The 143,496-nt window shown below is 48.8% G+C and overlaps 2 protein-coding genes across 2 annotated transcripts in view; one reads left to right on the top strand and one right to left on the bottom strand.

Annotated features, from left to right (window-relative positions):
• Positions 1 to 54,040: 54,040 nt before the first annotated feature.
• Blk (BLK proto-oncogene, Src family tyrosine kinase) lies at positions 54,041 to 103,270 on the bottom strand. The gene is made up of 13 exons (XM_057786193.1): positions 103,239 to 103,270; positions 71,014 to 71,122; positions 69,737 to 69,788; positions 68,035 to 68,128; positions 67,140 to 67,238; positions 65,925 to 66,028; positions 62,988 to 63,134; positions 62,494 to 62,646; positions 61,407 to 61,586; positions 60,278 to 60,354; positions 57,101 to 57,251; positions 55,039 to 55,170; positions 54,041 to 54,246 (listed from the first exon to the last, which is right to left on the bottom strand). Exons 2-13 carry the CDS (start codon positions 71,119 to 71,121, stop codon positions 54,041 to 54,043), a joined length of 1,503 nt encoding a protein of 500 aa, XP_057642176.1. The 5' UTR covers position 71,122; positions 103,239 to 103,270.
• A 36,631-nt stretch (positions 103,271 to 139,901) lies between these two features.
• Positions 139,902 to 143,496, top strand: part of Fam167a (family with sequence similarity 167 member A) — a 15,272-nt gene continuing 11,677 nt past the window's right edge. Inside the window, exon 1 of the mRNA XM_057786515.1 lies at positions 139,902 to 140,285. Within this exon, the coding sequence (XP_057642498.1) occupies positions 139,902 to 140,285 (384 nt within the window). The remainder of the gene's footprint in view (positions 140,286 to 143,496) is intronic.

Here is a 143,496-nt window from a genome sequence, read left to right as displayed (position 1 = left end):
TTAGGGTTGGATATCATAGCTTCTCTTACTGTGTTATTATTGTTTGACCTAAGGTCTCACCATATAATCTTAGACTCACCATCTTTCTACCTCATCCTCCTAAGTGCAAGGATTATAAGCATGCACCACTACACTTAGAAAACCACATGTGGTGGTGCAAACCTTTAGTCCCAGCACTTGGGAGGCAGAGGTTGGTGGATCTCTAAGTTCGAGGCCAGCCTGGTCTACAGAGGGAGTTCCAAGAGTCAGGGCTACACAGAGAAGCCCTGTCTCAAAACAAGCAAACAAACAAAAAACCTACGCAACCTGAGCCTAGTCCCAAGGACACATTTACAAAACAACTCCCACACCTAAGATTCGGAGAACACTGCACAAAAGGGGGTGGAACGTTTGTAAGAGCCAGGAGATGATCAGGGAGTTTGCTGACATTGGATTTACTAGTAACGTCAGAAGCTCTACCCACGTGACTACCTAAACAGTAACTGAACAAAGACAGCAACAATGGATAGCGTCAAGGTGGGTTGAGAAATGCCTGTGCCTGCAAGGCCTTAACCCTACACAAAGAAGTAGGGACAGCTAAGGAATGCTGAGAATGGGAGGCGCAGTCCTCCCCAGGGAAGAGCACATCCATTGGTTATCCAGTACCTGACGGTCAGCCCTGCAAACATACAGACATACAGTCATAGTACACAGATGTATGGCACAATTCATGAACAAGAGCCCGTGAATTTGAACACAAGCAAGGAGGAGTACGCGGGAGGGTCTGGAGGAAGGAAAGGAAAAAGGGAAGTAAAGTAATTATAATTTAAAGACAAAACAAAGAAAGCAAAGTCCTACCCACCTACATTGCCCACCCCAGATTCTGGCTAGGGTGGAGTCCCAATAGAGGAACGTTTTCAAGTGAGATAGACATCTTTGGGCTGATTCCTACCTTCACCCTTGGATAGGGCTCCCTGATGTACCCGCTCTGCTCCACTCCTCTGTTCCAAGCACCAATTTTTTCTTAAATTTTATTTGTATTCATGTGTGTGTGTGTGTATGTGCGGGTGTCCAATGGAAGCGAGAGGAGAGTGTTGGCTCCCCTGGAGTTGGAGTTGCAGGGTCTTGTGAGGCACCTGATGTGGGAGCTTGATCCTCTGGAAGAGTCAGAAGTAGTCCTGACCAGCTAGCTGCAGAGGCAGCACTTCAGATGCCTCAGACAGCCAGGGCTGCAGAGTGCGAGCAGGTGAGACGCAGCAAGTTTTGACCCTGTTGCAAGCCACGTGAGAGCTTGTCTCACTCGAGCTCTGCGAGGCAGGCGCGGTTAACAGCGCACATGGCCTTCGGGAGACAAAACTCTCTGCCGAGGGGCTGAGGCCATAGACCAGGCATAGGGAAGTGCAGAGACTACAAAAGACATTTTGTGTATATAACCTCAAGTCACCTTCACTGTCCTGACTTCCGGTTTCCAAATGCCCGTGTGAGGTGGCTGAGCATGGGGGAATTCAGTAACAAGTCATGGACCCCAACAGGACTGGATTGGCCAGGATGTGGTTGATCCAAGGATGCTGTGGCCTCTACTGCTGCCCGCCTGCGCCCTCGCCTGCTTCCTTGTCTCCTAGAGATCATCCCTTAGAGTAATCGCAGCCACATGCCTACGCTACCTGTTTTGTTTTTTTGGAGACAGGGTTTTGTTTTGTAGCCCAGGCTGACTCTGAACTCTGTAGGTAGCCAAGGCTACTGGCTCCTCCTGCCTCAGACTCCTGAATACTGGGAGTATAGATGTATACCACTATACCAGGCTTTTAAAATTGTAACTCAATTTAACAGATTCAGAGTCTCTTGTATCCAAGGCTGGCCTTGAGCTTGTTAGGTAGCTGAGGACGACCTTGACTGTCTGATCCTCCTTTGTCCTCCTCCTAAGATCTGGAAATACAAGCATAGGTCACCATTTTCAACTTTGTCTCACAAAGTGGACAACTCCCTACATCCTTCCCAATTCATGGACACAGACACACACATACACAGACTGACCCATTAGCACACAGACATACATGTGTATATAGGACACATGCATACACACACTGACACACATTCACAGACACACTGATGCACGCATATGCAACGACACACACAGGCATGGCATGTGCACACATTGACCACTTAGACACTACCATACATGCATTGACATATATGTGAACACGCTCAGAGGTAACAGTCACAGTGGTGGCTATAGAAGTACCTCCAAGTACCTTTTTATTTTCTTGTCCTTGCTTGGAGTCTACAGTACTTGGAAAATGTCAGGCGTAGGAGGCCTTTCAGTTCTGGCTTAGGCTAAAACTCCCTGCACATATTTGGAGGATGTCCAGACCCTGTGAGTGTGCTCACGGAGGAGCAGATAACAGTGACCTTGCTGTCAGGGAGGATGGTCCACTGGGGCCAAGGAGCTATGCTGGCTGCTGAGGTCACTTCTCCTCCCTGCTGCACCTGGGCTGTCTCTGATGCCAGGACCCCATTCCAGCGCCCTACTCTCAGCCTCCTGGGTCTATGTCCTGCGGTGGGAAGCAGGATCAGCTCTCTAGGAGGAGGCTGGGAGCTGAGTTCTGTCCTTGCAGAGTCACGGTAGAGAAGAATCAGGCTCTCCCCAAGGGCCTGCTGGCTGCTGCTCAAATGCCCCCATATTGCCTTTCAGAAGACGCAAAGCAGGTCTTTATAAAGTAGCAACTGGCTTTTCAGGGCCTCAGCTCCTTAACGAGAGGTGCAAGCTGGTGGCTCTGACTGAAACACGCTTGCTGTGTTTGTGTGTGTGAACTAATGTGCAAAGTCTGGAGTGTGTATGTATGTGTGGTGAGTGTTAGCATCTTAGGTGCCTACTCCTTTAGGGCAGGGACTTTCTTTGAACCCAGGGCTCCCATTTTCTTGCTTAGGCTGGAAGCCTGTAAGCCTCCAGAGACCCTCCTGTCTCCACTCCCATCAGAAATGGGGTTACAGGCATTTGTGGGGACACTTAGCTCTCTACCTAGTTTCTGGGCGATCTAAACTCTGATTCTCAAGATGGTGGAGTAGGCACCCTTAACTGATGAGCCATTGATCCAACTCTCGCATATCACTGAAAGCTGGCACCCTACATTTAGCAAATCCTTGTGGATAGCCCTGCTGGGAGCTAAGGTCACATGCGTGGCATTGATGGTGTAGGGAAGGAGGCTGGTGGGAAGATAACAGCGGGCCACAGGTAGGGTGCTGGCCTGAGGAAGAGACAAGTCTTATGGAGAAAGTTACTCTGATCCTTGAAGCCCTTTCAACTGAGAGGGCAGGGTGGACAAAGGCTGGGTAGTAGTGGGACCCCTTGATCTACAGCTAATTCCAACCTGTCTGTATAGGGCCCAGACAGCTGAGGGCAGCCAGAATCTGGGCAAGTGACATACAGAACCCCAGGTGAGTTTTCAAACGTCCACCTGTCCTCTAGGTGGAGAGAGGGCCATCCAATGTCTGGGCCAGAGTTCAGAAGGACTTGCTGTGGTGACTTGTGCAGGAGGGGACAGGGGCAGGAGATGAGGCTGAGGCCATTAGGCAGAAGGCAAGGGGTAGAGTGGGGACATGGCCAGGCTCTCCTCTGCACACAACTCCAGGATCCGCTCTGACTGATCACCAACACCCGGAAGTCCCTCCCAGTCAGTCGGCACCTCTGCTGATACCAGGCTTCCCTTTGCATAAAAGGTTTGAGTGTTGTATACAGGGTGGAACGCGGTGGTTTCAGAAAAGGAAGATTTAGCATTTACTCTTCTTTCTGGGTACTCGCCTTCTGCCACCAGTTGACATAAGCCCTGTGGTAGCCATAGTCACAGCCAGCTCACACCACAACCAGAACCCTCTCCACCTAGAATCTCAAGACTGTGTTCTTGGATAGGAACATGGAGGTTAGTGTCACATACTAACAGGAAGGGAGACTTGCTGTTACTTACATCCATCCCCTCAGAGTTCTGGTGTATCGCATCTACCCTCCTCTGTAAAGCTGAGAAGCCTGGAACTTTGGCTCTGGGTTGATGGTGACTATCCATCCACCAATTCCACCAGAAGTAGAGAAAAACAAATACTGCCTTTCCATCCCATGGAGCTGCAAAGAAACTTATATATATATGCATTTTATTGGCATATATTATTAATTATATCTAACAGGTCCATTATATTATGGCGCTTTTATACATGTATATGATGTATTTCAATTATGTTCATCCTCAGTTACCTTCTCTCTTTTCAAATTAAGAACTCTATTTTATGTGTATGGGTGTTTTGCCTGCACACATCTGTGCACTGCATGGGTACAGTGTCTACAGAGGCTGGGAGAGGGCGTCAGGTTGTCTGCAGCTGGAGTAACAAATGGTTGTGAACGACCATGCGGGTGCTACGACTCAAGCCTGGGTCCCCTGGAAGAGCAGCCAATGTATTTGAACACTGAGCCCTCTTTCCAGCCCGTCATTACCTTCTCTTGTCTCTCCCCCACTCCCATTGATCTTCGTCTTTTCAGTTCATCTCCATATCCTTTTGTGTGTGTGACCCAATGGGTTTCTGCCAGGAGGCTTACAGGAGCATGACCTTACGAGTGGCCACACCACTGGAGAAAGTCTCCTTTCCACCCCTAACAACCGTCGGCCAATAGCATGACAGGGAAAGGCAGGGCCTCACGGATTCCTAGCTGAAGAAACAATTTTTTTTTTAAAGCTGTCTCTAGAAGTTACTGTGGAGACCACTTTTTTATTTTCATTTTGAGGAAACAGCGTGCTTCTAGGGATAGAGCAGGTTAAGGGAACCAGTTGGCTCTGCTCACCTTCCAGGAGCCCCAGCTGGTCTTCAGGCTGGCTTGTGGCCCACCAGATAAACTCTGGAAGGACTTAGCTTTCAAAGTGGACTGTTCTGTGATCACTCTGCTGGGCCTGGAGAGAGGCTGCTGGTGGGGCATGCTTCTCTTTTCTGGGACCTCTGAAAGAAAGAAAGGGGGTTGGAGTATGTGTGTGTGTGTGTGTGTGTGTGTGTGTATGTGTGTGTGTGAAATGGGGGTCAGGTTATTAGGGGTAGAGGGAAGGGAACTGTTTGATTAATGGGTGTCCTGTGAACCTGCACATTTGCCCAAGGCTGCATTCCTGGGCTTTCAAACTCTGGGCAGTTTGATAAGCTGAGACCAAAGTCCCCTTTACTCCCAACAAGAAGAGCAAACAGGGCTACTCGGCTAATCCCAGCCCTGGCCTCCATGGCCGTTTCTCGGCAACCAGTCTGCCAAGTGGTCTTTCACAGGCCAATCAATGAAGCAGCCCCGGTCTTCTGGGAAGCTGTGGCCAGTTCGTAGTATAGCCTCTTGCCTGAAAGGAGGGGTCTGAGGAAGGAGGCCAGAGCATTGCTCTGAAGGCCCTTCACTGTGAGTGTGAGGCATCTGTCGCGCACCCAGCTCTCCTCGCTGGGACCCTTCTGTGGGACGCTCCTTCCACTCCTCTTCCGGCCGTGGTTCCACCCGAGCAGAGGTTTATCAACAGACCTCTCTCCATCTCTCCGGGGGCTTCTCTGAATGTTCTTTCCAACCGATGACATTAGCATGATCTGATCCTCTGGCCCCATATGCATTGTGTGTGCACTGTACGCAGTGAGACTCACGTGTTCCATCAAGGGGACCACATCTTGGCTTCTCCTCACACAGGTGCCGTGCCATGTTGGGTAAGGGAAGTCATCTGTGCATAACAGAGGAGAATGTGGCTCACCCACGGCCTCACTAGGCCTGGGTGTAACACTGTGGAGACACTGTCACAAGGGTCCCAGGCTGCCGACCAATATCCCAGGTGGGGTTGTGTGTCACCCCTTTCTCCATTTTTCCTGACGTTAGTCCCCAGGCCTATTGTTATCCAGCAAATTTTCACTCTCTGGCCTCACTCAAGGCCTTCAGCAAAATTTCTTACCACCCTGCCTCTCCAGCTAGCCCCTATCTCCCAGACTGTTTTCTCCCCCTTTCCTCAAAAGTGTGTGAAGGGAAGAAGAATTCCTTTCCCCACATCCTCAGGCCTCCAAAAGGACAGGCTGTGGCCGCAAAGTGTGAACAGAAAGCGCTTGCCAAGCGCGCCCAAGTGGTTATTTTAATCGTGTGGAACAGCCCTCTCTTCATGGAAAATTTTCTACTCCAACACCTGCAGCATTAAAGGCGTCCTGGCTCCTTCTCGCCTGGGCTACCGGGAGTCACTCTTTCACCAGGGCAGGCTGCCAGCTCAGGTAATTATTCTTGCCCTTCCTTGCCCCGGGCCCCCTTCCTTCCCAATCTACCTTGCCCTCCTGTGGGAGCAATACTGCTTGACTTCTTGCTTTCATGGTTTCTAGAAGCAACTAGCAGGCAACCATGGTGCCTACCTCCTCACCAAAACCTTCTCTGGGCTTCCTGGGTTCGGCTTGCCCCTGACCTCTTGTGTTCCTCTGCTTCCTTCCTATTTTATTTGGACGACATAAAGAACAGTGCAGCTTATTTGTGCAGGGCTGAAGCCGCACCTCTGTGGAATAAAGCTGTGGGCGTCTTGTTCTTCAACACAAACCCTATCCACCTCATGCTCCCAAAAGCACTGCAGAGAACCAGTCAAGCGGTGCTGCTCACAGGAAACCCCTGCGTCATTTCAGGTGTTTCCTCTGTCTCGTCCTCTGCCACGTGCAACCCATTACCTGTCCACGCCCTGAGTGCGAGCTAGCATCCTCTCCACCATAGTCAGGAGTGATCCACCCACACACCAACGTTAGCACAAGAGAAGGAGGGCCGTTAAAGCAGAGGTGGGGACAGGGGACAGGTGGAGACTGGCTGCTGACACTGATTCTCTAGCCTATAGATCAGAATTGGGACTATCACCCTGGACAGTGTTCTATGGAACTGCACTGTTTTAGGAACACTTGGTAGCAACTGCGTAACAGTTTTGGCTAGCCACCTGTGTTGCTTTGTACAGAAGGTAGCTGTTCATGTGCATGCACATGCGCGTGCGCGCGCACACACACACACGTGTACGCCCTTGGGTGTATGTGGAGACTAAAAGTAGAGTGTTTTCTCCAATCACCCTTCACCTCATGTTTGAGGCAGGGTCTCTCACTGAACCTTGAGCTCACAGATTCTGGCGGGCTGACTGGTCAGCAAGCCCAGGATGCTCCTGTCTTTGCCTCCGCAGCACTAGGATTCTAGGTACATGGCTTATAGGTCACATGGCTTTTATGTGGGTACTGGGGATAGAACTCAGGCCCTCATTTTTGCGCGGTAAGCACTTTATTGACTGAGTCATCTCCATAGCCCCAAGTAGCTTATCTTTTGTAGGCAAGGCTCTGCCCTTCTGTAAGTCCATTCGGAGGGCCATTCTTGTCCATGTCCGAGGACTAGTTTATTGTCCAGGAGTCATAAGGGAGGCCCTGGAAACAAAAGTCTGGACTAAATCTGACTTTAAGAACTGTTACTACCCAGGAGCTCAAGAATCAGTAATAGAACAGTAGGCTGATGAGATGGAGCAAGGTATGGCTGTGGTCCAAGCCTGGCTACCTGGGTTTGATCCCTGAAACCCACAATGGAAGGAGATAACAGAGTCCTGAAAGTTGTCCCCTGACTTCCATACGTATGCTGTGACACACACACACATCCTCCCTCATACAGGCACACACCACACACACACATACATACACCCTCACACAGCAACACATCACACACACATACATACACCCTCACACAGGCTCAACCTGCATAGGGATGGTTCTGCCCTCACGGGCTGGGTTCTTCTGCATCAACCAGAAATCAAGAAAATGCCCCCACAGACATGCCCACAGAGCAATGTGATGGAGGCCGTTCTTATTGAGGCTCCCTCTTCCCAAGTATGTTAAGATGACAGCCAAGATAAGTCATTACACTGGGACTGAACTCAAGTTCTTGGAGGAACCAGAAAAGAAACGAATACAATAACCAAGTCACTTACTGACTGAGCCCTGTTGACCGGGACAAGCTGGACTCATCTTTGTTTACCCACAGCCACACTTTATTCATGATGTGTCTGTCACATGGATGACTTTAGGACCCACAAGCTTCCATTGTGGGGTACACATAGTGACTTTGTGCTGCGCTGATAGGTCACACAATCAGACCTCAGGGACAGTTTATAATCTAGGTAGCCTTTAATTGTTCATCTCTTCCCCCCAGCCTCACACTGATTGACTGAGATGTAGGCATGTATCCTGAGCAGAGCCAGTTAGAATCCTTCTACAGGATGATGTGTAGACTCGGAATAGTCCTCCTCCTTTTTGGATCATGACATATGGCTGCTGGAGCCCTACAGTCTCTATTCACCGTGCTTGAGAGTCTTTGGCGACAATGATGACAACACAGAAGGTAAGCCATCCATGGAGACAGACACTAAAATGTCTGATGCTGCCGTGTGCATCGTGAGACTCCACACCACGCAATCACAGAGCCTGTGACTTCTGCCTTTGCTCACTAAGGTTCATCTGAGCCGAACTTTTGTTCCTCAAGCCCGAGTCTTGACTGATACAGTGGCTATCACTAGTAGGAATTGCGACTCTGAGCAGTATAAGGAATTGCAGGCAGACCTTAGGGAAATGGGAATTTGGGGAGAGGTCATCCTTCTGGACTGCTGTAATTTGGGGGCTAATTCAGAACTATGAGCTTAGAGGAAGACAAGGGGCTTGGAGCCATTGCAACTCAAGCTAGAAGAGAACGGTAAATAAGAGTCAGACTCTGGAAGTGAAATTGAGGCTTAGAGGGGAAGGGTGTGAGTATTGAAGGGCAGGGAGACACAGCCCCAATACATTTGCTAAGAATGGCCACCAGGAGGGCAGAATCCCGTGAAACATGGCTGAAATGCATAGATTTCTAAGGTTGAAGAGGAGACCCAATACCAGGGGTTGCCTCTGTCTCGCCCACCCTCTGCCCACTCATTTTGATAGGCAGGTACTGTGTCCATCTCTTGCTGCATCTGGCCAGCTTCCACTCAAATCTGTTGCCTTGTGAAAACAACCACTGTGTCTCGCAGGGCTACAGATCCTCCAGTCCCCATCCTTATCTCTCCAGTTCGCTCTTCCCACTCAGAGATGTTTCTAGACTGCCACTCTGTCCTGCCAAGGTTTATTGGTGGGACAATGGCATTGCCTGAGCCCTCAGGGACTATGGTAGAAAAAGAGAGGGATTAGAGAAGCAGAGAGAAGAAAGTTATAGTGGTCCAGATCGGGCATCGGAGGCATTCCACCATTCGCGGTAGAGGGATGCACATTGAAAAAGTGATGCTTAGATTCATGTAGACAGAAAATGCCTGGATGGATGATCCGTATTTTAACCTTTACTGTTATTGGTCTTTTAGACATGTCTCATTACATAGCCCAGGCTAACCTTAGACTCACAGTTAGACTCACAGTCCTCTTGCCTCAGCTTCTCCAAATGCTGAATGGCAGATATGTGCCACCATGCCCAATGTAATCTATTTCTTGTGAGGAAGAAATGAGGAGTAGCTGTAGCCACACTGTGTGTTCATTATCCAATATCAGGCCTGGCATGCAAAAGTCTTTAGAAACTGTATCTGTGGCCATTCCCCTTTCTGGGAAAAGAGGAGAAGGTAGACTTAATTTCTACTCAGTCTGATGGCCATGACTTCATTTTCTGCTCTGATTGAGAAGGACTGAGGTGTCTGGAATGCGGATATGAACATGGTGAAAAAGGGGTGACCTTCATTGTTTGGGTGATCCTCTCAGTTCCACAGATGTCTGGTGAGCATGCAGTGAGTGAGCGGCCACCCAGCGTTCCTGCTGATTGATTATTTTAAAAGCCAACTCTTTGTCTTAGTATTTGAAAACATATCTTTGATTTTATGTAAACAGTTGTCTGGCCACTTTTTTGATAGTAAACCATATGTGGTCAGGGGCTACATATTTGAAGTCTAGTTAAACAAATCCCATAGTATTTATTAAGTGCCAACTATGTACCAAGGCAGGGCCGTGCTGTGATGCCTGGCAGTCTGGACTTTGACAGCCAAGAGCCCCCGGTGGGTTTACGTCAGAATTTGGTGGGAGCAGCGTAGCGTTTCACAGTCAAATACTAGGGGCATCTCCTCCACCGAATTTTCTTCTCAAGAGCCTCAATTAGGGAAAGACAGAAAGAAGAATGGGGCTGCACACAAGAAGAGGAAAGTACTATCAAGTAGCAGGAATGTGGGTGGTAAAAACAGGCTAGAGAAGCCCCATTCTTTAGATGGCCTAGAATTCTTTGTTTTGTTTTTGAGACAGGGTCTTACATATCCCAGGCTGGCCTCGAGTTCTTATATAGCCAAGAATGACCCTGAACTTCTGACTTTGAACCGCTGAGCTTGCCACCTCTACTCCCGAGTCCTGGGGTTACAGGCCTGCTCCTTCACACCCTCTTTTATACAGCGCTGGGAGTGAACTCAGGACTCCGTACATGCCACACAAGCAATCTACCAGCCGAGCTGCAGGCCCAGCCCTGAGAACTCTGCTCTTTGAAGGAATCAAAGGGCCCAGGAGCAGAAAGAGTGGAAGGACACTGTCATGTAAGCCTTGGGAGAGGAGGAACTTTTCACACTAGCGACTGGGCTCAGCTGCTGGCATAGACAATGCTTTGGCTACCGTGGTAGTCTCTGGGAGACTGATAGCTGGACTGATAACGCGGTAGTTACTGGAGAGACCAGGAAAGTCACTTTTCCCCCTAAGTCACTGAAGTGGAAAAAAGGGGGGGGCAGGACTCCAAACTACAGACAATTTCAAATATATAAAAGCAGGCAACTGATCGTTACTGCAGAGTGAACTCCTGAAGAGCTAAGAGATACAGTGAGCTCTCCAATTACAATCTGCTTTCAAGCATAACGCTTTAGTTTCCAAATGCTGTGCTTGCTCCAGAATGACTGAGCTTCACCGCTGAGCATGACCAGTCAAATAACTCAACATGCTTCACCCAGTGCCAAACATGGGCCGCTCTTGCGGCTTCTTGTCTCCACTGGCTTGAGTTTCTAGTCCTTCCAGCCTCGGGAGCGCCAGCACTTCCCTTTTGTTTTCTGTGTAGCTGGATAACCTAATGAAGCAGGAAGTGCTAATTTAATACAAATAACCCATCAACAAGTTCTGATAAGTAGGCATAGATGGCTATTTGCAGCCACAAAGTTACAGCTCAGTTGGCTGGGTGTTTGCCTAGCGTGCAGGAAGCCTTGGGTTCAATCCCCATCACCCAATAAAACCTAGTGCATGACTTAATTCCAGCATTAGGAAGGGAGAGGCAGGAGGACCACCAGTTCAAGGCTATCTTTAGCTATTTTGTGAGTTCGAGACCAGCCTGGGCTACATGAGAGACTTTCTTTTCATAACATCCCCTTTCCAAAGGGGGGAAAAAGCCATACTATGGTTCAAACAAGAGAGCTCCTACATGTTCTATGTATGAAAGTGTGTAGCACGAGACAATGAAATAAAAGTGAGGACCATGTGGCTTCTATTTACATTTATTTAGGTAGACACTCTCTTCTAATTGACTTTTAAAAATGGAAGCATGATATACAAGGCTCCCGTTTGTGCCATGGATACAGTTTATGATACATTTCTTTACTCCTCATGGTCCTTCGGTGGAAGGGAGGAAAATAGAATGGCTGGAGCATGTTTCCAGTTTGAAAAACAACAAAACACATGGATATTTAATTTCTAGGGAGTGGTAAAGGAAGAGTTAATAGGATTCAAGCACAATGTACATGTCTGAAAAGATTATTATGCTAACAACAATTTTATCAAAAACAAAAACCCTGTAAAAAGTGGTGTATAAAAGAATGAGAAGTGTGGGAGCCCAGGTAGTTTGGATGCTCACCTTAATAGACCTGGATGGAGGTGGGTGGTCCTTGGACCTCCCACAGGGCAGAGAAACCTGCTTGCTCTTTGGGCTGAGGAGGAAGGAAGACTTGATTGGGGGAGGGGGAGGGAATGGGAGGTGGTGGCGGGGAAGAGGCAGAAATCTTTAATAATTAAATTAATTAATTAATAAAAAAACAGCAAGAAAAAAAAAGAATGAGAAGTAACAAATATTGTGAGGAACAAAAAAAGGCATAAAAGTCTATAACTAATCAGTTTGTTTAAGTGAGATATTGTCTTGATTAACAGGTCTGGGGAGTATAATAATGCACCACTCAGAAAAAGGAAGAACCATTAAAATCAGGATTCAATTGAGGGGAAAAAAAATTGTAGTTCAGTGTAAAGCTGAAGCTGGAGAAACTCCCAGAAAAATGGATCAAAAAAGATGAAAAGTTTCAAGTACCAAGCCAGGTTTCTAATAGTCTGGCTAATAGAACATCTAAACAGGGAGCAGGGAAGCCATGGGCAGAGGCAGAAATGAGCTAAGAAATAACAAACGTTTCTCACGGTTGAAGGGCATGTGTTTCTGTCTAGGGTGATGAAGGAGAAAGACATGCTTTTCATGATATCAACATGGATGCTCCCAACAAGAAGGATGGGAAATGGAAACGTTCCAAGCTGCGCTTGGAGACCCAGGCCAGGGAGCGACAACGGATTCAGCCCTGTGAACACACAAAGCAAAGATGATTTCCACCTAGGACCTAGTACTTCAGCAGATAAAAAATACACTTCCCTAGAGAGACACCGTTCAAGAGCAGAGAGTAGATCCAAACGAGGACAGAGATGCAAGAAGCAGGCTCACAGAAATATTTTTATTCTCGGAATAATCAGGGAGGATTATTTAGTTCAAACATTGCAGGGCACTGAGTGGATGTGAGGAGGAGGCACAGGGGTTGAGTGGGGTTGCTGGAGCAGCAGCTAGGCGCTAACAGTGGTTTCCAGGGAGAGAGTCTGAGAGGGAGCGGACTGGTAATAACAGGTAGCCCAGTATTTTTCTTCTGTTGTTAAATATTCTTTTATTATTGGTGTAAGACCCAGCAGCCATGTTTGTGACTTACTTTGATCAAAAATGCAAAATTCTGTAAAAAAAAACTGTTCTTGGAGATATAGTTCAGTTGGTCGAGGGCTTGCCTAGCACACATGAGACGTTGGGTTTGATCTTCAGCTTTGCAAAACAAACAAACAAACAATCAACCACGTAGCAGGAAAACCAAGTACATCCATTAGGTTTGTTAGAGCTGGCACGTGTCTTGAGAAGAGCGTGAGGAGAAGCGGAGGGTCCAATTTAATTTCTGCCTGAGCCTAAATCTGTCCCGCTACAGAGACAGGATGAAAGCTTGAGGGCACACCAGGAGGCTTCCGGGAAGGGATATACCAGGCAGCTCCCGTCTCCCACAGTTTGCCAGACTTGGTTCTGTGGCACTTGTGGCCTCTCTGCTCTCCTGTTGCCCTCCGCCCTCCTCCTGTCCCCTCCCCCCTCCCATGCCTCTCAAAGTCTCCCTGGCTCTGGAATCCCTGTCGCCCAGGGACTCAGCTGACACCCGACAGACAATGGTATTTCCCATCAGCCCGAGTATCAGGAGCCGGGCCTTATCCAGCACTGTTTTTCTATTAGTCTAACACCCCATTGTCCACCCCTTATCACTGAAATGTTGATGTCATGCCTGGCTTGGAAGTGGTTTCTGCACCGGGGCTGCAACAGCTTCGCTTTAATTGAGGAGGGGGAGGGGTGGAGGAGCCCATCTATCAGAATTCTCATGAGAAGTCACCCTGTTCCCTCTAACAGCTTGGACAATATGGGAGCCAGAATAGGGTGGGAGCCAGAATGGGGTGGGGGTGGGGTGGGGCGTGGGTACCCCCACTCCCCACTCGGTCCCCGCCCCTCCCCCACTACATTTCCAGGCCTTCTCTGTGTCCTGGGTAGGCCTTCTGGACCTCCATAGACTGGTATCCCTCAGAGCTGAGATGCTGAGGCGTGCAGAGAGGTCTTTTGAGCCTTTTCTGTAGGCTTTGAGACTTAGCACACTTACATTGTTTTGGTAGAAGGTGAGCACCGGACCACCCTTGACTTCCCTTGTTTTTCATGTTCCGAAGCAGCGTATGAAGGTTTCACCAGGGCCAGGCTTGGCAGGATCCAGAGAAACACATTGGGGCAAACCTTCTGGCCCAGTCTGAGCACCCACACCCTATTCCTAGTGTGGTCAACTTACAAGGAAGGCTTTGTGTGCTCCATGCTCTTGGCCCTCCTGGGATTGAATTTATAGCCTGTATGTGCACGTGTGTATGTGCGTGTACACAATGCACACACACACGTGCATTGGAGGTGCACCCATTATAAAGCATCCTGGGTAGAATATCTAGCTGATGGAGAAAGAAGCCCACTAGGAGCTGAGTGGACCCTGGGCAATTTACTCCTATGCCTTTCCTAGATGCCTTTTCCATGATTACTGTGGTGTAATGGTTAATTCTCTGGTTCGAGTCTCGGTGGAACCTGTTCCTTGGAGAAGAGACCTGGTCAGTTCTCTTTATCAACTCAGACCATGCAACCCAATATAAATGGGCTGTCCATGCATGCTGCAGCATTGCTGGGGGCATGTTTCACTTCACTGTGAGACATCTTGGCCCGTCAGCAGCTGCTGAGGGCACTCAAGCTGCGGAGATGCCCGGGAGGGACAGTTAAGGACTGAACTGGGTGTCTGGTCTTTAGGGTGTGCTGTAAGTGGAAGCTGTGACTAGTTGAGCTCTTGGGGATTTTTCCAAAGCCGGATCTGGGGAACTAGCGAACAAGACAGAATGGAAGGAAGGCTGAGGCCACTGTCCTGGCATCCCTTTTTAGACAGCTGAGGCAGAGAGGAACCCCATGGACTGGGCGGGCCTACATCTGGAAAATGAGTCACTGGACTTCAAGTTCTTCCATTATCTTTCAAAAGAAAAACAGGCATGTTGCCAGGCAGATCCAACCTGCAGACCACGGGCCAAAGGCAAGCGGAGGACAACTGTGATTGTGGCCCATCACAAATGGTAAAGTGACTTAAAATGCCATTAGGTTTGTTTTGGTTGACTTGGTTGTGATGCTCTCAAGCCTGGGCTTCGTAGATTCGAGACTGTGTCGTGGAGTTGAAAGTGACTTAAAATGCCATTAGGTTTGTTTTGGTGACTTGGTTGTGATGCTCTCGAACCTGGGCTTTGTAGATTAGAGACTGTGCCGTGAAGCCAAAAGGTTGGACTTGTGTGCAAGCATTTAGAGGTGACCACTGCCTATAGAGTCAACATTTGTGTATAACAAGTACATTCAAACACTCCCAAGTGTCGCTAGCAAGCTCCAATATTTGGTTTTACTTGTTATTTGTTTATTTTATAGCACAGGCTGCTCTCAAATGCACAGTCTTCCTGCCTCTGCTTCCCAAGCGCTGGAATTGCAGGTGTGTGCCACCACGACCCACTCTGAAATTTTCATGTTAAGGAGGGTTTTACCTGTGCAGCGTGGCCCAGTAGGTGAGCCCCGTTGCACACACACATGCCAGCATGCTACCCCAAGAGCCTGAGAGCTTTGGGGAGAGTTCTGAACACGCAGGATTCAGGGAATTTCTTGGGTCGCCAGGTGTTCAGCTCTTCTCGCCGTGGCACAGCAGAGTTGAAGCTGAGCTCCCGGAAAGTTCCAAGGACCAGGTGTACAAAAGGGAATCCTATCTTACTAGCTTCTTGCCAGGCCCTAGAAGGTCTTCCGGGAAGGCCTTTTGCCAACCTGGTAGCCAAAGCCACTACCTATTGTTGGAATTAAAATCTAGGTCTTTTGAGACCAGATTCAGGCTTTTTTCCATGACATCAAGAGGTAGAAGATAAGTCTCTTGACTTTGTCTCTTAAACACACATTCCTGGGATGAAAGGAGGCTTAGAGCAAGGGCGGGCTGCATGCTCCACCGTAGAGACTGCTTTTACTTCTCAGGGTCTTCCAGGTGCTCAGTTAGCACCCACTGTCCTTGGGGTCTTAGCTTAGAGACAGGCCAAGTCCATGACAGGAAAACCACCATCCCAGAGCCAGACACCACGGACTCACCTCTCTTCCTGATAACACTACTCTCCTGTAAGCACAAGAGGCTCAGAATGGTTGCAGAAGCTGGTGGCAAACACACCAGTGCCATGTGATGAGAGATGTCCCTTCTGTCTCCTGACCCCACCCTCCCATAGTTGAAACTGAACCCAGGGCACTCTACCACTAAGGCTATTTAATTTGTTCATTTGCTTGTTAATCTTGTTTGAATGGGATCTCATGTAGATCAGGCTGACTTCATATCTACTATGTAACTGGGGATGATGTTTAACTTCTGATCTTCCTATATCTACTTCCCAAGAACTTGGATTACTGGCATGCGCCACTTCTCCCCAGTTTCTATGGTGCTGGGGATTGAACTCAGAGCTTTGTGCAAGCACTCTGCCAACCTAACTACATCTCCAGTCTTGATTAGCCCTGGACTTTTCCTCTTTTCCTTCCTCCCTCCATGCCTTCTTTCTGTCCTGTGTGTGTGTGTATCTCTTCGTGTGTGCACATATGTGTGCATGTCTGTCTGTCTGTCTGTCTGTGTATGTATACGTGTGTACATGTGTATGTGTGTGTGAGAGAGGACTGTGTGTCTCTGTGTGTGTGTGTTTGTGAGAGTGTGGTCAGAGTAAAACTGCACCTCTAGTGTATGTGCGGATAAGCCCCCACACAAAGTCCTGAGCACTTTAACTCATTCGGTGTCTTCCGAGAGTGCCAGGTGCCCAGGGAGAAAGGGCCTGTGACAAGTGAAGGGGTAGAGAAGCAGGAGAGACATGGCTTCCGGATTGGGAATTTCCTGTGCTTTTGTTTTCGTTTTAGGAAGGGGTGTGTGGAGCCCTGTGTTTGGGATGAACTCTATTGGTTGGTTCTTTGGATTCAGGTGACATTTCCAAGGTGTTCCCCTGCTCAATCACATTTCTGAAGTCTCCTTCACCCCAGCGACTCATTTCTGCAAAGGGAGAGGGTTTAGCTGTATTTCTGGGAAAATTCTTACAAACACTGAGGTGCTTTCTCCTCTTCCGGAACAAACAGCCTTGTTTAGAGAGTTATCAGAGCTCCACTTGGCCTTTGAAATCCTGCTTCAGCATACAATGTCAGGAGACGATCCCTTTCTCCTCTCCCCTCCATACAATGCTAGAGACTATCGCCTTTCTCCTCTCTCCTCGGTCTCTGGCCTTGTCTTTTTACCTTGCTTCTCCTTAGGATTTGCAATTCTGTACAGGTATAATGATTCACTTTGGAAGTCAGTGACCTTCCTGGAGAAAAGTACATTCATCCTTGACCACACCGGAGCTAGCACCCTCTCCTCACCCCGCACACCCCCCATCTCTTGATAACAAATCTCTTTCCAGGGTTTGTGATTATTATTTGCTAATTTCCCATCCCCCTTCATCAGATTTCAAGTTCTGCGGGCAAGGATCGTCATTCTTGTTTTTTTCCACATTGTTGCCACATCTCATGAGGAAACAAGCATACAGATGTGTGGTTGGCATGTGTGAAGTTGCGGAAGGTGAAAGCAGAGGTGTGTCACGCAGAGGCCTGGGTTTCAGAGGAGTGTGGACAGCTCCATGGGAAGCAACAGGGTTTAGACCCCAACAGGGAGGCTCCAGGACTGAGAAAGCCGCACACACGTTACAGCCTCCACAGCCAGCAGAGCACACTGAGAAGGGAGCAGAACACTAAAGGCTCCTGAAGGGGATCAGTCTGCCAGGTTCACATGTGGAGAGAGGGCCCATAATCATGGGCATTCTTCTGAAGGGGCTCAGGCTGCCTCATTCTCAGGCCTCACTCAGCGCCCAGCCCAGCCTGGCTCTTCAGGAAGCAGTATGGCTGAGGGAAATCAGTCTTCTCTACATGGTGGGCAGAATCCAAGCACAGGGTGGTTCGTTAGGCCCTGCATAGAGGGGCAGCCTGGCGCTGTCTGTCAGGAGCTTCACCTGTGTGGAGGCAGAGCCGTCTTAGCCAGAAGCCCACTGCCTGGGACCAGAGCTGCTGAGGTTAGTGTCTCAGCAGGTGATGCCCAAACCTGAAGTGGCCAAAATCCCCACACGGGAGGAAGTGGCTTCCAGAGAAGGAGGGGATGAAGATCCAGTGGTGAAGTCATGTTTCTAACAACGCAAACTCCACAGCAGTTTCCTCAGGGGATGAAAGATGGGTTAATCTTTTGATGGAGGAAAGGAGGGACTCCTGGGCCAGAGCAAGCTGCTGTCCATGGGCCTCTTGTGCCATCTGGCAGCCAAACAGACCAAAGTCAGCGTCACGGTGAGACCGTTTCGAGACCTTTCCCTTCCTTCTCGCCTTCCTCAACCCTTGGCTGCTCCTCCCTGGCTCCGGGGTCTGTCTTTATCTTGTCCCCTGTTTCCACTGCTATCAGCCATTATCTAGGTGATGCCGCCAGACTGGCAGAGCAGGAAGCCAGCCCGAGCGTCCTCTCTCCATTCCCCACCCTCTTCCTCCTGGAGAGACAAAAGCCAAAGCGTCCCCGTTAACAGCTGCGTGTTTCCCTTGACTCTTTGACTCTCATTTCCCACTCTCATTTTTCCGCAGGCTCCAGCTTTCCCCAGCCAAGCTGTCCTTAGGAGCCACCACGTCCCCGGAGGCACGGAGGCCCACAACTGTCACTTCCTCCCAGCGCCGGTCTGCTGAGAGCTGAGTATAGCCCTCCACAGCCAAAGCCGCCTGGTCCCTCTTATCCACAGTGGAATCAGCTGGACCCAGAAAACAGCCCTGCACATCCGGTTGCTGGAGCCTGTCTGGGCTGGACACAGCTCTGGCCTTCCTCACGAACAGGTCTCCCTGTAGTTCTTCCTCTCTGTGGCCTGGCTGGGGCTCCAGTGACAGCTGCAGGAGGGGTGTTTTGGTCAAAGGGCACCAAGCATCATTTATTATTCCAGCCTTTCTCTGGACACATACTGTACCTGTCTTCCCCTGCTACCAGAGACTCAGAGATGAGGGAAGTAGATTCAAATAGCACATGGTCTGGGGAGAGCAGTGAGGACAGCTGCAAGAATCCCAGAGCCCTAAAGCCTGGTTGAAGAGACCCCAGTGTGATGAGAGGGTGAAGACCAAGGGCCTTGAGCAGGCACGGAGTGAGATGGGTGCTCCCAAGGAGAGCTCTCGTGGCTCCTATCACTTTCTCTGTGCCAGGTATAATGCTAAGAGCTGGGCATGCTTGTCTCCTTTAGCCCTTAAGCAAAGCTACAGGGCAGGTGTGATTGCCATCCCCGGATTGCTCACAGAGTCTGAGGTCTAGAGGAGTTAAGCCGTGATAGTAAGACTCTGGGACTAAGGGGCAGAGGCTGAGGAGTTCTAGGCTGTGAGCAGCTGAGATGCTGTCCCACATATTCCCCATCCTATAGCTTCAGGCCCTGGTCTCTTGTGCCTGCTGAGTGACAGCAAGCTCCAATACATCTCTGGCTCAAGACACTTAGTCATACAGAGTCTCAGTTTCCCTTTTCTATAGAAGGGGCCGAGAGACTCTTCCTTAGGTTTATGGGGAGCTTTCTAGGATCAGGCAAATTAGTTGCTCAGCGGTGTCTGATCTGGACCGTGCTCTCCAACCAGGTTATCCATGATAGTGTTTTTTAGTGACTGTCACCAGGGGCTCTGGAGGATAGTGTTGAGGAGGCCACCATCTGAACGCATATTTTGCATCTCTCGCTCTCCCTAGGTTTATCTCTTCCTTCTCCTTTGCGGCAGAGCCCAGTCTCCGCAAGGCTCCAACCGTCCTCTCTTGTCTGGAGCCCGAGTCCCTCCCCAGGAGATCACCCACCTTGCAGCTTCTCATTTTACTAAAACCATAAGGATATTCAAGTCATGAGCAACTTAGTGATCATTGTAACTACTTTAATAAAGGGTACAGCTCAGGGGCACTGAGTGCAGTCATAGCAGCCGTAATAGTCTCCAGACTTCCTTGTCTTCCCTGACTCCAATTTTGTCCCGTCTAAGCACTGTCTCTCCGGCCATCTCTACTCCACTGTCTGTCTCTACCTGACCAACCATTCTTGACACCTCATGTCAGTGGATAAGACATTTGTTGACCTTTTGTGACTGATTTGATTTCCAGAACATGCATGCTCAAGGGTCACTGATGTGGCACACACCAGCACGTCGTTCCTTTTTGAGACTATTTAATATCCCTTTTGTGGAATTCACCATTCCTAGAGCAACACGAGTCTTTCCCACCCTTTTGATAAGTAATAGTGCTATGTGAACAGGAGCATACATGCATTATTTTCTACTGGATTTGTTTTTAATTCTTTCATGTACGTATAACTAACATGCACTAAAATGCCCACAATCTGTGATTGATGGATAAAATGGCAATTCTCTTTAATGTGTGTGTGTGTGTGTACATGTATGTACATGCAGGTTGATATTGGGTGTTTTCTTCCACCTTATTTATTTAGAGATAAGGTCTCATTGTATCTCTACCTGACCTGGAACTCACTCTGTATACCAAGCTAGCTTCCAATCCACAGAGTTCTTTGGCTTCTGCCTCCTAATGGTTGGGATTAAAGGTGTGTGCTGTGGGAGAGATGGTCCCACTCCTCATCATAGGCTTGGGAGAGCTGGCCCTGATGGCATGGTTCTAGGAGAGCTGGCTCTGCCCCTCACCTGAGGGGGTGGTGGCCCAAACCAACCAGCTCATCTACCACCCAGACCCACATCCTGGGCCTTGGTTGGGTCCACCCTAACATCTGCCCCATCTGTGACCTGCTGGAGCCACAAAGGGACTGGTCCTGTGGAACGGTAACCTCGGGATCCCCATGACTCAGGGCAACAGGAGGATGCATCTGAGAGGAGTTACAGTGAGGGTCCAGTGACGATTCTGTGCCAGAGGTCTTGAACCAGACCTATACCTCATTGCAATGAACAGTGTTTGGTGGGGCTGGTTGGACAGAAGGGTGTATATGACACACTGCAGCACCCAGTGCCACTAGAATGGATGAAGAGGTGCTGGAAAGACAGAGGAGCGAGGTGGCTTTCTGTTTGTTTGTTTTGTTTAGTTTTTAATTAATTTTGGTGGGGTCCTTTTGGGAGGTATGCTGCAGGGGTAAAAGGTGGATATGGAGGGACTGGGAAGTGAGCGGGATTGGGGTACACAATGTGAAATTCCTAAAGAATCAATAAAGAATTATGTTTAAAAGGGGGGGCACTATGGCTGGCTCCATCTTTTTTCTTGTTATTTTGTATATATCAGTATGTCTGAGTGAGTGTCTGTGTAAGTATAGATGCCTTCAGAGGCCAGGTGAGAACCTTTGGTACCCTGGAGCTGGAGTCACAGGCAGTTTTAGGCAGTGAGTATTGGGAACCGAACTCAGGTCCTCTGGAAGAGAAGCGAGTGCTCTCAATTGCTGAGTCATCTTTTCAGCCTCTCTGCCTTATGTTTTTTGAGACAGTCACTTACTGAAACTGGTGCTCCCTGACTGGCTAGACTGGCTGCCAACTGGCCCTAGGGATCATCCTCTCTCCAACCCGTGGCCCCCACACTGGCATTAGAGGAATGCACTGTGCCTGGATTTTTTATGTGGGTGCTGGGGATCCAAACTTGGTCCCATATGCTTGTACATCAAGCCCTACACCTACCGGGACATCTCCCCAGACCATGCTAATTTCTCAGAAATTCTATCCAGACCATTTTTATTTCATCGCTGCTGTAACAGTCTGTGACCATAGCAGTCGCGCCTAGGGGCTCCGACTTTAACATAAGCTCATCTGCACTTGCTATTTTCTGTTTCTCTTGACAACAACCATCTCAATGACTGTGCATGGGATCAGTTTCTGTCGAACTTTTCCATAAATGAGGGACTCTGTGCCTCAGGAGACAATTTGCTCTTCGTGGAGGAATGTGTTCAAGTACTGGGAACTTCTTTCCATCCCGACTCAAAGCCACACTGGGCCCTTCACTGACTGGCCTGGCTTTGTCCTGGGAATCACCCCAAGACTATCACCTTGTCCTTGGCCCCCAGGGGCCCATGGACACAGTATACTGGTCTCTCTTTGTGCCTGTTGCCTCCTGACCTGTCTTGAACAGGGGGACTGATAGATTCATGCCATATCCCCTGGGCACAGGCAACCAACACGGCTGGAGATGCACCATCCCTGTCCCAGGGAGGGTAAGTTATGGGCAGCAGACTCAGGCTCCTTGAGGAGTTACATCATCCCTGGACTCAGACAGAGCCCTTTGACCCATGGGAGAGCATTACTCATCCCGGCACCCCCGGGACCAGGCTCTGTGTCACGGAGAGAGCAGCTCCCATTCTCTTCCCTCAGAAACTCGTAAATCATGCTTATTAACACTTCAGATCGTCACACAGACATGAGTAGCTGCCAGCACTGGGTCTCCTAAGTGTTTCTGGGGGCAGGGGGAGTGATGCCTTTGGGGGCCCAAGGGACCTGTCCTTCATCCCAGATGCAGTCACTCTATTTGCGTTCTCTTGGGTGCCAGCCAAGACTCCAATCACTGGTTCATGTGAGACAGAGAATGGCATGTCTGGTGTGCCCAAAACAGGTATGGCTAAAGAAGGGGGATCAGGCCACCCAAATTAGGGTTGTCTCACCAATTCTATTTATGGTGACCACCTCCTTTGGTGCTTCTGTGACAAGTGTTATAAACTTATGCCCTAAGGTCATGAGGTTCTGCCTGTTTCTTATTTTCTTCATCTGTGAAATGAAGGAATGCTCTGTGGGTCATCAGGGCGCCAACCAGTTCCATTCAACCTTGGCTCAGCAGCCAAGTACTCTGAGTAAATGGTCCACAATTACAATTCCAGCTAGCACCTGGACTTGCATAGTCATTTTAACCGGAGCAGTGGGACCAACCTGAGCCATGATAGAATATCTGAAAACAGGAAGAGAGCTGGAAAGGGAGGAGCAGCCAGTCCAAAAAACGAACCTGAAGTACTTAATCACAGAGGCTCGGCCCACACGGGGACAGATAAGAACCTGTGTGGTCCAGGTACCACAGCGTCCAGGGAAGACGCTCCTTGGTTCTTGATGGGAGATAGCGCGTGGCATTGTACAGCCATCCCTGCAGGGAGGCTGCCCTAGCATCCCTCACACACATGGGGCAGCACTGATGTGGCAGTTATGGATGTGTGTTTATAGTGCTTATATCCCAACCAAGGCTGAAGATTAGCTTCTCCACAGTTTGCAGTTGACTGGTTCTTGAATGGCAGTAGTGAGCCCTCTAATTCAGTAAGGAACTGCATAGCACAAATCCATCCCAACCACTTGATCAATAAGGTTTATCAGTAGGCCTGGGAATGGGAGCTGATTGGGGAGAAAGTTCTGGATTAGGAAGCAGAGTACCTGAGTGCTCCCTCCTCTCTCCAACTGTGCCTCTGGCTAGCTGAGTTACCAAGCAGATTGTGACAGGTAGACTGTCCATCTCTGTTCTGCCACTCCACTTGGAAGTCATGTGTCACTGCACTGTATCACATGTCTGACCAGTCACCAAACTCAGCCTTAAGAGATAACGATGGGTCCATGAGGCCAACGGGAGAATAGTGCCCTTCGTGGCTTATGAACAGACTATTCACACGGAATGAGAAGTTCTTACTGAGATTGCTAAGTGGCCAAAGTCTATCGTTGTCACAAATTCCTCCTCTGTAGGAAATTGCCAGGGCCAGAGTACAGGGGACCAACACTCAAAGGGCAAAAGAACCAAGGGATGGCTTCAGGAGAAAGCCATGGGAGTTTGCTTTGCATCTTAGGATCTGGCATTGCCTGAGGTCCCAAACATTCATGCTCACTTGTTCTGGTTGCTTTGGGTTGTGACCACTAAGGGAGCTGTGACCCAGAAGACCACTTTGCTGAGCGGGTCCCATGAAAATGAAGATAACAATGTAAGTGAGAGCTCCTTTTACCAATGAGGATGGAGAAATTGTGGTCCGGATGGCTTCAAATGCTTCCCAGGAAGCCCAGAAGCCAGGCTTTCTTTCTTTTGAAATGTTGATGCTCTCTGACAGGAACAAGGGTAGGAGTTAGTAATCTCTAAATGTTTGCTCTTTGCCACAACCTGTAGGCAAGCTTTCTGGTTTACCATATGATTTCTTGAAAGAGGTGTTGCCTTCTTCAGGCAAGGAAATTGAGGCATACGCAGGTTCCCCTAACTGGCTCAAGGTCACAGAGTGAAGTGAGTGACAGAGATGAGGTTAGAATCTAGAGCTCATGATGGCACCCTGGAAGAGGGCTTTAGGCACAGATAGGCTCAACAGTATCTTCTCTCTGTTGTGTGTGGGTGTAAGAGTGCTGGTATGTGTGCACACCCGTGTGTGTGTGTGTGTGTGTGTGTGTGTATGCGTGCATGTGTGCATGTGAAGTCAAGAGGTCAATGCCAGGTATCTTTCCCGGTTGGTCTCCACTTCATTTTAGTTATTTTGTTTGTATGAATCTTTTGCCTGCTTGTGTGTATGTGCGCCCTGTGCATGTCTGGTGCCCAAGGAGGTCAGAAGAGGGCATAGGATTTCCTGGAATGGGAGTCACAGATGGTTATGAGTTGCCACATGGGTGCTGGGAACTAAACCTGTGTCCTCTGTAAGAGCAACAAGTGCTCTTAACCATTGAATCTGTTCAGCTTCCCCTCCTTGTTCATTTTTGAGATTTTACTAGAACGCCTTGCCAATGGTCTCTGGGGGTCACCCTCTCTGACCCCCTTTAGCACCCAGCACTAGGATTTCAGGCACATGCTGTCACACCTGGCTATTATATATACGGGTGCTGGAAATCTGAGCCGTGGTCCTCGTGCCCCTGAGGTACTTTACTGATGGGGTCATCTCAACATGATCTTCATGCCACCAAGGAGTGGGCTCGCCAGAGGTGTGCCTTTTGATGTGTTGAAAGCTAGAGAACCCAAGTAGGTTGTGTCATCACCAAGATCCTCTGGGACAGGGTGGCCTCTGCTCTCTCTAAATGCTGTTCCTTTTTGTTCCATGAAGCATTTTTCAGCAGCCAAGCTTTTTCTCCCTTGACGTTTAAAAACTCAGCTCTAGCATTCATGTCTGTCCAGTCCCTGACTGTGATGCCATGGGACCAGTTCTTTCACAATTCTGCTGCCGTGGCTGCCCCACCGTGATGGACTGTGTGTGCCAACTGTGAGTCAGTGCAAGCCCTTCTACCCTTCGTTTGCCGTTTTCATGTACTCCATCATAGCAATGAAGAAAGCAACGAACCTACCTTCTCCAGCCCACATCCCCACCTCCACCCCGGCCTTGGCCTCAAGTCCTTCTTTGCTCTGATTCACAGCATCCTTGACTCTGAACAAGAAAGAGGACTCTTGTCTGTGCTCTGGAGAACTGGGCTAGTGTTCCTGCTGTGTGTTGACTGGTGGACCTCTAGGAGATTGGCTTATGTGGGAAGTCCGAGTCTTCAGAAGGGATCACCTTGGATTTCCCACATGGAAATTATGTCTGGTCACAGGGGTCCTCATAGTGGGATGGGAGAAGAGCAGACACAGACATACCATGCTAAGTCAAGAGAAGCTGGAGGCAGACATAAGACAAGAACCACCTGGAAGCTGGAAGAAGGCAGGCAGCATCTCTCGTAGTCTTTGGAGGGGACATTTCCCTGCTGACACCGAGTTTTCAGGCCTCTGCCTCCAGGACTTGCTCAAGAACAAATGCTTGCTGCTTGAGGCAGCAGATTTGTGACAGTCACAGAGAACAACACCCCTGTACTCACTATGGTCACTGTTAAGATGAACACTGAAAATTGAACAAAGAGTTAGGACTAGGAGAATCTTCAATGTCACCAGCCTCTCGCTGGACCTGTCAGCAGGACTTACAGAAGTTAGACAACATAGGAAGGACAAGAGGACACAGAGTGTCCCTGGTTGCTCTGCGTAACCCCATGAAGGCAAGACTGTGACATCCCTTTGGTGTTCCTGAGATGAAGAGAAGTCACCTGGTCCAGTGGGGACACCAACACCCACCCATCCACATTGACTGCAAAATAAGAGCAAAATGATGAACTTCAAGATGACCTGTCGTTTTCAATATGGGGAAGAAGCTGCTGTGGTTTGATGTCTCTGTCCCTCTGAATCTCTTGTTGACATTTAACCCTACAGTGATGCATCAAGATGGTGGGCACTTAGCCTGATGTAACCAGAGAGTCTTTGGTAGCTTTATGATTAGATGAGCTCTCCAGAGTGGAGAAGAGCCTTACAGTTGAGTCTTAGCAGTTCTATATGAAGGACAGAGACCCAAAGCAAAACACACTGTCCCATCTCTTGTCTCTTATTGGGTATAATTTACTAAGCCTCTATAGACCCTGTAAGCAAGAAGGCTGTTACCAAACTTCATTTCTTGACCTTGGATATCTAGAATTAGGAGCTAAAATACACACTTCCCCATTTTTAATAAAGTGGCTCAGTTTACAGTGTTATTTTATTAACAACAGAAAATGGACTGATATAAAACCCCCATTTCTGATTTTTTTATTTTTATTTTTTGGTTTTTCGAGACAGGATTTCTCTGTGTAACAGCCCTAGCTGTCCTGGAACTAGCTCTTGTGGACCAGATCTCACAGAGATCTGCTTGCCTTTGCCTCCTAAGTGCTGGGATTAAAGGTGTGTGCCACCACCACCTGGCCCATACACACAGTGATGCGAGAAAATTGGTCTTTTATAACCACCTTTGCAGGCACCTGTGGTGCTGATTCCTTCTTACCCCATTCGCCCTCACCCTTCAGACCACCCAGCTAGCTTCAGGGGCAGAAGTTCGGGGGGTGGACACTGAGGCCAGGGTGGAAGTATCAGGAGTTTGGGGATGGACACCGAGGCTATGGAGCATATACAGCCCTGTTCCATTCCCTACTCTGGGGCCTGAGAAAAGGAGGGAGATTCATCTCTCCAAGGACAGAAGCCCACATGGATGCCTGAGTATAGAGAAGACCACAGTAAGGGCTCAAGATTGTCACGTGGGGCATACCCTGAAGAAACACATTCTCCCATACTTCTCTGATCCTGACTTGACCATGAACCACTTGATGGACTCATCTTTGATTTCCTCTCTCTCCGTTCATTGGTCAAACAGCTGCTGAGTGACTGTGTCTCCTGATTGAACCAAAGGTCCTATGGAGGCTCATGTCCGTCTTGTCTCCTCCCCACTCTCTTTCTTTTTTCTTTGATTTTGTTTTGAGACAGTGAGACAGTGTTGAGTATGTAGCCCAGTCTGGCTTTAAATTAATGACTGTCTAGTCTTAGCTCTCAGGTGTTGGGACTATAAGCCTGAGACACTAAGCCTGGCATTTGTGCAAACTTTCCTTCCTTCCTGAAAACAAGGGCCTGACCACTCTTAGGTAGGGTTGAGGAGAAGGTTTTATTGCAGGTATGAGGGAAAGAACAGCCAGAGGCATCTGGAACAGTCCAGACGAACCAGATTATGAGAGGAGAGAGAAGGGGAGACTGAGAGAGGACAGATGGAAGTCAAGAGGACCGAGAGAGTACAGCCAAAATGGCTGAGATCTATAGGGATCAGAGGGAAGGGAATTGAAACCCAGCCCCTGGAATGGGGAGGTTAAGGGTGGGAGGCAGGGTGAGATATTCTGTGAGGAGCCACAGGTACTAAGGGAGACTTGTCCTGGATTTCTTTGGGACTATTTTTTTTTTATTTATTTACTTACTTATTTTGGCTTTTTAAAAAAAATTTTTGAGACAGGGTTTCTCTGTGTAACAATCCCGGCTGTCTTGGAAGTTGTTTTGTAGACCAGACTGGCCTCGAACAGAGATTCTCTTGCCTTTACCTCTCAAGTGCTGAGATTAACAGTGTGCACCACCACTGCCCAGTTCTTTGGGTTCCTTCCTTCCTTCCTTCCTTCCTTCCTTCCTTCCTTCCTTCCTTCCTTCCTTCCTTCCTTCCTTCCTTCCTTCCTTCCTTTCTCCCTCCCTCCCTCCCTCCCTCCCTCCCTCCCTCCCTCCCTCCCTCCCTTCCTTTCTTCCTTCTCTATAGTTCAGGCTAGGCTGGGACTCATAACCCCCTGCCTCAACCATCTTGATGCCCAGTATGTCTCCGTACCCAGTCCGTAGGCGGATTTTCTGTTGCCGCCACAGCACAGACTCACAGCCCTGGCGACTCAAACAATAGATGTTTATTCTCTCACAGTTTTGCAGACTGGATGCTTGTGATCAAGGCTATGGCTCGCTCCTCCAAGACCTTGCTGTTTGGTGTGCAGGCGCCATCCTCCCCCATATCCTCACACTGCGTCCCTCTGTGTGTGCTTGTGTGCTCTGATCTCTTTGTATAAGGACACCAGTCACAATGGATGAGAGCCCAGCCTAATGGTTCTAGTTTACCTTAGCACCCCTTTGAGGATTCCCTGTCCAAGTCCTGTGCTATTTGGGACTCTGACCTGAATTGGGAGAGCCCAGCCCAGCCCCTACAAAGCCCATGAATGTCAGTCATACGGATTGTGAGGCTCGGGGAAGGCTAGGGCTAGAGGATAGCGAATAGTCTTGAGGGTCCTCTGTAGCTACACGTGCGTATGGAATGTGGTAAAGGCCCAGGCATGTCTAGGCTGGAGTCACAGGGCACTGTTAGGATGCTAGGATGCACAGGACAGAGGATGTGAGAGGGACTTGTGCTCAGCGAGGGCTTGGAGATCCAGACCTGAGGGAACTACTATAGAAACGTGTTTATTTATTACCATGAAGCTGCTGAAACCTGCCCCTGCCTGACACCTCTGCTTTCTGGCCTTGACCCTCACCACCGCTGATCTCATGGTCTCTGCCTCCTGCTCCTATTTCTTGCCCGCTGTCACTATGTCCTGGTCCAGCCCACACAGCGTGCTACATCTTCAAGGTTGTAGGCTGTAAGGCAAGGGGAAGCCGGGGATGAAATCAGGCTGAATTCATGCCCTTGAGCTGCCTTCTCAAGGGCACTGTTCTGTCTCAGGCAGCAGCTGCGGTTGCCCTGGGAGAGCCAGAAAGTTCTAGTTTGTGTATGTGCAAGGGGTTGGCGATGAGAAACAGCTCCTTCTGGGAAAGGGCCTGGGAGCCCTGTTCTCCCGGTGCTCAGCCGGTCTGTGACCCTGGGAAGGCACAAGGACACTTGCAGGGCTAAGGCAGCTGGCAACATCCTGCAGATGCTTGCTCTGGGACTCTGACATTGCTGTTTTAGAAGTCCTCTGCAGGTGGTGGTTATTTTCTCAACATGCAGGGCACCCTCTCCTTCTGCACAGCAAGGATGAGAAGTAGGTGACTGCCATGACTTCGTGATGTAGGAAAAACACCTGAGGCTTAGTACGAACAGCTGGGTCCAGGTAGCTAAGGTGGGTGCAGTGATCTCCAGCCTGCAAGTCAGTGCTTTGTGCTTGCCGTATAACAGCTCCTTCCAGTGCCTGGAAATGGGAGCTGAGGCCTAGGGGGAGAGGCAGGCCAAGGCCACAATGCAGCGAAACTTGCTCTAGTTGCTTTTCCTGACCTTGGACCTAGTTACACGACTTTCCTCTGTACCCCTGTGATTAGTGGGCCGAGTGACGGGTAAGGCCACTGCCTCCCCTCGTTTTGCAAATGGTCCACTGCCTCCAGGGTGGTGCCCAGGGCTGGTGAGCACTTGGCTTGGGAATGGCATCCCCCAGTCTCTGGTCTGAACTAGGCAGCAGCTGTGGTGACAGCAGCGTTGTGACTCACACCCACAGCCTTTGACCTCAGGGGACATGTATGGAGGACAGGAGCACAGAGGCAAGGTCATCAGCCTGAGCCACCGGCACCAGCTCTCAGCGACAGAGACATGCAGCTCCTGCCTTGGCCAGGCCTTGAATCACCTTGCCTTCACAACGGTATGAGCTGTTGCTGTCTAATGATACAAGCTAAGCAGCTACTGTGTCCCAGGTCCAGTGTGGGAATAGCCGGCCTCTCATACCGTTCACTGGGGGTCCAATCAGGGAAGAAGGCTGATGTGGACAAGGAACAGACCATAGGATTTCGGTAGGTCCAAGTCAGTGGACTAGGCTGATGCCAAGTAGACAAGCTATGACTAACTGCAGTGTAATTCCCCTGCACCTCCATCTCTCTGCCTGGGAGGTGAAAGGGATGTGCCTGCTTGGTGACTGTCAGAGGATGAAAATGGCCGAAGTGTGTCAATCATCCAGCCCTGGACCTGGGACACAGTAGATGCTTAGCTTGTATCGTTAGACAGCAACAGCTCATACCGTTGTGAAGGCAAGGCCGATGGATCTCTGAACTCCTTTCAGACCCACCGTTACTGGAGCTGTGACTGGGCCTGCAATGAGCTGGGCATCACTCGCAGGAAGGACGAGGGCTCCTGCCTGGCCCCCTGGGCTCAGGCTGCCGGTGGAGGGAGCTGCTTTAGTGGTTGGTCAGTAGGAAACTGTGACAGTGACTTAGACCCAAGGAGCTGGGGAACTGTGAGCCCTGAGCCAACTCAAAGGGAGAGGCATTTAGCATGAAGTTGGGTGTTGGGGAGAATTGTTAATGCCTGCCCAGCTCACTTGGAGACCACGTACAAAGATCAGCATGGGAAATCAAAGGAAGTGTGTTGTGTGTGTGTGTGTGTGTGGTGTGTGGTGTGTGGTGTGTGTGTGTGTGTGTGATAGAGTCTAACAGTATCTGTTATTGTTGAGACACAGTTTCAAGTAGCCCAGGCTTACCTTGAACTCAATATGTAGCCAAGGATGGCCCCGAACTCTGCTGATTTACGGGTGTACAGCCCATGCTTGGCTGCGATCTTGTTCAGGACTCACATGGCTTAGTTTTAAGGATTTTTTTTTTTTAACATTTGTTTCCTTCAACTTAAGCCCATGCCCAGAAAAGGGCACGGTCTCCTTCCCTCTCTTTACTGTCATCCCTGGGTCAGCAGGGCCTGGCACGCAGCAGACATGAAGCATTCATGAACTCAGTGGAACAAGTGGGGCCTCACAGAAAAGGAGGGCAGGACACGCAGAAGGGGGAAAATTGGCCTGGGTTTTTAAGGGTAAGCAGGAGTTCATCAGGGGTTTGACAGGAGCAAAGGGATGTTTTAAGACTCCCATTCAGATCTCAAATAACCTTCTGTTGATGATATTTTGAGATCTTTAAATCAGCTAAACTTAGAGGCGGAAGTGCGAGCTGTAGGGAAATTAGAATAAATGTCTTGAGGTGGACACACCAGCAAAGGCATTGACGAGCACAGGCAACATCCCGTCCATGTCTCCCGTCTACCTGCTAGCCTCCCATCTAGACAGCCCTCCTCAGACACGGGCCTCTTTCTGCAGAAAGGCCTTCCTGGTGGACAGGATTCCCATGAGTCAGGACTTTCTTGGAGAGGGGCCTCCCTGGAGTTGGCCTACCCGACAGATGGACATGCGCGTGACTGTCTCCCAAGCCCTCTGCTTCCAAAGAGCCTGCTCTTTTCTAGGCAGGATGGCCCTCTTTCCTGAAAGGCAAAGGCAGGGGGTGGTCATTGTTACCGTAATTATACAGCTTTTTGCTAGAACTCCAAAGCCCAAGGTCAGAGCTTAAAATAAGCTCCAAGGATTTCTTTATTAAAAAATTCAAACAGTCTTTTGGGGGCAGGGAGATGGCTTAGGCTGTAATGTGCAGAGTTTGAACCCCACAACCTGAACCCATGGTTTAAAAAGTCAGGTGCAATGGTGTGTGACTATAGTCCTCATGCTGGTGAGGCCGAGACAGGGGTATCCCTGGGCCATGCTACTGGATCAGTGAGCTGGGAGACTCAGCATAGAAAGTGACTTGGGAGGACACCTGCCACCTCCTCTGGTCTCTACTTGTGTGTCCGTGGTCTACGTTCTCCCTATCTTCTCTGCCTCCTCCTTGTCCTCCTGGCAGAGCAAGGGTGTCCTAGAACACTAGCGGAACGGTGCGGAGGTAAAGGGACAGCCGTGCCATCGTCACCAACTTTGAAAGGTTCTCAGGCCTGGAGGAGCGAAGGTGTTCCCCGTCTATTTCCCTGCAAGGGAAGGTCCAAATGCAGAGTGGCGGGGGAGAGGGCAGAAGAGACAAGATAAGCTTCAGCCATTTGTCATTTTAATTGGCTCAAATGCTCTGTGGAGAGCCGGGCCCTATCCTGACTCCGTCCTGGATGGTGTCCAGGCTCAGATTGTGGGCTGTGTAGTGTGGGCTGCAGGGAGTCCAGGGCTGTGGTGCCCAGGAGGGGCACCGAGGAGGACAGGGTCAGGGCCGGAATGAGAGGCACATGAGTGGTCAGAGGCAGGCTGGCTGCCCCGGCATCTCAGAAATTTAAGACAGCAATGCAGCAACCGAAGCAGACATGTTGTAAAGAATTCATGGCATCTGAAGGGCCTTCCTAGTTCTCCTAACTCATTCCGCTGCTGAGAAGGACCCTGGCAACCAGCCAGGCTGAGCGAGTTCTGGGTACAGCAGAGACAGGGTGTACCCAGAGAGAGGATGTTGCTGAAACTTAGATCTCTCTTCCAGGCAGTGATGAGGCACAGAAAGGGACTCCAGACAGGGACGGTCCTCACACCCTGTTGTGTGTATGTGTCCTTGTGTCCCTGGTGACAGGACAGGCTTCCCTAAACTACAGGAAAGAACAGCACAGCTCTTTAAGGATGCTTGGTGCAGACAAGAACTGTGACCTGGCAGCTGACCCATGCCAGTCTTGTGGTCTATGACAGTACCTGGCCCTGCAGAGCTGGGCACTCCACCATAGAACACCCAGGTTATCTAGGAATGGTGATTCCCACCACTGGCTCTGCACACGGCTTCAAGGGACAATTAGATTCATGCAAGTCTCCACTCAGAACCATCCTGGCCAGACTGGAATGAGAGGAAGGATGCCATAAGTGTAAGGGCACAGGCTGGCTTTCCTTAGCAGGTTTGGTCCAGAAAGTGAGTCATGAGGGCAGAGGAGGGAATGAGGGGTAACCCCAGTGAGTGTTGAAGTTTCCAGACAGTAAGAAAGTAGGACAACTGGGCTTCAGTAGGTACTTGTGACAAGGGTCCTTCAATAGGCCTCTGACACTCAAAGCAGAGTAAGACATGGGCACTGGGATTCACAGGAGCATTATAGCATACGTCCACCAGGTGGCAGTCGTTTGGCTTGGCAAAGGCATCTTTCTGATCCATAGAAAGGCTCTCTAAGATTTGTGACGGCCTGGGTAGAGTGAATAATTGACAATACCTAAAGTCATCCCACCATTCGATAGGTACAGAAGAAGACCTGTCATGGACTAGCGACTACTCCACACAAGAGCTTTGGAAACGGCTGTGCTTGTTTGACTTAGTCAGGGGCCAGCAGGAAAGCCCAGTACTCAAAGGCACAGGTATTAGCCCAACACAGAAAGAACTCAGAGCTGCCCAGGTGTCAAAGACATGAGGATGTGAGAAGTCCATCAGCAGAGACATCCAGGAGGGGGCAGCTGAGGATTTCCCAGTGGCCCCTAAAGTGCAGAAATGCAAGATGGGGGCAAGCTAGCCAGCTTCATGGATCACTTCCGACCCTGTAGGAAGTCATTGTGGGGAGAAGAAATGTTGCTTGAGCTCATGGAGGAAGAAAGGATTCTGTCGGGATGTGTCAAGTCGTCACCACACACCTGTCTCGGTGACACACAGTGACAGCCTGTCCGCCGATGGAGAGAACTGAACAGACAGGTTAGTGCTGAGGGATCAGAATGGCTGCTTGCTCTCCTGACCAACTCATGGGACCTTTGTCTACCTCATTGATGGGAGCTCAGTCTCAGCTGCCATTTGATAATTTGGATTTCCACTCAATGGATCCCCATCCCCAAAGGCTGGCTCCCACCAGTTCCATACAGCCTTCAGCAAGGCTAACAGTCTTGTTTCCCTTTCTTGGTCCTTCAAAAGAAAGAGCAAGATGGGAGAAGATGTATAGGTTTGCAACCATATGGAGAACTCTCCTAAGTCAGCTACGACTCCACAGGCCCTAACCACCCCCAACTCCAGAAACCACTGACAGTAACCATACGTGACCCCCACCTTGGCCAGCGTCAGCCACTGTTGACCGTAATCTTTGAGGAGGGAAGGTGGTGCCAGAGGGACGAGCCTCTTCATCCACATCCCGCAGATATAAACACTAACAAGGAGTAATGACAGGGAGACCCCTCAAAGCCAGTCTCCGGACTCGCTTCTCCATGTCGAGTCCCCTGCAGCTCCGGCCCTAATGGCCAGGGATGGCAGCTCATTACTCTTATCTTCTGCAGGCGAAAGCACCTCTGCAAAGACATTCCTAGGGCCTCGTTCTTGGTGTCTCAGTAGTCCTCTCATTTGTGTGTGTAGACAAGGAGATCAAAGGCCCCGGGGATGCATGAAGGATGTCAGGGCTGGGGGCTCTCCATCCATTAGAGTTGACAAATGCCTTGTTCAGCTGATGGGGCACAGATAGCCACCCTGCCAGAGGAGAGAACTGTGGGGAGGGAGGTAAAGGTGGTAGCCACAAGGCCACAGGGACAGGAGAGGAACTGGAGTGGCAAAGGAGGGCCAGAGTTAGGGCTCCCCAACCTGCACTATCACCCTCATTCCTTCCTGCGTGTGCATGTGTGTGTGTGTGCATGTACGGGTGCATGTAGGTGCTCATGTGGGGGGGTTGGAGGACAGCCTTGCTGTTATTTCTCAGGAGTCATCTACTTTTAAAATTTAATTATCCAATTAATTGATTGATTAATAGATAAATTAATTTGTGAATTTTGTTGTTGTTGTTTTGAGATAGGGTTTCTCTGTGTATTAGCCTTGCCAAGGCTATTCTGTCTGCATGTATGTCTGTGTACCACTTGTGAGCCTGGTGCCCAAGGAGACCAGAAGAGGGTATCAGATCACTTGAGACTAGAGTTATAGACAATTCATGTCTTCTTATTTTCATGGAAAGCAGTGTGTATAAAAACTGCAGTGTCCAGCCGGGTGGAGGTGGCACACACCTTTAATCCCAGCACTCGGGAGGCAGAGGCAGGTGGATCTCTGTGAGTTCGAGACCAGTCTGGTCTACAAGAGCTAGTTCCAGGACAGGCTCCAAAGCTACAGAGAAACCCTGTCTCGAAAAACCAAAAACCAAAAAAAAAAAAAAAAAAAAAACACTGCAATGTCCTGGGATCAGGTGACAGTGGTGCACACCTTTAATCCCAGCACTAGGAATGCAGAGGCAGGCAGATCTCTGTGAGTTCGAGGCCAGCCTGGTCTACAGAGTGAGTTCCAGAACAGCCAAGGCTATTACACAGAGAAATCCTGTCTTGAAAAACAGAAAACAAACCAAAACCAAAACCAAAAAATTCCTACAATGTTCCTAGAAGGCTTCCTACCAAGAGGCTCCACCACGTAGGTGTTTTGGGAACCCCCCACTCCCCCCCACACACACTGAGGAGAGGAGGGCAGGCATAGAGGAAAATGTCATCCCAAAGGGGCAGAGGGAGAGAGAGAGAGAAGGCATGAGAAAAGAAGCTTGGTATCTGTGACCTCTTGAAAACTGTCTGACTGTAGAGTACACCCCAATTCCCATGTGCTCCAGTTTTTGCTCACAGGTGAAGGTGCACCCTGAAGCCTGCTGAGGTGATATTGGTGAGCTAAGAGGGAGTATTCCAGGTCCAAGAGGAAGAGGTCATGGCTGTGTCCAAGAAAGGGGACATGAGCAAGAATGCTCCCCTATGACCTTCTCATAGGACCTGACACAAAATTGCTCCTGCAGGGGCTCCAGTCTCTGTACCTGAGCTCCCAAGCTCCTTTGGGACTTCAGACTGACCCACAATAATGCTTCTAGGACCGGATGCTCACCCTGTGAGCCTTATGCCTTCATCACAGGAAGTTGCTGTGTACCATAGGATCTGGTTCATCTTCACACCTCCATCCATCCCAGCTCACTTCTCCACCCACAGCTTAGACTCCACCCACAGCTTAGACTCCACCCACAGCTTAGACTCCACCCACAGTCTTAGGAGCAGCACTGTCAGGAACAACAGCATTCTTCCCTGTGAACAGTGTGATACTTCCAGTTCCCCAGACCCCTGGTCTCAAGGGTCATGTGTTTACAATGAATGCTATATGTTATTACAAACTCATGAATGAAACAAAACACAATATTTAATAAAAAGAAAATCTTCCTTCCCCAGTTGCTGCTTCTTGAGGAGGAATAGCTTTAATGAAGAAAAGGTGAAAAGAATCAGGAAGACCTGCATTTATGTTAAATGGCCTCCGACACCCACAAAGACTAGCCATTGACTTTTAAAGGTATACAAGGCTGGACACTAGTCACAATAGCCATGCTGTGGTGAGGCTCCCTGCCAGGTGAACGGATAATATACACTCGAGACTCAACACTCACACACTGAAAGGCTATGCAGTTGTAGTAAGCACAGAACCCCAATCTTAGCAGCAACATGGCTGGAAATAGAGGGCTTTATGTTGAGTGCAGTTAGCCAGGCACAGAGAAACAGATACCACAGCCACTTACTGTCTCTTCTGTGGAATCTAAAAAGGTCAATCTCACAGTCCTCAGAGTAGAGCCGAGATCGTAGAAGGCTATGCCCAGCTCGGGTTCTAGACTCACCCAGGCTAGGCAAACCTCTGTCCCTGAGCTATATCCCCAGCCCTCTTGTGTTGGGAGCAGTGAGACCCCAGATCCTGAATTTCTTGTAATCCCCTGATCTGAGTGCCCACAGACTGCTCTGAGCACGAGACCTTCAGGAGTTCCTGATGGCAGGAGAGTGGTTTCTGGTGGGTTTGGCTGGGGGGTGGCTATCTCTATATAATCTGCCCCTGAACACAATAAAGGGGGCATTCTTAGGGAATTCAAGGATGACCTGTGTCGCTGTCTCTCTGTCTGTGTGTGCCTGTGTATTTTAACCTCCAGTCCCTTGCCAGAAGCTCGCGAACTGAGGTCTAGCGCACCGAATGCAGACACGGGGGCGCGGTGCGCGGCACTCTTGTTACTTTTTGGTTTATTTACCAAGTTGCCCAGTAGACTTTGAACAATCGCTGTAATCCTTTCAATAATTTTTACCTCAGCTCTCTGAGCAGCTGGGACCGTAGATTAGTACAAAGCCCTGCTTGCTTGTCTCTGGAAGACAAGAGGTTCTCTCAACTTCTCCGGAGCTCCTGCCTGGCCCACTTGCTGCCTTCCTTTGCCTTGTCACAGCCAATGCAAGCCCCCAACCCCCATTCTTTTACCCAACGTTTCTGACTCCAAACATGGGCCTCCCCCCCCCCCCCCCCCCCGGGGACATTCTTCTCTGGCATTGGCTGCTTAGCTTGTCTGTCTAGTGAGGAGTTCAGCCCTGGCGTAAGGAGTCCCCAGTCACGGGCCCACTCTCACAACCCCAGCCCCCTCCCCCCCCACCCCCCCCACCCCATTACCAGCTCTCACCGTATTCATTTTTTTTTTTTTTGGTTTTTTTTTTTTTGAGACAGGGTTTCTCTGTGGCTTTGGAGCCTGTCCTGGAACTAGCTCTGTAGACCAGGCTGGTCTCGAACTCACAGAGATCCGCCTGCCTCTGCCTCCCGAGTGCTGGGATTAAAGGCGTGCACCACCATCGCCCGGCCCGTATTCATTTTTGATGACCATGGACCGAGCTTACCTCCCCTAGAAGACATACTCAGTCCTAAGAATGGATAGCAACCATCAGTTTCCCCTTGGGTTCCCCAAGGGGTCTGGAGGATAGAAATAAGCAGTTTCTTAAATATAGCCCAGGAACCTCCATCCCATATGATGACAGATCCTGGATAAAGATTTTTATGGAAAAAAATTGAGGGAATTTGGGTAAGAATAATTTTTTTTAGTTATGATTTTTTTTTAACTTTACTTAACTTTATTTCATGTGCATTGGTATAACGATGTCAGATTCTCTTGAACCGGAGTTACAGACAGCTGCGAGCTGCCATGTGGGTGCTGGGTATTGAACCCAGGTCCTCCGGAGGAGCAGTCAGTGCTCTTAACCACTAGCCATCTCACCAGCCCCGGTAAGAAGAATTTTTTTTTTTTTTTTTTTTTTTTGTTTTTCGAGACAGGGTTTCTCTGTGAAGAAGAATTTTTGCATCTAATAATATGCTAACCTGTAGCCCTATCTGAGAGGCAAATATAATCTGAGGCGTTTCCCAGACTTGCCTGGTCATTGCTTCCTTTTCTCAATGAGGTGATCACCCAAGGCGTTCTAGGCCACACAGTTTGGGAACTGGTGATTCAACACCCCTGTTAGCCTCCATTCAAGACACCGTTGCTGGGAGACACAGAGAATGTACTTGGGATGATGTCATCAAGACTTTAGTATTCTAGCTTTTATCATTTGCTTAATAACCATGAATTACTACATTTATACCCCTCCCCCCCTTGAGAAAAGGTTTCCCTACATATCAAACCCTATCCTCCTGCTTCTGTCTTCCCAGAACTGAGTTTCCAGGTGTGCACACTCTGCCTAGCTTGATATTGCCATCATGTCCTTGGGGAAGCCGTTATCCATCACCTTGGAGCTAAGGGAAAACTCACTGTCTGTTCAGTGAGACCGCAGAATGCTGGGCAATGAGGCCCTCTGCCAAGCCTTCACTCTTAGTGAGGCCGTCCTCTTAATCAGGGGCCTCCTCCCTTCTTGGTTGTGAGCATAACTTGAGAGTTTTGCCACCGTTTATCAGTATTTTCCCTCAGTCTTTTTGCGGCCAAACTCCCTGGATGTCAGTGAGATTCAGCCATCTGGAAACTGCTTTATACTTAAAACCACAGCCGTAGAGAGTGGTTCCAATATGGTGGCTCACACGCATGCCCAGTGGCCATGATCACACCCACAGGGCCTCATAGAGACCATAGATTCTAAGACATAGTTGGAGAAACCTGTAAGGTGACAAAATTACCTCTGGCCTTCAGAAGAGGACACACGAATTCTCAACGCATTCTGTGTAGTTCATTTCTTTCTTTTTTTTTCTTTTTAACTCTTTACTTTTTTGGCCCTTTATTCTTTTCTTTTTGGGGGGACCACCACCCAACTCCCAAATAAATAAACATGGAGTCTTATTCTTTCTTATGAATGCCCGGCCTAGCTTGGCTTATTTCTAGCCACTTTTCCTTAACTTAAATTGTCCCACCTACCTTTTTCCTCTGGGATTTTACCTTTCTCTATTTCTGCATATTTTTTCTTTCCTTCTTATTCCATGTCTGGCTGTGTGACTGACTGGCTGACCCCTTCTTTTCTCTCTCCTTGATCTCTCTTCCTATTTATTCTCTCTGCCTGCCAGCCCCATCTATTCTTTCTCCTGCCTAGCTATTGACTGCTCAGCTCTTTATGATACCAATCAGTTATTTCAGACAGGCAAAGTAACACTGATTCACAGAGCTAAACAAATGCAACATAAAAGAATGCAACACATCTTTGCATTATTAAAACAAATATTCCACAGCATAAACAAATGTAACACTTTTTAAAACTAATATTCCACAACAATTTTGTCTGGACCGATATTAGCTCTGAGGTGACTGAGCCCAGTTTCAGCCCTGACTCTCTTCTGGTACCTCTATCCTGGCCCCCATCCACAGCCCTCGGTGTCACCAACTGTCTCCTTCACACACTGCTTAGGGAAGAAAAAAAATTCTTCCTTGGACTTTAAGAATGTAGACATGGAGGGCCTCCTGAATTTGTTCCTTGAGGAAGGAAGTTGCACAAATCCTTTTTGAGGGGTTCACTTTCCAGGTTAGGCACTTACCTTAATTTTGTTTACATTTTATTTTATGGTGACAAAATAACCCGGTATTAAAGTTACCATCTTAATGGTTTTAAAGCGGGCAGCCCAGGGCTGGAGAGATGGCTCAGCGGTTAAGAGCATTGCTTGTTATTCCAAAGGTCCTGAGTTCAATTCCCAGCAACCACATGGTGGCTCACAACCATCTGTAATGAGATCTGGTGCCTTTTCTGGCCTGCAGGCATATATTGTATACATAATAAATAAATAAATATTAAAAAAAAATAAAATAAAATAAAGCGGGCAGCCCAGCGCCAAGAGCACATCACTGAGTCCAAGCATCCCTATCATCTACTCCTAGAACTCTTGCACCTTCCAGACTGAAGCGTGGTACCCCATAGACACCTGCATCTCCCTCTCCTCCAGCCCCAGCCCCACCATTCTACTTTCTGTCTCTATGTGTGTCACTGCCTTTGGAACGGTGGGCCTTAGTACCCTGGGAAGAGGGTAGGGTGGCATTCAGGCAGAGACAGGGAAGGTCTGAAAGGTTCTACACACACACACACACACACACACACACACACACACACACACACGGTGCAGAGGAGGACAACGACAAGGTGGAAGAATGGGACTCTGTTTGCCCAGCTCTGAAAAGGCTTTTCAATGTCCATGTTCTCTTCCCCAGCAGATGCCCTATAGGCTGCCTCTCTAGTCCATCCCTTACCACCTTGGAAAAGGGCATCTAGAGAGGCAGAATTACAGTGTTCTCCATGCCACACCCCTACGATGGGCACTGTACTACCCAATGCCCACAACTACTCAAAGCTAGGCAGGAAAGAGGTATGATTCTCTACTGGCAGAATAAGAAAGTAAGGCTCACAGTGGTCCCGCGGAATCCACGGGGAATATGGGAAATGCTGTGATTCAGTAGCAAAGCCTATAGGGTCAGGATTTGGGGGAGGGCACGTTGGACGATGTCTCTTATGCACCACACACAGGTCCCTGGGGGCATGCTCATTCGTTTGTTCATAGGTGAGCCGGTTCCTGGGGGCAGCGCCTCCACACTGGGATGCTGCAAACAGGCCTGAGGCTTCTAGCTGAGTGCTTCTGGGTCCATGCAAAGAGCTGGGGATGCTTTGTGTTTACACAGCCTCCTGTGAGATGAGAGACCTGAGCCTATAAGCACCACCCCGCCCAGACGCAGGGAGAGTGGATTGCTGCCAGCCCCAGTTGACCTAGGTGACCTAGAGCTATCACAGGGAGACAGTCCTGCAGTGGCCTAGGACCACCCATGGTGCAGCCAGCACAGGGTGGCCAGAGAGCAAAGAAGGAAAAGGCAAGAATATTCCTCAAGCCCTGGGCCAGTGCTGGCCCCCCAGTAGGTGCAAAACACCTGACGCTCTAATGGACAGGGATTGAAACCCTTCCACACACCATTCCAGAAATTCTCCTGGAAGAAGCACTATTAGGATCCATATTGGACAGCTAAGGAAACTGAGGCACAACACAGTCAGGGTGAGTAACCTGCCTGAAGTCACTAACCCCCAGGAAGTGGAAGAAGCAGGATTTCCAGGCAAATGTGTCTACCTCTGGAGCCCACACCTCCCTCCAATGGCCCCTGACAAAGCCCATAGGAATTTCTGTTAAGACTTTTTACTGAGGCTTTTGGCCAAGAACCCTTGGCTAACACAGGAACTTTCAGAGAGAAGTGGAGGGGACTGAGCATCCTTGGGGTTGGTGGACAGAGTGTCATTCTTCAGAGACCCATTCTCTAGACAAGGGAACACAGCTGCCATTGATCACTCATCCAACATCCAGTGGGTGATAGCAGCTATAGATAGTTATTATTTCAGGAAGATTGGTCTCAGCTGCAATGAAACTCCAGAAAGAAAGTCACAGCATTGTTCAGGTGACCAAGGTCATCTCCTGCAGCCCCTGCCAACGTACATATGTCTGGTCTTTGTGTTGACAGTGTTTCAGACTGTAGACAAGAGTCTATCACAGGCTCCTGTGCTGTGGGACAATGGTCTTTTACCCTGTCGTTTGTATTATCATTTTTTTTTTTAAATAAAATGCTGATTGGTTACTAGCCAGGCTGGAAGTATAGGTGGGGCAACCAGGCAAGAAGTAGAGGCAGAGCAATGAGAATTCTGGGAAGAGGGAAGATTCATTCTGCAGTCATGATTCAGATGCAGAGGAAGCAAGATCCGCCTGCCTCTGCCTCCCAAGTATTGTGATTAAAGGTGTGTGCCATCACACCTTGAACTCACAGAGGTCTGCCTGCCTCCCTGTCTCAAAAAGCCAAAAGTTAAAAATAAAAATAAAAGAAATAGAGGTTAAAATATAGCCATGTACAGATAAAAAATTTACAGATTCTGGATTATGTATACTATTGTGTTATCTTTGATTTTTTTGACTACAGAGAGTCATTTGATTCTGGGGATGCTAAGCTAAACCAATATATGTTTTAAAGGTTTCTTGTATTCAAAATATGGGTCTAAGGATACGTTATTTTAGAAAAGAGATTCTTCTTTTGTTTCCACAGAGGATGAGAACCTATGGATTGCTTCCAGACTAATATGGTTTGATGGATAAAGACCCTCTGAAAGGTTGCCATGAACACTCCCCCAAAAATTACTTTGCCCAATAAACAGCAGGAAGCAATATGGAGAAAACTATGTCCATATTCTCAAATATTGTTTATAAACATTTATTTACATTTAAAGGGGGCTATGCTCTAGAGATATGTCTTGGTGTGGATCTTGGTTTGATGGTGTATAATTAAGAAATATAGGTTAATAGATAATCATCTATAACAGTCAAGCTTGTAGTCATGTTAGGTTTTCTAGATGTGCAGAGATATATTTCAGATAGATATGTATTCTTCAAACCTTTCAAAGACTACAGAATATGATATTTAAAATGTTTTAAGAAGTTAAGACTTTTCATGACAGAGACACATTTTCTCCTGGCAGCACCAATTACTTCAAGAGGAAGATGAGCATTGAAGAAGCTCCTTATGGAGTTGGTTAGCCATTTGGGCAAGAAATTGCTCTTGCCTGGTCTGCTTGATCAACTGGAACATGCAGGACCAACAAAGAAATGACTGCTGAACTTGCATAAAGGTGAGAAAAGGCCTTTGGGGTTCCTGATTTATGAAAGAGTCTGCCAGACACATTCAGGACACAGAAGAAAATGACAGACAAACTGCCAATATAGGCAGAACTGTCTTTGAAATTTCCTGCTTTGTGGAAAAGTCTTCTGGATATTATGGGCCTGTAGGCTGAAGATGGTTGCTCCAATGGTATGGAAGAACTTTGGGTGACTGTCCAGGTAGCGAGATGTCTCTTTCAATTCTGGAGTTTTGGAAGCTGCTTACAATGCACTTCCTGTTTACTTAGGTAATATTATATCTTCTGCAGTCTTTGATGGAATTGAAGAATTGATAGTTATAAAATAGATATAAATATTATAACTGTAATTCTTGCTTGATACCTTATTTGTTATATATATTATATATAATTTTACTATATTAAAGATAAAACCTTCCTTTTTATTTAAACAGAAAAGGGGAGGTGATGTGGAATTTCCCTTTGTGTGCTGTGATTACCATTAATGAATAAAGAAACTGCTTTGGGTCTATAGCAGAGCTATAGGGGAACAGAGCTAGGTAGGGAAAACTAAACAGAAAGCTGGGAGAATGAAGGGTAGAGTCAGAGACATGTAGCCCCACCAGAGACAGATGCCCGAACTTTAGCTTTTAAGCAACAGCCATGTGGAGATACACAGATTAACAGAAATGTGTTAAATTAATATGTAAAAGTTAGCCAATAAGAAGCTAGAGCTAATAGGTCAAGCAGTGTTTTAATTAATACAGTTTCTGTGTGATTATTTCTGGGCTGAGCAGCCAGGAACCAACAAACAGCCACCTCCTCCTTCTACCAATTGGTGCCCAATATGGGGCTTGAATCCACAACCCTGCTTAAACCACATGATGCTGGTATATTCAGTTATTAGCACTACCAAAGATGGGCATCAAGCTCAGATCACATGCAAGATTGATGCTCTACCACTGAGCTGCACCACCAAATCTTTCAGTTCTTTTTACCAATACGCATGACAGTTTCATGCCGTCTAGCCCAATATTTAAGAGCATCATATGAACCTAAGAGAATCTGATGGAAAATCCCAATGGAACCCTCATATCACACTGACTTCAGTTCTTCCCCACCCACTTGATTCAACTCTTGGCAGAATGATCTCCCTAGTAGCGGTATTGGGGGATCAAGGCTCCCAGTCTGTCAGCCCACCTTACCAACTAAAAGGAAAAGATTCAAAACCAGAAATTACTCTGGCTGCTAATACACCCACTCCCTGCCTCAGTTTCCTCTTCTGTACCCTCTCAAGGGTGTGTAGGTCAGAATGACATGTGTAAGGTCTCCAGCCAATGGCTGTCAGGTAGGTCTGGGCTGAGGTAGAAAAGAACTATGTCCAGCCTAGACTGAGCTTCTGGGAAGATTCATGGCTGGATCCACGGTTCATTCTAGGCTTTCTCCCCAATCCTAGTGCCAGAGGAGACCCAGTAGGTACCCGCAGCCACCAATAACCACAGCTGTGTGGACTGTGGCCTCTCTTCATTTTCTTGGTCTGTTCTATCATTTCTACCAGCCTGTCTAGAGTTTATGACTATGGGCTTCATAAACGTGGTCACATTTGTTGATGGAGGGTCATGGGTTAAGGATATGGTTGCCCTTTGCTCCAGTCCCATCCCTCTAAGATAGATCACCCACACATCCCTCCTTTAGAGCTGTTCCTCATGCCATACACATCCTAACCACTCCATGACATACGTTCCTCTGCCATGATATGTCCACCCTTCTACATTCATGGTCTCCGAATAAATCCTTCCCTTCATGGCACCTCATTCGCTATAACCCACCCATGTTTATGTCGCCTCCTTGGTAGTATGCCCACCTTATCTTCTGACTCTTCTTGGTCACTGGATGGGGTCCATGCATGGTCAGCTGCTCTGGGAACTGATCCAGGCAAGATATAGCCATCATCACTGGCATCTGGAAGAAAGAAGATGGTAGTGGGATTTCCCCAAATCAACCTTTACAGGCCTCCATCATTGTCCCTCACAGCTGGGGAATTGAGAGTAAGACTCTCTCTCTCAGACAGGGTTTCTCTGGCTGTGCTGGAGCTTACTTTGTAGACCAGGTTGGCCTCGAACTCACAGAGACCCACCTGCCTCTGCCTCCAAAGTACTGGGATTAAAGGCGTGCACCACCACTGCCTGACTGAAGAAGGGGTTTCTAAGAGGCAGTCCCTGCCTCAGGAGGTAGAAGGAGTATATAGTCTAAACTAAAAACCAGAGTGCAAAGGTATTTTGATGTCAACTAGAAAGCTCAGAGTTTGAATGTTTACAGAAGTGACCTGGGGACCTTGTAGTCCTCCAGTACTGAGGGCCTAAGGGTCTATGCTGAGGTCTGGGACACCATCTTCCACTCAGAGATGACAGCAGAACTCAGAGGAAGCTGTGGTTTTGAAACTAAATCTCTGAGACTCAGGTGATGTCCACAGACCTCTAGAGAATCATGTTGTTTGGACTCTTCAGGATTTTTTCCAAATCCTAGACCACTGCACGCGTCTCCCAGAGGCCGCTCCACAGGGTCCTCCTCCTGGAAGCCACACTCGCCCTTGGGGCTAGGGGGTGGGTAGAACCTGAACTCACACTCTAGCCTCTGTGCGGTCAAACTGAAGATCTTTAAAGCAGGGCTGTGGTCTTGCTTTCCAGGAGATAAGATGCCTGGAGAGGGGCTAGCAGCATCTCTAGGGGTTGGCTTCTGAACACCTTTGGTAGGTCTCTGGAAGCTTCTTAACCTTTCAACCCAGAGTGAAAACCTGACTCTTTCACACAGCTTGGCAAATCCTATTTCACCAAGAATAGTAAGCATCTAAGATACTCCACCTTGGGCGGTCAGAATTAGAGAACTGCAAGAGACAAGAGAGATTATGCAGTCCTTTTCATTTTGAAATGAGGAAGCAGAAGTGCAGAGATTAGCTGATAAGATGATGATGATGCTGATGCTGATGATGAAGGTGATGGTGGTGATAATAGTGGTGATGGCGATGAAGATGATAAGGACAGCCATAGTGGAGTCGATAATTTTGACGACAGTGATGGTGGTGGTGGTGAAGGTTGTGCTGGCGATGGTGAAGGGATAAAGATGTTGAATTCTTGACACTACGAACACAGTTGTAGGCATAAAGATTCCTAGGTCCCTATGAGCTAGCTCAAACACACCTGACACTTTCCTTATTCTCTCAGAGACTTTTACATCGCTTATCTTGTGGTTGGGACAATGAGACCAGTAAGTAACCTGGCTTAGTTCAGAGAAACCTGGGTACCAAGAGGCCCTGCTGGCACATTGCTCCTCTCACTGCCTCAGAACCGAGGAGTCTCCCATTTGCAGCTGATTGGCTTGTTAATGACCTTTGTGTGAGTTCCACTTCTCCTTGAGACCAATTTCACTTCACTGGTGGAGTAAAAGTACACAGGGCTGGGGCATTGCTGGGGGCCACTGGGACCTTCCGCTTCCTGAGCAGATGTCCTGCCCTGCCCATGTGTGCACAGCCACAGTACTCTGGATTCCAACTCTGTGACATGCTTTCTGGTCCATCCGTCCCTTGCTATCTCTGAGCATTTCTGCATCTGTGGAAGGGGCACTATGGGGTGTACCTGATAGGACAATATTGAAGTGTTCCTGCCTCACTCAATGGTCAGTGCACCGTAGGGGGCACATTTAATGGCTGGTGCATAGGAAAGGAAGGGACAGAAAGACAACTCTTTGTCTTTGAAACACGCTAGGTCTGGTGGGTGCCTTCAAACAGGCCTCTGCGCACACAAGGACAGACACCTCAGCCACCACACCCCTTTGCCTGCGGCTGATGGCGGAGCTTCCTGGGCCTCCGGTCCAATTTCCCCCTTACTAGAATGAAAGAGCAGGCTGCTGATAACACTGAAGGGTGAATGCAGCGGAAATGGGCTGGTGTAGGGTGGAGCTGGGCTGGTACACAAGGCGTGGTATTGAGCTCCAGGGTGGGACCCAACCCCTGTGGGGGTCATGTCATCCATTCTCTGCCACCAGGCTAGATTGCACAGATCCATCCATCACTGCCCTCGGACCTGGCCTTTCCCTTCTCCAAACCCATTAGTGCATCCACACAGTAAAAGACTGTGGGAGGCAGGAGGGAGAGCTGACAGTACCCCCTCTCCGAGGGTAGCCCACCCACCCCACTCACTCCCTTCCCAGAGGTCAGGAGAGTCTCTTGGGTGGGGATCCTGTGGTCTTCCACTGCCCGAGGCTAACAAAGATATGATTGGTGCGTTTAATTGGAGCAGGAAGGATTTCTGCTTCCCATCCTGGGGCTCACGTCTTCCCATCTCCACATGTTGAAGAGCCCATTCATGAGAAAGCAGTTTAACATCCCTGTTGCATTTTTCCATCGTAGGCAAGTCCTACTATTCCTCTTTGGAGAAATGTTTTGCTGAAGGTAGCCTTCCAGATGTGCAACAAACCCACAAGTGTGTGTGTCTGTGTGTATGTGTGTGCGCGGGCTCGCGCGTGTGCATGCATGCACACACACAAGCTGCTGAGCCTGATCACAGAGCACTCCCATCAACCTTAGGACAAGGACGACTTCCTGCTTCCTCTGCCATGTGTAATGGTGGCACAAACGCCACCCTGCTGTCTCTCTGCAGAACGTGATGCACCTGTGTTGTTTGCTGTATCCCTTTCGTGGGCACACCAAGCACCTTTTCCGTTTCCAGGCTCTGCGAGGCTCTCCCAGGCACTGCCCCTGTCTTATCGCTTCTTGTCTCCAGGGTGTTTAGGAACAGGAAGCCCCCCTCCGCTCCCCCACCTTGGGTTTTCTTTGCAGTAATCCTTTGTTATACAGGCACTGCAAATATTTTCTTCCCCAGTGACACACACTTTAACTTTGATCAGAGGTCACTCAGAGAGTCTCCAGCAGGGCATCGGCTTCAGGCTGTTTAATTCATAGTTTCCCCCAGGAAAACTCAACCTGGAAAATCCTAACAGCCCCCTTCCAGGGCTGCCTGCTGTGGTCCCAAGGACCCAGCCCCTGCCTAGCCTTGTAGGCCACATGGCAAACAAGCAGGCTGGAGCCTGGACTTCTCTGGCCCAGACTTGTAAGCCGTGAGAGTCTCTGTTTCAGCTCTTCCTGAACTCTGGCCCCGGGCTGAGCCCTGCTCGGCTGGGTTCTTCAGATTCAACATGTCACTATCTATGGGCTGTGGGAAAAGAGTAACACATTGGCTCCCCCACCATTCGCACATAAAGCTCAAACACAATGGAGCCCTTCCAGTGCTGTGGGCTGGAGTATAAAGAGGGGAAACAGGCACTGCCTAGCACTCCAGAGGGCAGAGCCTGGGCAGGGATGCCTTCTGCTGCTCTAGGCTTATTTATTCATACACAACCAAGCACTGCACGGTATGTGGGAGTGGGGGTGGGGTGGGGTTATGGTGATGACGACACGCTGAGGAAAATCAGCAGCTGTCACTTGGAAACCTGGGAGGTGAGTGAGAAACAGCATAGTGAGGGAGCGATGCCAAGAAGCTGAGAGGATTTCACAGTCGCTCCCTGCCTGGGGTCTCTGGGAAGGCTGGACAGCTTTGTGTGTAGCACGCAGCCTGTGCGTATACCTGCACATGCCTGTGCCTTGCCGTCACCACCTCTGGAATGGTCTTATATGTAGTCTCCTGCTTTCTGAGGAGCAGAGGGCACAGAGCCCAGCTCGATCTCTGAGAGGCCAGGCCCAAGAGGTTCATGGGAAAAGGCCATTCACAGTCCAGGGCAGTGACCAGGAGGCTAATTTTAACCAAGAGAGCAGGCTGACCTTGGTACTGGCAAGGGCTTCGACAGAGATGGCCCTAGATGGTACCCTGGCCCTTCAAGAAGGCAGCCATCTGAGATAGCGTACTCCCCCCTCTCTCCTACCTCCTCCATCCCTGTCAGCTGCTGGGCAGCATTCCCTCCACCTCATCAGTCCTCAGGAATCTTCCTCCATCCCCGAGACTGGCTCCTGTCAGCCTCCGTCAGACTCTACTATCAGCCCGTGCTGCCCACACAGGCCTGGTGGTCCAGGGGCTAAGGTGCAAGGTGGACACGAAGGAGAACAGGTTGAGGGGTTGGGGGGGGGTCTAGTTTGGCAGACTGGGCCCCAAGGTGACCCCTCTATAGCCAGACTTTCTACTTTGAAGTGTAGCTAAGGGAAGGGTATGTGTGTGTATTGTTGATTTCCAGCTGCATGCAGAACCCCGGTCCTGAAGCTTTCCAAACATCACACAGATTCCCCACAAGATGGAGAAGGAACTGACCAGGGTCCCCGAGTCCAGTCGAGGCAGAGCCAAGGGGTGACTCCTTCATAGCTGGTTCTTCCGTGGCTTGCCCACTCACAACAAGCGAGGAAGCCACAGTCAGATGAGGTCTGAGTTCAGGCCCTGGGAATTCTGAGGCCGTCACCTGCCTCGGCTCCTGCTTTCTGCATTGTCTAGTTCCATTTCTCCCAGGACGCTAGCTGAAGGAGGCTCTGCAGAGTCAGGGACACCTGTCAGGGCCCAAGCAAGGAAAACTGTCAGGAACCACACCTTCTCAGTTTGTTCATGACAAACCAAGACACACACAGAGTCTTGGTTTGCTCATGATGAAGTGAGAGGGGACCGTGGCCTGAGAGGTGGTCTGGGAAGAACATGCGACACACCGGCAGCAATACTGGCCTGGGGAATGTCTTAACATCCTTGTTTGGGAGCACAATATCCTTGCTTCGTGGAGGAGTGAAGAGAGAAGCTACCCTTGGGAGGGACCTTGTCCTGTTCCTGGGTGTTCCTCTTCAGGGTTAAGCATGACACCTAGATAGATGCCTTCTGCACCCACAAGTTTAACTCAACAGTGTCCTGGACACTCTCCAGTGATGCCAGGCAGAGTTGTAATTCTATGAATCATGGGATGGTGACCTAATGAAGAGGGACTCTCAGGACAGGGGGTAGCTGGGACACCATTCAGCAGTTGAGTCGGCCAGGCTAGAGGCCTCAGCAGCACCCGCCTCTCTCTTCCCTGCTTTCTGTCGTTTTCCATGACCCCTCAGTTCCCTTGCTGACCCGAAGTTTGCTTAACCTGCATAAAAATGTTTCCTGGAGCCTCATTAGTACTGGGGCATATTCCCCAACTCCTTATTTGTCACGCGAATGTCATCCTCAGCGTCCGTGACTGAATCCTGCAGTGCTAGGCATTCAGGGGGTGCTGGGAGTCAAGGTCCTGATCCCTCTTCCTAGGGGTACAGTGGTGACCCACAGTCTGGTGTCTCTTTCTGTATGTTGTCTAGATAAGGGAAGACGTTGGAGGCCAGACAGCACGGGAGGGCTCTACAGACTGTGCAGAGCTGTGCTGGCCCAAATGCAGCTCGTTTGTAGGAGTGATGGCTCTAGAGACACGATCCTGTGCTCCAAAAGAAGCGCCCAGAAAGCCGGACGGTGGTGGCGCACGCCTTTAATCCCAGCACTCGGGAGGCAGAGGCAGGCGGATCTCTGTGAGTTCAAGGCCAGCCTGGTCTACAAGAAGTGCCCAGTGTCTGGCTAGAGAACAGAACATCTTAGTGAGCAGCCAGCCTGGTTTGGAGCGCTCCTAAGTGTATATTTCACCACCTACTTCTGCTTTCTGAAGAACCTAGGGCAAGCCACTAACTGTCGCCAAGAAGTTGAGGTAACCGGCCACGCAGATCTCACCATGCCACCCCAGGTCCTCAGGAAAACACCTCGTTTGACCCCAGTTTTTCACTTGTAAGAGGTTCAAGCTCATTCCGGAGCAGACGTAAAGTTTCCAGAAAGCATTTTTGACTGTGTTCAGTTACCTCTTACAAGGCAACCACGGAAGCCAGACCAGCCACCAAGGGCTGTATAAAATCAGAGGAACTCACTTCTCCCTTTCTGGATCCAGTTCACCGTGAGCTTCCTAACCCTGACTTCATCACGCTCCCTCTCCAAAGATGGCTGCCTCTTACCAGCTGCGAGGTGAGTAAACTTAGCCTCTCTGTGCCTCAGTTTCCTCATTTATAGCATGAGGACCTCCCGGGGTTGCCAAAACTGACACTTCGTACTCCATGCTGGCTGCTTATAAAGGTCCCATTTGCATGGTATGAAGATTCTAAACTGTGTGGGGTGTTAACCTTTCTTGAGAGGTGCTCCAGACTTGGCTGGGTTGTGGGCTATGCTTATGAGCCTGGGGGAGGTCTGGGTGTCCCTCCGGTTCCCTGCTCTGCCTTCTGCACTGTGTTCTCCGTCTCTCTATCACTCCAAGACAAAGGCTCAGAATGAGACACACGTCCTGACTGGTAGCGACACTTCTGAGTGGAGATGTGAGCATGTGTGCGGCGGGTCTACCTGGGGACACCCGGTGAGGATCCCTGGAGGTTCATCAATGGACCCCAGACAGTGGGGGCCCAGCCCTGCGCAGTTGGGCCTCCCAGCCAGTTCCACAGCACTGCCATGCCCGGTGTCAGTGGGATGGCAACGTGCAGAGACCGCAGGCACCGGGAGACTACCAGGACCATGTGACACATCTCACCCATGAAAATACCTCTGGACTGAGGGCTTTTGGGGACCAAAAGCAAGACGCTTTGGGTTAGTACAAGGGATGTGGGACGGCCCCCTCAGCCCATTAGGACAAGTCCTATGAAAACAGAACAAAGCAAAAGGTCAGAAGCCACAAGGGCCATGAAGATGTGGAGGAACTGGAAGCTGGGACACAGCGGATGACAAAAGCTGTAACAGTATATTGGCTCCTCGGAATCAAGCCTCAGATGGCCATGGACTCCCGTGGTGGGCCCAGAAGACACACAGGCTCATAGCTGAGTTATCACAAAATGTCTCCCCACAGACAAGGGGACGAAGATAAGTGTAATGTCTACTAGGTGGAACAGTACTCAGCCCTGTAAAGGAGGGGGACTCCGCTACATTCTGACCTTAGATCTGCAGGTGACTGTACGGTGAGAAATGAATGCTTGAGTGCAGCCGCTGGGCTACAGGAGCCCCAAAGAGCCCCACTGTATCTCCAGAGTGTTCTCGAGTACTTCAAAGAGCCCTTTAACAGAGGTATGTCCCCACCATCCACACGGAAGGAACTGCAGGCTTGGAGGAAGAAGGAATGGGGTCACTTCCTCAAGTTGTACCCCTGGAAAGTGCCATCCATGTCCCCAGGCCCTGGAGAGATGCAAAAGAAAGCCAGTGAAGTGCAGGGGCAGAGAGTGAGACCCAGAAGGGGATACCAGGAAGTGATAGCGTGCAGTCACCAGGGCCTGCAGGCAGAGCCCCGTGCCTGCTCTGTGACTATAATGCTGATAGAGCGGGCGATCCTGCAGCTCCCTCTAACACAGGCTCTGAAATTAGTGCTGCCCACAGCTGAACTATCACCTTGTACGTGCCCATCTCACAGATGGGAAAATTGAGGCTCAGAGGTGCACCACACTGTACCACATATCCTGGGAGAGGAAGTGCTTGGACTTGAACTCAGGGTTCACCTTATCCCAGAGAACTCATTGTCTCTCATCTTGTAGGTGGGTGTGCCCTGTTTCTGGGGAAACAGATGCCTATCTCAGGTAATAATGGTCCCAGGGTTCCCACACACGGTCTGTATCCTTCACCAGAGCTCTGGGCAAAGGGGTTACCTTCATATGACCAGATGTCACAGGTACAGGCCCCTTGCCAGTGTTTTACTTGGCCACCACCACGGTGGGAGAACACAGCACTCTATAGCCACCTCCCCTGCCAGTAACAAGATGAGCTCTCCCCCCAGTGATGTTTTTTCCCTATTCTTATTTTCTCTGCTCCCCCCCCTCCCCTCTGTCACCTTCAGGGATGTGGAAGGCTCTTTGTCGTGTGTAAATTTGTGAAGAACACACAAGGGAACCTTCTTTCAATTTGCTTGGAAAGTGCGCCCCCTTGTGGAGAGAACTCTTCCCGGGCTATAAAGGGCTCCAGTCTCACCTGACCCAGGGAAGGAAGGATGAAGACTTCTGCTTTGCCCATGTGAGCCAGCCTTTGAGTGACCTCTGCACCAGAGCCAAGGGGCGTTCACACGGAGCCAGAACTCGGCTTAGCGGCCCACATCTGGATCCTGGGTGGTCATTAGTGTCAGCTGGAGATATTTATAACTATGAAGCCACTGGCCATGGAGCAGGCTTAATGTGAACGCTTGCTCTGCACACGTAAGGACTTGAGTTTGAATCCCCAGTGACCATGTAAAATGCCAAACATCATTGTGTGTGCCTGTAACCTCCCATGCGTGGAGGCTTAAGGCAGAGGAGATACTGGGAGACGCCTAGGTCAGGAAGATTTCTCTTTTTAATTTGGGCTTGGTGGATTCGTGTCCTTGTGCTTCTGTGGAACACAGAGTGTAGCGTGTGAACCCCGAAGTAAAGTGTGTCAGTATCAGCCCTTCAGGAGGAGTAAGTGTGCTCACTATTGCGAGATGTTAATAACTTAAAGGGCTGAGGGTTTATGGTTATGGTTTATGGAGAATGGACTCTTTCTACAGATTTAAATTGCTGCCCTCCCCCGCCCTGCAAAAAAACCCTATATAAACAAAACAGAACACATGGGAGACAAAAAAACAGTGAGAGAGTCACCACACTTAGGGGGATTCCCCACCCTGTCTCGTGGTTTTCTGTCCCTGTTTTGGGGGAACTCAGAACACAAGGTACTTGGCTTCTATGGAGCCCAGGAATTCCAAACCCAGGGTTTGTGGGGTGAGAGCGCCACCTGATGGCCAGAATAGACATTGTTGGTTGTGCCCAGTGGGATTTTTTTTTTTTTGCCGGAAATTGGACGGAAGATGGCGCTCAGGGGGCTCCCCAACTCCTACACACACTTTGTGTGTCATATCTGATTGTGTCACCAGTAAAGACCTGGAAAGATGTAAAACTCTCATGAGTTTATTATAGACAAGTCCCAAAGTGCGGGACACAGCCAGGCCAGGGCTACCTGGAGGACTGGCCCGTGGTTCCGGAGCAGCAGACAGGGAGGCACTTGCTATTGAGGCTTTGAAGCCCAGAGAAGTAGGAACCCTGGTGTCTGCCATCAGCCACCCTCTGGGTTACGATAGCGTTACACATTGTCCATCACTTACTGCTCAGACTGAGCTCTCAGCCCCCTCCTGGGACTGACCACAATTGTAGGGAAGTTCTAATACAATCTTGTCTTGTTTTACATGCAAGGAATAGGAAACACAGAGTGGCCAGCTAACACGATCAAAGGTACACGGCCAGTGAAGGGATCTGCCGTCAGAGTCCACGCCCGACCATGAAGCCTCCTGGTTTTCTCACTTGAGAAGTAGGTATGCCATTCCATCCTGACTTTACAGCCTGTCTGGTCTAGCAGAGGAGCCAGGTGTGAACAATTAACCCGAAGTAAGCGGCTAGCAGGAGGCTCAGGCAGGGAGCCCTGCAGAGCCTGTGGGTGGCTAGGGCTGCAGCTCATACTGGCCCTCCGTGGCTGTGTAGAAGTCCTCCAGCACCGACTGCAGAAACTCAAAGGTGGGTCGCTCCTCAGGCCGGCTTCGCCAGCACTCGGTGATGATGTCACGGTACAACTCTGGTGGACACGTCTCGGGGCACGGCATGCGATAGCCTTGCTCCAAGCTGCGGATGACCTCGGGGTTACTCATCCCTGCAGGAGGGCAGACAGGGTGATTCAGAGCAGATACCCCAGGGGTGCAGTCGCTGGCTCTGAGGGCAGTAGACCAGGACTAGATGGGAGAGAGCAGGCTCTGACATGCTATGGCCAGTCTAACCCTGGAAGGTCACATAGGTGTGGGGGTTGCACCACTTTGTTTTGTTTTAGTTTTTGTTTTTAAAGACAGGGTGTCTCTGTCTCCCAAGTGCTAGTATCACAAGCTTGAGCCATTACATCTGGCTCTGGGGTCATCCAATTTTTTTCTCCCAATCTCTCTCTCTCTCTCTCTCTCTCTCTCTCTCTCTCTGTGTGTGTGTGTGTGTGTGTGTGTGTGTGTGACACCCTTGAGCTATCTCCTCAGCCCTGGTGACATATTTAAGGATGTCTTTTGCTTTCCACTGTTTGGAGAAGAACTGTAGGGTTTCCGGTGATCATAGGCAGCTTCTCCTGGATGTGACCTACGTAAGTATTCACCGTAGGTGGACACTGTGGAAAACACCCACTGCAGCTGCTGCCTGGACCCTCTTAGGCAGAAGCCCAGTTCCTTATGTCAGGATATGACTTTGGAGATCCCACCCTCAGGGACAAGGTGAAGCTGGCAATCTTGTCCTCCACCTACAAGCTGTCCCCTAACACTCACTATGCTTGCTCCTGGAGATCCATGTGACCTCTGTGGCAGGAAAGGATGAAGCCCTGTGGCCCTGACCAGTGTGTGGTACCTATTGGCACTGAGCCTGGGGAGTCACCACCAGGATGCTCCAGGAGACATCTAGGGACAGAACCTACCTGGGTAGGGAACACGCCCATACGTGATGATCTCCATCAGTAGGACTCCGAAGGACCATACATCAGCCTTGATGGTGAACACCCCGAAGTGGATGGCCTCTGGGGCAGTCCACTTAATGGGGAACTTGGCCCCTGCCAGGAAAGTGCATTAGCTTCAGAGACTGCCAGCTCTCCACTCTCATCCGACGGCAACCCACCGTTGTGGGATATTTGTACCCAGTGTGAAAATGTATTGTTTGGCGTAACAAAGAACTGAACAACCAACGGTTAGGCAGCAGATGTAGGTGGGACTTCCAGGCAGAAAGAGGACGTAGGAGGAGATAATTGAGGTCCAGAGGAGATACTAATGAGACATGGAGGAAGTTGAACATACAGAGTGAAAGAAAGGTAGGAAGCCACATGGTAAAGTGTATGTTAATAAAAGCAGGTTAATTTAAGTTATAAGAGCTAACGGGACAAGACGAAGCTAAGGCCAAGCTTTCATAAGTTCATAAGCCTCCTTGTCATTGTTTGTGGGCTGGCGACCCAAAGAAACATCAACACACCCAGCCCCTTCCTATCTGTCCCCGCTGGGGGCCTTTCAGGATGTGGACATTGGATACACAAGGGTATGGGAAGATACAGTTGCTTGCCACTACCTTAGGTGATGGGGAAGCTCAACCAATCACGTCTGGTTAGGGTGTGGCCGTGTAGAGTCCGAGACAGAAAAAACGGGGTAGGTAGGTGCCAGCGCCCGCCTTCTACGCTGTGCTCTGTGCTCGTGGGACCATTTTGGATTTCGGACCTCCTACTCTGGTAGCGTGAGTTCCCCCCCTTTTCAATTATTAAAAATATAACTGTAGTTCTTCAGCTGGTCTGGTTATTTATCATACCGACTGAATATGTCAACACTTAGGTGTTTTTAAAACATGTCAACCCTCGGGGTCACTAACACATGCTTCTATATGGTGTCCTGATTGGTTTCGTTTTGGGTTTTGGAGATAGGGTCTTGTGTACCCCAGACTGGCCTCAATCTTGATGTAGCCAAGGATCCTCCTGCCACCGCCTTCTGAGAGCTGGGATTACAGCTATGCCCCACCATGCCCTGTTTGTGGTGGATATGGACCCGAGGGCTTTGTGCATGCCGGGGAAAGCTCTCTGCTAACCAAACTATGCCTCCAGCCCTGTGCATTTCCATCTGGGATGGAAGGACCCTTTCCTATCTCATATGGCCTAGTTTAGTGGCAGGGACCATGACAAGGGGGAGCCATTTTAACCACTCTATGCCTCAGCTGGTCTTTTCCTGCAAAAGGAAACCCTGGCACACAGACACACCTCTGAGGGCCACTGTGTGGGAGGATGGCAAAGTCCACAGCCGGTACTTCAGGCTTAGCACTGTTTTCTCAGTCCCAGGGGCCAGCCTGAAGTTCCCTGAGGAGAGGAACGTATCCCCAAGCCTTGGCTATCCTCCTGAATCCACTGCTTAGCACACATTCAGCTGATCTGCTTGCTTGCTCAGAGCACCAGAGTCTCCCGGCAAAGTCAGTTTTCCTCATTCATATTGACAGGGCAGAGCGCTCCGTAGAGCCCCTTACTCGGGTGCCAGAGTCGGATGCTTAGGTTTTGTTTGAGCCCTGTTTTCCAAGTTGTGCTCCATGACATCCTCCTTCCCCAGGAGGTTGATAGGAACTGGGTGGGAAAAAATATTCTCTCAACCCAGACAGGGGATCAGCAGGTGAAACACACGGGGATTAAGCGCCATTGCAGGATTCCTCAGACCCTTTGCTAGATCCAAGTGCGCTGCAGTCTCCAGGAGATATTCAGCATTCTAAGGCCAGTCTGAATGAAGAGTCCCAAGGTGCTCCTATACCTGAGGTGCTTCTCTGCCCCACCCCCTCTTCTATCCAGGGAAAGGAAGTGCTGAATGAGCTGGGAAAAGGCCAACGTCATGGCAAACACAAGACCCATGGGTCTCCCGACTCATCTCCAAGACCAAGGAGGCATTCGAGGGGGGCCCAGGGAATTGAGAAGTTCAAAGGCCTTTCTGTGGGTTGTGTGTGTGTGGGGGGGAGAGTCTGCTCACCCTCTTGGGCAGTGTATTCACTGTCGATGATCCTGGCCAAGCCGAAGTCAGCGATTTTGCAACACAAAGTCTCAGATACCAGGATGTTGGCTGCCCGCAGGTCACGGTGGATGGAGTTCATGCGCTCTATGTAAGCCATCCCTTCTGCGATCTGAGGGAACAGGTCACATGGTGAAGGGCAGTAAGAACAGAGCCCTCCAGCCTGTATGTGGGGCCAGCCTCACATTCCCTGCCCCATAATGAGGGGAAGCACCCACCCCTCCCCATGAGACCAGCCCAGAGCCCAGGGCAGCAGAGAAGCTCTTGTCAAACAGCTGGACTGCCATCCCCACCCCTGTCCTCCTGTCCCAGGCAACTGTCTCTAAGTTCTACAGGCCAGGAATAGCAAAGGAAGTCTGTGGTTATGGGAGACGGAGAAGAAGGAATGAACAGGGTGTACAGGGTTAGCAGGGAAGGACAGGATTGCTCCCTCAGAGGACTTTTCTCTCAGAGGAACCAACCATGCCTTGGGATCACTAATGTCCGACAGGCTGTGTCACTTCCTTGGTGTGTGTGTGGGTCACAGTCTTGATGTGGGAGTCCCCTCTGTGTGTTGTGATCACCCTTAATGAATAAAGAAACTGTTTTGGACCTATAGCAAGGCAGAACTTAGGTAGGCAGGGAAAGCGAGGTTGAATGCTGGGAAAAAGAAGGGCGGAGTCAGGGAGCTGCCATGGAGCCGCCACCAGAGTCAGACATGCCGAAACTTTGCCAGTATGCCACTGCCACGTGGAGATACACATATTAATAGAAGTGGGTTAAATTAATGTAAGATTTAGCCAATAAGAAGCTAGAGCTAATGGACCAAGCAGTGATTTAATTAACACAGTTTCTGTGTGATTATTTTGGTTCTAAGATAGCCGGGCAGCCGGGAAGAACAAGGGGCTTCCTCCAACACAGTCTGACCTGCAACAGCAGACATCACCTCAGGACACAGAGTTAGGGTCAGTGTCCAGTGAGCTGACTGCAGCTGAGGCCCTGGACCTGTCCCTGCCCTGAGTGGACCCTTGTGTGGGAAGGGTGGAATCCAGGGGAACAGAGGTTCTCATGGAAGAGGAGCCGTGTCTGTCCCAATCACCTGCACCAAGTCATTCAGGCTTTAGCCACTCACTGATGGATGGATGATGAAGCGACCTCAGCTCTCATCTGTCCCTGCCGGCTGTCAGCCTCTGATGAGAACCTACTTGCCCAGGAACTCAGGTACATACACTCGCAGCTTCTCTCCTACCGAGCCACACCCCAGCCCCTGGTTCCACAGCTCCTGTTTCCATGTGCCCAGCTTCTTGCGTGAGTCCCCTCCTTTACTCCTTCACTCCCTTGGGAAACCACTCATTCAGTATGTGTTTGCTAGGGCGAGGCGGTGAGGGGCGGAGAGCCTGAGCCTACGCAATTTCTACCGGGGCAGCTCCGGTGGTGCTCACATTCTTACGTAACACATATTGGTCAGCGTTAGAAAAAAGAAACTACATGAACATAGAAGACAGTGGGCCAGAAAACAGCTCTGTGGAAAAGATGCTACAGAGGCGAGAGCCTGGCCTCTCTAGCAGCTCTCTTCACCGCTGTTTTGTAACCGAGGACACAAAAAGACTTGTTCATCCATTGATGAGCAATGAACGGTCCAAGAGCAGAGCCCATAACATCCCTGGTTCAGGAAAGCCTTGGTGGACATGACCTCTGACAAGGAGGGCGGGTCCTGGGCACTGGCTGGGAATCTGTGGACAGGAAGAGTCCAAGACAATCCGCACAGAATAGACAGGTATGATAGGGCACTGGGCAGGCACTGTCTTTGTGACTGCAGAGGCCACTGGGAGAGGATCCAGTTTTCCTTGGGGGGAGGGTCTTTGTGCGGTGGAGTGAAAAGAGAATGGGCAAGGGAAGATAAGGAAATGGGATGATGGGATCCTGAGCATCAAGTGCCTTCCTCAAAGCCAGCGGCCGGGGTGAACTTTCTGCACCCACCCTACCAGCTGCCTCGGCAGGTCTCTGCTGCCCCAGTGGAAAAAAGACAGTGTGACCTCAGTTCCTGAGTTTGATACCAGCTGCAGATAATATGGGACAGCGGAGGAAGTTAAAGTGGGCAAGCGGGCAAGTGGGTTAAAGTGTGGGCAGGAAGGTTCCCCTTCTCAGCTCTGTAGGTGTCGGCAGTGCGTCTCACAGACTGACCACAGACCACAGCTTTCTTGCTGAGAGTTCCAGTTTTGACAGCTGCGCTCAGAGCCACCAGATGTATCTTCCTGCCAGTTAGAACCCCCTCAGCTAGAATCCATCCCCAGGAGAGAAAGATACCAATACCGCCCCACCTTGATTCTGCTCTTGCCTCACCAAAGTTGGAGACATCTATACATGGACCCAGAGAGAACCGAAGGCCAGTCCAGGACAGCTGAGGTCTGGAATTCTCTGATGATGATCGAGTGTGTGTATGTGTGTGGTGTGTGTGCATGTGCATGTGTGTGTGTGTGAGTGTGTGTGCGTGTGTGTGTGTATGTGCGCGTCTAGAAAATTATATCCCTTGTACTCTGAGTGGCTCATGCCTGCCCATCAGGCTAGGCCAGTTCCAGGGCTGCGCCAAGACTTACCGGTCCTGGAACAAGACAGGTATGTTGAAGAACAAAGTCAGAGCAAAGCATACCTGCCTACTACTACCAGAATTCTTGCCTCTTCCTTCACTTTCCAACACCCGTTGCCCTCTCTACCTTCCTAAGAGAACTATCTCATCCCATCAATGTAGCCCAGAATTGGAACTACATTTCCCAGACTCCTTTGCAGCCAAGTGGGTTATGGAGGCAAGTGGAGAGCGGAGGACATGCAAAAACAAATGTAATGGGAATGTCCCTAGAGCGAAGAAGATGGGATTTTATCCCCATCCCCTTCTTGCTGGCTAAGAGGCAGGTAGTAAAGCTACAACCACTGGGCATAGTAAGATGCCATTCCATGTTAAGGTTCTGTGCCCAGAGGAAGACACCAGGGGGCAGAGCCTCTCACCTGTCCACCTCTAGGTACTTATACAATTAGTACTTCAGGTTTCTGTCCTTCACAGCCCAGCCCTCATCTGACCAACACAGCCTCTCACCAGGGGATTCAAAGCCCGGGGGAGGAGGGTCATCCCTCCAGGCTTCTTCGGCTTCATAGCACACCAACCTGGGCTGACATGTCAATCAGCCTGGGAAGAGACAATCTGCTGCCTTCATCCGTCTTCAGAAAATCCAGCAAGCATCCTAGGAAAAGAGAGACAGTAACTGCACAGTGGTGACCCTGGCTCTGCTCTCCTGGTCCATGGAGGGTCTGGCTATGGCTGAGGAGCCTCATACTTCACAGAAACACTCACCCCCTAGACTTCCAAAAGTAAGTTCTCAGTCAAGTCTAGGGACAGGCCTGGGGTCTCTTGGGACAGCAGCTCTGGGCCTAAGGTTAGTGTTCTTTCCCAGCATGATGTTCCCAGGTGTCTTTCTTGGTCCACTTCCCTCCTTGAGGGAGGTGGCCCTGAGGGAAGTGTTAACAAAAAGACACCAGAAGGGAGAGCTGGAACAGGTTAAAAAAAATTGTGACTCCTCCACCAACCCAGGTAGGTGCTCTTGAAAATTCAGCCAGGAGGCAAGCACCCAGCCCAGCCTGTGATGTCGACTCCCTTGGAGGCAATGATTATAGTTAGCATGGTCACATTAAGGACCTGGAGGAAGTAAGGTGATATCAGGGCCACAGGAGCGGTGAGATCCCTTAGGTGGAAGGTAGACTCAGGTCTCATTCCTGGCCAGCTGTCCCCCAGGGAGACACTGCAGAAGCTGCCAGGCCCCATACAGAGGCTGCCAAGTACCATTTCCCTTGTCACCCATGCTGTGAAATGTTCATAGTTTGCCAGAGTTCCCATAACCGGGAAGTGGAACTGGGTTATTCGATTCACCTTTGGATGCCCAGCCTATGGCTCTTCCTACTTTGCAAGGCTCTGTACATCATAGCAGGGATCAAAGCATGATGTGTGTGCCTCAGAAACAAACAAACAAGCCAGCCGAGGTCTGGAAACATGGGGACGCTCTGGAAGTGGAAAACCCATTCCAGAAACAAAACCCGTGCTCTGGAAGGCTGAGCTTCCCCTGAGCTGAGAACATGGCTCTGGGGAAATAATTCTACCTTGTTTCTCAGCCTCCCTCCTCATAAGATCAAGCTTACAGATCCCCATAGGAACCTGCAGGCCAGACAAACCTGCCTCCACGCTCTACTCTTGTTTTTTGCCTTCTAAGACCTGTCCCGTAGAGAGGGGGAGGGATCCCACCTCTGGCCATGTACTCAGTGACGATGTAGATGGGCTCTCTGGTGACCACGGCGTAGAGACGGACCAGCCTCTCGTGCTGCAGGCTTTTCATCACGTTGGCCTCGCCCAGGAACGCTTCTGGAGACATGGTCCCCTCCTTCAGAGTCTTGACGGCCACCTTCACATTGTTTTTGTAATAACCTGATGGGGTAGGAGAATGAAGGAGCCACTCAGACGTTGAAGAAAACCCTTCACCACAGATTCAAGCCCTACTCTTGGTGAGCCCAAGGTCCAAACGGGAACACGCAGTCCCTGAGGGAGATGATGAGAGTGTATGTTTTGTGTAAGATGCCAGCTTGTTGCTGCAAGCCCCATGATGGAACCTCAGGCTGTGGTGGGATTCACACAGTCTGAGGGAAAGAGATGACACCCACTAAAGGGTGTAAGTTAATAGCCGGGACTTGCACTTTCCAGGGTCGTGAGCCCTGTGAGGACCAGGTCTGCAGCTCCAACCACAGGTGTCTCAGTTCGGGGTGTGATATTCTGGGAGGCATCAGAATGGGGCCTTGAACTTGTGCCCCAGAGACATGGACCAGAGCAGAATAAGACAAAGGGTCCTATGTTCTGTTTAGATAGCGCTGTAAGTTAGCAGCCGGCAGCAGCTCTGATGGAATGGAGTGAGCGCTGGGGCAAGCATGGCTTCTGTTTGTACAGAGCCCCGAGCTCCTGCCTCCTGGCTCTTGGCTCCCAGTGACTGATGAACGGCTTCTGCCTGGACATTTGGAGGTAAGAGGACCTGACAAAATGGTCGAATACACGTAAGCCAGCCACAAAGCTAGCAGCCAATTGGGAATGAAAGAGGAACTGGCTTGAATTCAGGGAGACCTGGATTTGATTCTCTTCTGTTGCAAAGAAGATAGAGCAATGATGTGAATCCCCTGGCATCGGGTCTTATTAGTTCATCTGTAAAGGCACATAGCTATGTGTCTGCCCCTCACAGGCACCTCAGGGAAGGGGTGCACTGCTCATATGGAGCCATCTGCCCCCATGGCCACTTCAGGCTCAGAACACAGAGTAGAGAGAGGGAACTTGGGATGCCACCACTCACCCATCCACACTTCTCCAAACTGCCCAGACCCAAGTTTCCGGACCAGCTTGAGAGACTGCCTGGGGATTTCCCATTCATCCTGTGCCCAGGGGTTCTTCGGGGCTGGGCTCACACAGGGCAGAGTCAACTTCTGGCACAAACCGTCCCCTTTCTCTGTATCAGGGAAGAAAAGACAAGCTAGAGACCACCAGAGAAGACTTCCCTTAGGAACCACACAGTCCCCAGCTCTGTCCCTTGTCTCTTTCCTCCCACTGTGACAGGCAGGACATGGTGTCTGGAACCTGCCCTCTCTGAGACTGCAGGTTCTTGTTACTTTCCAAGTAGCCCCATGCTGAGCATTAGGCCGCTGACTTTCAATCATTAAGCTGAAACTTGGCAGTTCCTGAAATCTGGCTCGGCGAACACCCTGCCCCCAGTTGACTCACACAGTGTGGGATCATACAATCGAGAACCCGAGAGTTCCTCTGGGACCCTCCTGCCCCGACACCTCTTACTGGAATAGTGCTGAACCAGGGCCTGGAGGGTGGGGAAGGTGACCCGAGGAGAGATGTAACAGCCGCCGTCGTCCAGGGAGCGGATCTTATAGTGCTTGACCACCTCTCCCTGGGTGGTGACATCCTTCACAGACAGGGAAAAGGCACCTAGAGGGTTAATAGACACATGAGAAGTGAGGCAGGAATGTAAAACCCAGGACTAGAAGTGGGGCTCCTGTGAGCTGAAAAAGGTACCCCCAATTCTGTTCTCAGCCATTTCAGGGCAATCCCCCCTTCCCTTTGTTCTAACTTCCACAACACTTCCTATTTGGGTGTCTGACCCAGACTTTCCCTCGAGTCCGCAAACTGCCGGGAATCAGGAACTCTGGGGCAGACAGGACCGTTTCTCAGCTATACATGGGTCCTCTATTGCAGTGACTGAGATACGGAGGGTTGCCAAGAGACTCGGAGCTTTAGTATCTTTGACTTGTGGCCTGATGTCTTCTCAAGAGAAATGGCCAGTCAGGCTCTTCAGGTCCATGCTCTTCCCAGAAACATGATGAGCTATTTCCCAGAGGTTATGGCCACAGATTCTCCCATTTTCAAACACTTTATTTGTGAGATTGGAGACACTGAAAGGAGGTTACTCTGAAAGTTAACGGCCGGCTTGGGGTTTGGGGTGCCCCCACTTTCCCTGTAGGTGCACCTTTGAGACGCAGTCCCACCCTTCGCCACAAGGGGTCAGGCCAGAACACTTCTCTGTATGAGGCCCTTGATCCCGGTCCAGGCTGATAGCTTTGGGTGCTTTCCTGTCTCAAGCCTCTTCCCTGCTTGTGTCTTTTCTTGGCCTATGTGTTCCTCACAACCTACTTGCAAAAAAATGCCAAGAGGCCGCACTCCCGTCCAACACACCTTAAGGCTGCTGCAGCCCTTGCCCCGGACCTTAGCCCTAGATCGGATACTGCAGACTTCCCCACTCCAACCTGCGCTCAAAACCATGCCTCTGCCTCTAAGGGCCCAGAGCGGGCACTATTGAGTTCAGTGATCTCACACCAGCGCAGTGAGGTCAAGAGCTTTTCCCGCCGGGATGCTGCACCTGTATAAATGCCAAAGCATTCCTTTCTTTCTCTCCTTCACTAGATGTAGCTCCTGAAACTTGAAGCCATCCAAGATCCTGCCTACTTATAGAAACTGGGAAATCTTAAAAGGCACCCCAATACTGCCAGCTCCATGTCGATGGGACCTCCTGTCTTTGGGGAGTGACTGGGCTGCCTGAGGCATATGGAGAAGTACGAATTTGCTTTTTGTTTTTTTTTTTTTCCTAAGCAGGGTTTCTCTGTGTTGCCCTGGCTGTCCTGAAATTCACTCTATAGACCAGGCTGGCCTCGAATTCACAAAGACCCATCTGCCTTTGCTTCCCAAGTGCTGAGTTACAGTCATCCTCATTCTCCATCACCCTCTCTCTTCTCCTACCCTCCCCACTGAAACCTTTCCTCTCAAATTCCTTACCACTGAAGAGTCTGTCTACCTCTCAGCCAGGACGTCAGTAGCTCCTCACACAGAAACCAATAACCAGCTGCTTGAGAAGCTGAGGGGCATCCCAAGGGTTGCACGGGGCTTCTGAGGCAGCTTTTTGCTTAGCTTGAAATAAAGGCCTTGGCTTTGCCATGCATTGTAGGATTCTGCTTTGGAATTATGGGGAACATGGGTGTGCTAATGGAGAGTCCCACAGCGTTAAGGAAAAAACAACTGTAACGGAACAGCCCTGTGGAAAGCTACCGGGGACCTAAAGCTAACCAAAGAGTTAACCAGAAGAAGAAAGGACTCTAGATAAGCCAATCACCTCTCAGGGAAGAGGCCAGTGGAGGGGCGAGGGGCTCTTCTACATCTAGAATGTTCTGCCTTCTGGCTGTCATTACATACGGGTTTATTTATTGCTCTGTATAATTTATAATTGCTCACAGTTTTGCATACATTGCACATGCTTCCTATTTTATAATAAGAAGGACATTAAGGATCTGGGGCGCAGTTCAGTTGGTAGAGGAATTGACTAGTGTTTGAGTCCCAGAAGCACAAAAACAAGTGAGGCCTTGTCTCCAAAACAAAACAAAACAAAAGACATTAGGAGGAATGTCAATTGGATGGGCACATGCCTGTAATCCCAGCTCCCAGCAGAAGCAAGAGGAGCAATACAAGGTTAAGGTCAGCCTGTTCTACATAGCAAAACTCTCTAAAAAAATAATAAATAAACGAGGAGAAGAAAGTAGGAGAATATTATTTAGAAAATGGCAGACGAGAGGGAGGGAAGCAGAAGCAGTGGCCTGAGGCTGGTGGCAGCATCTGACTCAGCCACACACAGATCTGAATCTCTGAGTCTTGGTATTGGCTCCATTTTTTTTTTTTTTTTAGACCGGGTTTCTCTATGTAGCAGCTCTGGCTGTCCTGGAACTCATTTTGTAGACTGGCTTCACATTCACAAAGATCTACCAGCCTCTGCTTCCCAAGCGCTGGAATTAAAGGCCTGTACCACCATACCTGTCAGCTTCTAATTCACCAGTCACTGCCCTATCCACACCGAGACACAGGCCACCTCCCAACCTCCTAAGACCTGCCAGCCTCTGCCTGAGATGTTTTTTAAAGGTTCTCTGAGCTTCTTGAGTCTTTGATTTCAAAGTGTGTCGGGGACTGGGAGCTACGTGGTACTTCCCCAGCCCCCATCTGCCTCCCTTCGCTATGACTACTGCAGCACAGGGCTTTCCACTGCCCCGCCATCCAGATCCCAGGGGTGTCAGTCTCGGGGCCAGGAAAACAGCAGGTGTGGACAGCCTCAAAGCCAGCCCCCAGGCAGGGACACGGGACAGAAGGCCCTGGGAATCCCTCCCACTCCAGACGGAGGCCTCAGTGGGGGCTTTCCAGAATCACACACAGAAAGAGGGACGGTGATACCCCCACACTCGCCTTTATTGCTCTCACTCTCTCTGATGAGGAAGGCACCAGCCTTGTTCATTGGAGCCAGCAGCTGCCTCTCAGCATCCTTCCGGCTGATGGTCCTGAAGAACCATCTGGAAAACAGCAAGAGTGGGTGTGCCTCAGAGTTGGGGATATCCCCAAAGTCTATCCTGAGATGTTACTCACATCTTGTTAAGTTAGATGCCCCAAAGTCCCTGCAACCCTGTTCCATCCCATCTCCCAACAACTTCTAAGCTTATGCTTTCCCTGATGAAATGAGAACATGGGTTACGTGACCTCTATTGGTCCAGAAAGCCCCTGACAAAATCACACCCGATCCACTACCCTCCCCCTGGCACCAGATGTTGTCATGAGGTTGCCATTGTCTTGCCATCCGAGTGAATAATGGTACTGCCAGGGGCTTTCTGGGCCTGGATTCTTCCCAAGTCCCCTCTCTTCAGCACGGGGACGCTGGAACTTGAGGTCAGATGTAGAATGTGTCTTACAAGCTCGTATGTGGTCCACAGTGAGTGGTTCCATCTGGAAGGTTGTGGAACCTTTCAGATACTAGGTCTGACTGGAGGTCATGGGGATGTCACTTGAGGTGACAAGCTAGCTCAGCTTTCCTGCCAGAGCTCTGGCTACTTCCTGGCCCACTGAGATAAGAGAGGTCCCCAGTTGTACATTCCTGCCACCATGAATTCTACTTTGTCTTTTCCATGAACTAAAACAAATCCTCCCATAAATTGTATTTTTTTAAAAACAGGGACAAAAGACATAACTAACATAGTTCTGGAGAAAGACTCAGGGCTCACAGTGTGTGGGAAGGGAAGGAGGCAGTGTTGCCACCGTGAGGTGGTGTGTGCCCATGTCTCTGTGCCATGTGAGGGAGTAGGTCATTGGCTGAGGGGGACCTTCCGTGTACGGAAGCTGGTGAGGAGAAGGCTGAAGAAGTCCTCTGGAGAGTGGTCGCATAGAGCCTTGCTGTGGATTCTGGAGGGGACCAGGCACTGGTCTCACCCAGAGAAGCCAGGAAGGGAGTGTCCCTTCTTTCAGATGGGAAGACAGACTCCCTCAGTATCCCTCAGAGTGTTAGACGAGATCCAGAACCTCCGATTCCCAAACCCTCATCCACAGCCACTATCAGCTCTCCCTGGCCCTACCACACTCAGAACGGCTAGAGCAGCTCTGATACCTCTGACTCCAGGCAATTTATCCACCTACTTTTCTACCTCCAGGGTCTCCACCGGGGCTACAAAGTTGCTGGGCACATAGCCTTCTCTTCCCGTGATGAGCGATCTGGCCAGCCACCAGTCTCCAGTGCTAGCGGGAAGAGGGGAGACAGAAATATGGCAGAGGCTCACCATAGATGTTTTGGGCAGCTCCCAGCACCCCACAACAGGTCCTGTTCTGGTAGAAGACAGGATAGCAGAGATGGATAAACAGTATGGTGATCAAGAGGTGCTGTGTGAGTGGCCCATCCACTGTGCAGAGCATGTGATGGACAGAAGGGGTCACGGTGCAGAGGAAGAAGGGAAAATTTGTCTGGACAGCCTCACTGGCCCGAGGACCCTGTCCTTTTCTAAGCGGCCCATCTTAACGGATGGGACGTGTCCAAAACTTACGGGATGAGTTGGGACTGGTTAAAAAAACAAACCCAGGAGGGAGGGCTGCTGGCAAGGGAGGAACCGAAAACCTATGCAGGGTCAAAGGTCAGGGAACTCATGGGTTCAGCTCAAACCCATTGTAGAACTTCAGGAACAAATCAGACCTTGGGGCTCCATGGTTTAGGCTTAAAGGGTTGAGGAAGGGAGAGGGGAAGGGGGAAAACAAGCAGACACCGGAGGGTGTCCTGAGAAAGGGCACAGGAAGTAAGAAGACATGGAGTTACTATGTGGGGTCCAGAAAGGTTTCTTGCTAGAGTTTAACAGCAGAACAGAAGACTGGAAATAGAATTGACCCGGTCAGAAGGACGTGGCGGCAGGACAATGGCTCGAACTTAAGAAAATGCCAGGAGACAGGAGAGGGGCGTAGCAATAGTGAAGATCCTCAGGGATGCCCCAGGGATGTGGACAGTGGGGGATCTTGTGCTGACAGGGGCAGCACTCTAGAAGTTTACCTCCTCAAGACCTGGAGTTTCTCTCCCTTCAGCACCTGCAGGTCCCTGTCATTCACGGCCGCATAGTCAAACAAGGCCACCACAAAATGCTCCTCTGAAAACGACAAGGAAAAGATGGCTACCACTGGGGTCTACAAGAGAGGTGGAGGTCTGGGGACTGTGTGCTGCAAGCCATCTTCCAACTCCGAAGATGATTAGTGACAGAGAAGCCACACAAGGCTACTCTTTGGTCAATACAGGGGGAATTCTCAGGAACTGACACCCAGATCCGTGTCCACTCTAGCAGTAGGCTAGCCCTCATTGCCTGGCTCATTTTCCTTTCAGACCTAAGGCCTGGACAAAGATTTGAGGGGTGTCTACATGGAAGCAGCTGTTGCCAGCTCTCAAAGGGCCGTAGGACCAAGTCTGGAGCCGGTAACTAGCAGACCCTGCATCCACCTAGCCTGTGAAGCATCCTTTCCCAACCTCTATCCTAGAAGTCATGTGACCGCTCTAGCCCTGTCCTCCCCCTGGTGTTTGTGCCCAGAGCTTCCCAGTGGCTCTCGGCACCTGTCCTTCCTGGCTCTGCACCTCTCTTGGAGGGCTGTTGACATGCTGGAGGTCCTGAAGCAGCAGAGGCTTGGGAGCACAGTGGACCACCTTTCAAATGATCACTATTTGGCACCAGGGCTCCCTGAATACCTGGCAGAATCTCTTAGATAACCTAACATTGTCCTGGATGAGGGGCAGGGCCTGAGGTTGGGACTGTACTTGGTGGGAGCAGGTTCGGCATGAACGACAGGGGTTGTTAAGTTATGGGATGAGTTAGGACTGGTCAAAAAAAAAAAAAAAGTAGGAGAGAGGACTGCTGACAAGGGAGGAACCGAAAACCTATGCAGGGTCAAAGGTCAGGACACTCTTAGGTTCAGTTCAAACCCACTGCAGAACTTTCAAACTTGCGATGTTAAGACTCAAACTTGTACCAAAGGCTGTTATTTCCTTCCCCTGAGTCTCTATTCTAAAGATGGGATACCTCCTGATAGAAAGTGGAGGATCACTTATCCGTTGAGAAAGATGGCGTCCTTAGCCAGGTAAGGGACACCAGACGACAACACTGATTAGTTCTAGCCCTTTGCTCATAAAGATAATAATTCGATCTCTCCCAGGACTGGAAACATGTGTTACCACTGTGACATCTTCCCCTGTCAAGGAATACAGTGGTCTGTGTGCTGTATGCTCCATGTTCTCCGTGGGTGAGTGAAGAGATGGCTGGTGTGGGTGGCTGATGGGAATGCTACGGAGGTTAGTTCTGAACGGGGCCTGATGAGACCCAGCCCAAGAGGAGGCTCATTCATTATGTGACCACCATAGTCCAGTCAGAGCAGAGTGGAGTCTGGGATGAAGGAGGAAGTACAAGTGGCTAGAAGGTTTCCAGGGGAGACGGGACACAGACGGAAAGAGGGAGGCAAGGAGTTGTCCTCCATGTGGACCGGACCTCATGCCGAGAGCGAAGGAGTCTGTGAGGTTGCGTCTGTGAACCAGGCCTTGACAGTCCCAGATCCACTCCCGTAACTCTTTCCTTTGGGATCTTTTATAGCTTGCAGAGTGGTTTTTACGCTCCCAGCTTCCCCTTCCCCTTTCCAGTCCTATGGGGCCCACCCCAACTCCTCTGGTTCTAATACGTGGTGTGTCCTGGAGAGATGCTCTTGTGCCCCATTCTTACCTTGATCTGGGTGCTGGTTAGGAGATGGAGGGGCAAGGTGGTTGAAGACAACCTTGGGCAGAAGTACACTGAGTTAGCGGGCAGTCTGCAGCAAAAGTAGACTAAATGACCAGTTGGCTAGATTACCTGTGGGGACCCGCTCTGAGGAAGGAGGGGTGCCACCATACGGGGATACTTAGATAAATTCTGTATACGCTCCTTGGAGCGCCCCTGTCCTCCCAGGCCATCTGCCATCCTTGCCTTGACCATATATGGAGAGGCCACAGCTTCAAAGGGGGAAAAATCCCTGTCTCCTCCATTAAAATTCTGGCTCCACCATTGAAGAAGTTGCAGACAGGTATTTACTGGCTAAGAAAAATATCTTAAAATTGTGTTTCCCTAAAACTCAATCAATGTTCTCTGGTGTCTAACCCAAGGGAAGACTTCCACACATCTGTGCCAGAACACAGCACAAGGGTATGCCTAGTGTAATATTAGTCTCGTATAAAGCATTTTTCATCATGGGAATAGCCCTTACAATCCATGGCAGAACAATGAAATAAAGAGCTATATCTACCATGCCCCAGTGTGGTCAAATCTCACAAACACCATGCTGGACCCAGGGACTTTTATCCCCTTGGAACCAAAGCCCAAATAAGCTCTTCTTTGAGTTACCCCAGTCACCGCGGTTTATTACAGTAACAGAAATGTAGCTAAAGCAGCAACAATGAGACCGGCCTCAGCCTCCTGCTCCTATGACTTGGCCCGGATGGACTGTATCCTAGAACATGAACTCGGGGCAGGAGCTCAGGAGAGCTGATTCTAAGTATCTCTGGCAAGTGCAATAGTAAGGAATCGCCATCTTTCTCAAATTAGTATGCATTATGCAGATTTAAAAAGTTAGGTTCTAGGCATCTACTGATTAGTACGTCACTTCAGGGAAATAACTTGACCTAAATTTGAATTTACCCATATTCTCATTTATCCATCCATCCATCCATCCATCCATCCATCCTTCATCATTCAATCATTCATTCACACACTCACTCAATAAACGTCTCCCTGTGTGCAGAGTCTTGGGTGACACTTGGACACAGCTAGAAGAGAGTCCAGGGCTCATCTATGAAAGGGAACCAGCAGTCTCTGCTCAGGTCTCTGCTAGAATTTTGTTACTGCCCACATGGGTCCAGGCATAATCCCAATTGCCCCCAAACTAATAGGTTTGTGACCAAGCAGAAACTGAAATCAGTCATCTAGACGCCAGAGGGGCTCTCTCCTGGAAGGGGCTGATCACTTACCAGAGGTGGCAGGGGTGGAGGAGCCTTGCTCTGGGCGTGGACCTTCACGGGGCTCCAGCCCTTGCCCTTCTCACCGCCGACCTGCCTCTTGCTGCTCAGCAGCCCCATCCTGTAGGAGAACATGGCAATGAACGAGAACCCAAGCCCCTGGCTCCCTGAATCCAACCTTTCAACCCCTTCTGGTTAGAAATATGTGACTGCGCAGCTCTCCACAGCAGAGCACAGGAGAAGAGGCTGAGAGGGCTAATCTGGTACCCATCTTTTTCTCAGTGACCCAGAGAGGGAAAATATTCATGTTTAGGACATAGACATCATCTGGCATAGGTGCCAGTTTCTCAGGGACAGTAACCTGGGCAGGGGAGTGATCTTGATTTGGCAGGAGCCTGACCATGTCTGGTGGCCTGGTTTTAGTCTTATTTTGCCAGAGGGCCTCTATGTCACTGGGGAATCTCCCCTTCCCTCCCTGGGTGTTTGGGTCTTTACACATTCACTAAGATTCTTTGCCAAAGAATAAACTTGACCATGATCTCTCCTCCACACAAAATTTCCACTGTTACCAGGCACCTATGGCCGGCCTTCAGTGCCTGCTGTGCTAGCTGCCAGTTTATCCACTGCGCAGGGCAACTCACCCTAAAACTCCAACTGCAGAGCACCCTATTCGACATGCTAAAAATAAAACCTCACCATTGAAAGAGGAGCCCGTGTTCACATACCCAGCAAAATTGAATATTTAAAGACTCTGACAGGAAGTCCAGTACATGACCCACTACTTACACTCCATGAACAATTGACTTTCCAGGGCTTTAGGGAATGCACAGGTTCTCAGGGAAGACCAACTACAGACTAGTCACTCAGGAGGCTGTGTGACAACTTTCTTTGTGACTGGGCTTGGGCTAACTCTGCAATTTCAGGGTGGTTAGAGACAGGAAGTACAGAAGTCCACCAGGACAGGGGGAGCACATGTAACTCTGGTGTTTCAGGAGGCTTGGAGCTTCATCCAGTAGACAATGGCCTCCTGTCCCAGAAAAGATGGGAGGAGGATGTGGGTCTGTCTGTCTGTCTGTCTCTGTCTGTCTGTCTGTTTGTGTGTGTGTGTGTACTTTGTGGGTTACCAAAAAGAGAGCAGGAGACTTTCGTTGCTTAGAAACACACTTGACCCCCGTGCAGACTCTCACAAGGCTGGGAGGTTCCTGTTTACCCTAGGGAGGTGCTCAAAGTCCGAAACCCAGCCTCAACCAAACGGGATATGATGAAGGTAACAGTTAAAGCCAGAGAGCAGAAACCCTTTAGCAACACCCGCTGTGTGTGTGTCTTGGTTGAACAGCAATCGACACCCCCAGTTTTGATGTCTGTGATGACATCAGCAGACTGGCTGCAATAGTTCTTGTGCATGAAACAGGAGAGCCAGGGAGGTTTTGAGATGGCCTGGAAGGTGGCGGAGGAGCAGCCCTGATGCTGTGGCGGTTCACGCAGGAAACAGGTGGACAGGCGACCCTGCCAGGACAGTTCAAGTTCCGATCTCTGTTTTCTCCCCTGCGAGGGATGCCACCTGCTCACAGAGCTTCCAAGGCCACTTCTTTCCCCACATTGTTCCAACAACAGTGGTCAGGGGTTGGGTGACCAGAGCTCAGAACAGTCCACCCACTGGCTTTCTGAACATGGGCAAACCATTTCACTTCTCTGAGTCTGTCTCCCTGTCGATGGGAAGGTTTGAAGGTTTGAGTCCATTCCTAGTACCACATACAAAGCCTTCTGAAGAAGGCAGCCTCGAAATGCGACTGAGAAAATTGAATAATTGCCCTGTCATCTAGGATGGGTCCAAGAGCTCCCTCTGTGCAGAATTAAACCAAAGTACGACATTCTCAATTCCATCTTGTCCGTTTGGCTTGTCTCTGCAATCCATTTCCAGCTGGTCACGAATGTATTTGAATTATGCTTTCCTGCGACAGTTGGCTATGTCTATTTGTGTAAAATAAGGGGAAAGGGCACCAAAATATCAAAACAATTGTGTGAACACTGCTGCCTGGGCAAGAGCAGTTGCCCCAGCACCGCTGGGCTGTTGCTAAGCAGCCGCAGCTCCCGGGCAGCTGCAACTGTTCGGTCTCTCCCTGATGTGCTCCTGTCTAGGTTCAGTGCACAGAAGATGTTTGGGCAAGTTGATGCACAAAGAGTAGATATATTAGTTTAAAACGAAAGGTCAATGACGTATATGTAATTAACGAGCATTGCCTAGTGTCCTCCACCCCACCCCTCAAGATGAAGACAAGGAAGAAGCAAGGAATAAACAGGACACCAAATAAACATTTTGTGATATATATATATATCGCAAAATTAATCATATATATATATATATATATATGATTAACACAGATGATAACCTGTTTTCCGATGCAGATGAGCTAGTGAGTGACCTGTGGGAGTCACGATTCTTCCTCTCCCCCCCTCCCCCCCCCGCCCACCAGGGCTTTGTAATTTCCAAGGTAGTCCTGAGATGTATTGGGATTGTCTGTCTTTTCTTTGGAGGCCAAGGCTTGGTATAAGAAACCAAAAGATTTGGGAGTGGGTTGAAAGATGGTGGCCAGTGGAGCCCCCTTGAAGCCGGCAAAGCATTGAGCCATGTATAGACCTACACTGGCATCACTAATCCAGAAACCCAGGCTCGTTCTTCTAGAAACAGGAGACTCCTGGTTGTAACAGATATCACGAATGAAGTCATTGTTAGGGTATACAGTTTCAGGTCTGTCTGACTCTGATTCATACTTTCAAGTGGCAGGGGCTGTCTGGTATTTAGTGCAGCGATCATAACACTCCACCCACAGGGCACTGATTTGGGGGTGACACAGTGTAGTAAGCAAAAGTACAGAGTGCAACTGTTTGCCCTTCAGTAAGTGGCGTAGGATCTGAGTGTGTTAATTGGAGTGGTGACTATCTCTATCCCCAGGGTGCTGTTATAAGGCCTGAATTAGCATTACTTATTATTAATACATCTTAGAACAGTGTCCAGCTCACCCAAATGTCTAATAGGCACCGCACTGTTAGGCCAGATACATGAACAACCAGTGGTTACAGTTCCTTCAATGACCACGAGAGGCAAATGTTCCTAGTCCCTCCCCGCAGACGGCAGTTGGGGACAGCAGCAATCTGTCTGCCATCGTGCAGTCAGGGGATAGCAAGCTTTGCTTTTGACAGTTACAACTCATTATCGTTCCCTCCACACCCGAACTTGAAGCAGCCCCTGCCATGGCTCTCAGGAGTCTACAACCTTCCATTCATTTTGTCTTGAACATTCCACACCTGCAAACGGTGAACTGCGTCTCACACAGCAGAAGGTATCGAGCTCACCCAATACTCAGCCAATAATTACCTCCTGCTGGCTTCTTCCTTGGTTTGCCCTTGAGAGTCCAACACAGTCCTACACAACTTGAGATGATTACTGTTCTCCTGCCCCAACTTTGACTAGTTCCATGTCCTTGATTTTTACAATACAAACCCTATAGGATGTTCTATATTTTGGACTTTGCTTCCTCGTTATGGTTCATAGATCTCTCTCTCTCTCTCTCTCTCTCTCTCTCTCTCTCTCTCTCTCTCTCTCTCCCTCCCTCCCTCCCTCCCTCCCCCCCCTCCTTCTTATACATAGAGCAAAAGCCACGGGCTCCATATGATTCAGATGCATATTTCCCTGGTAGGGATGCTCCCTATGGGTGATGTATGCTGTAGGAGGGACACAATGTAGCGATGCTAAGATCAAAGTTCAGGCGCTCTGTCTCCATCCACTATGTTCTCACCAACATTTCAGCTGACTTTTTGTTAATAGTTACAAAAGCTAATACTCTGATTTCATCATAGGTTTCACATTTGTTAGTTGGGAGTTGAGAGAAGAAATGGCCAGAAAATGGGAACCCCAGAAAGACTGCCAATCACAATCCTACCACAGGCATGGATTCTCCCGAGGACATTTGAGGCAGGAAATGTGTTGAGAAAAATGAAGATTTTTTTCCATTAGCTGGATTATAGAGTGTGTATCAGAATCATTTAAGGGAGCACAATCCAAGTCATGTGAAATGGTTTTTAAAGACTGATAATTTGGGGCTGGAGAGATCACTTAACAGGAGCACTGGCTGCACCTTCCAGAAGAGTCCGCTTTGATTTCCTGTACTGAAATGCCAGCTCACAACAACCTGTAACTATAGTCCCAGGAGACCTGACATCCTCATCTGTGGTGCACAACATACATGCAGGCAAGACACACACAAACAAACAAATATATTTTTAAGATAGCTGAACACTTCTGATAATCCCACCAAGGAATTAACCATGTATACTGGTTAATTTTATGTCAACTTGACACAAGCTAAAATCATCTGAAAGGAGGGAAGCTAAATTGAGAAAATGCCTCCATAAGATCAGGCTGTAGGCAAGCCTGTAGGGCATTTTCTTAGTTAGGGACTGATGGGGGAGGGCCCAGCCCATTGGGGTGGTCCTGGGTTCTATAAGGAAGCAGGCTGAGCAAGCCATGGGGAGCAAACCAGTAAGCAGCACCCCTCCATGGTCTCTGCATCAGGTTCCTGCCATTTGAGTTTCTGTCCTGACCTTCTTGGATGATAAACAATTATGCAGAAGTATAATCAGAATTTGTTCTTTCCTCCCCCCACTTTCCTTCAGTCCCTGTGTTCCATCACAGCAATAGAAACCCTAACTAAGACACCTTGACTGATCCTACTTAGCTCCCAGTAGTTTACTCTCCCAACGTGAGCAATGGGTTTGATAACAACATGTGGTTTTGTACCATCTGGCTGAGCGAGCAAGGACCCCTGGGTATGTGTGATTCGGTGTGAAGGCAGAAGCTGTCAGCGATGACTGAGGCACACTGTGAGGAGGAGGTACTCCTGGTGTGTTTCAATTCTGTAAAACCCAGATCATTTCTGCTGCGGAAATCCTCCCACCCCCACTGCGGTAAATCTGTTAGAGAAGATTTTCTGATGATAAACACTTTGAGGGTTCCAAGCAGAGCTGACCTTCCTGTGAGGCTGCTCGGAATATGGCATGCTGAGGATGCATTGAAACCTGTGTCTCTCTGAAGCATTGGAGAAGCCCAACACACATTGCGTGATTATACGCATAAATGAAACTTCTTTATGTGAATCAAAATTATTCTGGGAGGGAAATCACATGCAAATTTATAGTTTTAAAAATCCCCCACTAGTGATCACGGAAACACACTAGTGATCTGCTCTCGCATCAACATAGCTACCCTCATATCTTGCATTGAGGGCACAAGGGTCATAATCTACTCTTTGGTATTTATTTTTTTGTAACTTTAAACAATTCAATGAAATGTTAAATTTCAAGCTCATTACTTCTTAGTGGAACCCATTCTTTGTATGGCAAAGGATTCTGAAACATGGTTTTGTGCAGTGAGCAGCTGATTGGAGCCCCATTCCAACGTTTCTGCCTCAAAGGTGGGGTTGGGCTCCAGGATCTGCATTTTAAGGTCAGTGATTAACTGATGATACTTCACATAGATGCTGTTAATTGCCTTTGCTTCCGGAGCATGCGTTGTAATAGGGACCAGTAGTTCCGCAGTCCTTTCTTTGAGTTTCCCATAAACAACGCTAATTATCCTCTTGTCTAGAAGTGAACTGCCTCTTTTCTGTCCTCCATACAAATATTTCTTATGTGACCCTAGCCGGGCAGTGGTGGCGCATGCCTTTAATCCCAGCGCTTGGGAGGCAGAGGCAGGCGGATCTTTGTGAGTTTGAGGTCAATCTGGTCTACAAGAGTTAGTTTCAGGAGAGGCTCCAAAGCTACAGAGAAACCCTGTCTCGAAAAAACAAAACAAAACAAAAAACAAAACAAAAACCCAAAAAATTTCTTATGTGGTCCTATGTTTCCTGCATAGTTTTTTGTTTTGTTTTGTTTTTTGAAGGAAGAGTTTATTTAAGTTTACAGTTCCAAATGGCAGTCCATTATTGTGGGAAAATCATCACATCACATTAGGGCCAAGAACAGGGAAAGCGAATACACATGCGTTTACCTATACTCAGTCCCTTCTCTATATTTACACAAGATCCCTGACAAGGAATGGTGCTGCCCAGAATGGGCTGAGTCTATGCATATCAACGGACATAAGTCATCAATCTAATTCCTCATAGACATGCCCACCGGCTATCCTGATCTAAGCAATGACTCATTGAGGGTCTCTTCCCAGACAGCTCAAGACTGTGACAAGGATTAAAAGCAGTCATCAAGAACGTATAGACCAAGTCACCCAGATGTGACTGCCTCGCTGAAAAAGGCACCAAAGCCACCCAGACACAGAGGAAGCCATACACAGAGCAAGCAAGATGTGACTGCCTCGCTGAAAAAGATTAAGTGCACATCCTATCTCTCCACAAAGAGACTCCTCTTTGCAACAGAGAACATTATAGAAGCTAAAACACAGCAAAATGATTGTGCTGCTGTCAACACACAGATGTGAAGTCTGGAGATTGAACTGTGCGAGCAAGAGGTAAATTCCTGTACACAAAGAGCTCACATTAGTTGCTCCAGCATACCATCTCATTCTCGGAGGGATTCTAATACTTTTTATAACCAGACTGGTTTTCTCTAAAACCTACAAGTTGCAGGAACATTCTGATCTTACAGTCAAGGAAGCCGTCTCCCGTGCCAATGCGTTCAAGGCAGAGAAGATTTCAAGACAGTTTTCTATTGTCTCTGTTGTGTGGTTTTTAGAGATCAGCCACTGGTTAGCACATCTACAATGAGAAAGATCAGGCAGGGCAGAAGGAAACACAAATGTCCAGTTTGAGGGGAGAAAGAGCACAAGAAATGGAACGTTGGAGACTTGCTTGGTGCTGAAAGAGATAAAGAGGAATGGAGTAAAGAGAGGGGTCCCCTCAGGGCAAGACCCCAGTCAGCCAATCCTGTAATTTGTGAGAAGAAAAGGCCTTAAGGAATGACTTGTCCCTAAAGAGCAACAACAAATCACAGCTTTTGCCAATACAATTCAAGAAGGGTCTAGGTTTCAGGTTTTATCCTAAGCAGGCAGCAGAACTTGGCAACTTTGGTCATGTAATTCTGGTGTTAGAGTCATGAAGGAAACATGAGTAAAGACATTGTGGAATCATCCTCTGTGCTTAAGGATAGCTGCTGAGGAGAGGCATATGTCTGGGGTGTCCCAGCATGGAGGCCTAGAGCGAGTATTGTGTGAAGCTGTGGAGGTGAAGCCTGCATTTCATTGGTGGCCCTAAGAGGTTGGAGATGCGAGAACCGAGGAAACCCTGCCAAGGAAAGCTGCTAACAGGGAGTGGAAGCAGCCGAAGAGAAGGAGTCTGCTGCAGTCAACAAGGCTGAGAGGACTGGGAGAGCTAAGAGCCCTTTGATATCAGACATGGAGATGCAGAGTTTGGAGTTTGCCCTGCTGGGTTTTGGTCTTGCTTTGGTCCGGCATGTCCTCACAACACCCTCTTTTCTCCCTTTAGGAATGGAAATGTGTTTTCTGTATCACTGTATGTTGAAATAGGCAATTTGATGCTTACATTTATATTAGGTTACAGTTAAGAGACTGACTTGAGTCTCAGAAGAGATTTTGGGCTTTGAAGTAGTGTTGAGACTCTGAAAGACTATGGGAACTTTTGAAGCTTGACAAAGTGAATTCTGCTTTATGATATCGCTACAAGCCTATGGAGGGCCAGAGAATAGACTGTCGTGGGTGGAATAAACCCCCATAGGCTCATGTATTTGAGTGCTTGGTCTCCAGTTGCTAGAACTTTTGGAAGGGATTAGGAGGTGAGGGCTTTCGGAGGATGTATGTCACTGGAGGTGGCTTGGAGGTCTCTAAAGCCCACAGAATATGGACAAGCCTCTCTCCGGGGGCAGGAAAGGAAGAAAAAATGGACAAGACTCTGTTTCTGATGGATTGTGCAGATGGAATTAGAAACAGACACTAAAGGCTGTGGAGGATGGAGCCCATGTGAAGCCTGGAGGACAGGGAGTGACTGGTCGGTTCTTCCTAGTGCCCCTCCCCCACACTCAGGAGCCCTTTGTGACAGGGAGACAGGAGCTCTGTGATGCGGACCTGGGCCCAGTTACCGACTCCCAGAGAGAACTCTCAGCATTCAGTTGCCTGAGAGCAACAGGGGGATTCAGATGAATTTTCTCTCTCTTCTGGAAAGCATTGATCCCTTATGGCTGACCCCCAGCTCCACCACTTGGGCAATGGACATGATCTTTGCCTTTGCGTGTGGGCTGGGGTTCTTCCACCTATTATTACCCCTCCTCCCCCTTGACTCACCCTCACCTCCACCAGCAGAAAGAACCACCACCAAAAAGGTGGTGAAGAGGGAGCACAGCAAAGTCAGGAATAGAATCAGGACCGTGAAGGATTACAGAGGCCGCAGGAAGAAACCCAAGGAGGACAAGGTACTGGTTTTACGCCTGCACAGCATGCTGGAGAGGCTTGTCAGCACCATCAGCTTTTGCCAGCTCTTAGGACAAGATGCCTCAGGTGAAGCATTCACACCAGATGCTGCCAAAGGCCACTTGCCACCTAGGCAGCCCACAGAGGAGTCTGTGGCCACCAGTTCAACCCTAGAGACTTCCTCTGCTCCTCGCAATGGACACCTGTTGATCAAAGATTCTAAACTCTTGTCGCCTGTCCTGCTGAATTCCTCACCAACTGAGTCGCAGTAGTCTGTGAGTGCCTCTTGGCCACCAGAGAACTTGACACCTGGAAGACACCATTCACCACCACAACAACGGGCACCTTCCTACCCATCTCATCCTCTGGATCCTGTGGCTTGTCCTCCACCCATGCCAGATCCCAGCATGGCAGCTTCTCAGTTTGCTGGAAAATACTGGCGACCTCACAGAGCACACCTTGACCGTGGTTTGCCTTCTCCCATGCGGACCATCCCAGGCCTTAACCTGTGATTTCTGTCTCGGCCCATTTATCATCTGTGTAAAGGAGGGCTACGGTTTTTTTTTTTTTTTTTTTTTTAGTTAATCTTGTATCCTGCTACATTACTAAAAGTGTTTATGAGTTGTAGAAGTTCCTTGGTAGAATTTTGGGGGTTGCTTATATAAACTATTATATCATCAGCAAATAATGAGAATTTGACTTCTTTTCCAATTTGTATCCCCTTGATCTCCCTTTGGTGTCTTATTGCTCTAGCTAGGACCTCAAGAATTATATTGAATAGATATGGAAAGAGTGGACAACCTTGTCTTGTTCCTGATTTCAGTGGAATTGCTGGGAGTTTCTCTCCATTTATTTGATGTTGGCTGTTGGCTTGCTGTATTTTGCCTTTATTATGTTTAGGTATGTTCCTTGTATCCCTGCTCTCTCCACGACCTTTATCATGAAAGGATGTTGTATTTTGTTGAAAGCTTTTTCAGCATCTAATGAGATGGTCATGTGGTTTTATTTTTCATTTTGTTTATATGGTGAATTACGTTGACAGATTTCATATGTTGAACTATCCTTGCATCTCTGGGATGAAGCTGACTTGTTCATGGTGGATGATGGTTCTGATGTGTTCTTGGATTCGATTTGCCAGCCTTTTATTATTTTTGCATCAATGTTCATGAGTGAGATTGGTATGTGATTCTCTTTCTTAGTAATGTCTTTATGTGGTTTGGGTATCAGGGTAATTGTAGCCTCATAAAAAGAGTTTGACAATGTTCCGTCCATTTCTATTGTGTGGAACAATTTAAAGAGTATTGGTATTAGTTCTTTGAAAATTTTGTAGAATTCTAAGCTGAAACCATCTGGTTCTGGACTTTTTTTTGTTTGGGAGACTTTTGATGACTGTTTCTATTTTTTTAGCAGTTATATGTCTATTTAATTTGCTTATCTTGTCTTGATTTAATTTTGGTAAGTGATATTTATCCAGAAAGTTGTCCATTTCCTTTATGTTTTCCAATTTTGTGGAGTACAGGTTTTCAAAATATGACCTGACGACTCTCTGTATTTCCTCCATGCCTGTTGTTATGTCCCTCTTTTCATTTCTGATTTTGTTAATTTGGATATTCTCTCTCTGCCTTTTGGTTAGTTTGGATAAAGATTTGTCTATTTTAGCGATTTTTCTCGAAGAACCAACTTTTTGTCTCATTGATTCTTTGTATTGTTTCCTTTGTTTCTATTTTGTTGATTTCAGCTCTCAATTTAATTATTTCCTGCCGTCTAGTTCTCTTGGGTGAGTTTGCTTCTTTTTGTTCTAAAGTTTTCAAATGTTCTGTAAATTCACTAGTGTGGGATTTTTTTCCAGCTTCTTTATTTATGTAGGCATTTAGTGCTATGAACTTTCCTCTTAACACTGCTTTCATTGTGTCCCATAAATTTGGGTATGTTGTGTGGTCATTTTCACTAAATTTTAGGAAGTCTTTAATTTCCCCCTTTATTTCTTTCTTGACCCATTGATGTTTTAGGTGAGCATTGTTTAATTTCCATGTGTTTGTGAGTTTTTTGGAATTAGTGTTGCTATTGAATTCTAGTTTTAAGCCATGATGATCCAATAAGATACGTGGAATTATTTCATTTTTTTTTTTTTTGTATCTGTTGAGGTTGGTTTTGTTACCGAGTATGTGGTCAGTTTTTGAGGAGGTTCCATGAGGTGCTGAGAAGAAAGTATATTCTTTTATGTTTGGATAGAATATTCTACAGATGTCTGTTAAGTACATTTGAGCTGTAACATCTGTTAGTTCCTTTATTTCTCTGTTAATTTTCTGTCTGACTGACCTTTCCAGTGATGAGAGTGGAGCGTTGAATTCTCCCACTATTGGTGTGTAGGATTTAATGTATGATTTAAGCTTTAGAAGTGTTTACATATGAGTGTGCCCTTGTATTCGGGGTATAGATGTTCAGTATTGAAATTTCTTATTGATGGATTTTTCCTGTAACTAATATGAAATGTCCATCTTTGTCTCTTTTGATTGATTTTAGTTTGAAGTCTATTTTGTTAGATATTAGGATAGCTACACCAGCTTGTTTCTTAGGTCCATTTGATTGGAAATTTTTTTCCCGACCCTTTATTCTGAGGTGATGTCTGTCTTTGAGGTTGAGGTGTGTTTCTTGTATGCAGCAGAAGGATGGATTCTGTTTTTGTATCCAATCTGTTAGTCTGTGTCTTTTTATAGGTGAGTTGAGTCCATTTATGTTAAGGGATATTAATGACCAGTGATGGCAAGGTCCTGTTAATTTAGTTTTCATTGTTCATTTATCAGCATTTAAATGTGCTATTTTAAACCATCAAACCCACCCCTGAGTATAAATGATAACTGAGGAACCGGGGAGGGGAGAGCTTGGGTGATTTAAGGCAAGAAAGAGGCAGCAGGGCAGAGGCCTTCCATGCCTTTCTGAATAGCTACCACTGAGGTGCTGGAATTCACACCAATTTGTTTATTCTGTGTGTGCTCATGTGTGTGAGTACGGAGGCCAGAGGGTTTACCCTACTGCCATTCCTCAGGAGTTATCCACTTTGGGTGGCTTGGGGTCCACCCAATAGGGGAGGCTGATGGGCCAGCAAGCCCCAGGGACCCACCAGTCTGTCTTCCCACAGAAGATTAAAAGCATTTGTGGCTGCACCCAGCTGATTTACATGGTTCGGGGAATGGAACTTAAGCCCTCACACTTGTACAACACTTTATGGACTAAGCGATCTCCCCAGCTCCTTGGACTCACTGCGGTTCTAACTGTAGCCACAGCAGGTTTAGAAACACATCTATCATGGTTTGCTTCTGAGAGGGAGCCCTAAGGGGTGGCTGAGAGGTACATTTTTAGTTTTCAGCTGACATCTTTGCAGCTATCCAAAATTTAAAAAATAAGAAAGAAAGAAAAAGTATCCATGTGTAGCATATACAACACAACATGCAGCTAAGTAGTGAATGCACGGGTAAAAACTAGCAAGTAAGAGAGACATGAACGAGAAAGGTAACTCATCCAGAATATATTCCCGTTAAGCAGAGGAACTTCCCAGGTGGTGTTTATTACACAATCGAGGTGTGTAAAAGGAACAGAGAGGGCAATCTGTACATACCTGAGGATGTGAAAGGAAATACACAGAAATCCATGGAGTCAAATCAAACTGTCAGCATTGGAAGGCTTCAGGCCTCTACCGGGGCTGTTAAATGCTGCCTAAACACCTTTCGCAGAGAGAAGCAAAACAAAGCAAAACAGGCAATCACTCAGTTTTTAAAAACAGTGTGTGTGCTGGACCCCATCTGAGAAAGGCAGAGGACCAGGGGAGGTGACACCCTGCCCCTGGCCAGTTCCATCCACTCTTGCGGAATGAGACCTATTATGAATCAAATCAATGTCCCTTCTCTTTTACACAGTGATTTGTTTTTACCACAGGGAATTCAGAAAATAACATGGGAGATAAAAATTACCCCCAACACCATTGCTCAGAGACAGCCACTGTGAATTGGTATGTAATTTTCCAAGACCATTTTATTTTTAAAAAGCAAAAATGGGATCATTATCGACATCCTGTTTTGCGACCTGCTTTTGAAAGCCCTCAGCACAGTTGTCTGTCCCCGCTGCTTTCTGCTTCGTTCCCGTCATTGCCCAACTGTCTGGCAAGCCTCTCACTAGAGCTTCGGGCTTTCCGTCCCTTCTCTTACACACCAGTTGACCTCCAATGCCTTTTGCACCCCAGACCTGTGTGAAAACATCCTGGATCAAGGTCAGAATCTAACTAAACCCTTGCACTAATCTTTGTCAAGGTTAAGTCGCCATGGGTGGAATTCCAAAGGCATAGACATTGAGTGTCCTCCTGTGAGTTGCCAGCTGGCCCCTAGCCACAGTAGAGGGGCTTGTATCCCCCTGCAGGAACGCTTCTCACCCTGTGTGCTCCCCAAGTTTGCTTAATAAAAAGTATTTGTTGCCTTTTAATTTTACTTTTTTGTTAAGCTCGCAACATATGTCGGAAAACCCAAGCGGCAGACTGTGGGTGTGGTTCTGCTGGTAGCTTCGCCAAGTGTGTGTGAAAACCCTGAGTCCCACCGCCAGCACTCCACAAAGCCAGTGGCTCAGGCTGATGACACTGCCAGGTGGGAGGTGAAGTCAGGACAATCAGAAGTCCAAAGTCATCCTCCGCTACATTAAGAGTTCAAGGCCAACCAGAGCTACATGAGACCTAGTCTCAAAAATCAAAACCAAAACCAAAAAAAAAAAAAACAAACTAAAACTGAGATCACAGTAAATAAAAATAGCTACAACAATGGGAAACCATTATAAATAGTTACCAATAACATTACCAGGGCTGTTACATATACACACATACTGAAAATATCCAGACTGCTTATCCTGTTTAATAAGTTGATTATTTTCATGAGTATTATTCTGTGAATTATATTCATAAGTAAATATAATTTATTTGCATTTATTAAGTAATTAAAAATATAATTTTTAAGTAAGTAAATATAATTTTGACAGATGATTATTAACTGCCATTCTACATATTTTCCATTAATTTATATAACCACTCTTGACCAAATGAGTTCTTTTCAACTTTTACTATATGTAAATAAATCTGTTCAAACAAACTTGCAAAATATGTATTTTGTTGTTTGTGCATTTAGAAGAATTGCAATTACATTGATTGATTGTGTGTGTGTGTGCACACACACGCGCTTGCACGCATACGTGTCACACACACTGTGGTCTGTGTGCAGAGGTCAGAGGACAGTTTGTAGGAGTCGGTTCTCTCCTTTCACCATGCGGGTCCTAGGGATCAAACCCAGATAGTCATGCTTAGCAGCAAGCTCCTTTGCCCCTTTGCCCTCTCGTCTGCCCCTGGGAATTTTTAAAGCTGTGACTCTAAAAGTGGGATTCGGTGTCAAATCAGGCACATTTTTTTTTAGGCTGCGGATCTGTGATTGTAAGACTGATTTACATTCTCAGCATTGAAGAAAAAGTTAGTTTTTACTTCCTTGTCAACGGGGAAAAGGGTGGGAGAAGCCAACCTTGCCTACCTGCTAAATGAAAAGTGATACATAGACAATTTTAACTTCATCTCTTAAAATCTATCGTGTTTATTAACCACAGCTTCTAACGCTACTGTTTGGTTTCCTCATAATATGCCAGAGAATGCTATAAAAAGGCACATATGTTTAATACACACATCATGTGTCCTATGTCGTAGACGTTTTCTCAGTTTAGCTTCTGCATTTTTCCTTTGTGGTACACTACACACGGGGGTCATTATTGTATCTGCTCAGTTCTTTCATCTGTCTTATGCAGAAATGTGCAACTGTTGAAACTTGCTTACTGTTTATAGTAAATTTATTTTTATTTTATTTTATTATTATTTATTACTTAAAAAATACCAATCCAAATTCCCACTCCCTCCCCTTCTCCCACTCCCCTCCCACTCCCTCCACATACCCTCCCACCCCACCCCCTCCAGTCTTAAGAGAGGGCCATGCACCCCACCCTGTGGAAAGTCCAAGGCCCTCCCTACTACATCTAGGTTGAGCAAGGCTTACATCCGAAGAGAATAGGATCACAAGAAGTCAGTACATGCCGTAGAGACAAATTCCAGTGTCACTATCTGGCTCTAGAATAATGCCCAAGACCCCACAGGGATGACCCCAGCTAAGACCCTAAGCAACAGAGGAGAGGGTGTCTGAACTGGCCTTATCCTGTAGTCAGACTGATGATTGTTTTAAATATCACCATAGAACCTTCGTCCAACAACAGATGGGAACAGAGGCAATGACCCACATCAGAGCACTGGACTGAGCTCCCAAAATCCAGCTGAAGAGTGGAAGGAGTGAGAGTATGAGCAAGGAATCCAAGACCACGAGGGGGTCATCCACTGAGACAGTTTGCTTGAGCTCACCAACTCCAACTGGACTGGGAGTCAACTCTGAAGGGGGTTGACAGTTGGGGCAGACTGAGGGGCCACTGATAGCGATATTTATAGTAAATTTAAAAGATTTACATTTCATTTGTTGTTTTTGTTTGTGCTTAGGCTGTGTGCAGAAGCAGGTGTTCAGAGATCTGAGGACAGCTCTGTGGAGCTGGGTCTCTCCCTTTACCATGTGGGTCCTGAACTCAGGTTGCTGGATGTGCACTGTAAGCAGCTGTACCTGCTGGACCGTCTCACAGGCTGATGACGCTGGCACAGAGACTAGCCTTCTCCCCACTGCCTCCAAAAGCCAAGTGGTCTTTCTATCACTATTCCAGCAGAAACTTTACAAGATGTTTCTAAAACTCGGTGGGATGAGAAATATGCTCAAGAAGAGTAAAAAAAAATGTCAACAAAGGAAAAGAATAGAAACGGCAAAGAGGTCTCAGTAAAAGCTGCAGTGGCTGTGAGATGGCAAAAAAGAGTACACACACGCATGCACGCACACACGCACGCACACACATGCACACACACGCACGCGCACACACACACACGTCACAAACACCACACACTGCACATACAGAAGAACACTAGACACGAGACAGACACTGTGGATGACCAGAAAGAAAGCCACTCCATGGTACGGTGATGTCTGATTTTTTTATCCAACAAAATGTGAACCTGTCCCCTCCCCTCACAATTGTGCTGCCCTAATATCAGCTCTGCATTGACGAAAGATTGAACAAAGGCAGACTTTAAAACTGTAAGAGGGGAGGAGAAGAAACTAAATGAAAATGGTTGCTGAACTGGAAAGTCAAGAAACATATAATAAAAGTTTTAAATAACCCATCTTTCTCATGGCCAAAATCCTATCACGTATTCTCAAGTCTGTTCCTGGAAGCCTCATGTTCCCTGCACAGAACCACATGGAAACTTCCCCTGCACAGGACCCACGTAACTCCTCCTTGCCAGGACTTTTTTCCTTCTTACTTATTTTTCAAAAATAATTTAGGTATAATTTTGAGAAGAATTTCTGCAATTATATTAACATTACATTTATGACCAAGCATTATTTTTGAAGCAGTGGCAAAGTTTGCACATTAATACGAAGTTTGTACACACAGCATGCACACACATTACAGCACGTTTGGAGATCAAGGACGATCTGTGGGTGTCCATTCTCTCCTCCCACCGTGTGGGGCCCAGGGATTGAGCTCTGGTGATCAGGCTTGATTGCAAGCTCCTTTACGCAGTGAGCCGTCTCCCTGGCCCAACCTTTCTCTGGGTCACAAGAACCTTGTGCAGGATGTCTCCAATTCCCGTCTGTGTCTTTCACAGACTCTCAGGACAGTCAGGGCACAAATTAGTGGGTTTCTCTTTTCATTGTAGGGTGGATCCTGGTGTGTGTGTTCAAGTGTGCTCATGCACACACATGCACACACACGCGCACGCTAACATAGACACTAGTAATAAATAAAAAGAAATATTCCCTTCTAAATCAATGGGGTAAGTTTGTATAGAACCTCTCCCTGTCTCTCATGTTGAGACAGGCCCTTACTACATAGACCACATTGGCTTCAAACTCACAATCCTTCTGCCTCAACTTTTCAAGTGCTGGAATTACAGGCACGACTCTCATACGCCTGACTTGACAGTTGATTTCTTAGTACGCAACTCAAAATTTCACATGAAACAATATGCACTTATTACAAAGAAGAATGCTAACCTAGGAAATTATGCAGAAAAAGCATCCCCATGGTTTTACTATCCAGAAGCAGTCTCTTGATTATTTGAATTTTACTTACTCTTCTTTGGGGGAAATGAGCATGTTTTTAAATGGAGTACGAATTAGATGGAGTCTGTGGAAAGAGAGGTTCTGGCCCACATCCTGACATTACGGTTTGCAAGGGTTTTTTTTTTTTTTTTGCCAGTGTCCTTATCTCTCTAGTCTCCTTCACCGCCTGGTGAAGTGGAGGTGACGATTAGCGGCTCCCAGCGGCTTCCAGCGGCTCCCAACAGCTCCCAGCGGCTCCCAGCGGCTCCCAGAAGACACCTAGTGGAGCTGAGTTTTCACAGCCTCAGCTGGAGCACTGACTGATACTTCGCCTGTGAGACTTTGTTTTTTTTAAATCACTCAGTATTTTGTCACCCGCTTCTTATTCTGCAGACTTGAACACACATTTACAACTCTCCTTACTGCGCATGCGTATATGTGTATAAGCGTTTGCATGAGTGAGGTTACCTTTGTCCATGGGATTGGCTACTGTATCCCCCCGCACTTTAGGGTTGCTAGGTTCTCAGAAGGAAAACCAGTTTGGAACGATTTCTTGAAACTGGTTCAGGATCCCTGACCCAAGCCACCAAGTTGCTTGTTAGAAAGGTTATGACGGTACCAGCTTCCTCCTGTGTTGGCAGCATGATCTCTACCACCCAGGACAATCCCAGAGATAGTTTGATTTTGCCCCAGGAGGATCCCATCATCAGGCTACAAACACTTTCCAGAGCCAGGATGCGGACAAGTACGGGGGGGGGGGGGGCACAGAGAGTTCATGTTGGGAATGACATGGGGGGGAGAGCCAAGAGAAGACAGTGGTAAATAAACAAATCACTGACCAGGAGTTCCCAGCAGAGGCGAGTGCTTTGGAGAAAGTCTATCAACCAAACCGGAAGGGCTGGACTGTTTAGATAAAACCTCTTCCAGGGTCAGGCGAAAGTCATCACGCTTGGGTCTGAATAGCAAGAAAGCATTGCTGGGCAGCAGGAGTGGGAGGACAAGAGGCAGAGCCTAAATGTGGGCTCAGCATCATCCAGGAGCAAAAGGTAACGCCCTGAAATGCAATGATGCAGGAACAGCAGAGGAAACAGGTATAAGCCTAGAAGGAGCTGGGATTTCATTGCTAATACCAGGATGACCCACGGCACGCTTTTGAGAGCCAACATACCTTTTACAAAGATCACGGCAGCTGCTGCATGGAGAAAAGATTGGGAATGAGAGCTGAAGGCAGGGGTCCTAGGCAGGAGGAGAAGCCAGAGGCTGTGGCTGGAACATGGGTGTTAGCAGGAGCTATGGGGGCACGAATGGAAGCAGTGAGATGCCACTGACATCTACAATGTTTGATGACCTGTGTCGGCAGGGCGGGCTATCTGCAGCGGGAAGAGTCACCTCAACCCTTCTGAAGTAGGTTAGGATCTGTGTTCAGAATCAGAGTCCCGCCTCTGGCAAGCATCCGAAACCCCAACCACATTATATAAAGTCATGAAGGCAAATGTCCCTCTAGGTAGCCTGAGCTCATATGCAAACCATGTCTGAAGGGCAATTGAGCCAACATCTGGTCCCTGCAGGAGCCTGAGCTTAAGAATCTGTGCCTGGGGCTGGAGAGATGGCTCAGGGGTTAAGAGCACTGGCTGCTCTTCCAGAGGACCTGGGTTTGATTCCCAGCACTCACAACTGTCTATAACTCCAGTTTCAGGGAATCCGACACCCTCACACAGACACACATGCAGGCAAACACCAATGCACATAAATCTTTAGAAAACGTGTGTGTGTATGTACATACACACACACACACACACACACACACACACACACACATATATATATATATATATATAAAGAATCTGTGCCGTGTGGATAAAGGTGGCTAGTGCCCATATGAGACCAAAGGCTGGGCACTGAGCTCACCTGGGCCCTGGGGGTCCAGTGCTTTGCCTGATTCATGAAGCGATGGTTGGGCCCGAGTACTTCCTTCACCCAGCTTCAGCTTCAGCATCTACTGAGGGAACCCTAGCCTTCATTCCTCCATGCAGTGGCTAGGTGACAGGGCCAGCCTAGCCCAAATTATCCTCTGATGACCCCCGAAGCCCAGACCGACCTGCTTCAGAGAGCAGATGCTCTTAATGTCATGAGAAATGTGCTTCTTGACCTCCCAGGGTCACTCCCTTCTCTGACAGGGGACCCTTGACTCAAGTCCTACTGATTGGGGATTAGGGTAACAGGACTGTCCATTTGCAATGGGGCCAAAAGTCCCCATTGCAGGACTGAGGCTGGCAAGGTCCCCCAGACAGCTACTTGGCTATGTCCTAAAGACCCCAGTTTGGCTAGGAAGGCAGTGTGAGCTTCAGAAGTATGGTCCCTGTTTGCCAAGGCCCAGGTGGTCATCCCTTACATGCTGTAGGCTTCTGTGTATCTGAGAATAGAAAAGCATTCTTGATCTGAACAATCAGGGTATGCAAAGAGGCTGGAAGGCCACAACACTCGTGAGGGAGAAAGAACCAGAGAAAGGGCCAGAGAACTCAGAGACCGTCAACCAGACTATTAGTTCTGGAACTTCTTGTGTGTGTATTCATGTGTGTGTGGGTGCACATGTGTGCATGTCTGTGGAAGCCAGAGGTCCATGGAGTGTTGTTCCTCAGGAACTGTCCACTTTGCTTTTTTGAGACAGGATTTATCCTGGTCTGAGGCTTACTGATTCAATCTGGCTGCCTGGCAGGCCATAGCGGTTTGCCTGTCTTTGCCTTCCTGGTGCTGACATGACAAGAATGTAGCATAATGCTTGGATTTTAAAACATGGGTTCTGGGAATCAAACTCAGGCCATTGTGCTTGTTCAACAAGCACACTACTAGCCTGGCTATCTCCTCAGCCCACCTCTGAGACGTCCAGAAAATGACTCAGATAGAACATGGTGAGAACTAAGCTTTTGACTTATTCTCCACCCTGTTATGCCCAGAACTTTCCCAATGCTATCCCATTTTAGACAGACATACAGTCCCTCCTCCTCCTCCTTCTCCTCCTCCTCTCCTTCTTCCTCCTCATATTCATGCACAGCTAATTTCTGTTGGTGCCATCATCAACATGGTGGTGTAATTGGACATGTCATGTGGCCTCCACCCCTGATATTTTACTTGATCTGAACTGTCTTCTCCCTCACTGAGATACCTGCAGGGTCTCCTCTGGTCTCTCTGCTCCTTCTCATGTCCTCCAACCAGGCCTTTGATCCATAGGTGGATCAAATTATCCACCTATTACCCTGTCTCCACTGTACAGAGACTTCACACTGCCCCCAAGGCAGCCCCTAGCCCCACTGCCCTATTTTACAAGCAAGAAAACAGACCAGACATATTGGCCAGGTATGCCAGAGGTCCTTTAACTGGATGAGAAGTGGGAGGAGACAAACATAGCCTACCATCTTTCCCGGGTGACCTTTGGAGTCTCAGACCTCCATATTCTGCTTAGTGTTCTTCGGTTATGACTGTATGGTTACAAAGGGACATGAGTGCCTCTTATGAGCAGACGCCTGGGCTTCCGGTGTTTCCCTCAAGGACAGATTGTGACTCTGGTTTGGGTTGTATGTTTCAGCGAGTGGGAATGATCCCCTGACTCAGCCACAGGTGGCACATGGTCAGGGTGATGAGGGACAGAGTCCGAGAGCTTGCACAGACCCCATCCACTCCTAAGTAGAGGTGCCCATTGAGTTGTTTCCCAAGATGCTGAAATAAAATGGTCTTTGTGGCAGAAAGAGAAAGTGTGGTTCTCAGTAGAGCCTTCCTCTTTATTCAACATAACACAACGCTAAGCTTGCTGTGATTCAGAGAAGTCCTCAATGTTTATCTCACTAAAGGCAGGGCAGTGATCTGGAGCCTATCCCAGGCAGACTTCTCCTGTTGCAGCGGGTCCCAAGCCCCATGGAGGCCAGGCAGCAGGCTGCTTTGCTGGTCATTCTCCTCCACACAGTGTCCACACAGAGTCCAGGATTTGAGGTTTGCTGATAGACTACACTCAAATGGCATGGAATTGACCGATTCTCCCGTGTGGATGCCGAAAATGTGCTAAACTGCTCGTTCTGACCATTCTGAAGGTTCAGTGGGGTGTGAGCCCTCCCTGACTCACCTGGTATGAACCACTTCCCCTTGGGGCTTTGTCTTCCCATCAGTGTCACGAGGGCCTTGACAGATGATTCCCCAAGTAGCACCAACCCCACAGTTAACAGTCCCACGAGTCTAAGGCAGGTTTATGGAGGTACAGTAGGGTATAAGGGGGACCTAGACCTATGCCCAGACCTGCCGATACATAGGGTAAAACAACCCTGTACCACCAAAGTTTCAGGGTCCCTTTCAGTGTGATCACCAGCCTTCTCCTGGAACAACGAGGGGCACATGGAAGATGAGCCTGGAACCTGGGCATGCCCTGCCAAGACTCATACCAGAGAGCACATAGGTACCCAGTGTGGAAGAGAAGGATGGGGCATGAGGATAAAATGGCAAGAGAACATATTTTATTAAGCATGTAGAATTCAAGAGACTCTTGGTCTAGCCCTTGCCGCTTAAGTGATTTTTGTTTTTAAATTTACTTATTATGTACATAGTGTTCTGGGCACCAGATCTCATTATAGATGGGTGTGAGCCACCATGTGGTTGCTGGGAATTGAACTCAGGACCTCCAGAACAGCAGTCAGTTCTCTTAACCTCTGAGCCATCTCTCCAGCCCTTAAGTGATTTTTCTTAAAGTCAACCATATTATGTTGACCCAAACACCTTAAAGGTAGATTTGGACTCATGCATCCTAAGATAAGGCAAGGAACCAGCCTCCCTTGAGCCCAGGAGAAGAGCTAGCTTCTGTTTTCACCTTTGCCTCGCAGACCCCTTAGTGCTGGGAGCACAGCGCACACAGCGCATATTTCTCTTTTTGGCTCTTACAAATAATGCTGCTATGAACATAGTTGAGCAAATGTTCTTGTGGTATGATTATGCATCCTTTGGGTGTATGCCTAAGAGTGGTATTGCAATAGCCAGAACCTGGAAACAACCTAGATGCCCATCAACTGAAGAATGGATAAGGAAAATGTGGTACATTTACACAATGGAGTATTACTCAGCAGTAAAAAAAAAAATAACTTCCTGAAATTTGCAGGCAAATGAATAGAACTAGAAAAAAAAAAACTATCCTGAGTGAGGTAATCCAGACCCAGAAAGACAGATATGGTATGTATTCACTCATAAGTGGATATTAGATCTGAAGCAATGGATAACCAGGCTACAATCCACAACTCCAGAGACGCTAGGTAAAAGTAAGAACCCTAAGAGGAACATACATGGAGAGCCCCAGGAATGGAAATAGTTAGATCTCCTAGGTAAACTGGGAGGGGGGCTTAGAAGGAGGGGATGAGGGATGGGAACATAAGGGATCAGGAATACCCACTTGGGGGAAGGAAAAATGGGGAGGGCAATGAAAAAGATTTCTTGAAAGAGGGAGCCATTATGGGGTTAGAGAGAAACCTGGTGCTAGAAAAATTCTCAGGAATCCACAAGGATGCGATCAGCTAAGACTCCTAGCAGGTGGGGAGGGTGTCTGAAGGAGCCTTGACTTTTAATCACAATAGTGACTATCCCAATTGTCATCAAAGAACCTACATCCAGTAACTGACGGAAGCAGATGCAGTGACCCACAGCCACGCACTGGACTGAGCTCCCGAAGTTCAGTTGAAGAGAGGGAGGAGGGATCATATGAGCAAGGGGGTCATATGGGAAAAACAGAGGCAGCTGACCCGAGTTAGTGAGAGCTCTTGGACTACAGGTTGACAGCTGAGGAACCTACATGGGACCGAACTAGATTCTCTGAATGTGGGTGACAGTTAATGGTTTGATCTGTTGGGGGCAGAGGGAGCTGGCAGTGGCATTAGGACCTATCCCAGGTGCATGAACTGACACTTTGGAGCCCATTTCCTTGCTCGACCTGGATGTAGGGGGGAAGGGCTTTGTCCTGCCTCAACTTGGTATACCAGACTTTGCTGACTCCCCAAGGAAGGCCTTACGACCCCACCGCTGAGGAGTGGATGGGGGGGGCTGTTAAGAAAAGGAAAAGAAGAGGTAAGTGGGGTTGATATGTAAAATGAAAATAAATTATTTATATATATATATATATATGCTATTTGAAAAGGAAGGTGCTTACTGTTGTATCAGGAAGCCGACAGACTAGTAGGCTGACATCTCTTGCATTTCAAAAGGCCCCTTCAGCTGGGTGTGGTGGCGCACGCCTTTAATCCTAGCACTCGGGAGGCAGAGGCAGGCGGATCTCTGTGAGTTCAAGGCCAGCCTGGTCTACAAGAGCTAGTTCCAGGACAGGAACCAAAAAGCTACGGAGAAACCCTGTCTCGAAAAAATCCAAAAAAGAAAAGGCCCCTTCAGCCTTAGCTAAAAACATTTAAGGTGGATATCTACAGCTCACTCACAGTGGGAAGAGCTATCTTCCACCTCTCAGGAGGGACATCTGAATGAAACTGGTGAAATGGCATAGTGTAGAAACAACAAAATGTTTCCCTTGAGTAAGAATCGCTCATATGGAGCTGCGGAAGTGGTACAGTTGGTAGAAAGTGCATCGTGTACACAAAGCTCTGGGTTATGAGACCCCAGCATCTCATAAACTGGGTTTGGCGGCGCACACTTGCAGCCCCAGCACTCAGGAGCTGGAGGATCAGGAGTTCAAGGTCATCCTTAGCCTCCTAGCAAGTTTTAGGCTAGCCTGAGCTGCTTGACATTCTTTCTCCAAAAAAATATTTCAGAGTTCACAGCTTCCTTAGTGACTATGATGAAATTGAAAATATTGAAAGTGAAAATATGCTTACCATAGACAGGCCAGCTCTAAAAAGTAACTGCTTTTTATTTTTGAAATATAGTAAGAGTTGGAACCCATTCTCTTTGGATGGATACCTAGCTCAGCCTAGATGTAGTAGGGAGGGCCTTGGTCCTTTCTCAGAGCAATGTGCCTTAGCCTCTCTGAGGAGTGGATGGGGGGTGGGATGGGGAAAAGGTGGAGGGAATGGGAGGAGGGAGGGAGTGGGAACTGGGATTGGTATGTAAAATGAAAAAAGATAGTTTGTTTTCTTTTTAAAAAATTAAAAAAGAAATATAGTAAGAGAGATTACTTTTATTACTATTAAAATTAGAATATTCAAACATTTTTTTAAAAATAGAAATTTAGAACTGGGCGTAGTGGTGCATGCCTTTAGTGCCAGCACTCGGGACAGAGTGAGTTTCAGGACAGCTAGGGGTACACAGAAACCCTGTCTCTAAAAGCAAAAACAAAACAATAAATTAGAAATTTAGGGACTGGAAAGATGGCTTAGGGGTTAAGAGTACTTGCTGCTCTCGCAGAGAACTAGAGTTTGGATCCCAGCAGATCCCAGCATCCGTATGGCTGCTGACAACTTTCTGTAAGTCCAGCTCTGGTCTGATGCCCTCTTCTAGCCTCTGGGGGCACACCCACAGTGTATTCCCCACGAGAGAGAGAGAGAGAGAGAGAGACAGAGAGACAGAGAGACAGAGAGAGAGACAGAGACAGAGACAGACAGAGACAGAGACAGACAGAGAGAGTTTTTATATGCTAAATTTGGCACCCACTTTCAGGATCCCTTTTCTTGGCAAAGCCTACAGCAGATTCACAGACTTCTGATTAAGAACAAACTAGCCCAAAGCTCTGGGGATTGTTTCCTTATGAGTCACTTCATTTCCCAGGCAGGAAAGTCTGTTCTCTGGCCAAAGACCACATCATAGCACTGGCCAGCAAATACGGTTGTCAGGGAGCCAGCTGACAGAGGATAAAACTCTCAGCCACCATCGTCACCACTTATAATGCGGCTCGGTGCCAACCCTATTCTGCCCCCCAAATAAGCATCTTGTGTTCCCAATTAATTGCCATTCCTTGGAGGGATTAGAAAAAGACAGCCTTTCGTTACATGACACAGCTCAGGATAGCTTTGCCTGTGTGCTGTTTCGTTTTTGAATCACATTTTACTGTGTAATCATTAAAAAAATCAAAGCAAACTAGAAGTCCAATATTTATGCAGTCTTGAGGATGACCATTGTGCCATAGAGTCACGGGAAGATGCTTAGCTTATGATGGAAAGAGGAGGAAAAAGCAGAGCCAAAGTAATATCTCCCATGCGTCCATGATAAACTACGCCCAGGATAAGCCAAAGTGAGCAGCAGGCCTTAGGACCAACGTCAGCAAAGTCAGGCGAATCGCGGTTTCTGTCTGTTTTCAGTATTACCTTTGGGGTTACATAATTTTTACAGATTTGAAGTCAGGAGACAAACAATACATCTGTGTTAAATTAGCTCCCAGTGTCTCTCCCTTCCTGATCCCAGCAGTCCATTCCTTCTGTGGCTTCCCTTGTGACTGGCTTTGCGGGTGTAAGGCCAGGACAGAGCTAACAGAACCCCCAGACTCGGATGACCACAAACCCCAAGCCTGGCATGAGAAAGAGCAGGGAAGACCCCATCAGCTTTTCCAGCATCCATCCTGTTTCCCTTCACACCCTTCCTAGTTTCTGTCCTCAGAAGAGACTGGCTTCTGTGAGCAGGGGTGTGAGAGGGGGGCTCCGTGTTTAAATTCATGGGGTTTGTGGAATAGACATGCTGTCTTGCTTTCTTCAAGTCATCAGAGACTGATGGTCACGTTCACATCACCCACAGACTGACGTTTGGAGTCAGCTGTAAATGGCTTGTCTGTGGTGACCAATTAGTGGTGAGAAACATTACAGTCCCTCAGCTGCCAAGACCCTGCCTGGCCTGGCCCAGCTTCCGCCTGGCATCTGCGGTCCTCATGGGGTCCCCATGAGAGCATGAAGTCAGCTACTCTCAAGCAGCTACCGAGAAAACTGTGGATAGGTTCCTACCGCAGAATCTGAGGGAAAGAGACAGCTCCGACATAGAGAGGCTCCAAAGGCTAATTAGGGGTCAAAGTCAGATCCAAGTGAACTGCCTCCAGGCCTGCCCTCAGAGCCCTGCTGAACTCTTCAAGTGGGGCTCTCAGGAGATTCTCTTTCAAGGCCAGTTCTTTTAGGGGAAGTGAGCAAGGGACTAAGGGGCCCATCCTGTTCTCTGACCCCAGTGCTCTTTTGAGTCTGGACATGCAAATGACCTGGCTTCCTTTTCTACTGGATCAAAGCAGTCTGCAGGACCGTGGGGACAGTTCCACAGTCCCACCATTTCGAATCCAGTTGGAATGAAAGGCTGACGTGCCAGACCGACTTCCATAACCACTTTCACTTCTGTTCTCCTCAGACTTGACAGTGTCTTGGTCTCTGACTGACTGAGGGGTGATGGAGAGTTGCCGAGCTGAGGGCCAAAGAGGCAGAGGAATGTGAGGAGAACTTGACCCCAAAAGTGGCAGGATAGGAGGAGGAGAGATCAATGAGGGAAAGATCTAGGCAGTGGCCTAGAGGAACAAGGGAAGGTTACCATGCGAACAGCCCAGAGGGCAGAAAAGCAGGCTTAGCAAGATTGTGTCCCCAGGCAAACAAGCAGCAGAGTCTCCTGGGGGTAGAAACTCTTGGCTAGAGGTTGTAGGTCAAAGCTTGTGGTCTTCCCTTAGCGTAGCTCAGAGCTCATCACATCCCAGCCCCTGATCTCTCAGTCGCTGTGCACAGGTCATGGTGCAGCCTGTTCGCAGTCTTCACCTCCGTAACTGTCTACCTCACTCCTCCCCAACTCCGTCCCCCCACTCTCACTTCCTAGCCTTGCTTCAATGCTAAGGTTTGGACTAATCCCAAGGACATGAGCCTCAGTGTGCACCCCAGCCTTACTCCTTCCCAGCTCTGGGCCCTGGAGCAGGTTCCTGCAGCTAACACAGGACCCTTTGGGGACCAAATGAGACCAGATTTCTAGGTGCCTATCCAACCATTCATTGTTTGACCTGAGTGAATGCCATACCCGCAGAGCCATCAAGGTCTGATGTGGGGTCTGAGAGGTAGCTTATTCCCCCCACCCCACTGCAAAAAGCACAGTTGGAAACAGAAACTCAGAAAAAGGAAAGCACCAGGCCAGGGCTCGGGTCTAGCAGTGTGGTCTCAGAGACAAAGAGACCAGCAGGACACCGTCCACATCCAACACTCTGCTTCTGGGCTTTTCTTCCAGTCTTAATTCCAGCTCACCATTATCCTGTCCTGTCCACATTATCAGCACCCTATGCTTGGCTAATCCTAGGTTATGGTTTTGCTATTCATCAACATGGACTTTGAAGCTCCCTCCCCCCTCCACCACCACCTCAGGTCAGCATCTAGAATGTGCCTAACTTGCAAGTGCTCAGAAGCCTCTCATCTGAGTCTTGTATTCCAGTGGGGCCAGTGGGCCTCTCACCTTCAGAGTCCCCTTACCCTAAACCTTTGCCTGGCTCCTGACATTGGAACATGACTTTGTCATCTACAAAATTCATGCTCCAGAACTGTCCAACGAAGTTAAAAAACACTAAATCAATCAATCAGCCAATTGCAAACCCCACTTCATAATGCTTTAGTTACATTGATGACTTTGTGTTGAGGCTGCACTCATAGCCGCCAAACAGGATGAACATGCCTGCTTTAGAACATTGATGTCCTCTACAACTGCCACCTACAGGGAGCTGCTGCCTTTACCTGCAGCCAGGGTGACCACACCTGCCCTTCTCAGTGATAGTAACAGGCCCGTCCCGCACTCAACAACATCCATCAGCAACCATCTGTATCTCGACTCTCTTACAGGCACCAGCTAGATGCCATAGATCTAGGATGGATCCCAGGGGCAGAGCTGATGCCAGGCAGCAGCATCAGACATCCTATCATCCATCCATCCATCTATCTATCTATCTATCTATCTATCTATCTATCTATCTATCTATCATCTATCTATCATCATCTATCATCTATCTATCTATCATCTATCTATCATCTATCTATCTATCATCTATCTATATCTATCTATCTATCTATCTATCATCTATCTATCTCTATCATCATCTATCTATCTATTATCTATCTATCTATCTATCGTCTATCTATCTATCTATCATCATCTATCTATCTATCATCTATCTATATCTATCTGTCATCTATCTATCTCTATCATCTATCTATCTCTCTCTCTATCTATCATCTATTTACCTATCTATCTAATCTCTCTATCTCTTTTGAGATAGAGTCTCATATGTATCCTTGGATAGCTTCGAATTCACCATTCAGACTAGACTAATCACGAGCTCACAGAGCTCTGTCTTCCTCTGCCTCCTGACTGCTGGTATTAAAGACTTGTACTGATATATCTGACTGCGTTCATCTTTTAAAAATCCTCTCCTATCCACACTCTAGCTCTAGCCGTCTTGCCAGCTATCTCTTGTCTACAATCTGCCCATCTCCTTTGTCCCGTCGTGCTCCAAACCTGCACACAGGAATGGGATTGCCAGGTCTGGGCTCTGGAGAGCAAGTGTCTCTGCCCATCTCAGATGTAAACGACACTCTTGTCCTTTTTAACAGAGCCCATACATTCCAGAAACCCACCCAGCCTCCTGCCTCCTACTGACACAGCACCTCTGCAGAGGAGGTCTCCTACAGCATGACCAGTGCAGGACAGAGCTAGGAAAAGGCTCCCTCTGGCCCAGAAACAAGTGAATTAAACACAGGAATTAAACAGGTCATCTATTCCCCCAGATCACATCAGCAGCCCAAACCTTGCAACCTAAGGGAAGCTTCTGCAAACCCTAGGGCTCTCTATGTAAGAGTGTGCACACTGTACCATAGATGACACCTAGAGGCCTCTCTCCTCTCTCCTCGAATGCCCTTTTCTGTCACCGTTTATCAACAGCCTCTACTCAACAGCTACATACAGGCTCAGAGCACTCATATTAGCTCCAGGAAACACAGCAGGAGCCCTGGTCTTGTAGGTCAGCAGTGATTTAATCCAGGAAGCGAGGAGCATCTTGTGGACAACACAGTGGGTTTGTGGGCACAAGCATCCCCTGCATTTGCTGTGTACACCAGATGCATCGCGTTTTTCTCCTCTTGCTCCTGGGGCAGCATCCCAGCTGTCAGGTGTACAGAGGCCAACGAGGCGGAGATGACAAGGTCTCCCAAGAACTTCTTGCCACTGGCTTGGGGAATTAGCATTCTTCTGGTGAGGGAGGTCTGGGAGCAGAAGAACCTGTATTCCATCTTGTGGTTCTGTTTAGCACCCAGATCTCTTCTCGGAAGGGGCTGTGGCTACTGTTTGACATGGCAAGGGAGCAGAGCACAGAACAGTCAGGCCACGGTCTCACTTTCCCTCACCGAGCAGGTTCCACAGCCTCGTCCCTGTTTAGACCTCTGTACCACACCACCTCGAGGGAAGTAAAATGTGCCAGGATTCAGGGATGCCCCTTCTCCTGAATGTGCTGTTTCAGCCCACAGCACAGGTCATGGAGACCACTGTAGAGTTCACCACGGTTAACGGTGGCTGTTGGAGCTTGGCCCTTCCTCCTCCGGCTCTCTTCCTCCTAGCCTAACCTTCCCCTGCACTCAACACTTCACTCTTTCAGTCACTCAGAAATGGTTTGCCAGCCTGGTGGCTCAGATCTGAGATCCCAGCCTCTCACGAGGCTGAGGATGGAGAACTGAAAATTTCATGCCTGTCCAGGCCACAGAGCAAGGCAAAGGTCAGCTTGGACACCCAGTGAGACTGTCTCAGAATAAAAGAACGAAAGGAAAACAAGGGGCTGGGTTAACTCGGTGGCACACGCTTCTCTAGCAAGCTTGAGATCTTAAGTTCAGTCTCAAGTTAGGGAGAGGAAAGAAAAGGGAGAGGGGGGAAGAAGGGAAGGGAAGGAAAAGGGAGGGGAGGGAAAGGGAGGGGAAGGGAGGGGAGGGGAGCGGAGGGGAAGGGAAGGGGAGGGGAGGGGAAGGGAAGGGAAGGGGTACTCCATGAGTAGGTAGAAGAGGACTCCAGGACAACATAACACAACACTACACAGCACAACAAAGCATAGCCTAACAGAAGCCATGCCGGCAGGGAAACCCCCTGAGGTTAGGTCCTAACCACTATGCTCTGTTTTGATTCTCATCTCCGCGCTGTGATTCACATCTAGGCATCATCTCCCTGCAACTTTATCAGTCTCCTTCCTTTTTCTTCAGCTTCTAAGGCGTCGCTAATCTGGCAGAGACATCGCTTTTGAGGAAAGCACACCTGCTCTGCCGGGCCTGCTGAGGAAGAGCTGGGCTGCCCTGTCCTACAGATCCTCTCCACACCCCTAAACCTTCGCAGCAGGTCCCTGACTGCCAGCGTCAGCCTCCAGTCCCGAGCTCCATCCCACAGACCAGAGTTCATGCAGAAGGAAGCGTTTTCAAACACAGACCACAGCTGCTGGGCTAGCTGTGGACTCCTGTGCAGTATCGCCTAAAGGATGACTGTCACCATTTGGTTGAGAGGCTCTCTGGAGGTCTGGGCGCCCCCTTGCCTCCTTGAAGAACAGTTGGGCTTGGGAGGCTGAGTCCACACTAGACAGTGATCACTGCCCAGCAGGGCAGGCATTGCTCAACTCCACAGCCCCTGACATGAGGGAGAGCTCGAAAATGTAAACCCAACAAAAAATAAACAGAAGAAAAATACAGTGAGGGGCAGGAAACACAATGTGGCCCTGAAACAGATGGAGGATTGGAGCGAGTGGGATCAGAGAGAGTGGCAAAGGCCTCCTGTGTTCCAGAAGGTTCAAAGACAAGTTTCCCTGGGAGTGCTCATTATGTGACCACTTCTGCCCTGAGGCGAGATGAGTACAATTTTTTTTTTTGAACTTTTTATTTTGAAAACAATTCAAGGATTATGGGGAAAATGGCAGTCACCAGAACTAAGATAATCACACTGGTACAGTGGCACCAGGGACACTGATCAGGGGCTTTACCACCTATGTTTGTTCTTTGCTGACCCTGTCAGTCTTGAAGATTAGGACATTGGAGAATGGCCTTCGGTTTCCTTCTCTACAGTCTTTTGTTTAATTGGGCTGTGTTGCGGGTTCGGGGGGTTGAGGAGTGCATGGTGGTAGAAGTTCACAGAAACCTCTGTCCTATCCCTGGTGCGGTTGGTCTTGGTGAGCTGGCTAAGCGGCAGTCTGTAAAGTTATCCTACACCGCTGCTCTGTCTGCCTCTCATACTCTACGCCCAGTCCCCCTCAAGTTCAGGGGGACTAGCTCTTCATCTACAGACAAGTTAAGAGAATTCCCCCACAGTTCCAGCTCATGGTAACACTGGGTCTTTGTTGGTGTGGGCCAGTGAGAATGGAATCAGTGGCCAAGTACAAAGTAAATGAGAAGCTTTGAAAGTCTTTGAAATTGTGTGTATGGGCCGGGTGGTGGTGGCATAGGCCTTTAATCCCAGCACTCGGGAGGCTGAGGTAGGCAGATCTCTGTGAGTTTGAGGCCAGCCTGGTCTACAAGAGCTAGTTCCAGGACAGGCTCCAAACCCTGTTTGAAAGACCAAAATAAATAAATAAATAAATATAAATAAATAAAATTGTATGTATATGTGTGCACATGTATGGGTGTTGTTTCTCAGGAGCTGTTTTGTATTTTTTGTTTGTTTTGTTTAGACATGATATCTCACTGGAGCAAAGACCATAGAGTAGGAGAGACTAGCTGGCCAATGAGCCTCAGGGATCCTTCTTTCTCTACTTTCCCAGGACTGAGATTGCAAGTGTGTGCCACTAGGCCCAGGTTTTTTTTAACACATATGCTACTGGATCAAGCTGTCTTTACACTTCTAAAGCACTGATTATCTCCCTAGGCCAGGTCCAAGATACTTTAAAAAAAAATCATTTCAAGAAAGCCTGACGTAATGGCACAGACCTTTAATCCCAGTACTCTGGAGGCACTCTGGAGGTAGAGGTAGGAAGAGCTCTGAGTTCAAAGTCAGAATGGTCTACAAAGTGAGTTCCAGGACAACCAGGGCTACACAGAGAAACCCTGCTTGAAAAATCAAAAACCAAACCAAACCAAAACAACAACAACAACAACAAAATCCTTTCAAAATATGTTATGAACTATTCTTTCATCGGTTTGCCTTTCCTAACAAACCATATCTTGGCTAAAAAGATCATTCCAGAAATCAGTCCTGTCATATCACCCCCAGGATACCTGAAATATCAGACAATTTCATTCAAAAACAAAGTAAGAGAAAGCAACGGCCAGACATTGACCTTGAGTCAGACGGAGCACACATTGCTGCCAACCTCACTGGACTCTGCACGGTGGCTCCAGCTGCCTCTCTTCCTAGGAGATTGGGGAGCTCACCTCTAGCCCCACAGCCATTCTGCATGTCCCCAGCTGTCTTCTCTCACAGCCCAGGCCGGAATCTTTGCCACCCTTTCTGATCTTAGAGCGTCTGACACAGGATCTCCCCTGGAGGGACGCACTTTTATAAATCCAAAGACTTCTCAGGGAACAGACAGCAGGGTATCTTATCCATAGGCACAGCATAGAGCGCATGAATCCGATCTGTAACACCCACAGCAAAGTCCCTGCCCGCTCACCCATCCCAGAGGCCTCAGAGCGCCGTTGGCATCGTGTAGAGAAATGAACTGCCCAGAACCCAGCTAAGAGACCGACCTTGCAGGACTTCAGTAGCTTCTCACCATGGCTCCTCAGATCCCAGGGTACACGTGATGGAAGGAACCTCTAGTGGTAACCAGAAGCGCTGGTCCCAGTTAAGAAAATTCAATCCCATCCCCAGAGGGATTCTTCTCATCTCAGTCAGCGTTGGCTGCTCGTGGCTTCCTGCCAGCAGCACACAGAGGTACCTGTGTGCCCCCTGTTGTGATCAGACTTCCATCATCTGCCCCAAGGAGCAGCTCAATGTGAGCTCCACCCCTGAGCCAAGTCTTCTGGGGACTGCTGACTCCTCAGCCCCAGAGGTGCTCCTGGAAAGTTCCATGGGCACCTAGCCTTCAGCCATGCTGGTCACGATGTCCCTCTGCCACCCCAAAGTTTTCTCATGGGTTTTGGTTTCACCGCGTGGCTGATGTTTTCCCTCAGCTGGTTCAGCGGGGCTGACACACCTCCAGTTAACTCTAAGAAATGTTTTTCAGTGGGCTCTGTCTGGGCCACCTGTGGGAACTAGGGCGGTTGTCCTCTTCAGTCCGTTGGTTTGGTTGTGCTTTTAAATGATGCTAATATTAGTGAGGTCACAGGATGCTGTGACCATTCAGTGGCAGAATGGGTGTGACTAGAGTATGAGGTATAGATGTGTGGTAAGTACGAATCCCCCCACGTTGGATAGTGCAGCAGCCTGTGCATGGTTCTGACCCCAGAGATTCTTCAACTAACCACTCTACTTGGCGATGAAACTCAGAGAAGAGAGAGTGAGGTGACAAGGGGAAGGATTGTAACACCATATATTGGGCATGTCCTTTCCCACATCAGTCAAGGGGCAAATGGGACTAAGAAGGTCACTGAGAGGGCCTGCTGGCCCAGCAGACTTCATGGGTCACTGACGACCTGCTCATCCAGGCATCTAAGGGAACCGGTGGGCAAATCTTCCTTCGTCCTGATGGTTTGGGAGGATGGAGTGTGTCATCAGTCCACCAGTTTCTACACCACACCCCGTATCTCTCTCCAAATGGAGCTTCCTTCCTGGGAGTTTAGGGCTAAGACAGTGTTCACTGCAAGTCCTTGTAGAAAAGAGCTATAAGAAGTTCTTTGCAGCAGGGCTCGGAGCTCTTGGGTTCTAAGTGTTGCTGCTTGTCCTCAAAGGTTTGCATTGGGGATGGGAGCTGGATTCAGGTACAAATGTTCCTATCACAGTATTTATGACAGAGTTAACAGCTGGAGTGTTCAGCTGCAACAAACAGGCACATGTGTGTGGAAACCAGAGGAACATCCCAGAAATAGTTCCTCAGGTGTCTTTTTTGTTTTTTGTTTGTTTGGCAAGTTTTCCCATTGACTTTAAAACTTGACAAACAGGATACGGTGGCTGGCCACTGAACTCCAGGAATCCTCCTGTCTCTGTTTCCTCTGGGCTGAGATCATAAGCACACACCAACTTTTGTTTTAAAGTGGGTTCTGCAGACCAGACTTGGCTTCTCCTGCTTGCGTAGAAAGCACTTTACCAGCTGAACTATCTCCCTTGAGCAGGGAATGTTTGGATAGCTTTCACACACTTGAACCTGAGGCTAGGAGAATTCACAGGGAAGTCAGGATCCATCTTGCTTTGACACTGGTTCATCTACCCAGAGATACAGAGGGAGAGTGGGGAGAGTTTGCTGAGAAGAGATTCCAATTCGCTGGCTGTAGATTATGGCCTTTGCCTTGGTTTAGCCTAAGAAAAACGTATCCTTCTGTTTTCCACAAATAGAGGTTGCACACCACACATACACACACACACACACACACCACGGATTCCAGCAACCACTCAGACAAGAACAAGGAAATGTTGCTGCTGGCTTCAGATGTTTGAGCAGAAGTGAAAGCTTAGTTCAGCCATTTTTACCTCCATAAAGTCACAGGGCCCCTAAGAGAACTGGTGGGGACAGGACCCAGGGGAGAGATGGTAAAGGATGTCAGGTTAGACGGGGCATCCTTTGTCAGACATTGTAAAAAGTCAGGGAGCCTCAGAGAGGTCTTTTCGGAGCATGACTGAGACCAGACCCTAGGTCTGACTCTCCTGGCTCTGCGTTCAGCCTGACTGCCTCCCTCAGTCACTTTCCCCGTTTATTTTTGAGCATTTGAGGTGACTTATGCAAAACTCAGGGCTCTCTTTCCATGACTCTACACCAACCTCCTGGTAGCAGCCCATCTCTAATTAAAAAGTTACGATAATCTAACCCAAGATTCACCTCAAAGTGTTGGCATGAGACATTAGATAGCTGCTCCCTTTGAATGGCAACAAGTATATCAGACAAAACTGTCAACAAGACAATTACAAAGAACAACCATTCAGATCACTGGAAAATGACCAATCATTGACAACTTCTAGTGTGCCAGGATGGCCACTAGTCTGTGGCCTGGTTGCGCAGCCACCCTGCAATGTGCTATCTTGGATGAGGAAAATCACAGATTTGCTCGTGGTGGGCTTGGTCCCAAGGCTAATGGAAACCAGTGGTGTACCAGGTAGAGGGAGCAGGTTTGGTCTGGGAGGAGGAGGAGAGAATCTGCCATTTATAGGTTAAAGGTTATATATTCAGTTGTAGATACGAGGTAGGAAAAACTACTACTTTCCTGGCTTAAGGTTATAGCTTTGGTTCCAGGAGGTAAAACACTCAGCCAGAATAGGAGAATCCTTCAGGCAAGGTGGCTATAATGAAGTTGAGATAATAAAGTCTCTGCACACACCCAGGGGATTGCTAACACAAGCGTGAGTGAGGTGGTGGGTGGGGGGAGACCCAAGAGAGTGCAGCCCAGAGATCAAAGAGAGACGGGAGGGCTTGTTGTACAACTGTTTCTCCAACCACACCCAGCTTGGGCAGCCAAGCATGGAGAGCTTCTTGTTCAAGATGTCTGAGCCTGCTCTCTGTTCAAATGATTATCCGGCAACGCGGAAAGAGACCAGACTCTTGGGGGTCCAGACTGAAAAGTAGAGTAAAAGGGCTGAGAGGTGGTCCAGTGCTGGGTGTATTTGCTGCTCTTGCAGAGGACCTGAGTCTCGTTCCTAGCACCCATGTCGGCTGGCTCACAGTTGTACCTACAGTTCCAGGGGGATCCGGGACTTCTGGCCTCCACAGGCCCCTGACATATGCACACAGACACACAGACACACATACAATTGAAAGTAATGAAACATACATAATTGAAAATAATGAAAATAAATCTTAAAAAATAAAGTAAATGCTGGCTTGCACAGCTCTGTGCAGAGACGACAGTGGCCAAGCACCATGAAGGAGGTTCATTTGGTAAACCAAGCCCAGATAAGCTCCTAAAACCAAGCACCAGGAACTTTCAGGAGAATCAGACAAAACCAGAATCACTGAGATGCAATGACCAGTTTTCAACAAAGTGACCAGACATGAGACCAAAACAACAACAATAACAAAAACCAACCAAAGTGACCAGAAAACAAGGCAAAGCCATCAAAAAAGTCCAAGGAGACTTCAAAGCAGTTACTATGGACATGTTCAGGGAGTTAAAGGAAGCTAGTCTCCAAGATGTAAACTGTTAAGTTTCATGTTAAGAGTCAGGAAATACGTGCTCTCAACAGAGAAATGGAAATTATAATAAATAAATAAATAAATAAATAAATAATAAATGATAGATAAACAAATAAATAGGCTGGGGTTATAGTGCAGGGGTTAAAGAATTTTCCTAGTATACACAAGTGCTGGGTTTGACCCCCCAGTACTATAAAAAAAATAAATAATAAAGAAGATTTCTGGAGCTATGAATTACCAAAACTAAACGGGAAAGTCATGAGTGCGGCCTGTGCCTACAGCTGAGATTGAGAACCGACATAATATCACATTGTAGAAATACAGGTCAATCTCAGAGGAGACAGCTCAAAGTCCAGGGAGCAGGAATGGTAACAGGTAGAAAGTTAAGAAAATTCTTTCCTACAGTGTGCTTTCCAAGATAAAGAACAGCAGGGCCCCAATGTGGCAAGGGAACTCCTGATGTCACAGACATGGGGCAAGTCTGGGACATGGCCTGCGGAAATCCCCATGCTACCTGTGAGAAGCAGTCACTGCGCATAACTTCAACAGCCGCCCTTGAGTCTTGTTCCTAGGCCTCGGGACCTCCACTAGGAAGCGAACATGTTTTCCAGAACTCACTGAGGGCACAGGGGGCTGCCATTTGCCTGTGGATGCTGGGCTGGTAACTTTCATGGCACTCTGGTCACAGTGAGGAAAGGCTTGTTTGGGGCTCCTGATTTTCAGAAAGTTGCATCACGGCATGGTGGTGGGAGTGGTTTAGTCTCTGGTGATGCCAGCCTGTGGTAGACTTCTTCCACAGGGTACAGACCAAGAAGCTGAGAGAGTAAGGCAGAAGCAGGGCAGTGAGTGGGATTACTGAACCAGAAGTTAAAGGACCAGCAAGAAGGCGCTTTTCCCTGAGCCGGAGGGTTTGAGTTTGTTCCCTGGGACCCACACCACGACCCCTGCAGGTTGTCTTCTGATGGCCACACATGATGCAGCAGGCACTCCCAGCCGCCTAACATGTATGTGCACACACTAAATAAACAAACACATGCATATTAAAAACCCAAAAGTTAGTCCAAGAAACATTATTTAGTTCCTTGCATTTGTGAAATTTCTGTTTTTTGTTTTGTTTTGTTTTGTTTTTTTTACTGACTTCTGGCTTTAGTCCATTGTGTTCAGAAAAGGTACTTCGCACTGTTCCGAGTTTTCTTAGTTTTATTGGCTTTCTGTGACCTAATAAACACTCCATCCCGAAGCCTTTCTGTGTGCGCCTGGTGAGAATGTGTATGCTTCTGCCACTGCTAGGTAAACTCTGTATATATGTTGCCAAGGCTCAAAAATACGTTTACAATGTTCCCGTCTGGTGCTCTAGCTGATCTTAGGGTAGGACATGAAAGCTTTCAATGACTACCGTAGAGCTCCCATTTCCTTCTCCAGTTCTACACAGGCGTCTATACATTTAGATGCTTTGATCTTAGCTACAGATATAGTCATAGTGATTACATTTTGCTATCAGCATGTCCGTATGACTGTTTTATCTACAGCCCCTTTCTCTGGGTTACCTCTTGCCTGGAACTGTCTCTTCTTTCCCATTCCTAGTCTTTCAATCCAGCCTAGAAGTAATCCTCAGTTTGAAGTATTTAAAGGTCTTGTTTGGTCCTTTGACTGTGTCATCTTGGTCTCCTAGGCTGCTAAGTTTCTACTAAGAAATACGCTTATAGAGCCATGGGGGTTCTCTTGTAGGTGATTGCTTTCTGCCCAAGAAAGGACAGTGAGAGTTTTGACTCTAAGGAAGCAAGTGGGGTGGCTTCTGGGCAGCCCAGTCAGCTTGGGGTTAGCATTGGACTTCAGAGGCAAAAGTTGTGAGCAACCATAACAATATCAAAGACACTAGGGATCCTCAGTGGATCCCAGGATCTCCTTTTGCAACCATAGAAGAAAGTCATGACCAAAGAGAAACCTCTAGGCACTGAGCTGCTATACTGGCCTGGGATTAGGACAATGTACCCAAAATGCTTTCTGTGCTCTGCTCACAGCCAGGCTCAAGTCACATGCTCCCCTGAGGGACTGCGGCCTCCTGACTGTACTCCAGAGCTCTCCGGGACCTATTTTCGTCTGTGGTGGTTGTGAAATCATTGTTTTTGTGGATAAACAAAGGCTGGAATTCACAGGCTGCCATCTTGCTGCCTTCACCTCACTTCCAATTCATTTCCTAAATGTTAGTTTGATCAACCAAGTTGATTTTCCAAACTTCTCAAGCTTCAGGTCCCATGGAGCAAAAACTCCATGCCTGTGTGAAGTTTCTGGAAAGGAGTTTCTTAAACCCAGGAGGCAGCTGACTCCAACAGGCGAGGCAGCAGGCCTCAGCGCCATGCAGGACAATGCTGAGGTCCCAGTTTATAAATTGCCCAGCTCTGAGAGTCCCACTGTATCTTCCAACTGTCCGAACTTCAATTTCCTCATCATTTAGAATTAAGACAACAAAACTCAGGTCTTGGGGTTCTTGGAACAATGGGTCTGTTAAGTAGCTGGTCCTCAAATGTACCCAGAAAATGTTTATTACTTCTTCTTTGAAATATCACAAGTCCTTAAACATGAGACCTTACAGGTTTCTTGGTGGCTAATAGCTTGGCGCTACCTAGCCTGCTTGAAGCACATTTCCTTGCCTTAAAATGCAGATGATGCTAACATCTGTTTTCTAAGGTTTTCAGGTCTCTAGCATGGTGTCTCCTCAATGTATGGTCAGAGGTGACTCTGTCTGTGGCTGCAAGGCTCTGGTAAGGCTGCTTTCTTGCAGAGGCCTGCCAGCCCACTTACTTCCAGCTCTTCCTGGCCAGGACAACTGTCTTGCTCACATAGAAAACCAGTTCTGGATAAAGCTGAAACTCCAGCTGAGCAGTAAAGGTCCCAGAATCCAGTTTGGTGCTCCCACCTTGCCTCAAGTCTTCCCAGGGAATTTTCCCTGGGCATAAGCTATTCCAGATGCCAGGCTCCATCACCGACCTCACTGGCGAGGACCAGCCTATATCCCGAAAGACAACCATGACATCTGAACGGTGTGAGTCCTCTCTATTCCTTCCCCTAGGCAGAGGCTCCCATGAGACCCTCTCTAGCAGGATATGTGTAGACCCTCCTCTGCCCATCTCCATGGTTAGCACCGGGTCAGGGCACTGGTGGCTGGACAATAACCTCTGACCAATATCATGCTCTCCTCCTCTCCTATGACTGCTGTTTTGTTTACTTGATTGTACTTCTCAGTCCTGTAAAGAAACTTTGTTCGTTGGTTTGTGTGATTGCTGTTGTCTGTATTCACACACTATAATAAAGTAAGACCCACGAGAAGGGACGGGGCTGCCTTTCCGGCCACTGTGCCTATAGTGACCTCTGACAGTCACACTGTCGAGTGACTGAAGGAGTCGTCATATCTGGGTCTCATCACCTCATTTTACAGGGTTAAAAAAACGGACTGCTTTTGGTTCAAGTTAAGAGCCAGGGAGCAGCTGCATGAGACCAAATTCCAGGCTCTCCCATCTGCAGTCCGCTCCTCTTTTCTCTTCAACGTGTGTTTCTTGGAAAAACCCTTCCCAGGCCCCCATTCCAAACTCCCACTAATGATGGGTTCTAGGGCAGTGGTGCTGGGAGCTTCCAATCCTGAAGGCCGAGCAGCCTGCCACAAACTAAGCTGTCTTAGTAGCTCAAAGGTCAGAATTCTTTGTAGTTCAACCACCGCAAGCCCTCCTGAGACCCCAGGGGACAGACACCCTGGCTGCAGGGCCCACCCTGGCAAGCTGTGGTCACTGCCCGCTCTTACAGGCCTCAGTGCCTTCCCATAGCAGCAGTCGCTCCTGGTAGAGAGTCAGGCTTTCTCCACAGGGCATCAAGCACATAAAAGAACAGGTGGGATCAGGGAGTGCGCTGGGCAAACACAGCGGCTTCAGGAGTTGGCATTGGTGGTTTCTCTCCAGGGAAGAAGAGGCCACTTCTTCATTAAGGGCAGGACTCCAGGATGCCCTGGCAGCACCTGGTACCTATTGACTACCTGCTTGGGCTCTGGATTCTTTCATGTACTTCGGGATGCTTCACCTTCACGCCTCATTTATAGATCGCATTGTTACTTTGTTCTCTAACAAACTTCCCTGCACAACGGACCAAAGAACACATTTCTGAAAAAGATGGAGTTGAGGTAGCAAGTCCAAAGGGGAAGTAAGAATGAAAAGATTAAGAAGTATGGAAGAGAAGGGCACCAAGCGACAGCCTCCTAGAAAACGCCTCTGCTTGCCCAGGGGATACTCCTGACTCTCAATCTTTTAGAACCAGAGTAGAGACCACACATAGGCTGGGAAATAAGTGTCTGGAAGATAAAAGCACCTTCAGAGACCTAGTTCTTCTGAGGCTGAGACAACAAGATCATCCACCCGCTGTTCCCAACTGCCTAGTGGGTGTTCCCTGCTGGAGACACTGTAGACATAGCATTTCCAATCCTGGTGGCATGGCGAGGAACAACGCTCCTGGCTATTTCCTAGCACACAGTAACTGCATGGTGTGGGGTAGTAGGGACTGAGGTGTGTGTGGGGGGGTAAGAACAGACAAGAAGGTGTGGCCCTGTGTAAAGACACTTTCTGCTGTGGGAACTTGGTGAGGCAGGCTGTGGGCAAATCATTTTAATCCTGAGGTTCCGATTTCCCATCTGTAGAAAGCAAACAAAATTGGCACCATGCTTTGCAAAATGTGTGACCGTTGATAGGTTATGGAGCTATAGTGTGTGACTGTAATGAGTTATATAATGTAGCACTGACTAACTTAGAAATAACCAGATCGATAGACTGAGTAGAATGAGCCACACTTACACTAAAATAAGTTAAAATGTTTGATGTGGGATTCCCCTCTATATGCTGTGAATATGTTTTATCATCATTGGTTAACAAAGAAACTCCTTTGGCCTATGGCAGTGCAGAATGTAGCAAAGTGGGAAATCTGAACAGAGATAGAGAGTAGGTGGAGTCAAGGAGACGCCATGTAGGAAGAGAAATCTGGGAAGAAGGAATCCAGGAGCAAGAAAAGGAGAGGAAGACTTCTAGGGCCAGCCACTCAGCTACAGAGTCGGACACAGAGAAAGGAGTACAGAAAGGCATACAGCAATAGAGAAAGGCCTTACCTTTTCTTAAATTATCCCAGAGGAAAAAAAATTAGAATAATAGAATAATAGAATAATTTAAGTTAAGAAAAGCTGACTAGAAACAAGCCAAGCTAAGACCGTGCATTCATAAGTAAGAATAAGACTATATGTGATTTATTTGGGAGTTGAGTGGTGGGCCCCCAAAAAGCAAAAGAATGAAGTGCCAAAAGAGTAAAGAGCCAGAGTTTAAAAAACAACCAACTATATTGAGCTTCAGTGGCAACCAGAAAAATGCAAATATCAATGGGGTTCCATCATCTCTTTCCTAGACAGACAATCAGGAGTCAGCTTGGTTAACAAGCTGGTGAGATAGACCTACAGTCGGATGTGTAGTTAGTTACATCCCTGAAGGGAGGGACTTTGTGCTGGAGAAGAACAGGGAGGCTGGATGAGATCACAGTGTGGAGGTTGGAACAGCTGGAATGCCCATCATGAAGGGAAGGTTAGATCTGCTCACAGCCGTGGCAAATTCCCATGACAGAGAAAAGAAACACTGGAATAACATGTATGCAGGGTCAACAGCAGCTGGGATTTGGGCACTGAGCATCACACTGTCATCCATGAACGAGTGGCCTTCCTCTTTTTAGGTACCTCAGCTGGGGTCAAGCTGGATCTTTGGCTTTGATGTAGAAAAGAATTTCTGGAAGAGCCAGTGAGAAGCAACTTTGGAATTTATTTTAAAAATAAAAAAGTGCTTAGGGAAAGAATGATATGGGTTTCTCAAAGAAGAATCTCAGTTGTCTCAGCATTAGCTGCAATGTACCTTTCCAAGTGGCTCTCAAGTCATACCTCAAAGAGTTACCAAGAAAATTCTGTCTGTCTGTCTGTGTGTATATGTGTGTGTGTGTGCATACACATTATTCAAATTCCTTGGAGATATAGTTACATATAGGTGGTCTTGAGTCCCACAGAACCAAACTCTGGTCTTCCGGAAGAGCAGCAAGCCCTCTTTTCTATTGAGTCATTTCTCCAATCTATATCATGCTTTTAAAGGCTTCATTGTACTTTTTAATTATGTGTGTGTAAGGGAAAGAGGAGGGGGTGTGTGCACATGACTGCAGGTACCCACAGAGAGGCCAGAGGCATTCAATTCTGAAGTTACAGGCAGTTGTGAGCTGCCTGATGCAGGCGCTAGGACTCGAACTCAGGTCCTCCTGGGAGAAACAGTGCTCTTGAACACGGAGCCACCTCTCTAGCCTGTAGCCTATATCATGCTTTTACAAACAGTTTTCATTAGGAAAAAACATGAAATAAAAGGGCTGAAACATGAATGACCGTTCACCACGGAATGTGAATGACTGTTCCTTGCGGGCAGGGCACCTGGCTTCATTTTTAGACATTTCTCACAGCTAAAAGAAAAAACTCAAAGTGAAAGTCAAAAGTTCCAACTTAAAACTCTAAGTGCCATCAGAGCCACACAAGTCAAGCTAGGGTTGTTGTGTGTCAATTAGCCACGGTGGTTAGGGATGGTTGTTTGGGACCGATCTACACCCTGAAGTCCCCCAGTTAGATCTAGTAAGGTAAAGGATCATTTTCTCTGAAAAAGAAATGTTCTAGAAGGGTCTAGGAAACCAGGGGTGAAGGGGCAAAAGGGTTCCAGGCATGATGTCAGACAGAGGAATGGCTGAGGTTGTTCCCTTCAGAAAGGGACCTCAGGGAAGAAGGGAGCCTCATCCCATGCCATTCTTCCTACTTGTGCCTAGTTCTTCTCCTCAGCCACGGTCATTCTGCTGCCTGCCCATCCAGGTGGGAGGATAGCCAGCCCAGCCCCTGCTGTTCCCTGATAGTCACTTTTCATCCCTTGCCTGCCTTGGGAAACCAGCTCAGTGGAGACTCAGGCTGGGCCTAGAGTTTGCACGTTGTGGGAGTTTTCTTTTATGTCTGAGTTAGATTGTCTGATCTGGGGTCCTTGATTGTCATAAATTCAGCTTTCTAGGAGCTGGAACCCCCACTTTGTCTTCAGAAATCTATTCCTTCCCACACCCCTAAATCTTTTCTGAGAGCCCTGGCCTCACCCCACACTTCAGCCCAAAGCAGTTTTCCCACACAGGCTCATGGAGAGAGTGACTCAGACCTAATCAGGGTTTCTGAGCCAGAGAGTACCTCCAGCCTCCTTCCCTCAGGCCAAAGTACTGGCCTATGAGGGATGATGTCAGGTCACTGGCCCTGTGTTTCCTTCCTCAGCCTGGTTCAGCTCACAGGGTTCCGGAAGCTGGGTGCCAAGAGCTCCTCAGCCTAACCCAGGAAGAACAGAGTGAGCAGCGCTTTCCAAGTCAGAACTTCAGAGAAGAATCACTCATTAGCCCCTTGCCTGAGTCTGAGCTTAAAGCCAGGGAAGAATACATGAGAGGGACAAGTCAACCTGGGCAGGGACCCAGGCAGCTGCCCAGGTTGGGAGGGCACGGGGAGATGCATGGGTAGTTCCCATGCCAACCTGAGGCCAGAAGTACTGGTAAGGAGGCGATTCTCTAGCCTTAGCCTCTCCTTCTATGGCTGCGTCTCAGTTTACCCCATCCTGATCTCCCGAAAATGGAGACAATATACTCCACAGCTCTTCTTCAGCCCTTAGAGAAGAGGGGAGCTCATAAAGGTCCTTTAAGGAGAGGGGACACATCCGCCTCTGGCTTGCTATATAGTCAGTTCAGCAATGGGGCATCCAGCTTCCATTCCACAGCAGAGGTGAAGAAGATAGTCCAGGAAGCTTCTCACTGCTTCCCTGGGCCTCTCTTCTCACCCATTTCATTCCGAGTATAGAAGACAAGAGGTCCAGTTTAACCTCTTCCCACTTCATTAGTAGAGGCTCTTCCGGAACATTCTGGAGTTAGTAGGTCAGCCTATGTCCCTCTGTGGCTTTTTCAGGGGCGGGGGAGTCACTGAACTTCATTGCTGATGTTCAAGAGAGCAGGGTTCGCTAAACCTCTCCCCTTCTGCTGGGGATCTGTGAGGGGAGATGCTCAGTGTTGGGTGCTGTGCTGGGACTCTGTGTTGGTTTGAAAGAAAATGGTCACCAAAATGGTTTTTATTTTTCAGTTTCTTTATATGGTAGATTACGTTGACGGATTTTTGTATGTTGAACCAACCCTGCAACTCTGGGATGGTCACCAAAAGGAGTGGCACTATTAGGAGGTGTGGCCTTGTTGGAGGAAGTGTGTCACTGTAGGGGTGGGCTTTGAGGTCTCTTTTGCTCAAGCTTCCCTCAGTGTGGCAGTCAGTCAACTTCCTGTTGCCTGCAAAATGTCAGACTATCAATTACCAGCAACACATCTACCTGCATGCCGCCGTGTTCCTGGTCCTGATGATAATGCACTGAACCTCCTGAACTGTAAGCCAGTCATCCTAATTAAAAGTTTTCTTTATAAGAGTTGCTGTGGTCATGGTGTCTCTTCACAACAATCAAAACCCAAACTAAGACAAACTCCTCAGCAGCTGAGGGCCTCTTTCTTGCTGGGGTGGGTGGTCCAAGACTTCTGACTCCATGGAGGTCATAGAGGCCATGAACTCCACCACCCTGTTGCTATAGCCATATTCATTGTCATACCAGGAAATGAGTTTTACAAAGTTGTCACTGAGAGCAATGCAAGTTCCAACATCAAAGGTGGAAGAGTGGGCATCACATTTAAAGTTTCAGGAGACAACCTGGTCCTTAGCATAGCCCAGGATACCCTTTAGAGGGTTCTCCAATGCCTCAATGCCTGCCTTACCACTTTCTTGATGTCATACTTGGCAGCTTTCTCCAGGCAGCATATCAGCTCCACAAAGGACACATTGGGGATAGGAACATGAAAGGCCACACCAGAGCTTCCTGTGCAGTTCTGTGATGACTTTACCCATGGCCTTGACAGTACCAGTGGATGCATAGATGATATTCTGGACAGCCCTGTGGCCATTATATCACAGCTTTTTGGAGGGTCCATCACAATCTTCTGGGTGGCAATAATGACACTGACTGTGCACATGAGTCCCTCTACAGTACTAGAGTTGTTACAGATGACTTGGCCAGGGATGCTAAGCAGTTGGTGATACAGGGAACATTGTTGACAGTCTTAAGTGAATTCTCATCCTTCTCGTGGTTCACACCATGACAAACATGGGGCATTAGCAGAAGGGGCAGACATGTTGACCCTTTTGCCCTATCCTTCAAATGGGTCCCAGCCTTCTCCATAGTAGTGAAGATACCAGATTCTACAACATACTTGGCATCAGCATCACCCCATCTGATGTTGGCAGGATCTCACTCCTGGAAGATGAGATGGGGAGGGCCTTCCCATTGATGACAAGTACCAGTGGATGCAGGGATGATGCTTAGCCTTGACTGTGCCGTTGAACTTACCGTGGGTAGAGTCACACTGGAACATGTAGACCATGTAGTGGAGGGCAATGAAGGGGTAATGCCCAACGTCCACTCTCCCAGAGTTAAAGGAAGCCCTGGTAACCAGGTGCGCAATACAGCCAAACCTGTTCATTCTGACCTTCACCATCGTGTCTCAGGCATGAGGCTGGTACTTCATGCAAAGATGAGGATGTCTCTGGAATAGAGAGAAGCAGAAAGCCCATCATGCCTTTTTAATGGAGGAAAATAGACACAGGTGATAAGAATGCATACCGTTCATGCACCAGAACACCTACACCACACTTTCCACATTCTAACCGTGTGCTGGGCCCCAGGAACATTCCAGAACACAAATGAATGTCCACCATTCCCAAACTCACAGAACTTGAAATATCCCAGGAAGGCAGATGACAGAGATGACAGATGAATGACATAAGGATATGTCAGCTTGTCCTGAGTGACAGGGAATATAGGCCCTCCAGGGGCAGCAATCGTGTCTGTGTGTGCGCGCGCACTTGTGTGTGCGTGCGTGTGTGTTGGAACAGTGAATGCATGCATTCGAGTATCTGAAAACAGGAAAATATGGGAACATCTGACCAAATTTGTGAAGTCTAGTCCAGTCAGACAGCCGGCTATGGATACATTCATGTGAGCATGTCTGGTCGTGAGTAGGATGGACAAATGAGGGCAAGAAGCCTTTTGGAGAAGGAGGTTCAAAACAAGAGTTTTAAAAATTTTTATTTTTTAAGTTGTATGTGTGTGTGTGTGTATGGGGGGGTGTTGTGCATGAGAGTCAGATACCTACAGAGGCCAAAATAGGCCATCAGAATCTACAGAGGTCGTAAACTCCCTCCATCAACGGAGGAAATTCAAAACAGGTCTTCTGTGAGAGCTGTACACAATCTCAGTGGCTCAGCCACCTCTCCAGCCTCAGACATGTATTTTAATCTCAGCCTCTGACTGTTTTTTGTTTTTATGTTTGTCGTTTGGCCTAGTCTGAATTTTCAGACTCTGAGCTCTCATAGACCAGAACACTTGACATGGTTGGCCTCGAGGACTGGGAAGGCTGGTTGGGCAGAGTAAGAAGCGAGAGGACTGTTTATTAGCACACTGAAGTACTGCCACCATGTTGCTTTTTTGTGTTGCTTTTTCGCTCTTTGAAAGAAAGCTTCAAAGACAATTCAACCCCTTCCATACTATGACTATAATTTTAAAGGGTGTAGAAATTTTCACAGAAGTGGCTGGGGAAACTGGGGTCAGGATGGGGGAGAATAATTAGATCTTACAGGACAGATGCTGTAGAAGGGGTTCTTCTTCATCCCTTTTCCCGTTCTTTCCTCCTCTGTCTCACTTTCTCCGACCCCTTCTGGAAGGACCATCTGCAAGGAAGGCTGACTGTGCTGAACTGGAACATTAGCTGGGGATGGCTTTCGACAGCCCAGCCAAAGTGACTCCTCTCTGTGCTTCTCAGTTTCTCTGTAGTCTCTGGTATGATAAGCAAGCAAGCCCATCCCTGTGTGTCTGGCTCCTTTGATCTCACGTTTAGGACTTCAGTTCTCTGTGAAGTAGAAACAAAGGCAGGCTCTTTACTGGGAGACAGGGAAATGGCAGCTGACCCTTGAGAAATTATCTACAGCACTCTTAGCCAGGAAGAGCTCCATGCTCTACACCCCAAAACTGTGGCGTCTCTGTTGGCACCTCATTCTATACTGTTCTGTCTTTCTGCTGTTGGATCCCAATAGGCCAGCCTCAGGCCTGGACAAAGAAAGCATCTAAGACAGTCTCCACTCTGCCCAGCTAAGGGAGTATTTGCTTGTTAGACATTAACCTAGACTGGAAAAAACCACACCCCTTCTCAGGTGGCCTCTATGGCAGACAAGATAAAGAACAATATTAGTGTGTGCCTTTGTCCAGTCAACCAATATGCCAGGCATTTATAACCACTGATTCTAATCCTTACAACATTCTAATCCTTACAACATTCTAATCCTTACAACCACGATTAACAGAAGACAGGCTACCTTGGTGTTTAGGTGTGGTAATTGAGGCTTAAGTCCTGATAGGTTTGTCCAAAGCGTTCCATTTGCGAGAGGCAGAACAGGAACCACCAGGCACCCTCCCCAAAAAACTCAGGGTTAAAGATGAAGATGTACAGAATCCTTGATACAGGCAAACACTCCACATCTCCTACTGTTTGGTCTCCACCCAGCTCTGAATCCTCTGCTGATGTTTAGATTCCCTTGGGGATAAAATGATTAGTTTGATCCATCATATTAGGCCACAATTTCTCCCCTCACCCACCTCAAATCAGTCATTGGGGTTTGGCTGATGGAATCAACTCTTCGGGCCTGTATCTATCTGCCAGCCCTGATCAGCCACTGGCTCTGTGTGAGGAAGGCAGAGGAGCTTAGAAGTCACCCCAGCCTGGCTTTCATAGAGACAGTGTTCTGCCGTAGGCTCTAGATTCCTTCCTTCCTGTTTGTGTTCAGTCGTCTGACTGCAAGTTTAAAGCAGGGCACTGAATGAGCCATGTTTGGGTTTGAACATGAATTGTCCAGCCTGGGACCATGTGCTTAAACACTTGATCCCCAGCTGGTGGCGCTGTTTGGGGAGGTTGGCTATTTGGATGGCTTTTGAAGCCAGGCCACTATGAACAGGCTTTGAGAATAATAAACTATTGCTGCTGTGTGGACCAACCTTCAGAAGCTCAGGGACTGAGAGGGATTCACAGAGTTGGCAAACTAATCACTCTACTTGACTTTTCTATCGGAGGGACTAAAACTTAATTATCTGGGGCCAGTGGGGGAGGAGGGGCTAAACTTAACTCTCTGGGGCCAGTGAAAAAGAAACACACACATACTCCAACATGTCAGGATCTCACCTAGGGTACTGATGAATGGCAAACCTTCAGCAGGTCAGAGAAACTGAAGAGGAGATGCAGAGCAAGTGAACTACAGGACAGACAAACAGACACACAAGGACTTATGTGAGGGCCAAAGCTTAGCTCTTCATTTTATTAGTCTTCCTGTTGTTTTTTCTACTCTGCTCTTTTTCTGTTTTGTTCTTCTACCCTGATGTTTCCCATCTGTCTCTCTCTTGATGTCTTCCTTCTAACTCTCCTTCTACATCTTTCCTGGTGTTTTTTCTTCTCTCGTGTCTGCTTTTTCTCCAGCAAAATCTTTCTATATACCTCAGCAAAATCTGATATAAGCCAGCAAAAATCTTTCAAGCAGTATAAAAATTACAATGTGGTTACATTCTATTTTTTAAGTGAATGATTACAATAAATATAAGTAAAAACTACATGTTTTCCATATCCCTTACACAATTAAACATTTTACATATTACAGATGAAAAACAAGCTGTCCCAAGAACCCATATACATTCACACCCAAGCAACTTGTTACAGATTAACAGAGTGTAAGCAAGCAGGATATTTTTCTCAGCCAGTTCTTTTGCTTGCAGGCTGCATTTTGTGGTTAAAGAAAGGATCAATCATTTTATTATTTATCTCAAAAGGTAATCTTATAAGAAATCGTAAAAGAATCACAAATCTAAACTTTTATATATGAAAACCAGTCAATTCTACTTTAAATCCTTGGGGTGCATAACCACTCATCACCAGTTTTTTTTATATCAGGAAGCTGAGGGCAGAAATGGGTACAAGGAATTAATCATCACTCTTTTTTTAAAAAAAGGTTTTATTTATTTATTATGTATACAGTGTTCTGCTTGCATGTGTGCCTTAAGGCCAAAAGAGGACAGCAGATCTCATTACAATTGGTTGTGAGTCAAAATGTGGTTGCTAGGAATTGAACTCAGGTCCTCTGGAAGAGCAGCCAGTGCTCTTAACTGCTGAGCCATCTCTCCAGCCCTAATCATCACTCAAGATCACCAACTCCATCCTAGCAAGAAAGTACATCAACCATCAATAACCAGGCTGTTGTTGTTTTTGTGTCTTGACCTCAACAAGTCCCTCACTAACTATGTGCCTTTCGTAACTTTAAATTGTTCCCCTAAATTTTCTACCTCAAAGCCATTATCAAAAACAGCTTAACCTAACTGTACTAACAATTCTACACGCCTAAATTATTTCTAAGGATGGGGGTTGAATTATTAATCTGCTCCAGCAGCAATGCCTGGAAAAAATCAACCACTGTTATAAGTACCAGTAACACCGCCCAGTGAGGAGATAGAAACCCTTGAGAGTTTCCGTACAGCCCATAGATTGTGAGAGACACGGTGATCATGGAGGCACCAATCAGAGTTATGCTCAATAACAGCAGGAGGTCTTCAGGACACATAGTCCTCATGGCATTGCCTCTCCAAGGCTCCCTCGGGTGTGACTTTGCCAATCACCCAGCCATGTTCCATGAGTTCCAATGCTGCCTGTTGGTCCCCTTACATGGCCCTGACAATAACCCAGCTCCATTTCAGGTCTAAGCTCTTGACTTCCTTGTCCCCACTACTCCAGAAGTCACTGCTGTAAGCTCCTGTTACCACAAGCTGACTGGCCAACTCTAGGCACTATGTCTTTCCACCATGATGGACTGTAATTCTCTGAACCATGAGTCCAGATAAATCCTTCCTCCCTGAACTTCTGTTGGGATTTGGTCACCTAGATGAAGAGAGTAACTTCTATATGCAGGCTTTCCCACTCCAACCTCTTGCCTTGCTTGGCAGTGTCTCAAATCAGGTGTTCCTGTGTTCTCATCACACTGTTTCTCTTCATAAGACCTCCTTGGTCTCTTGTTGGTCCAGGTTTGCACTGTCCATCAGAAGCATCCTGCTGTGTGGGTTTTCAGCACCACCTCCTGCCCCTGCCAAGGTGATAGAACCTAGGCAGTGGGTGTGGAGTATCACAGAACAGGGGTCAGAGGAGGCCAAGACAGAAATCAATAATTCTAAGATGCAAAAGCGGCTAACCTAATTAGTGTCAGTGTTGAGACTGGAATCTGGGTCTCTTGGTTCCTTTCCAGGATTCACTATGCTATGCTGCATAGCATAATGTCTGGAAGGCTCTCCCCTGTCCACCAAGGCTGAACAGCACCACTGGTAGCAGTGACTGCTGATCTCTTTCTACATGTGCTGGGGAGACCTCTGTGCAGTTGCGGGTACCAGACCTGGAAACACTGTCTCAATTTCCATTCTTATAAGTGTTCACAGGAGAGAAGAACAAGCTCCAAGAGGCCACTGTGGAGATGGAAGGGAGGATAGTGACAGCCCGGGCTTGTGCACAGGGAGCTGTGTCATCTGTTCCTTAAACAAACCAGCAACACAGACTGGAATCACGCCCACCCCTGACATTTGAGAAGCCCAAAGCAAATGCAGTGAAGGAGGCCCACGCGCCATGTGTCTAAATATTTGAACATTATAAATCAAACTAATAAACTTCGAAATAAGGTTTGTTCTTCCCTCCTGCCTTGACAAATACACAGTTATATGAACCACAAAGGCCAGGCTTTGATTTCACATCTTGTGGGGCCCATTCACTTGTGAATATGGAACTCAGAGGGGTAGAAGAAATGAAGCAAACTCCCTCTTTTCTCCTTTCCCACCCTGGGAACTTAAATTGGGCAAAGGAATGCCCCAATTTGGCTGTCTAGCCTCCATCTGAGTCTTTATAGATCAGAGAAGAGGCCACGTAGGGAAATAGCCAAATAAGATTTGTGTGTGTATGTGTGTGTGTGTGTGTGTGTGTGTGGTGTGCATGCAATCACCAACATGGATTTTTACAGGTTCTGGGCATTGAACCCAGGAGCTCCCTCCTACAAGGCAAGCACATCACAGACTGAGCCATCTCCCCAGCTATTTCCTCCAGGAACAAAGTGAACTGTCAGTCAATTATCTCCCTAGTAACAAGTTGTGCGCACCATGCCTAGGATTGCTGGCCCCTAAGTGGACCTAATGGGCTCCCTATAGGATGGGAGCCTGCCTTGTTGCTGAGTGGACTTCTCTGAGAGACAGGGAGGAATGCACCGATGACAACCACCTTTTGTCCCCTCTTGAAAGTCATTCTATCATTTGATGGGAAAAGTCTCTTCCAGGAGCGGCTGCCTGAAGCTGATAGACTCTGGCCCAAGACTTGGCATCCTAATTGCCCTCAGGAGAGGAGAAGGGTGTCACGACCCACCTCGGTAGTCTGGCAAGGTCAAGGTGCTCCTAAAGAGCCACAAGCAGGGTTTGGCATTTACAAGATATTAATATATCTTTATTGGGTGGGTGGAAAGCCAATCCAGGAAAATGATGAAAGACAAGGTATTTTGTGCTTCAATTGTAAAACCCCAAAAGTAAAGGGTGGACTTTCTCCTGGTTACCTCACTATATAGATGCAAATGACTAATATGAAAGGGTGACCCTCGAAGGTAGCCTGGAAAGTTAGGGCACCTATCTCACACCCTTCCAGGTCCTGCTTGTTCGTTGTAGGAGGGATCTGCTACCAACCCAGGGCCATGTACTAGTCACAGAGGTTTCTGGCTTCCGACAGGCAAGCAGAGGGGCTCTAGTGACATTCCAGATGGCACAAGTGATGTGTGATGACCAGTGACCTGGTCAATCAAGGTCTTGGCTTCTAGTCCCAGGTGGCTTTTGTCTTCCTTGTCCCTGTGTGCAGCATCCCTTTGTCTTCTGCACACACACACACACACACACACACACACACACTCACACACTGGAATATGCTGCAGACCACTGAAGAGCCACTTCTTTCTATGAGGTTCTCAGCCCGCACTGAGCTCAAACAAGTCCGCTAAGGCCTCTCTGCCATCCCATTAGCCGACATACAAGGAGCAGTCAGGTGGCAGATGTGGCACCTAGCTAACCAACTACTTGATAATCTTCATACTGCTGCTCTCCACATTCATAACACAGTCCACCCAGAGTGCAAACAGTGTTGAGTGGGGAGGGGTATGTTGGGTATTGAAGGTCGCACCTCAAGTACTTCTGTAGCCAGTAGGAAAGAGAAAGCTTCATCCCCTTAAAACCACACCAGCATGACTCAGGAGACAGAATGAGGCACAGGTGGTTAATAGGGCAACAGGCTCAAATCAGACCCACTGGCACTACCCACAGTTCTTTTCCCTTAACATCCTGGAGTCTCAGTTTCCCCATTTGAGAGCTAAGTTAAAGCTGTCCACAGATGCCCACCTGGGGTGGTGTGGCATGTGGTGTGGCATGCGTGGACCAGTGGTAGTTGTTGGTCTGACTTGATGGCTGCTGCTAGGATCAAGAACCCAAGCCTTTGGTGGGTGGAGTGCAGCCGGTTTTCCCTGCCCACTCCCGCAGCGAACTGCTGACAGTGGCAAAGCCACGTTGCCATGCTCTGAGAGGTCTGGGGGGATAGGGGGAGTGGAGATGGGACGGGACACAACTCTCTTGGCTTTGGTCTTGATGGAAAGAAAAAAAATCAATGTTTGGATTTGATTTCGTCTGAGGCTTTCTGAGAGCGCCTGGCTGGGCTCGGCCCTGCACAGGGAGTGAGAATAGGGGGTCTTTAGGACCCGGACAGGCTCGGACCAGCGGGGCCTGGAGGCCAACCTGCCGTGGCTTGAATGGGAGGCGGGCGGCGGCGCCCAGAGGCTAGTCGAATAGCTCTGTGGTCGCCAGGCAACCGCCCTGACGCAATGCAAAAGAACGTCCCTTCAAAAAAGAACCGTGGGGAGAATTCGCAGTGTTTGTGAGCTCGGGAGGCGGGAGCCAGAAGCCGAGAGCGCCGAGGGCAGGCGCGGGCTGGCTGCGGGGTCCGCGACAGCTCCGGCGACGCGGCTGGGGCGCAAGAGGTGGGTTTGCGGCGGTGCGGGTTGGCCAGGCGCTCGGGCGCCCAGGTCTTCAGGGCGGGCAGTGGGGGGCTCTGGATCCCATAACCCTGTAGTGGAGACACCGCCATCAGACAACGTGGACCCTTCCCGTTTGCTCCTGGGGTCTCAGGCCTGTTTGGAAGGTGTGGAGGAGTCAAATGTGGACTCCATGCCTCGGGTCCTAGTTCTCTGTTGACCCTTGTAGGGCTATGATTCCCGGTGGGGATTTGCAAGTCTATAACCTGAGAGGGAGGAACCTCTTGGGACTCAGGTCCAGGTCTACTTATCTGAGCTGGTGACCCCCACACCTACACTTCTAAGGAAGATGAGAGTTCTGGCCTCAGGGGTTCAATCCCCAACTCTGAAGTGACGCAGGCTACTTGGCTCTGTGGTGCCCCAAGAGTGAAGGCAGGGAAACCAGAGGGGACTGCACACCCAAATGCTGCTCAGGGAAGGAGCAGGTCAGCCATAAAGCCGAGCACCTGGATGGCCAGAAAGAACAAGGGGCTATGATGGGAGGGAGGGGGGCAGCTTTCTCTCAGATGGCTTCTGTATGCATCAGTTCTGTTGAGATAAGCCCTGGGAACATCTGGAAAATGGATTGTCTCTAGGCTGGCCCAGCGTCTGTCTTACACTCACAGCAGGTTCTGTCTACCGCCATCCTTCCCACCATTGGGCAATCATTCCTGGAGAGTCCTGGGTGAGAACAGGTTCTTGCAGGGAATACTCAGGAGATGCGGGCCCCCACAGTCGGTTTCCTTCCACACTCAAGAGTTCTCTTCTCTCTCCTTCCCTCCTCTCTTCTTGCCCCCCCCCCCCATTCTCTCTCCTTCTTCCTCTCTTCTCTCTCCTCCTCCTCTCTCCTCTCCTACCAGGCTTGGGATTCACTGGTCAAAGTCCTAGCCAAGCCAAGGTAACCAAGGTACCTGTTAGCCTGTCCTCATCCTTGGGATGGGGGATCCTGCCAGAGTGGTTTTCAAGAGCTTGGCAAAGCAACATGCTCTATGTACTTCAAGCGACAAGTGACAATGCTTCTTTCCTACTGACCTCACTGCTGAGATCCCTTTGCATCCTTGGTCACTTGAACCTTACAATTACCCTTTGAGGAGACAGTGGGAGTCTCTGTTTGGAGTCTGAGAAGCAAGGGAACTTGGAGCAGCTTGTGTGCAGAGACATCCCTGTACCTAACTCACTGTGCTCCAGAAATGCTTGTAGGGAAAGGTTGCTTCGGGAGGCCAGGGAATCCACCCTGGCCCAGAGACAGGAAGAAATAATTCACACCCACATGAAATCACAGTCACAGGGTGCTTGTCTCATAGCCTGAGAAAGTCCCCTGCATGTGCATAAAGACCTGACTTTGTTACTCAGCACTGCATAAACTGGGCTTAGTAGCCCATGCCTGTAATCCCAGCACCTGGGAGGCAAGACGATCAAAAGTTCGAGATAGCCGGGCGGTGGTGGCGCACGCCTTTAATCCCAGCACTCGGGAGGCAGAGGCAGGCGGATCTCTGTGAGTTCGAGACCAGCCTGGTCTACAAGAGCTAGTTCCAGGACAGGCTCCAAAACCACAGAGAAACCCTGTCTCGAAAAACCCAAAAAAAAAAAAAAAAAAAAAAAAAAAGTTCGAGATCATCCTTGGCTACCTAGCAAGTTTGAGCTACATCTCAGAGGAGGAAGGAGAAGAAAAAAGCAGCTGGAATCTCATACCCAAATGTACTTTGGGTCAGTGAGGAAGACAGACTCCTTATAAAAGAGACCTAGAAGGATGAGACTGGCTGAGCTCCTAGGAAACAAGAAGGAAGGCAGTGGGCTAGAGTTTGGCAGGAAGTGGCAGATGAGCCTTGCCAATTAGTCACCTGTGGCCTCTGAGCTTCCGTAAAGGCTGGGTTGACAGGATCTGAGGACCTGGGCCAGGATTCCTGCCCCTTAAGGACCAATTCTCTCCCTAGTAATAGCTACCACTTCTCTTTTGAGTAGAGAGCAAAGGAAAGGAGAGGGAGGAGGACACCAGGGGTCAGAGGTTGTATTACCCTATCCCCACCCTTCCTATCCTGTCCCCACCCATTCTTCCCAAGCACTACACTCCTTTCTATCATACCACCGTGCTGTATCACCTAGGGAGCAGCTCTGTGGATAGCAGCCCTGAGTCTCATCGGCATGAGGAAGAGGGCCCTGTTCTCAAAGCTCCCCTGCATCAGGTCCTCATCACACCTCAGCCTCTCGAAGTCACCCCTGGCATATGGTAACTGCCTTCATGGACGCATTTCCAGAGTTACCACCCAATGGGACAGGCTTCTGTTTCTCGCCTCAGAGTGGGAGACGGAGCCCTCCTTTCTCACTGGGGCTACGAATTCTTTTCAGGACACCCTGATCAAATGTGAGAGCAGGTTGGTGGGTCCCCAGCGCTCCCTTACAGGCCATGCTACGTGGGACCTGGAGGGCAGACCTGGGTCAGATCTCATTTCCAGGTTGAAGGGCAAGACTTGTGTGAGTTCATTCTTCGGTCTATGCAGTGGCCACTGTCCCAGTTCTTAAAGGCTGGCCTGTATTTCCTCATTCCAAGAAGTCAGTAGAGCCTCTGAGCAGAGCCTGGGGACAGACCAATGGCAGCTGGAAGGAAGGTGGTCGTGAAACCTTGAGGAAGTTTTGATGAGGACCTGTATGACCAGGAGACCCCCGGGGAGCCTGGCTTTCCCTTATCTACCAAGTCAGCAGTGGCATCAAATGCATGTCAGCAGTGGCATCAAATGCATGTTCCCTTGAGCCTACACAGGTGCCGAACCCTGGGGACACAAGGCAGTCAAGAGCCTGACCAACCAAGTAGCTGGAGAGGCAGATGCTCCGGGCTCAGGCGAGGCTGTGCTATCTCCTCAGCTGTTTTCTTGATTGGTCGGTAGCAGCTGCTGGAAACATGGCAGAAGGTGGCTGCAAGCCTGTTTTGTTATCCCATTTGAGTTTAAGCGAGCCTGACAGCAAGTTCTGCCCACATGTAGGCATCTTTGGATGTGCATACTTCCAAAGAGCTCCCAGCACATCCTGGGAGCCTATCCTGAAGGTTTCCTGACATCCCAGCCATTTGCCTCTTGGCACCCTGGCCACCCCTCCTTGGAGCACTCTCTGGAAGCGTTCACCTTCCAAGTCCTTCTGTCCCTCCAATTCATTCATCATCCCACCCCTCTGGGATACCTCCGTCTGCAGAAAAGATCAGAGAAAGAACGTGTTTGCTTTGCCGGTTGCTGGGTGCTCCTGCTGCCAGCCAGCACAACAGCACACCTGGACTGCTGCCTCTGGAAGGGGGTGGGGATTTCCCGCTCAGTGAGCCCTAGGAGGAGGGAGTCTCCCTTTGAATGCACTTGGGGGCAGCTAGCCTGGCGGAACCACCCAGAACACCTACCTCTCTTCATCTTCAAAGCCTTTTAGGATCAAGATGAGCATTGTGTGGGGGAATTCTTGTAAAGGAGCAAAGATTCCGGTCTAGGATGCTGAGGAGTAATTTCGTTTGCATGGAGAAAAGGGTGGCATCCAGTTGGTGCTCTGCCCATCTTAGAACATACAGACACTCTGCTGAGTGTTAGTGTTTGGGAAGCTGCGTTCCCAGGGGACAGGCCAAGGCCCAGTTGAGGGCATGGGGTGGCAGTCCAGTTTGAGTTGTCACTAGTACTACACACACGCTTTCTCTCCTTTGATCCCCTAAACCATAGGTTGATTCTCCTGTGATCCAGTTTTATGACCCGAAAGTCTGAGATGTCAACCATCCACCATAATAGCGGTAGTTGGCGACCAGTCTCCACCATCTCCGCCTGCCCCATCCCCCACTATCTGAGATCTCCCTGAAGCACCAGATTCTCTCCTCATGTGGCCATCAGGTGCAGCTTCTGATGACAGAGTAAGGGGCAGAGTCACACAACCAACTTTCTCTTCTGCCTTAAGTCACTGAGAAGAGAGATTCTCTCCACACCCTAGTGTGAGCACAACATGCTCCTGCGGGCAGCTGCAGACCACCCTGGACATTGCCCAGCCTAACTTAGATCAGCTATAACCCCACTGCACCCTCCACTGTGTTCTCTCCAAACTCAACCAAACCAGACCAGATCCTAAGACCCTCCAATTCCTGAGCAGTCAGCCTACCCAGATAGGGTGTGGAGGTGTAGTACTCAAGTAGACACAACTGTGCACCAGGAATCCGCCAAGGAAATCCTTGCAAAATGGTTGGGCCTTGGGAGCTTGTAGAATGACATAGAAAACAAATAGAACAGATTCCCACTTGAACCAGACTATTGGTTTTGCTTATTTGAAGTTGGAGCCTGTTATCATGGATTTGAATAGGCCTAACTGCCTTGTCTAGGGTCCTGGGGAAAATGCCACTTAGGACGTTTTCTAGTGGGCTACTATGTCCTTAATTGTGAAGTGGTACCTGAGCCTTCTGGGAAGTATGTGCTGCTCCTGTAGCTAGGATACACACCCCAACTGCCTTCTGCTTTTATACAGATTGCTTCAGAGGCTACTCTGTGTTGTATTCCTTGGAGCCACTGTGGTCACGTGGGGCCGATGACTGGGACAGTAAGAGACTGACTTACTAGTGGTCCTCCTTCCAGGGAGGACCCTTTCCCTTCTCTTCATTTCTCAGGGCTCCATTCCACCCCATTACTCTGCCTTTCAGGAATCTTCCTCCATATTTGCCAGAGAAGACCTAGCCCAGGGCTCCGGAGGGGATGTAATGAGGAGTCCGGGTGTCCTCATAGACCCCCTCTCCTCCTTGCAGCAGCCCCATGATTTCTGCCCTCCTTTCAGGGATGATGTCAATTAGCTGTCTGGATGCTGGGAGCCATGGCCTCTCCCAGACCCATAGGGAAGCACACATCTTTCTTGGCAGTTTTCTCGGCAACTTTTTTCACTGGGCAAAATGAAAGCAAACTCAGGCGTCTTGCAGGAGGTCCGTGGAGCCAGGCCTATCAATTATTCAGCACTGACCTGGTGCTTTGCATTTGCAAAGATCTTTATAAGTACTTTTATAGATTCTTCCCTCATAGTGTCTCAGTGTGACAAAAAAATAAAAAGGCTTCGCATTTCTTAGACAATGGAGGCAGGACTCTGCTTAGAGTCCAAAGGTTCAAGTCCAGGTCTAGTCAACCCTTCTTTTTTTTTTTTTTTTTTTTATTTTTTTTTTTTGGTTTTTCGAGACAAGGTTTCTCTGTGGTTTTGGAGCCTGTCCTGGAACTAGCTCTTGTAGACCAGGCTGGTCTCGAACTCACAGAGATCCGCCTGCCTCTGCCTCCCGAGTGCTGGGATTAAAGGCGTGCGCCACCACCGCCCGGCTTCTAGTCAACCCTTCTAATGGAGCCATGTGACCCTGGGCCAGTCTTATGACATCTCTGGTTTGGGGTTCCTATGGGGTCTAACACTGGAGAAGGTTTCTCTATCCCAGGCCACCGAAAAACGTTATCAACAGCAGCGTGGTCTGAAAATGTTTATGAACAATTGTATTTCAGGTATGCAGAGAGAAGCATTGGATCCTGAGTGGAGGAGCAACTGTTAGCACTGGACACGCAAACCAAGCCTTTCTGGGTGAAGGTCCCTGCGAGAACACAGGTAAGTGGGTTCTGTTTTCTGTGATTCCAAAATGTGGTTGCCAGCCCACTGGCTACTATAACCTGAGGAACTGTCCCAGAAGGAATCAGAGGCCAGTGACACACCGTGCTCACTGAGAGCTCGGTGACAGCTCTTGGGCCTTGTCTCTCCAGGGTGTGGGCTTGGGGCTGATGCCTTTCTCCCCATCCCCAGGCTGAACCTGCCTCAACTAGTTCTTATTTGTCTCCCTCAGGAATGCTGGGGATTCTAAGGCGGGGCGGGATATGCCCAGGCTGTCACCGGAGCCTCACCTCTCCCAGGGCTTCTATTGGACCTCCTGCCATCTTCTTGTCCCTGCCCCTCCACACACTGGAGGACTCAGGCCTAGCATCAGGACTGCCCTTGGTCAGTCCACTACACATAGTCAGAAGTTGGTCCCCACACCATATAAGTTACAAGAGCCGTGTGGCTTGTCCAGGGTGGCATGATGGGTGTGTCAGAACTGTGTCCCCACAGCCATGCCTGTTTGCAGAGGAGGACCCCAGACCAGAGGCAGACTCCAGCCTCTTCAGAAGGAAGGACTGGGTTAGCATGGTGCTCCGTTGCAGGACGGAACTATCCAGGCAGCACCCAGATGGCTTCATAGTTGCCCTGGGTAGACAGCTTGCTCACTCACATGGACACACATCCAACAAGACAACTACACACACTCACTCAGGCATACACACAGAGAGTGTAAGGCAACATGATTCACACACACACACACACACACACACACAGAGAGAGAGAGAGAGAGAGAGAGAGAGAGGAAAGAGAACAAGACAACCATCCCACCACTATCACACACACACCAATCAAGATATTTGTGTGCACGTGCACTCACACACACACACAGAGAGAGAGAGAGAGAGAGAGAGAGAGGAAAGAGAACAAGACAACCATCCCACCACTATCACACACACACACACACACACACACACAGAGCATTCCAAAGTCAGTAAAACAACCACCTCCTACTCACACACACACACATCCCAGCACAATTAACCCCCTCCCTGCCTCTGTGGCCAGGGACACCCCGTTTCAGGTGCTCCCAACAATACTAAATAGAAGCTGGAATAAAAATGGGCCTGGGAAGGGGAAAGATGACTGGCAGAGGGCCAAATCAGCGGGTGTCCCTCCTGCTTCTGTCACCATGGCAACCCCAAGGAGGAGGAAAAGGACTCTGGGCAGTCAGTGCCCAGCTGGTGTCATCAACACCAGGGGCGGGGGTTGGGAGTTGGGGGGGGGGAACTGTGTCTCCTCCTTTCATCCCCGGCTCGGCAGGGCTGAGGCACATCTGCCAAGCATGGGTGGTCATATTTACAGACCACACCTTCCAGATTGGGTGAGCTGGGTAGGAGCTCCCCACCCCCATGTAAGATAAGCATCAGGTTTATGATTAAACCTGGACAGATAAGCCTGCCTGGGCCAGGAAGCCCTGACCTATGACTCTTCCAACACCTGAGAAAGCGGTAGAGCCCACTGAACACCTTGTCCCTCATCATTTCACGCACCCCGTGACTCTACGACAGCTTCATCTTCAGAGAAGGAGCCCAGACCTGACAAGAGACGAGAAGGTGTGTGCAGGCTGTCAACTCAGCTCACTTTGTCCTTCACTCTACGCCGTTGGAGACCCCCTCAGAGCACAGTCTATTGGTAGAAGCGGGGGGTGGGGGCTGTGGGGGCTGCCTGCCCTAGCGTGTTGATTACGAGACCAAAGACACTGGCGCTAATCAGTTCACACACTTTCTGATGGAGTTTGCTGCTTGGTGACACGCAGGCACACTCAGCAGAGGAGTACTTCCTTGTACACCGTGTGAGCCTCTGCCCACTGGCCAAGCCTGGCTGGGCTCCAGCAGTAGAGCATTGGGCGGCGAGACAATGTTGGGTTATGAAAGCCAGACTCGATGAAGACATTCCCTATACCTGCCTTGTTAAGCAAAGTTAGATTCCAAGGGAGCTCAATCCATGGGGTTGCCAGTTCTTCATTCCAGAAGCTTCCCTAACATGCCTAAGTAACACCTGCTGATGGAAAGTTTTCTAAATGGGTGGGACTCAGAAGGGAGGTAGCCAGACCTGTCTAGATAGTATGTTCTAGAAAACAGCACAGCAGCCCCAAGGAATGTGGAGGAAGGCTGTGTGCTGTCACCAAGGTAGCCTATGCCTTAAGCTTGTCACTCAGTCCCCAAATCACTTGGCCAACTTTGTAGTCTAGAAGACCTGACCAACCTTCTTTGTTATATACAGGTGGCCTGTAGTCACAGTCAAGGTGGTCCTCCAGGTAGGGACAGCATCACTGGGTAGCAAAGAGCTGGGACAGAGCTAGCTATCTCCAGGACAGTCTTTCAACAAACCATATGTGAGCCCTGTCTTGTTGAGCTATATAACAAGAGAGAGAGCCTAGCCCTTAGCTCCAAGCTCAGCCTTGCCGCCTTGCTGGCATTGTCCTCATCACAACTACCCAGTATCAACCTTTGCCCTGCCAGTTCTCTCTCATCTCTGCGCCTCAGTTTCCCCAAATAATGGGATGGTCACACTATGCAGTCACAGGTCCTCGGGCTCATGAAATGCTCTTTCTTCAGGTGCCTGGCTTGGTAGGTATTAGAAACTTGGCAATGTTAATAAATAGTACCTAGAAGCATGGTTGCTAGGGCGGGATCCAAAATGTACTGTGCAAGATAGCAAGATAAGGGGTCACAACTAATGGGGTCCCAGAGGAACATTCAAGGGCACGAAGGAAGGGTCCACTGAGAAGGAGACAACATTTGTACCTCTGGTCTTAGGCCTAAGCGGAAGAGTGTTGGGGTGTGGCAGACATCAGTGGGTGAGGAGTGGGGGGGGGGTGGAAGGCATCAGTAGTAGTTGGCAGGAGATAGAGAACTCCCAGCTTTCCCCAGTAGGACCCTGCTCCCAAGAACCCACCTCTTCAACCTTGGGGGACCTTGTAGAATCAGAACAATTGGGGCTCAAATGTGTTAAAGCCCTCTGAGAACTGTTATCTTTGATGTTCTGCTTGTTCTGAGCATGGGGCACCTCTCTGGTCCTATGTTCTAAATAATGTGCCTCTTTTTCCTGGGTGGCCATCACAGCCCCTTGCCAGTGTTCCTGGGCTGGGGTTTTGTGACACAGGTTTCTTTTTGCTGTTGTTTCCCACCTGTAAAATCAACCCAAAGCGCTAGGGTTATGGGACCTCTTCCAGGCTGCAGGAAACGTCTCCAGGTGACATCAGGAGTTAAAAGTGAGACTAGCCTGCTAGTGTGGGGCTGCAGGAAGCTCAGTAGGGGGTTGTCACCTTGCTGAGATGGCCTAGAGAGGCACATCACTAAACAGCTGACCAGACGTACAGATGTTTGCCCCAGTTTGGACAACCTGCTGCTGTCCTCTTCCTCACAATGACCCCTGGGTGGCATTTCTGTTAGAAGGAGCAGCGGAAGTGTGAAATGTCACACATGGCAAACTGTCACCCTGTCCTCACCAAGTGCTGCTTGTGGTTGACTGTAAATTAGGAAACAACTCTGAATGCAGACGGACTTGGTAAACAATTTACTAAGAAGAAGGTGACAGCTCATCCTGTTAGTTCTCAACCGTGTGTCTCTAAGGGACAGAGACATCTGGGAGAAGAGAGTGTTGAAGTATCATGCATTCATGGCACTGCTTGGCTCTCCGTTATATTTGTTGCCCATGCAAATGAGCTGTGTGGCCCGCACTCTAGCCAGGGCTCCTGAGTGTAGGCACACAGAAAGCAGTGTGGTTGTGGGGATATTGGGCAGTCATAGGAAGTGATAGGAGGTGAAGGCCAAGGAAGAAGCACGCAGGTACAGGACAGACCCAGAAGTCAGAATCAGCCCCCCGGTTATTTAGCAGAGACCATTGGCTAGGGGGCCTCTGTATCTCACAACTGTCCTAGGTGGCCACATGGGAATTCTCATTGGTTCTTCATCTGGGCCTCACACACTCCAAATTTAGAGCCCAGGCCTGAGCCTCTGATTGGTCAAGCTCAAGTCACATGCTCAAATCTAGTCATCAGGTCCTTAGCAGAAAGAAGAAGGGGACTTGGGGCTGGTCCTGTGGTCCCAGAGAATGAACACAAAGGGTGTCAGGCCTGATTCTGGTTCTAAACAACGTGGCGCTCCCTGCAGACAGCAAAGGAGGGGCTCTGTTGTGGCACAGAAACAAGCGAATGCCGAATACCAGTAAGCATTCGCCACATTCTTTTCCTTCCTTTCCGTAACATGTGCTTCTGCTAGCCAGTTATAACAGTTGAGAATCTAGCTGGAAGTAGCTTAGGTCTCAGAGGAGAATCTGAAGGGCTGCATCATCAAAGCCTAGGTTGTAGGTCCTGGGTAACTGAACAAATGTCTGTAGGAACATGGGCGTCCTTCACACCACTGAAGAAAATGCCCATTTCCCTTAGCAACTGTTAACCTCGTATATGGCTCAGTAAAGGTGGGGCCTCATGAGCTCCCTCCTTCCATGATGGAATATGAATGAGCCCGGTATTGTGTAGGTCTTCAGTGGGTGATATTAGTTGCTGAGAGTTCAAGATGGCAACAGTCTTGTCATACCCCGAGAACAGTGTCCCACGACAGTCGGGCTCCCAACAAAGTCTAATTGGAAGCCTCAAACTGTTGTATGTGCTTGGGATTATACCCTAGTAAACGCTTTCCCTGTGACAGCAAGAGGCCCCTAGTAACTCCAGACTGCTGGCAGTAAGGCCAGGTTGGAGGAAGGAGTGCTCTGATTAGTTCAGTTAAAGTCATGTGACTGCTGCACCTGCAGTGAGAGGGAATGTCAGTGCCCTAGGGGTCGGGTTCCTCAGAACAAAGTGAAATGGTCTTTCTGGAGAGCAGAAGGCAGAAGGTGCCAAGTGGAAATGACCCCATACCATACTGAGCACCAAGGAAATCCTAATTGGATCAGTTCAAAGTCTCAGGACATGGCCCAAGCTGAGTCTGCTCCTGATTTGCCTGGCAAAGGGTGGGGGAGGCTACCCACCTGTGGCTGGGCACACAGGTATGCAGATATATTCTCATTCAGGCAGTCAGGGCAGGGAAGGGGTAGGTGTGGCATATCCTGAGGACAGATGTCCACAGTAGGCCCAGGAGCCTCACCTCTGCTCCTCTGAGCCCATTCAGCGGGCACACATGTGAGCAGGCACAGACCACAGAGACAGGGTTGATTACAGAGGGCAGGCAGCCCTGTGCTAATTAGGTTCTGGATTCAGGACCAAAGTACCAGTTCACGTTGTGAGCATCACAGGGTGGTAGAGGAGAGCATCGTGAGGTCCTGGCAGGAGCTGGAGAGGTGGCTCATCAGTTAAGAACACTGGCTGCTCTTCCAGAGGATCCAGGTTCAACTCCCAGCACCTGTGTGGTTGCTAACAGCTATCTGTAGCTCCACTTCCTGGAGATGCAACAACCTCTTCTGGCCTCCTCAGGCACGGCACACTCCTCGGTGGTGCCCAGATGTATATGCAGACAAAGCACCCATACACATAAAATACAAATAAGTCTTACAAAAAAAGAAGAGCGTGGTATAAATGTGTTTGTCTAGGAAAAACAAGAAGTGCAGACGTTAATAGATAGCCTAGATACAGACACAGAAGACTTGGGTCCCAGCTTCACCACTGACTAGTTCTGTGACCTTAGGCAGTGGCCACACCTATCTGGGCCTTCAGTCTCCCCATCTGTATGATGGGGACAATCCCAGGCTTGTATGATGCTCAAATTATTGTCCTGCGTTCCTGTGTCAGGACAGGCCTGTTAGAATACTCCTGCTCTGCTTGCTTCTAGTGTTAGCTAATCTTGTGGTGACATCATTGTTTTCCTGTGTACTGACATCACCAGAACACACCACTCAGCCAGCAAAGATTAAAGCAATCTTCCGGAAGGAGAGAGGCCTCAAATCCCTGAGAACGGAGGTAAAGAAGGGAGGTAGGAAGAAACAGCTGTACAAAGTCATGAGACTTAAGGGGGCAGGAGAGGTGGGAGGGGGTGTTAGATTGTATCTCCCAGAGAGGAAATGGTGTGCTCCAGTGGAAAGAGGGAGTATTAGTCAACATACCCCTGGCTTTCCTCTGCCCAAGAGCCCACTGGGGAAGTGGGTTTGAAGACTTTCCAGATGAACAAATTAGCTCATAATGAGACAAGGTGTTGGCTGACGGATGGAACTGTACCCACCCACCTCCTCCAGCAGCCTAGGAATTAGCTCACAGCTGGCGAAGCATCCTGTGCTGTCCTGGAACCCAGGGAGCATGTTTGAACAGCAGTCATGTATGCAGAGTTGGTCCCTTGGCCCACACATACTTTCTTCAGGAAGGCTGGCAACACCTGCAAGGCTTGTCCTTGCTATTCCTGAGGCATCTGCCATGTGGGGCATCCCTGAGCCTGGTGGGATTCTGGGATTGTCTTCTTTCTCCTGATCCCCTGGTCCCAAGTCTGAGGATGCCCTTTGGATTTCTGCTTCGCTATGTGCTTACCGCTCTAGGAGAATCTAGGTTAGGTGAGATGCCTGCTGCCCAGCATATCAGAGAGCTCTTCCTGAGCCCAGGTTCTAGAATACCCCACTATATCAAGAAAGACAAAAGGGCCCTGCTGCCATTCTGCCCACCCAAGAAGCTGCCTCAGGGATGGCACCTGCTGCAAACACCCATTTAACACCTTGCCTCCAGCTCAGAATGAAGTTAGCTAAGTGCTCACTAAGTGGGCAGTTGACGGTGGAACTTTCTCCTGGCCTCCCCAGACCTGTGTGGGTAACATTCCAGGCCAACTCCTACACCCAGTTCTAGAGGAGGGAAGAAACCCTCTGGGACTCTTCAGATGCCGGGGTCATTTGGTTTCCAAGGAAAGGTGGGGAAGAGCAGAGATGATTCAGGTCACCCAAAAGGTCTAGGGCCCACAGATGACAACCCGGTGTGGCAGTGGGGTGATGGGACCGTGAATGTGGGATCAGCCATATGTTCCATCCCCTAGGTGGCCTTTTTAGTTTTGTTCAGACTTCCTGTACTTTAGGTACAGTGCTAACAGCCATTACCTTGCTTGACCTCAGATTCCCTCAGTGACCTGTACATTTAACAGAGACCTTCCCTTTGTTAATACTCAGCAGTCATCATCCTGAAGTGCTTAGGAACTCTTTTCTTGTTCTTTTAAAAACCAAGAGCCCAGGGTTTGCATTTTGCACTGAGCCCAACCTGTAGATTATGCAAGTTCTGGCTGTACCAACATCTCAGAAGAGGATGGAGAGGCTCGGGGTGGTCTTGAAACCATAGACCCAGAGCACAGATCTGACAACTGCTTTCCTGCTCTGAACCGGGTAGAAGGAAACTGACCATGTTCCCAGGTTCCAGCTGGCAGCTGCCTATAGCCAGCTCACGGAAGCGCCTCGCCTTTCTCATCTCTGGGTTCTCCACGTTGTAGTTCCTACTGTTGGTTTCTGGGAGCAGCCAGAGGATAGCCAGCACTTCCCAGACGCCATGAAGGCAGCACCCCGGGGCTGTCATCTCACTGAGCTCTTGTTCAGGCCTTCTCTGAGTCTATGCAGAAACAGTAATTAAAACAGGACCACACAGTGAGACTCAGGAGGAGACCCTGCAGAGTGCCCCCCACCACTGCAGAGAAGCATGTAGGAGTAGGAAGGCCTCCCCCCCCCTCCAGTATTGCCCCTCTCAGGACTCAGTGCGGAGGGTGCTGCTCACCAGCCTGTCTAAACGGGACTTTCTCCGGAAAGCTCTGCTGGGTGTAACGAGAGCTCCCTTCTCTAGGGAAGCTTTCTAGGGTTCAGCTGGTCCCAGGTGTACTCAGAATCAAGGTTGGCACCTCAGCACCAGAAGCAGACAGCAGGCGCCTGGGAGGGCCCCAGGAAGCCACTCCCAAGTTTTCCTATGCGGAGAGATCTGAAGAAGGTGACCGTGAGAATCTGGAGAGGCGGAATATCAAGAGTTGCTGTCTCCCAGCTAACAGAGTGCATATGGGAAGAGATGGGTAGTTCCAACCAACCCTTGTTACAGAAAGCCAGACTGAGGTTCAGCTAGCCTGACAGCCTGAAGCTAGGGGCAGCATCTCTAAAGGTTTTCAAGATTCTAGGAAGCTGAGCGGTTGCCAAGGGAGCCCCATGGCCCACATAATGGGCTTCGAATCCCTAGGAGGGGGTCAAGGATCATCACCTGTCCAGAGAAGGCAAGAAATGAGACTGGGTTTCCCTGCTATCTGTGGGGTGGAATGTTCTCATCCCCTAGTGATGCCCCAGTGAGGGTCAGAGTCTGAGGAGGGCGGTCCCTGGTACTCTGGTTAGCTCTTCTGCAGCCTAGGCTTGTAGGAGTGGCCCTGAGCAGAAAGCTCTCTTCTCACCTTCCTGAGTATCTCTGTGTCCATCAGAAGGACCATGCCCCCTCAATGGCCCAGCCTACCAGATTGATACCACACCTCCCCCATCTTAAATCCTTATCTCTGTCTACCTAGTTTCTATTATTGCAATTAAGGTAGTATCACCCAAATTCCTGAATTAATTTTTCTTTGAGCGGGAATACTGGTTTTATTCATCATCACTAAAGTGCAGAAACAGTTTCATGCATTTCATCAGGTAGAGAGATAAACTGTATTTCATCCATTCACTAAGAAATGAAGCAGAATGAAATATTGATAAACACAGGCACATCTCAAGTGTGCTACACTCAGCGCAAGAAGGCTGAGCTTATACGGTGTACTGATGGAGCGTTCTCAGGAAGAAAATGTGTGGAAATAGAAAGCAGATCATCATCGGGGATTAGGGGGGTGGGGATCCTGCCTATGCAAAGGCAGCATGACTGATTTGTGTCACCATGAAGTCAGGGGTTTCCAAAGACACACAAAGTCAATAAGCATCTCTTTCTCCCCCTCCTTTCCCACACAAGGACAGCATGTGCCCCAAGAGGCAGAGCCTATAGCTATTCATCTGAACCTTCACCTGGATGCGGTCCCACCTCGATTCATTCATGTTCAGAGCTCAGCAGAGATATTTCAAACCCAAGTTTAAGTTTTGCGCTTTGTACTCCGATCTGCCCTTGTCCAGATCTCCTTAGATACGAGATGCTAAGGCTGGGAGACTCAGGTCTGTTTCTCACTCAGCTACTCCTCCTTTGGTGTGATGGGCTAAGAGTCTTGGCTTACATCCTTCACTAGAGGTGGTCAGCTCAGAGCACAGTTGGATCCCTTGCAAGGTGGTGCTACCCTGTGGGCATCGCAGGTAAACGTGAGAAACATCTTTCCAAAAGAGTGAGTCATGAGTCTCCTTCAGTTTCACAGCCCAGCTCTGGCCGCCAGCTTCTTTCCTGCCCAGGTTGCCCGTTTATTCGCTTCCTCTAAAGAGGTGAGGTCAGGTGTTGTTGTTGGAGCCGGAAGCTGTGTGTGGATGGAAGGTGGGGCTGGGTGGGTGGGCGTGGCTCAAGGCCAGTAGACACCTGTCCTGAGTCTGTGCAGAATCCCACTTGGCCCTTCAGCTGGCTCTAAGGACCTGCCCAGAGAGACTTGTCCTGAGATTTGGACCAGCTGGCGTGTCCCCCTATGTCTTGCTGAGGGATCTATCTTGGTGAGTCACTTGGCCTCTTAGAGACTCGGGTTCTTCCCCTGTGTGTTGGGTGTTAAAATCAAGCCTCTAAACTCCCTGCAGGGACTTCCATGGCCTCAGAGAGGTAGAGTGGTTTTACAAACAGTAGAGCTCCGCCCAGTTCTATCAATCGCTTTGCGTGAAGTCTGTGAAATTGCCTCATTTCTTGCCAAAGAACTGGCAAGTAGAAACCCTGTCCCTGGACCTCGGTTTTCCATCTTGAGGAGATGAGACCAGGGCTGATATGATTGTTTTCCTTCCTGCAGGCTCACGTCCCCCCCACCCAAAGCGCATTCCCATCACCTCCGACATGCACACTTCCGGCAAGCATAGCTAGATCTCGGAGGAGGCCGCCCCAGACATTCCTGCTGATGCCTGTCTGATCCTGCCTTCTGTGAAGCATGGCCCCCACGGGATTACGGGACAAATCATAGACCCTGAGCCACACCTGCTCAGAGAGGCGCACTTCACAGCCTCGCTTGGTTCCAGCTGCTGCCAAGCCTCGAGACTCACTCCCATCCCCGCAATGCCTGCAGGAGCCATGACCACCACTGTATGAGGTCCTTCCTGAGCAGGACTTGACCTTGCTACCCAGCAAGGCTCTGGAGTGACCTCCACTGCCTCCCATGCCTGGAAACCAGGGCAGACTAGAGAATGTCTGTGCCACGGATTCAAGTGGAAGAAGTGGGTGAGAAAGACAGGCTGGCAGGAGCAGCCGCACCTCCCGATGACCACCTACTCAGCCTGAAGGCCCTCACCGAGAAACTGAGGCTAGAGACCCGAAGACCTTCCTACCTGGAATGGCAGGCCAGGCTAGAGGAGCAGACGTGGCCTTTCCCAAAGTCAGCTGCCCCACAAGAGACAAGCTTGGAACAGGGAGCCTGTGGAGATGGAGTGCCGTCAGTCCCTCTGAGGGAATCCAGAGAGCTGCTCCCACCTCCCAGGAGTGCCAGCCGGGGTGACAGACCTCTGACCACAGGCAAGCTGGAAGGCTTCCGGAGTATCGATGAAGCCATAACCTGGGTCAGAAAGGAACTGGTGAGTGGCTGGCTGCCCCACAAGAGGCCCACATGGAAAGTGTGCCATGCTTGTAACCTCTCTCCATCTTTCTGTCTGACTTTGCCTGTGCCCCTACATGATGTTTGTCCTTCCATCTCTGCATGTTTCCCCTTTGCACATCTGTCTTCCTATTGGGCAAAGGGTAAATCCTATTTCTCAGTGGATGCATGTGGCCTGAGTCAGTCAGCCCCTAATCAAAGATATGGAGAAAAGTGTTACCCGCAAGGATCTGAGCACACAGTAGGGTGTTCCTACCCTTTTCCCACCAGGATCAGACTCCCCTGCTCTTATTCCTGGACAGGCAGGGGATTCTCAGAGTTTGCCTGTACTAACTTCTCTAAGAAACCCTCTCCCCATGCACCACAGTTGTCTACAGGTTGGGGACCACCACTCAGTCAGCAAGCAAGTGGCCTCTTTTCCTGGGGTGGGAGTTGACACCAGGTGGTAGGTCCCTCAGGTGGGGTGAGTGACTTTGGGAAAGGCTCTCTGTCTGGGGGTCATAGATTGTAAGTACTGGGGCTCAGCATGGGAAATGCTGTTCGATAATTTGAGGTGCTTAAGACCTGCCAGAAGGGGACACATGACTGACCACGCTTTGAGTGAAGGCTTTGGCAAAGAAGTCACGGTGGTCAGGCCTTCCAGATGGAACTAGTGAGCAAAGACAGAAGATGCTGAGTAGCACAGCAGCTGGATCCTTTTACTGCCCACAGAGGTCCCCATCAGGAACCATGAAAAACCTGGGAAAGGAAGTGGGACATTTCCCCATGCTGCCCTCGGAAAACCACTAGGTTCCTCCATCATAGCTGCTTCTTAGCAGACCCAGATCCGAAACAAAGCCTCCCCTAAGCTTTAGCTGCTTCCCTGAATCACCGGCAGGGCCATCTGACTCCAGGGAGCCCCCAGTCAAGGCCAGCTGCCTTCCAGAGCCAGTGGCATCTCTCCAGCCAACAGGAAAGCAGAAGCTGGCCTGACTTGCTTTGCTGAATCCTGCAAGACATCTCTCCACCGGAGCCTGAAATTTCTCATGGGCTGAAATAAAGCACTAGAGCTCAGGGTGGTAGCAGCTCAGGAGGTTGGGCCTTTGATTAATTGGGAGCCTCTCTAGTTGACATTGAGACGGCTCAGAACACCCTCTTCCATTGTGTGTGATGTTAAGGCCGAGCAGGATATGCTTGCTATTGACTTCTGCAGAAGACAGGGCACCTGTGGATTCTTGCTTCGTGACCCCAGGGTACTCACAGGAGCATGAAAGATGAAGGGGTGAGCATGCAGGGCCAGTGACAGACCCTAGAAGCAGCACCCTGAATCCCTGAGGCTAACCTGCTTTGATCTGTTTTTCACAGAGGGACAAAAAAATATTCTCATTAGCCAAGGATGCAATTTGTTGGTTTTGGGTTCATTTGAGAGTTTATTGCTTCTCAGAGCGGGTTGTTTACTGTCTAAATATGTTCACATTCCTTGTGGGCTTCCCTTTGGAGTGAGGAGTAGAGAAAATATTCCTCTGAGTAAATGGAAAACAGTAGGGGAGTCTTTCAAATTTTCTAGACACCCCCATCATCCTTTAGTAAAGTACCATGGGGGGGGGCTCAGGAAAGACCCCAAAGCCTCAACCACACCTCAGACCATTGAAATGAATACCTAGCGTATGATGCTGAGCATCTAAAGACTTTAAAGATTGGTTAAAGCAGTACGCAGCGTTGAGAACAGTGTCTGAGATCTATGGGGCATACTTTACGCTCATTGCCAGGACACATCCAAAACAAGCATGGCAAGGTGCCCCACCCAGAGCATGCTGGCTAAGTGGAGGAGGCCAGCCATGTTTAGGGTACCTCAGACTGTCGGATCCCAGGGCAGGGCAGTCAGAGTCAGGACTAATTTGGTTGCCGAAGGCAGTCCTGATGTGGGCACAAGAAATAAGTGCGTTAGTAACGTGCCTTCTATCTGCATAGCATTTTCTGTTCTCCTGGGTGACCAGGGGTGGGTAATGATGGTGATGGCGATGACTGACGTGTCATTGTGCTCAGCGTGTGTCAGATACTTCACCTGCATTACTCACGTCTCGTCGTCATGTGACCTCACCTTCCCAAACTCTCTTCTTCAAGAAGACCAAAGAGACTCAGAGAGGAATGCAAATGGGTTTTGTATTTCCTTGTTAGTATAGTGGTGAAAAAAAAAAAAAAAAGCAAGTGGGAATAAGACATTTGTCATTTGAAGCCGGGGCCATCAGGTCACCGTGCCAATGCTAGTCTTAGCTGCTGCCACGGAATACAGCATCCTCCATTGGGCAGTCGGTTTTCCTAAGGCTGAGTTCACAGGGATGTCAGCAGTCAACAAAATGCGTGGGTTGGAGGCAGAGAGAGAAACAAGGTTGGACGAGACTCCCTGCCTTCCATTCCACCTTAAGAAGGTCCAGGAGGGTGTCTGGTGAGCTGGCTTGACTAGGGAAGACCCAGCTGAACATGCTGGAAAAGCCATTTGGTCTCCGAGCTCCAGTGTGCATACAGAGCCCTCTGAGTCTCTCGTAAGGATGAATATTCTGTTCTGTAGGTCAAAGATGGGCATCTGTGATTTGGGGCTTCCAATATGGACCAAGGGACACTAAATGTCATATGCCACACCACGCCTAGAGTGCCAAGGAATGAAAAGAGGCCCAAGGGGCTGAGAAAAAACTTCAGAGGGCAGATCCACAAGTCTCCAAGCTTGAGCTTCACACCCGTCCCCCTGCCTTACTATTCCACAAAGCCAAGTTCAGACAGCAAAGGGGTCTTAGTGAAGAACATCCTCACCCAGCCCAATGAATGATGCAGAAACCCCACCTGATTAAAGATGGCCCTCCTGGAGGCCAGCAGCAGCTCTGATGCTGATCTCAGGACCCCCACGCTCAACTCTGCCCTGTGAGAAATCAGATACCAACAAAAGCAGTTCATAAGACTCTTAGCTGGAAGCAGCCAGACTAGAGATGCTTTCTTCTCTCTGTCTCAGTTAAAACAAAGCTTCATGCTAGTTTTCTAGTCTATCCTGCGCTCACCATCAAGGTACCTTTAAAATCTCACAGTTTTAAGGCCCCAGTGAGGGTAGCTTGTATTACCTTTATTATTATGCTGCATTTCTTTCAATTCAGAGTCGAGCTTTCTCTGTACCCAGGCACCCCACCCTCTCCCTGCACATCTGTCAGGCTCCGTGCAAATTT

Source organism: Chionomys nivalis, chromosome 12, assembly GCF_950005125.1.
Source record: "Chionomys nivalis chromosome 12, mChiNiv1.1, whole genome shotgun sequence".
NCBI lineage: Eukaryota > Metazoa > Chordata > Mammalia > Rodentia > Cricetidae > Chionomys > Chionomys nivalis.
The sequence above is the reverse complement of the archived record's forward strand: the minus strand, read 5'-3'. Positions and strand labels throughout refer to the sequence as shown.

What these genes read in the sequence shown, in the direction of transcription:
- Blk (XM_057786193.1), bottom strand. Translation starts at nt 71,121, where the DNA reads ATGGGGCTGCTGAGCAGCAAGAGGCAGGTCGGCGGTGAGAAGGGCAAG. An exon ending in GAGACCCTGGAGGTAGAAAA is followed by an intron (nt 66,029 to 67,139) that starts GTAGGTGGATAA and finishes GCTGTTTTCCAG; the next exon opens with ATGGTTCTTCAGGACCATCA. An exon ending in AGAGAGTGAGAGCAATAAAG is followed by an intron (nt 63,135 to 65,924) that starts GCGAGTGTGGGG and finishes TTAACCCTCTAG; the next exon opens with GTGCCTTTTCCCTGTCTGTG.